Source organism: Varroa destructor, unplaced genomic scaffold, assembly GCF_002443255.2.
Source record: "Varroa destructor unplaced genomic scaffold, Vdes_3.0 BEIS01000006.1, whole genome shotgun sequence".
NCBI lineage: Eukaryota > Metazoa > Arthropoda > Arachnida > Mesostigmata > Varroidae > Varroa > Varroa destructor.
Genome location: NW_019211459.1, coordinates 25,288,834 through 25,433,012, shown reverse-complemented (window position 1 = coordinate 25,433,012; position 144,179 = coordinate 25,288,834). Strand labels below are relative to the sequence as shown.

Genomic DNA, 144,179 nt, shown 5'->3' with positions numbered 1-144,179 from the left:
AAACTGCCGCGGCGAAGATGGCCTACTCCCACGAGGCTGCTTGCTCGCCTAAGCCAACAATTTGGACGACTCTGCCTCGTGTTATTGTGCATCTGTTTTTATCCTTGAGGTGCTTTTAGAAGTGTTACTAAAGTAGATGCTTCGCTTCTTGTGGCTTGCAGGATCAAAACTGATTCTGATGAACTGTGATTAAGGTAACACTTCGTAATCAACTTTCTGATAAGACCCGAGTGCAAATATTGTGAGTCATGTGGCCCTATTTGTCATCAAGCGTTGCTCATCCGGACGTATTCCATACAGATATATATGCGTGTGTTCGTCGTATACAAACCGCAGAGCGTCTAGATAGCGTTAATTAACACTGGTCCAGTTGGTTTCCAGTTCGATTTTATTCCATTTGGTGACATTATTCTATTCTAGCAGCTTGGGTCAGAGTGTTCTTTGCCAGTAGCCTATTTAGATCAGTAGATCAGGTAGGAACTAATCACATTCACTATCCGGTTCAACGGAAACGCTGGAAAATTTAGCTGAACAAAAAAAATGTTTCTACCGTTAACATATATGCTCTAGGATTATATCGACAGCTGTGATATTTTGATAATATTATTATCCGAAAGCTTCGTAACAAATTGAATCTGTGCCTAGGTTGCCTCCACATGCGCGTGTGTAGTAGGTGCGCATTTGCGGCAGCAGAAGGCAGCGGCCTGCGGGGATGCCATTTGCACATTAATACCTTTGCCATAAAATAGGGAAATATGTATGTGGAAGAGTTTAAACATTGTAAGGAAGGGCGCAAAATATTACCATATAAATACAAGAGCGTCAACATTAAATCAAATAAGTCAACATTAATTTATTTCTACGCAAGTGTACGGATACTTGGGTCGCAGGGTACTTTTTGTCATTTATACTTACAAATTTAAAGTCATTTTTTAACCCAGCACATACTCACTTATCTTAGGCGCTAAAATGACTAAAATCGAATAGTTCGAACACGACGAACCATGCCTTTGCTATTTCTATGTTTCGAGCTTTACATCCGCTATCGTCATGAAGTATTCCGTCAGACAATATCTCGCAACACGAAACGAGGTTCGTCTATGCCCGAGTTTGAACCTAGACCACAACGTATCCCTAAGATACCTTTGCCATTTGTAAGCCACAAAGACGTACAGGGTGTAATCTAAGTTGTACGGAGCCCTTTTTGTGGCATTATTGGTGGAAATGGTTATCGACAAAGATTAGGGCCTCAGATATGATATTATATCTTCTCACTGTTGATAAGCCAGTAAGATTTGTGGACCTTTTAGATAGCAGCCGAATGGCCCTACGCTTTAGATCATGGTATGGGTAGTTCACTGCCTTTGAGCGCGTTTTCGATATGGCCGAATTGGTCGTGATAGGGTTTGAGTCAATTGAAAATGACATGTTCCGATGTGTTCAGTGCAAAGAAAGTTAAGTCAAGCCGCAACGTGTGGTTACAATAAGCCCGTGCAAGCGGAACAGCATATTGTTTTGGACAGCGAACTGGGCAATAATAACATGATAGACATGAGCCTCCTCTACAGATGCGACCCTATGGCATTAAAGAATATGGTGCTTAATAAGTAAAGTTCTTTAAACACATTACAAGGAAAAACCTATTGGCCAGCCCACCTGCTATACTACCTAGAAGAGAGCAAAGAAGCGCTAGACAGCTTGAGCTTAGTTCAGTAGAGAGGAATGCATAGCAAATGTCATATGCATCAAATCCAGTCTTACGACTCCTGTACAGACTTAGCTCTAGAGAATGTCGACATCTTTTCTGTTATTGATCTTCCTGTAACTCAGCTTTACTAAGCGTCAAACTTTCGTTCAATCGATCGACCAGTTTGCGGGTTGAGAGTCGCCTCAGGACGCCTGTAGCGGATGGCTAGCAAGTTACTTCGTCTATAAATTCCTGCGAACGTGTCAATGTCAAGAAAGCTGTGGGCGAACAGCCCAAGCCTGTCGACACCTTCTACATATCCCTGAGTAAGGTGATCCCTCTCCAGCAATGGCTGAATAGATAGGCAGAATCTTTTCTCTACTATTTGCAGGAAAATCATTGTGCGTGCTAGGACGAGAAGGACTGCGCGGCACAAAAGCGTCACGAAAGCCAGAGTCTGGCCATGTAGCACTACAAAATCAAACGTATCTTGTATCTGATATGATACACACCAGACGAAAATACAGAGCAACGCATTCGTAGTTAATGGCGGAGCGGGAATGCTCACCAAAAACCATCGGAAAAAAGCTCTATGGACGCCATATAATGGGGCGAGATGAGGTGGGTTGTTCCTTATTTTTCTTTCGATTCGACACAAGCACTGCAATTACTTCACATAGAACCTCTGTAAATCCGAATTCAAATCAAAGTTATTACGACCATTACGAATTGGTCGCTGTTGCTACGTTTGAGCTTAATGTATTTATAAGGTACTTCGAAAACACACGAAAATGGTAGGGTATGACCCGAAGAGAACTAGTTTAGCGCAGTATGCTACAGGATCTGGCTAGAACTGGGCTTGAGCCTATGGAGGTAGGAAATGTCCGAAAGTCAACCCTTTTCTAAAAAGGCAATCCCACTCTGAAATTCCTTAGTGAAGCATTTAAGCGCATCAGTAGCATTTGCTGACCCATGTATGGGGAACTATATACGAAAAATAATGTCCTTTGACGTCCTTCAACTGGTTTTGTTTAGACTCTGTAACTTGGCTTTATATCGGGGGTTATCGTACCATCAGACATCTCTAAGAGGACAAACAATATAAACTTATTGGCTTTTTCAATTGGATTAACTTGCGTGGCTACCACTTAGGTATGTGGTTTTAAAGCAGGGCCAAAGTCGAATTGAATTTGCCCATAAAGAAATTATCTATTTCTGTATGTACAATTATATATTTTTTATTTCTTACATACTGAATTGTTTGAGTATTTATTATTTAACTATATGTCGTGTGCGACATGTCTAGGCCGGGGCTCAAACCGAACATTCACAGGGTTTTTTGGCCAGAGTTTTAGCCTTTGAAAATACCATGCCAATGTCTGATTTACTATATACGAGAGCAAAAGGACCCGTTAAAATCAGTTGGACCCATACAATAACGCATCGTTTAATTATTTGGATAGGTCCAACACATGCTTACGGATCCCTTTCTTTGGACTAATACGTAAAGTAACATTCAATTAGCTCGAGTGATAACAAACGACGTAACCTTATATCAAAAAACGATAAAAACTGGCATATTTCTTTCAATGTCATCTCTCAAAATTTCTTCAACCGATTTATAAGCGTAAATATAATTAATTAACTGCGTTTGACTTCAAAGAATAACGCTCAAACCCTTCATGACTGCTTTTTTTTGACATTTTATATAACGTTTCGAAAATCTTGTAAGTACTGTCGGTAGGTATTTAAATAAATACATTGAAAAAACTAAAACACTTATCATATTTATGTCTATTGTAAATAAATTTGTACCCCGGTGTTTATTAGAAGGTTCAGAAGTCTCCGGTGACTACCGAATTTTCTCTGTTCAAAGCCGGTTCAGTTAAAACTTCCATCCGCGTCCGCTGTTTTGAGCTCTGAAGATACCTTTCGAAGAATAGTTTATACAATACGGTTTATTTTTAGAGTAACTACTCTAAAAGGGCCAACATTTCCTCCAGTGTGACTGACGTTGGAGCAGTTACATCAAAGAGCCTCATCCCAAGCCTATACATTTAGCTTCGATCTCTGCAGTGGTCATCTCGACGGATGATGTCAAGCAACTACGCAAGTATGTCCTGGTCAGTGAACCAATGCAAAAAACATTAGTAGTTCTCAATCTGCTACTATCCTGCGTGGCCCGTCGTTTCATACATTGACAGATGTCTAGTATCCACTCATATGTAGATTAAATACGTACGTGCTCAAAAAAACCAATCAAACAATACGAAAAGGTACTGAGAGGGTAAGAAGAGAGGGAGAAGAGAAAATAAGCGGTAGATTTCCGTAATGGATCTAACTTTGGTAGGGTTAGATTTTGAGAAAATCGAACTTCAAAAATACCGAAATTTAACCATATAATAGATTATACATGTACTTGTCATGCTGCTTATGTCGTTTACTCCTCAGGCGAGAAATGTTGAGTGAAAACAGGGATGCGCTGTTTTTAAGGATTCGTGTCTCTCAAAATCGAATGATCTTGGGGGTTAAACATCAACCTTAGAATAAACGAGTTCACAATTTCCTATGAATATAAGCTAACAGGGATGCATCTCTCAGGAGTATCTCCTAAGTTGTTACCTTCGTTGAGGAAAATACGAGGCTGCAGCGCCGTATACGACAAATACAAAATCCGAGACTTATTGACATTGTCCTGCGATAGGCGAAAACTGAAATTTTATTGTGGTCTAATGATCGGCGGTATTCATCTAGCGCAACCACCATTGAAAGAAACGACCTCACGTGTTCAAAGTGATGTAGAGATAAAATTGACATATTAATCTGTCGATATCCGTCATCTACATGCATCACACACTCGCTATGCACGTGCATGCCCACTGACGTACATAATAGGAAACTGATTGTGTTTCTCAGCTACATAATCTCGCGTGATCATTTCTCACACGCAGTATACCTTTCCTCATACTTAGGACCGAGTTCGAAAGGTCGAGTTCGATTTTCTCTTAACTCTAATCAAAGCAAAACTTGATTTCGAGCAAAGTTCGAATCATCGCGTGTGGCTAAATCGCCACCTGGCTAAATCGTACCCTGACAAGACAGAACTGGAAACAGCCGTCGGCGAGGACCTCTTCTTCTTTCGAAAGGGTCTCGCGCAGCTGGGTAGTTTCTCTTTTCTGTTCGGTTTGTTAATACACGGTTCGTACTCAGGCTGAGGAGGAGTGTTAAACACCAAATACATTTCTTTGCTTTTTTATGCCTTACGCCCGAGAAGAAGAAATCGCCTTCGGGTTCGACACGTTAGATGACGAAATGGAGGGCACCAAAGAGCTGGATAGAAAGGCGTGCCATCGTTGTGTACGGATGTGAGGAGACGCGTGCGGCCGCTCGCTGTGTTTCTGTATACATGTGTGCATGCATATATGTATCCGTTATGCATTGGTTGTATACGATGTCACCTAGACTCCACAAGCGCCGAGGCGGTTTCCATGTGCTTCGTTCTGTTTTGTATTTCTTTGTCTGTTGACTCAGCTAGCCATCTTTTTTCAACCCTATGATTGTTGTTGTTGCCTTTTCTTGTTTGGGAAAACAGAACGGGGACATAGAAAGGGCGAAGACCCGCTCGTTTACATGCCATACGTCCCCTTGCCCGCTTTTTCACTGCCCCGCCCTGCTACGCGACTAGCTCGAGCATATTCGGGCGTGTTCGGGCACGATTATAGCTGATTTGCATATCGTTGCATTGCGGTCTCTTGGTGTATTCCCACTTTCCATCGGCGGACACTTTTCGCATGACGGAAAATCGGAACATGGAAAGCGGAGCCCGTAGCATTAAAAGATGCCAGCGAGCGCTGTGAGGCCCGGTAGAAAAACTCGTCGCCTCGATTTTCACGGCAATCCTGTTCTCGACCAGTAAAGCGGCGCTTTCGACTCGTTTAGTTCCTTAGCAGCGAGACCAAGTTCCAAGCTGTTCTGTCATAGGACTTTATGTAAGTACCGAGAGAAGCGGACGTTCTAAGGGCATCCTAAAATTAAAAGATCAAGCTTGACCATGTTGTACTCTTCATTTCGTCATTAGTTTGGCGAATCTTTGTGTGACGCATAGGGTTTAAAAGGAACAGCGTAGAAAAGTTCGTCGCGATTGGGGGCGGCGGCCACAAGAACCCAAAGCAGTTCATCAAATCCGCTAGCTTACCACGGGTACCCACAAGCGCTACTGCTATTGCACTACGAAGATGAGAAAGCGACGCGCACAATATATGCGCAGTGCTTTCCGACGCTGACGACAAAGGTGTTTCAGTTGAGAAAGCGTCAACACTTTGCCAAGTAGATCAATTAGTAGATATGCCTCGCCCTTAGCGGGAGACCCGTTCCCTCGGAAGACGATGAAGATTATTTACAGCTGTTACAGTAATGTTGCTAAGTAAAAATGAAATTAAGAACATTAAAAACAAAAAAAAAACGCAGTTTTTACAAAAGATATTCTCATGATCGGTTAACATTTACAACTGTTGGTATTGGATATGCCACTAATATTATACATGGTGTAATAGATGAGAAATTCAGAATGAAACAGTCAGCTGTGGTAGTCTGTGGGTCGAAAAACTTTAAGTTTATTCCTGTTTAAATAAAGCACATATACATTCTTTCTGAAGAGAGCAATAACTATATGGCAACATGATTTTCACGCACCATAAACTTTCTCAGAGGAAACGTTGTATTCAGGATCACATTCAGTATAATAAACAAATTCCATCTATTATTACGATACATATATAATGTACGTGTTCACACAGAGATTTTCAACATTCTAGAGACACAACATGCGTATGGGGCGTGGCTTTTTTCTCTAAAATCTAACACTGTCACCCAACATACGGATGTATAACCGACCCGAACCATCCGGGAAGCTGTGCTTCTAGCTGCACACCTGGACCGCGACGCTATCTAGCAAGATTATGTAAGGCGTGCACAAAGCATTTGCGCCTCTAGCGATTTAATAAAAAGAAAAAGAAGATTATATGCCGCACGAATCACGCTGGCGAAAATGCAGAAGTTATAGTTGGATCTCTGTAATCCACCATACTAGCCAAACATTGCTTCCGCAGATTAATTTTCAAAATGTCGACAATTTCTTATTAAAAAATTATAGTAGAAATTGTTTTTTGAAGCTTAGACTATCGTACCTCAGACTTCTATTTAAACACAGCACTAACGTCACCATCTAAATGACAGCATATGACAAATGGTAGTAGTGCGTATTTCGACTAAAACAAAAGAGTTAGGCCTATGAGGAAAAAAAATTAGAAAAAGCAGAGTTGGAAAAACATATATATATATATATATATATATATATATATATATATATATATATATAAGAAGGAAATGAGGCTGGTATAAGGAAGGTTATTTTTCAAAGCTGCACCTCCTCGTTTTATGAATCGATCCTGCCAACGCAATATTTTTGCTTTCAAGCCTAAAACCGTTTTAAAGTTGTGTAAACAAATTCGGAAAATACATTTACTAAATCTATACACTCTAGACATAACAAGGGCTAAGCAATTCTGCACGAGAACGGCTAATGGGGTTAGGCTACAGATCGCGAGAAAAGGACAAGCAGTTTCGCACATGCTGTCTCCCAGCATGATAACCCAAGTCGAAGGGGTCAACAAGGGTGGTGAGAAGAACAATGGGGCTATGTGAAATAGCACGCATTTGAGTAAATACGGATGGATATAATGGTAATTATATGTATTTCTAGAAAAAATAAACGACAGGTTCTACAAGTGAACTACGAACTAGCTTCACAGCAAAAGTTCACAACACATAGGGGCAGGATTAAGCATAGTATATACATAGGAAGAAAAAAAATTAGCTTTTACAACGGAAGGTCTTTAATAGCATTGATATACATTTATCATAAAAATAGTGTCCCAAATATTGAAGCTCCATTAAGTTAATAACGAGCACAGATTTCTCAAACATACAAGAAATCGAAGACACGTAGCAAACGGGCTGGTAAAGATATCTGAGGATTAACTATCGTTGTTCAAATACAGGAATACGACGCATAGCTATAATAGCACCATCAAACCCACTACACTGTAGATTCATTATATTTTGAGTGCTACGTGCGATTCCTTGAATGTTTGTCGTTGTAGGTAGAGAAAGCTCCGCCCGGTTCTTAAAGGCCTTCGTCAAACCTAGATGCGAAACGAAGGCTCCAGAAAATAGCAGCCATATAAAAAAAGGACTTTGCACTGAGATGGTCTTTCATAAGAGGAAGGCCCGCTTTTGTGTATTGGCTATGAAAAACTTATAATTTCAATTGCATTGTCACATACGTAAGTTTAAATTTACGCATAAAGTGTATGGCTAATAATTGCACTTAGCCTGGTATGAAAATAAATGCATACTACCATTTATTTAATAATTTAACAAAAAAGATAATAATGTAAGTCTATTTGAAATCGCGGTAACGTATTATCTTATCCTAAATATTATTACTGTTCATCTTCAATTTTTAGAGATACAAGTTCTATCTGAGTATAGATTATACAGTTAGAGAGTAACGGCTAAGTTGCGGTATGTCATTGAGTTGTCTTAATATATTATTGAAGCTGAAGTCATTGAGCTGATTGAATAATAGTTCCTATTATAGCCGTACCTTCTAGAGTCACTTACTGATAAAGGGACGACCTATAAGCATGAGGGCGAGAAGTTTGTTAGTTTAACTTCTAAAAGCAACTCTGAACAGCGTATTCTATATAAGCGTCAATTTTAAGAGGCCAGCTTCAACAATACTTTTAAAAAGCTAACGTCCGCGCAGATGTATTTAAATGGCTGTCTATACGTTTCTCCATATTTACAGGAGCGAAAAAAAACGCTAATTACAACGAATAGTTCTCGAGATCTGCTTCGGGCAAATTTCATATTTAGTAAAATATATTAGAGAAAATTAAACTTTCGTCGGCTACAAGTTGCATTTCATTGGACTTTTTCAACAGTTTCAGTTGTGGATCAATACTTACGTGTAGGGGCATTTTAGCTGTTGTAGCTATTATATGTCTGGCGTAAATTTTTCTTTGCTGTGGAAATTAGCGGACATCACTGTACCCCATTCCTTAAGCCCATGATCACTATCAAGTTCTCGAAACTTCAACTGTGCAAGATGATAACAAACGTAAAATTCATATATAATAGCACATGGCTAGCAAGATGTACAAGCACTTAGCTACGTGATGCTGATACTAAATTTTACCTTATTGACTGGTACTAATATTACTAATACGTATAAATAGACTGCTACTGGTATGATTTAAATGAGCTGTTAAAGTAGCTAGGGAAACAGTGCGTGTTGTTTACAATTAATAGCAACATAATATGATTAAAAATGCGATAAAAGTAAAAAAGGTTTCCCTGCCTGTCAAAACAAAGGTTCTACGTTAAAGTGCCGTTTTGTTGTTTTTCGGCGACGATTTTTACTATTTCTTTTGTGATTGATCACATATGACCTTGCTTGTTTCCGGAGTTAGCCGTAGAAGGAGCAATCGTCCAGGTTATGCGTACTCATAGCGGTCCCCATGTCCAACTGAACCGCTGCGCCTGGCTCCATTCCCTCTATCCTCGATGGCAGGTGCCTTCGCCAATCGTCCGGCTATGACCACATTAAAGCGCCATTGTTTAGTCAGCTGAAAGGACGAGGGAAGCAGTGATGTCCTGCGACCCTTCGAAGTAGCGTTTTGCGCCGACACTGGCTCACATCATCACGTTTGAGGGACAGCATCTTCACAAATTTCACGCCCACCTCGCACTACGGTCAGCACTACTAATTCTCTTAGCTTTTCGGACTTTCAGTTCTCGGCCGACCCGGGGATCCAGGTTTAAGCAATTATATGCCACGAGAAACGGCTAAGGCACCGTCTCCATGCAGTCGAGGAAGCTACAGGAAATTTATAAGCCATTTCATCCCCCAGCTTAAGCTGTCTTTGAGACAGTCATTTGTTTAAAGGAAAAAAAAATGAAATCACGAGACCATGATATGAACCTCGTGGAGTGAAAGTGATTGAACACCCGGTCCGGGAGATTATGAGTCTGCTGGGGATCAATGGTTAAAACAAATAATAATAAAAATAATAGTAAGTGCTGATGGAAGCGTTATTCAAACCGTTTTATTTAGTGACTAATTTTACATGTAAAGTTTTTAGTTGAGTTAGGTATTCAGTTCAGAATAACTTTTCCATATGATCATGAGCACGGAAACTTATTTCAATTGAAAAAATTACCTTCTCGTATGCAAATTTTTTTTGCAAACCACAGCGTGCATCAGCAAAAGTACAATAAAATGGCCGGTAATAACGTTCGAAAACATACATACTTAGCCAAATAGTATTATATTTAGACCAGGCTTCGCTAAAAGTTTTACTCAAAGGTAACTTATCTGCTAAAATATATATTACGGAGCCTCGCCCTAACAGGAATCACTCCTACTTCGTCTTCAGGCCAGATGCACAATTAGCTAGATCGGATCTCTTTCTAGAGCCCGTAGTCTATATTATTCAGAAATTCTTTCAAAATGTTTCTTGGCTCTCGTTACGTCTCTCAGAACTAATGCGTACGATTCTATCGCAACAGTCCGTTACCATCAGAAGTATTGTCCAAACCAATCACGACTCATTCTACCTTGTTTGCCATCACTCATGAACAGAGATAACATACACAATATACAACATACACCCACCCTCTTTCGAGACATCACATCGAAGACGGCTTTATACTTCTTACATAGTCTTACCTTTATACGCAAATACGGTATACATGACGACGCAAAAGGGTTAAATAACAATCTACAACAATATTAAACCTTGTACTGGACTAAAGTTTACTGAACCAAACTTACCTCTAAGTTAACACGTGCAAATAATTACCCCGTAGCATCCTGTAGCTGGTAGAATTGTGCTGTTTCGTGAAAGAACCTGTAAAGACCCTCGGGGGTTCGGCCAATCAACGTTCAAGTAGTCAGTCTTTCATTTGTTTTAGCGAGTGGTAGTGCGGTCTAAGTCAGCTAAAAAATAAACCTTTTAAGAAAGAGGGTTTATGTGCTGGGCCCGTTCAAGGCGAGTCATTAAACCTAGGCTTGATATTCAATATTTCTTAAGTGTGCACAAACTTGTTATCCCTAAACATGTGTCTCTATATAAAGCGTACTGATCTACCTGTCAAAGTCAGCCCCCATTCCAAGACAGAAATTGGCGATTTCATGGACTCAATAACTAATATAAGCCACAACACATTAGACCCATTAATGCGGCGTCCAACTTACGCGTTAAGCATACAACTTACTTGTCGCATTATCTGATCTGCACCACAGCGGTTTTACTAATTTTACTTATTTACCCAGTCGAAGTTCTTACAGAAATGCATCAATAAATGCTCTAAATCTAGCGTCTGAAAGAAAAAGAAAAGCACTAATTTAAAACAGAACAACAAATAATGTCTTAAAGAAGCGATTTCCAATCGTTACAAGACGCTTAGCGGAGAAAATCGTGTAGACCACCATTCACTATTGGGTTCTAGACATTTAGATCGAGCAGTAATTGCATGATTTCCCTTTATTGTATACGGTCACCATCATCCCTTACCCAAACAACATACGCGTATCTATGCTGGAATAGATTAATCCAGCCACGCGTTTGGCCAGCCATGATTCTACTGCAGCTGATATCTTTCGTCATGCTACTAAAAAATCGTTGGTTTTTACCTTGCGCTTTTGTCATTTACGAGCTGCGTAGACATACAGACGTGCAGGCAGTTAGGCAAACAGTACAGGCTCATCTGAGCCAGGAGTACAGGACAAACGGGGCTAAGCCAAGGACGACAAACATGCACGTACCCCGTACGTTTCACCCCACTCCATCTTGACGCATTATGACGCACCGACTATAGGCTACTCTATGGCACGTACTTCTTTGCATGAACAACGATGAGCATTGGATTATGATCACTTGGAATCGTGCCGTTGCTGGCGTTACCGCTAGCGACTAGTGCCCGCTTTTCATTTAATGTCACTGCGAGCTATCGTAGTGATAGTATGAGAGAAATATTTTTTTTCCGCAGGATGAAACACGCTTATTGTTTTGTTACATTTCTCTGTTTTATATGACATATTTTAACACATTTGCACAAATAATCCAGGTCTTAAAAAACAGAAGGAAAATTGCAGTATAAAAGAACAACAGAAAGATCTTGCGGTACAATGGACAATAATGAGAAGACATCTGTAACAGTAAAGTAGCTTAGTGATGATATGTAAAGGGGTGATAGAGCTTTTCTCTTCTTCTTTGTCTTTAAATTACCGGTGTCTATGTACTGTAAATTTCTGTAAAATTAAGAGCAATAAGGACTTTTCGGTGCGGTTCTTTTCAGTGATGTATGTTTTTACCTTAGAAGACTTTTTCTATCGGGTATGATGTCGAATTTTACCAGCGTTGTACTCTATTGTATAATTAAACGATTATTATTTTATTTCTCCTCTATACTTGTGAGTGATCAATCCCTTCTATCGAACAGTCTATGATTAAGACCAGTAATACTGTTTTTTGCAGCGATGCCGTCCAGTCGTCTAGCAGTCACCGTTACTGTTTATATTATATACCTTCTTACCATAGCTGATACGCTAGTTGGAGCCCTGCGAACACAGCCACAGTTATACAGCTTTGAATAAAAGAAGACGGTTTTGTTTTGCCATTGTAATAATTAATTAATTTTTATTACTATGGTGGCGCTAGTCAGGGCTACAGTTTAAACTTCAAATGTGACTCAGAGAATTTTTCAAGTTAGTCGAGTGCACTTCACCAGCTTGTACGAACAAATATTTCCTTATAAACTTGTTATTGTACCTATACGCGTGTAAGAACAAAATTACTAAGAGGTACATGTAAAGAGATCTACCAAATATAGTTATATCCAGTTGAGATGATGTGTGGCGATTCCATACGACCAGAATAGCACTTTAGATAGATGACCTTAGCGAGAGGGGTAATTGCACCCTTCCTCCAACAGCGAAGGATGACACTTAATCAAGAGTCAATAAAATGTCGAATTCAGGGTTAGCAGCACTATATTAATCGTTAGAATTTCAATGAAGAGATTTCATAGACCGCAGTATGTTTACTGAAAAATCGTTAGGCCAGATAAGGAGCACTGCCTGTAATCACTCTCCCATAGACATTTACTCTCCACGGCTTCAACTGCTTACTCTGCCACGTCTATATCTCGCTGCCCCCCACCGTAGCTCTTCACGTCACGATCAATGCGTAAGTATGGAAAGGCGCTTACAACAACACGAGAAAATGCAACCCATCTGAATTTAATCGCGTCTATCGGCACCTGCCTTGTTATAGGTGCCCGTGTCCGTACGGTCGCATAACTGTACACCAGTAGCATTAGAGCTCACCGGAGCTCTTCACTCTCGTCATTAAAAATAGAGTTGTCTTTTTCGATCGACCTCCGATCTCTGGCTACGTTTCTTCCGTGTTTCGAGTTTTACGCCCAGTATCACCGTTAGACATTATATCAAACGGCTAGTTTGAAACGAAACGTGTATATGCCCGAGTTCGAATCTAGATCCTAGCGTGTTCCTAAGATAGCAGGCCAATAGTTGCCCACTAAGCGGTCACGGGGACTGGCCGTTTTCTTTCTCAGGAGTTTTTGACTAGGTAATTTTAGTGTCAAACGCTATCGGAGCTCCGTCCTTATCATCTCGTTGTGCCCAGTGCTCCACCGGCATTAACTGGGTGGCAGGTTCTTCATTAGCCTTTTGCGTGATTGCCCACCGAACGATGCGACATTCAACCGCCGAACAAACTACAGTCAGCAGGAGACAAGCAGCGACCAAATGTGGGCGATGTTCAACTGGCTTGCCACACATCGCTTCCGTTGTGTAGCTTCGCTTTGCTAGACTTCCAGGATAACAGCGAACGTCAATAAAGCCGATTCTGTACCTCTGATGCTGCCGTAGACCCGTGTTGGTTAGGTAGGTTAGTAAACCCGTACAGATGGTTAAGTATATAGCGGGTTAATGTACGTAAGTCTTCCAAGTCTCCTAGGCTTCTAACGAGTCTTCTTTTAACTCATAGTTTGGTCTCCTTTTAGCTAAGACTTCCCAGAACCTTTTTATCGGATCCCCGATGGCCCACCTGCTACGTCATCGAGCGTGTGGCCCGCGGCATACCTGAGGGTAGATACTGCAGACGGGTCTACTTTTCCTAGGTCAGGTTGGACGGAATCGAGATGCTCGGACAGCGTCTCAAGATACGGGAGATCCAAAAAAGCGTAAATAGGCGACCTAATATAAGGGCGCTTGCTCACTAAGGCTGAGCCTGATACGTACCCACGCTCTGTTCCGTCTGTAATCATCAATATCGGACGTTTTCTGTATCCAACCTGTTCCTATTCAAGCCCTTTCGCAAGCACGGCAACCTCAGTCTAATTTTGTTCCAATCAGTCGAGAAGTGTGGGTGCCGTCAGTTTTTTTTTTATAGGATCAAGCTAGGCATGAAAAGAAGGTTATCTCAATCCAACTCTTTCACCGCTCCAGCGTAGTAGTCTATAGTGTAGCATACAATTGCGGCTGGTACACCCCTATTGGAGATCCCGTTCTATCCTCTATCTTGTTGTTCGACAAGATGGCTGAGTTATGTATTGGCTAACCGGCTAGTTGTTGGCCACTAGGTAGCAAGCTGCTAGGTGATGGCTTCTGGCTGAAGACCATGCAAGGCGAAAACGAGCGGTGTCGAAGATTCCCCTGAGCATATGGCAGAAAGGGGGACCGAACCATAGGGCAACATAAATATGAACACTTTATTGACACGATGGAACGGTTGGCGGAGTCCACGTAAGGGGTTTAGGGCTAGTCGTAGTGGGCGACCCGAGTGCAAAGGTAGGCGTATGGGTAGGCGACTGACCAGTTTCCCAGTAAATGTACGGGTGTCTGAGATCAGCAAGACAACCTCAGTTGTGTACCCGCCTCGGTCTCTGCTACAACCCCCTAACTCTTGCATTGCCTAGGGCAACGGTGAAGCGTCAAGGGGCAAACTGGATCAGCGGAAGACCTAGGAAACGTCCCCTCGCCAAAGCGAGTAACCGATCTACAAAATGCCCCTACACATATTCCATTCATATTACCGTCCATGTTTCGAAGCTGCGCTAGATGTAACAAGCGGTCAAACCTTTACACCTCACAACCTCGCTAACGCAGTGCAGTTTTTCTGCCATTACAGAAAAGTAAACGCCCGTCTCGTTAAAATATAGAACACTGCATGGTATGATTAAAAAAAAAAATAATAATGTGCTTGTTTTTCTCGTTGTGGTTCAGGGCATATTCTGCATACAAATGCGCAAAACGTGCTTTCTCTGTCACTTACGTGCACGAAAAAATAATTAGCAAACACGCGCTATTCAATCATATATCCTGTCCGGTCCCAACAGCTGTACACTGAGAATAGATTTCTCATTTCATGCCATTTACAGTGGCTGTTGGATCTGAGGGGTGGTGAAGATCATGATTGTTTCTCTTAAATAGTGCTATTAAGATTTCATAAGTAATTACGGCAAAGCTGCAAGGCACTCGGCGGCCTTCCGCGTTCAATGAATGGCTGAGATTAACGCAATAAAAATCTTATAATATTGATCTACTGTATCTCACCTATGATCGCAGATTCCATTGAGGAACGAACACTTATACTATGAAATAGAAATAAGCTGAAATCTAAAGCTCAGCTATTTTTTTTTTGAACAATGGAGTTTTCATATTAGCTCACCTCGTAACCGCGTTTGTTTGGCCACGAGAATAGTATATTGTTTCCCCGCACCATATTAGAACCTAGACCTCGCTATGCTATAAATAATTGGTTCTGTGAGGAGCTCTGTTGCAAAGGATTTCGTGCCGCTTCCACAAAAAAGGTACGATCAGTCGGTGGATCTTTAGAAATTTCGCATCCTAGGAACCATGGACGAATGCGTTTTCGTACTATCCGGGAACCCGGAGCCGTTCCTTAAATAAGACTGAATACTAGATAAAGCAAACAAATAGGAACTGCGCGGGCTCGATTGAGTAAATGAGGGATCCGATGCTCCACTAAGCGAAGATGCAACTATAGTGTCAAAGGGGCCACGATACCAACAAGACAGAAGTTCTATATCTTATTGCGTTAACGTCTTCGTGATTAGAACTTTTGGGTGCAGCTAAACCTATTCCTAAGAACGGTGTGAGAATGCGCTGCTTTTAAATGAGAGATTTGGCTGCGCATAATAGAAGAAATCCTTCGTCGAAAAATTTGCCAAGGACTCTCGGAGTCGTTAAGGTGGGACTGAGTCCTATGAAATGCTTGGTGTAACATCGCATACAGATATCGACGCAACCCCGTACCCTGCATAGTTTGTCCACTTTATTAAACCTTTATCAGGCATAGTCAGTTTGTAAGAGTGCGTGAAGCTTAGCATCGGTACCAAAGCAACGCTATAGCTCTATCAAATGCAAATGTTTTTGCCTGTTTCAGGTTTTTCTGGTTAGTTTTCAGATTCAAACAAGGTAAAATTTGTTACTTGTGTTTCACCGATCCATTTTACAGCGTAACTTGATTGGTCTGATGAACATTTGTTGAAGTATATTAGTTAAAATTTAAATAGCAGCTAATCGAGTTTGGGCCAAGCCGTGTGCTACAAAGAAAAAGCAAGGCATCAAACGCCATAAGGATATCGGCTATGCCTACCAAAGGATAGATTTGGACGGTGACAAGCAAAAATGTGTACAGTCTACCGCGCAGGCCAGCAGCTGAAGTCCTACGCAAAACGAAATTACTGTTGCCAACGGTCGCATTCGAAAGATACATTGTTAAACCTCTATTTTCCAAACGGTTCTTTTAGAATAAGTCTGATTCCATTGAAGATTGAAAGTATATAATTGCCATGTGACGCTTAGGTGCGCTTCCTAGTGATGTTAGAAATTATCTATATACTTCATAACTGTTTGCGTCTCGATAAAGCTTATCAGTTCTATTCTAGTCTACAACATATGTATATGATATTACTTTGATAAGTACCAACTCAACTTCTACAACTTGAACTACAAGCAAATATGAACAGAGCCCAATGCGACATTTCACGTTTATACACCACGCATGGATACGCGTTAGTTTAATGAGATGGCATTTGTCCAGTAACAGGAACAGGTACACAAAATCCCATGTCACGCACTCTGTGATACGACAATCAGCGTTACTAAATTCACTAGTTTTTTTCAGCAAGCAGAGGATATGATACCTATTAAAAACATCGAAAGGCTCCTCTCTTTACTCTCTGTATACTCTGTAAGCTAGTTAGAAATGTCTGAAAATTCAGCCATCTCAGTCGGAGTCTTCGGTAATCGTATCAGTTTACGACTAGAAAACTGATCCTGACTATATCAGATCTCAGTCCACTTGATGCATCCAATCGGCATGTGAGCGTATTCAGATATTGTTGACTAGGCGAAGCCTGATTACGTTGTCTCGCATCAGCTAGCCAAGGTTCGTTGTCTGACCCCATGTTACCTAACGTCGACCTCCTCACGATGGACAGCTATTATGCGCCAGATACTGGGGTCGCTGCTAGGGACACATAAACACTTGGCCGCATAACAAAGACTTCTTCGCCTCAGGCTTGGTAGTAATACTTCAGCGAGATCGGACAGCGGTGGTGTATTAACCTCCATAAGAATCAGATTGTTACCATCAACCGAGAGGGTTCCTGATTGACCATGCCTAACGACGGTGTACACTTTTTCCTGTAACCTTTCCGATCTTGACCTGTATATATAGTATCTGCTTTTCCGAAAGTTTCCCTATTTCTTATTTCCTAAAACCTAGTGTATCTTTCTATTTATTATAATATTTATCAGTTTGGCGTTTATTGTGTAGAATAGACGTAATATACAGGGTTAGGCACAGAAGAGTCCACATGGTTGAGGATCCTGGCTTGCGATGTGGTTAGTAGTGTTAGAGGATTATTTTTCATGTCCGAAAATTACTTTGCAAACGACATCAGTTAACCCAAGAATTATCGTACAAGATATCATAAGAGCAGTGATTCTGAGAGCAACATTAACGCAATCTGAAACGTCTTCGAAATGAACCGCAAGGCCTTCCAGACATACGAAACGAAAGCTACAATATACTTCTATCTATAACAGCTCGCTCGCTTCGCAAGCTCTGAGCACAATCTCGTTTATGTATTAAAGGCTGTCCGACTTTGAACTACCCCAAGGTAAAGGACGGGATCATTAACGAACTCCTCGGGCGGCTCTTGCCTGCGAGTTTACACCTATCTACATCCAACCCAGTCTTGGTCATCGGTGGAAAACGTAAATTATCCCTATGATTTCCATCGGCGCGTCATCGCAGCGGTGGACAAAGCTAATATAGTCCACTAAAACCGCTATCATTTTTGTGCTATGAACAGATCTTGCAAACAACTCTGTACCTACCATCGTAACGCGTTTTACGTGACTGCCGTGAATGTAGGCATGTGGCCGAGATGATATCACTATAAGGATACTGTGATGGTCATTGTCTCACGTATACATCATCCAGCTCTGGCCGCCACCGATTCCTATATAGGTGTATAGTGAGTCCCTTATCTGGTGCCGATATACTCAACACGTGCCCAACACAAATAAGCTATTTAAGACTAACAAACACAAATACATTTCTTCTAGTGGCTAACTGCAACAGTTTTCATCAGTTAAGTGAAACGTTGTACGTAGACATAAATCTACACTATACATATGTACATACCATTAGACAAGATGAAGCTGACACTTGCCTCGTTCTCTACACTTTGCTGAGTTTCCTTTTGATGTTTCAAATCCGTCTCTGACATAGGAACTCGTCGATCAGATTCGTACAGTTCGGAGTCGTCGGCCGGTGTTTTTACTTCTAAAAAATTCTGTTGAGCCTTTTTCAAGCTGGTCGCTATTTCTGTTGTTCGACCCCGACCTCAATAGCCGGTTACAGGCGGATATCTAGGAACTTGCAATGTATTGCCAAATAGTCCGGGCAGAATGTGGCGTTTTTGGTATGTCTTGTTCCGTACGTCAAACCTACAGGGTGCCAGTGTGTATGGCCATAGCCAGTTCTTTTCTCCATTATTTGTTAGGGCCGCACCGTTTCACGTACTTTTAAGTTTAAGAACAAGCTTTTCTATCCCACCTTTTTCCACGCGAACCCTCTTGCTTTCTCTCTCTCTCTCTCTCTCTCTCTAGCTTTTCCCTTTTACGGGTGGGAACACCGGACCGACTGCGACCTGCGTTGGGGCATCACTTCCTACCGGTGACTTTTTCTCCCGTCCTCTTGCCACGTAGCGTTTTCTTCGGACTCGCCGAATATATTTGTTCGATGCTTGCGCGCTTTCTATCCGGCCCTTCCTCGCGTATGTTCGCTTAGTTGTCCGACAGAGTTTCGCGCTTTCAGTCAACGGACCCAGCGAGAACGAGGATAACGTGCGAGACGGAAAGGGGAAAAAAGCAAGAGCGAATGGTACAATAGTTGAGGAGCGAGCGGCTACGGGTGTTGGTGCTGGAAACACGATTCTGTTACTAAGATCCGTGGGAGCCTCCTCTCTTTAGCCCATTTCATTTCTACACTCCATTCGCATATGCCCCATGGCTCTGGTTCGCTCTAAATCTATATTTTTGCAATGGCTTTTGACGCAGCAGCGGCAGAAACGGCGGTCCAATCGCTCCAATCACTACCAAGGCCAGCATCGTTGCTCTAGACGTTTGTAGTATAATACAACAGCTGCTGTTTCTGCGTAACTCTACGCGTCGATCCACACTTAGCCAATGAAACGCAGCCCACCGAACTGGCTATCCGTATAGGCTTTTTCTTTTTCCTTCCCTAGACGTAAGCGAATGTGAACTTGCGCGATTGCCGCTGCCCTCTACCCGGACGATGCTCAACTGGTAAACGGCACATCGTCTTCCTTTAGCGCCTTCGTTGGGGCAGTCATCAATTCCAAAACCAGGACTAGGGCTTGTTGCTTTGTGCTGGCTTTGGTGTTAAGAAAGGAAAAATATATAGATGGAAGATAAGATCAAGAGACAGTAATGATAACGAGAAAGTCGCCAAATACCACTTGCTTTAGGCGTCCTTCGCCAAGTAAGTTGTGCAGTTCGGGAAATCAGCTCTGTTCAGTTTTCTTCAAATACAGGGATCATGTCATTCAGGGAACGGTGCCGGTTCAGCGCCGCGGCGCCTTGACCGGTAGCGCAAAGTGCAATCAGATATTGCCGTAATAATGAAAGTAGAGTACCACTGCTGCGGTTGCTTTCTTTCAATGTTCCGTTTTGCTAACGTACGTCTGTTTTGTTTTTCGGTTTCTTAAACAGGGATATGCGAAAGAGACGTACCAGCAAGGAATACAGAGTCGTCATCAACAATGTTACGCACCCATAATGCTGGGGTTTAGCTTTCGGTAAAAAGTTCTTACAGAGCCGACAGAACGAATTGAATAAGGGTTAGGGGGGCAAAGAAGAGGTTTTGCTTTTCCTCACCCTACTTCAAGTGCCTACATAAGAGCGGATTACAATATTTGCAATGGGGACGCGAGTCGATCATGTCTTGAAATTAAAAGGATAAGGGCGAAATGTATAAAGTGTTGCTGTCGAGTTAGGCAAGAGGGCTAACTGAATGACCCACGCGTGATTATTAGATGCGAACAGGTTAATAAATGCCCAGAAGTCGTAAAGCTCAACATAGATTCAAGACCTGATCAAGCAATCAGGACCCTATTCTTGCGTAGATTTCGAACTTTTCGAGCAGGAAACTGGCACCAATTTAGCTTCCGGCTTAACGCTGGCGCGTAACTTGACATCTTTGAGTGCTAGTACTCCTGAAGGGTCAGAGCCAAGACACGATCTACGTAATTAATATTGAACAAAATTGAAGAATAATTATAGTACACGACAATAATATTGCTTGAAACTTGGAGTACAATACCTAGATAAGAAAAAAACAGTAACACGACCTTTGTAGTACAACTTTTGCAGGTGATCAACAACGCTTGCTCCTATCGTTGTTTGCAAAATTCGTTTGTCTTGAAGAACAGAAAATACATAAAATAGCGCTCTAGAAGACACTGTGTTGAGCCCTTGAATAGATCATCGCATAGGTCGTTAAACGAAGTTTGATACCATGAAAACCTGTGAGGTCAGAAACTGTGAATAGTGAGAAAAACTTCAATTTTACAGCTGCCGGTGCAAGGCTGTATTTGAGTCTAGCTAACTTTAAGTTTCGTATTACTACTGACGTGCTTTAAATGTAGAGTAGTATATAAGAAACAAAAACGATGTTCTAAACTACATTCAGAAAGTCACGAAGCCTTGGGCGAAAATTTATTATTTTTAAAACGTTTTCCAATTCGCTTGGAAGCATGTGCTTTAAAGGACGCAATTGAAAACTTGCATACGAGGTTTGCCTTAGAGAGCATGTAAGGCCCATAGGATTTTCACTAAAGTTTGCCCTCCTTTAACTGTTTATTTGTTATTTCAAAGCATATATTACGAATTATATATGCGTATAGTTCAAATATGAGAAGTGCTAGTGCACAGGGGTTCGTTTTTAGAAACGTGCATGGTCTCTAATAAGAATATGCAGCTTTCGCTACACATTGTACATGTTATTGTATGATGAACATGATAACATAAAATTGTCGGTATTTATAACTATGTTGTAGCGATACGATGTTCACGGTACAATGTTTTTCGTATACTGTCTTCAGAGGACTCATTTAGAGCGTACGGGAGAATGACGTCGGTGTCAGAGACGCCGTCGGTGATGAGACATGCTGGCCGATGACCTTAGCACAGAGAAGGCTTTTCAACTTTTCCCGTCGATTTTCGATGATCCAGAGTTCCGGCTCGGCGGAGTTGAGTTTGCGCGAAGGGCAAGTCTTCCCTTTAAGGAAGAGCTTTCCAGCGAACTCCACTTGTTTCATCGATCAGCCAATATCCCACTGCTGGCAGCGACGTCGACGTCCAGTCTGTAAAGTCACAGTCCAATCTTCCTGAACGGCAAAATAAATGAGAATGACCTAGAAGCGGTAGCGCCTTCAATCATTGTATAGCCTTCCCTGAACATGTGCCTGTAAAGCCATACCGACCTGTGGCAAACCGGCTCAGAAAATTAGCTGAATAGAAGTGTCGAAAAAAATATAATGTGTCCGGTACCATGACATAAAGTACACAATGGCGGCTATTTTTAACGCGGGTACCTAGAAATGTATCTATTAATAGAGAGAGTTTGTCTGTTTGAAACTCGCTTTAGTAATGGTTTACTGTTATTCAATTTATGTTCCGATAAGCTGACAGGTGATTATTGTAAAAAGTTATTATAACGTTACGGATGTTGGCGAAATATCTCGCATTAAAAACACGAATCTCTATTTTTCGTTTAAACGACCTAAAAATAACGATCACACGACAACAACGCAGATCGACTCTTACCATGGATAAGACTACGGCTACAAAAAAGCTAGCGGTACCGGACAGACGCAGTCAGCCTATCCAGTACCTTAAGAACGTCCCTTGTTCAAGTCCGTGTTAATCATGTCCCTATTTACATGGAGCAACTTGTATTTATTTGTGCCTATATTATAGTAATGTAGGTTCCATTCGATAATGATGCTTAAGTTTCCTGGGTTGTTTTTATTCACGGTTTATTTGTAAGGTGTCCCATATGTCGCCAGAACTGCATATTCAAATAGAATTTCCGACCGGAACTCCACTTATCTAATATTATAATTACTACCCTAAAGTGTACCACTCTTCAGAGCTATGATCTGATATATATTCTGATAAATATATAAAAGATATGTTTTGGATTTTACAGCCCATGTCGTTCGAGACATTTTGTCTATATATCTATATCAGTATCAAATCAGAACAATGGTCTAACTTAATACTAGGATATGCAGTATATATAGTACTGCTATGGACCTAAAACCTAATATATGCTCTTGTACCGTAATACCTGAAAAGAGCCGGATCTTCTTGATATTGAAAACGTTGCGTGTCGAATCTTCGTAGCGATGTCCACTATCAATAAACGTGACCAAAAATTGGTTTTCCTCTTCAATGAGATTCCGCCCACATCTCGAAAGGTTCCCAGCCACTGACCACCCGTTTCGCTCTAACTCGTGTTCCACGTACACGCGATCAGCGACGATATCTAATGCTGGGCCCGTTTTGTGAAGATCTGGATCAAACAGATTTTTTTGGACAAGCTGATGATATTCCCTATTTTTGAGATAGCCCCTGATGCTAATGCGGTAGACTGTTTACCAAACAGATACTGACGACATATTGCTGAGATTGAAACATAGCACTAATGTACAGAATAAAGAAATCTTCGTCAGGCAGCTAGTTTCTACAAAGAATATCTATATTGCATGGTATAAGTTTTCTCTTCACCTCTGTTAACCTATTTTTTTTTTTATTAAAGTACCATTCATGGATGCGGCTTAATTTCTAAGGCCCCTTTTTGATAATGCTTGACGTTTTCTCGAAAGGCATACGCTGAACAATTTGAATAAGAAAACGGTAACAATAAAAAAAATAAAAATGACTAGGCATTAAATCGTTAACATAATGTATCAACATGTATATACATTCACTATAGAAGCTGCTTTTGCGTTATAATATTCTACAGATTTTTTGCTATTTTTAGCCTTTTTTGCTGGCCTCAAACCGCGAAAATAGACCGCAGCCAGTAGTCGGTTCTACGAAGGCCGAAAACCGAGATATCACAAAGGATTTAGACCTTCACGATCGAAACGCTGCAGATGATGTTTTTCTTCTCGATTTCCAGTATGATCTTTCACCTGTCTTGTTCATTTGTTTTCCTCAAAGCTTCACTAATTCTCGTCACTTCAGTCAATAGCAAGTATGATAGAAGCCAATTAGCTAACTATAAGTGGATTTCCCACCTAGCTCTTAATTCTGGAAATATTTCGTTGATCTGTCGACTTCCGCTAATACTGGACGTACGGCTTCGCCCTCATGCGAACTTTGCTTGTGTTTGTTATAAACATAAAATACAAAAACATTAGATATGAGATGGCCCTTGCACAGTTTCCTAGGAGAGTCATCCTTTAACAGCTACAACGGTATCTAAACGATTAGTTTCTCGGATTGATATAACACAAGTTTATATCATATAAGGATGAGGTTACAGCAAACAATCGAATTCACCTAACACTTTAAGGCTACTATTTTTTTAGCTATAAGGTATATAAGTTACCGTTTGCATCTTTGGCGCATATATTTTTCCTGGCATCAGTGTTTCGCGTAATGTTGATTACCACTTCACGAACTTATCCACCTCCTATCTCAGCTTGCATATCTTACAGCGTCAGCTTTCGTATGCAGTATTGTGACAGGAGACTGAGACTCCTGTTTCCTTGAATACCGCGACTTCGCTCACCGTCGGCTGTCAAAACATATCTATACATACACATATATATATATCCAGGATCTTGTGGTCACTTCCGTGTGCGACAAATGGCTAAATTAACCGGAAGGCTTACCAGAAAAACTTGTGATTGCAAGAGATTTTTTTCAAATAGAAAATTATTTTTGTTCGTCGAAAAAAAAACACCCTGACAACTAGTTCGGGTCGCAAAGGTGTTAAACTAACCCAGAATTCGATATCTCGCTAGTTGAATCCTAATAGAATTTGTCTGACAGCATCAATTATGCTTAAACGCAAGCTTTGCACTATTGGAGTTCTGTGTTGAGCTAAAGCATTGGGTCCTCGTTGATCCTTACCACGACGCATAATAGGCAAACAAATCGAATAAATACTTGAGAATTTTCTCCCCAAGAATTCCCTTCGACGAAAATAGTCCCCAAGCCGCGTCTGTCCACTTTCAATAGCATTAACGCCCTCAAAATATGGTCAGGTGTATATTGTTTGTGTTTTTACTATGGATCTTTCGTCTGGTCTAATATCGCTTATAGTATAGTGAACTGACAGCAGTTGGGATTGGACCTACTTAGTATGCTAAAAGGTGCAGACGCCCACTGTCAGCGACATGAAAAGTAGCGTGGTCGAAACGACTGATTCCGTTTCGGCTGGTTTCAATACGATTCTAGCTTTGTTATGTTTATAGTAAGTGCCCCCTTCGCGGTGGAAAAATATCTATTAGAACCAATTGAATTGAAATATGTACAATAGGGGATCCTCTTAAAGTGACGTGGCAATCCATACTACACGTTGAAAAGGTGCAGGTAGGGAAAAAAAGGTTAGGGAACGGTCATCGATATCTATATACGGGAAAAAGGCAAGCTCTTTTATTGATTCCGCAATTACCTATTACAAAAAAAGGCAACGCGTAGCATGTGTCAGTTACCTAAATGCACATTTTAATAATAAATATGTTTACTGATTGTCTGCGTGCGGACGTGAGTTCGGCAGGATTGCGATTACGTTGTTCCCATAAATTGGTTTCTCTCATAAAAAAAAATGTTATATAAATGAAGATGAACTGTTATACGACATTCATTTGTGGGAACTGCATGCATGACTGACCTGGACCGGGCTAATGGAGACACTTACCATCGTACTCAACCCAGGTAAATCCTTTGTCTGTTCCGAGCGCCACCTTCTGCACGTACAATGGCAAGCCGAGTTAAGACCTACACCTCGGAGCCAACTCGATTTGACAACTCAATATATTCTTAGTGACGATGAAGGTTTGGAGAGACATACCTTAAAATGGAAATCGTTAGCCGAGCACAATGAGCTTGGTGGAAGAATATGTCTTCCTCGGAGGAATAATTCGTTCTTTGGCCGAACAGGAACGCCCCTTGGAACATAATCCTAATGGGACCTTTGTCTAGGACCAACTGTCGGACAGAGGCGCTGCTAAACCAGGAAAAAGATCCCGCAAAATTGAGTGCAGAACTGTCGGGCACTTACTATCGCATTCAAGTAAGCATAATATATATATTCTAAATAATTTTGAATGAATAATAAATAAGGAAGAGAACTGCTGAAACAAGGACAGTCACAAGCATATACATGGTTTACATGTACTAAGTTTCAAAAAGATTACCTATTTTAAGGTACAAAAGTAGCTTTTTGTTTACGCACTCGGTCGATCAGTTGCATTTACGCGTCGTTATATTAAAATCTAGTTCGTCCTTAATTATAATTACTATAAGAATGTATTCGAGAATATGTTGTTTTTCCTACACAGTCGGCGCTACCTGCATTCATCCACCCTGCATTACACCCTTTATATAAAATCGTGTACTATTTAGTATAATAACACTCAAGTGTATCATCACTGTTCAGAGTATTTGTTATTTATAGATTTGACATGGGGTGTTTTTAAACGGTCGGGCTGTATGCATGGGGCCGGTTGTTCCAGCCAAGCAGATTTCGAGCAATATGGAAAGGCACGAGTGAAGACCTAGAACATGATCTTTTCGATGCTCTAGTTTTCACTTAAGCCATATTCTCTGTTCTACTGCAACGGCTTGGCCCTTTCCTCTACCGTTCTTTTCCAAAGTCATTTATACTAATGTTGTAATCGAGTTATTTTTTATAGCGCTTCTCATCACTTTTCAGTTTCACTTTTCATCAGTTTCCTGAATGCCGCTTGAGTAGTCAGCTTGGCTGATGGTGGTTAGTAGAGTATCCCACCCATCTACTCACAAGTGACGCCCATAGAGATTTTACTGTGTCATAGTAGATTGCTGTAGCTGCCCATAGCTATCTAGGTGGCCCTGACTGTCTTATGCAGCTGAAGAGTTTCGACACGATATTCGAATACGAACGTCAATGTAGTGAACATATTGGATGCCTTTCGACATAGATTTTTATAAAATAGGATAGGCTGCTAATGTTGGACGGGATCAGAGTGTAAGCTTGCTCTGAACTTCAAAAAATCCATAACTAATTTCTGCTAGTAGTAATCGCCCTATACTAATTGTTTTCGTGTTCAGTCAACGACACGAGTACCAGACGATGAAAAGTCCGACAGACTAGAATGTTTATCTATTATACACTTGATGAGTTTTGTCTCGGTGAAGTCCCTATTCGTCTACTAACGGAACGTTCTAGAGTTAGCGTAACAGCTTTCGCCCCGCTGCTGGGGCTATCGTGTTTCTTAATTTTTGCTTGTTTTCGTCTCTTGATTCTATCCTAATTATCTGATGTTTTATATTGACTGGCCGCGTCTTCTGTTGATTCTAAACGCGATCATTGGCCATTTGCGGAACAGTTGTATACTGTTTTATTTTGTACGTTTCTGCACAGTATTGGCATGTGTTAATAGGGAACTAATCGATCTAGCATAGCCCTTCCGTTTAGATAGTGGCTCAATCAATTCTGTTTGGCCTATGTTCTACCAACCTTATCTACATACACATCCACCAGAATAAATTACTACAATAGTCACTTGTAGCAGATGTTGCTGCTACTGCTAGCTTTTTCTGGCCATGGTACAATGGCACTCCTGAGCTCGCTTCGGTATCCCAACGTTTAGCGGACAACGTTCGAATAACACCCAGGACAGTGTGTGCCAAATCCTGAAAACCCTCTCGTCTTTCCTTTCTAATTCTATATTTCTTCTATGCATTGCCAGTAGAACCAATCTAATTTCCAACATCCTCAAGAGGCCAGAACAGCCGAGAGGTCCAGTGAATGGCCAGCTCGCATAGGGTGTGATCGTCGCACACACGCTACAATCCCGTCTGCTTGCCTAACTCTACAATGCTTATCCGATAAACAGAGAGCTCCTGCAAACCAAGTAATCGGTCTTTGTCAGTTAGGTTGCTACAGTCACAGGAACGCCTCCCCATAGGGCGCGCCGACCGAGGCTTGCCAAGTCTGAACGGAATGGTGGCTGCTGTACTCCATCTCAACATAGTGAAGGACTGACGCCGCCAAGGGCCTTTCTGGGACACCTGTGGTCAGCACTGAGCACCTTGTACCTCACGGGCAGCTCGAGGCCTCGGAAAAGCGTGACAGACCTGCACACCCGTTGTACGTAGTAGCCGGTGTAGCAGAGATTCAACAACCCGTTACTCTCTGACACATCAGCCAGTGCTCTATCTAGCACGTTTCTACCGGCCTTTCTATAATAGCGGCATCCAGTATAGATGCTGTGCACGAGAGCCCGCAAAACTGAAGGTCATAGCTACCGAAAGAAACTCAGGGTCCAGGTATTAGATTGCGCAAAATAAAAAACCGGCAAAGAACGCAGGAGTTGCCTGCGAACATACGGACGCACCTGCATCTGCCACGTTTAGAAGGGCAGCAGGTGGCCCAAAGGAAGAAAGTTAACCGAAACTAAGGGCGAAGCTGTCCCTCCACCACTCTCCCCGGGGCCTTTCCCGTGCTATTGACGAATCTGCATTGTCACATGTGCACAAGAGCTGTGATTCTGATGTGGCATCGTGCGTTTCTATGTTTCAAAAGGACAAGCCTTTTTCTAACCCCGAAACCTCCAGCGAAGCTAGTATCCTCGTCTGTCTACGAGCCAGGCATCTGCTGCAACGCTGTCATACCATTTTTGAACTGTAATAGAACCTGTAAAGGTGGCCGCGTTTAACCGAGCTGATGGCTGGCACCAACCGTCGCTAGAGAAAGCTGCGGTATTGAATTCCAAACTCTGCTGAATCGTGTGACCTGCCTCCTTCTTCCGGCTCTCCTATGCGAGGTATCGCTGACATCCTCTACCCGCTGCGTCGTATCGATATCTACCACTTAGAGGATGCGAGAAAGATAGCACGAGGCGATATAGGGGTTTGACGCTGCATTAAAACGGGACAGGGCGGATCCGCGGACTGAAAGATGAACGCCTCCTAACCTAACGGAGTCTCTATTATACGGTTGTTGCTAGGTGTAATTTAGTCTGCAGGGAGCACTCGGCACAGTAATAAGAGGATTTTGTCTATTGAAGGGAAAATGGACGCGCATTGAAGCCACAAAACGCAGATGAAAAAAGAACAGTTGTTTTTGTTTATCCTTGCTTAGAATGTCCCGAAGGAACAGTGGGTTAGCCTTAAGTGAGGGTTGCATATATGGATGTCATAGCACTATGCAATATGACTCTATAAATGGTAATGGTAATACTGACCTATGTTCGCACAAATAGCAGGGAAAACGCTCTTTGAACAATCTCACTGTTGGCTTTACGACATATTTGCCGCCCAATATGTTGTGAGCGACACATGAACTCTAATGTAAACTGATGTCGTAGCGTCATGATTTTGTAAGCGCCATTGCATCGGCGCTATTTTCGATAGAAAAAATTAAAGATGTGTACTTCATGTGTTATTCTATATTATCTTTTCTCACAGTGAATACAAAGGAAATTTAACCCAATGACAGTCTAGTCAACGTCGTTTTTATGTCTATATGTCTAAAATATATCCTTGCACACGTTTGAAACGTGCGATGAAAACTCGAACTTCTCCCTAACGGTGCGTTCTCCAGAATAGATTTCCTCAACTCTGCACATGATTGTTAAAATGTATTTTTATGGAATCAACAGATCATCACTGAAAAAGAATCATACGCATTACCAAATGCGTTTGTGTCTAAATGAAACGTGATGTATACGTTGAACATCGACGTTCCTACTTGATAAAGTAATCAAAGAAAAGATGTCACGTTTCCGGTGCATGCATTTTCTCTACAAACGTAATTCTCTTGCGTAGTTAAACTTAGTAACTAAGGTAGTTAGTTAAACTTACATATAGCAACGATGAAGAACCTCGTTTGTTTGTAAAGCTTTGCTGAACAGTTATTTGGGTGGTAGGTGGTGGAAACAACAATGGTCTTCCAGTGACAGCAGAAGGCGACAAGTACTGGCTTGTAAGCGTAAAAAACAAACATTCTCTGTTTGTAATGATTTCCAGATTAAATTAGTCCCTGTATTTCATACAGTATCGGGCAGGCTGTATAAATTATGTTTAAATAAAGTTTACATGAGAGACAAGTTCTTGGCCGATAGAACAGAACCGCCTGTTATTTTATAGGTAATACCACTTTAAAAGTAACCAAGTGCAGCTGCGGTTAAAAGCTGATAGGTCAGAGAAATGCTGGCCGTAGATACGTGTGATCTAAAAAAAAAAAGCCTGAATAAGAACGACTAATACCAGGGGTGAAATGTACGGTGTTTGGGCGCGCGCATCACAGATCGTCCATATTAAAAAAATAATTTCGCGAAAACCTTCCTCGGGCCGCGTGTAACGACTTCTGCAAGAAAATGTTTCAGTTGATCATTTGAAGGTGAAGTAGCAAATCGAGAAGGGTATAGCGCATCGGCCGCGCCTGGTATCAGGATTCGGATGAAGAACCTTAAATGCCGAAATTAAATATATACACTTCATTCTTTTACTACGGGTGCTGCACTATCTTTTTAAGGAAGAGAACGTTAACGTGCTCGAACAGTAGAAAAACTAGGCTTTAAGAATATGAAGCACGTACCACAGATAAGAGTAATTGACACTGGATTTCTAAAGTACGATCTACTTTTGAAAACTTAAAAAAAAATAAACAAAACAGTTTTCTGTTACCGTACTCTTCGCACCCATAACAAGCCTATATCAATCACGGCTACATTTGTCTTTGACGTTTCTCTAGATTCTAATCTGTAACGTATGTCTTCGCTGTGACATCCTCCAGTTCGAATGGCCATCTGTGGCGATCTTCGTTCGTTAGGTTTCATCCTTACTGTTGTTGCTGTTCATAATTGGAAGTGGGCCTTGCAGTCCGTCGTCCGTTTTTCACAGTTCATCCGTTTCAGCGTTAATGACCTTTCTCCGAGTAAATGAGTACTCCGGGGCAGGTCATTTCCTCGTCTCTCTTACTTTTTCATACAGGCTAGCTACGTCGACTGCAAAACCACCTCTCAAATCTGCGCAGCCCCACACCCTCTTCAAGGCCTGTATAGTTTCTCCTCGTTTCTTTGTGAATTTTTTTTTCCGCTGTCATTTGTCCCGTGTCTTTCTCGGTATACTCGACCAGTCGCCACTTTATCTTAGGACATAACCTAGATTATGTTTGGATACAGTAGATGATAGTATTTCTCATGATTTTATTTTGTTTACCACGAGACGCATTCAATTTCTGTCGATTCACGAAAGACATCATACGATCAATCAACATTATTCGAAAATCAGGAAATCAGCGTGTTAGATGTTGCTTGATACACTATACGAAATATAGTGAACCAATAGCATATTCACTATTTCACCCGAATTATAGCCTCGATATGTGCTAATTCTGTACACGCAGTTTGACACTGGCCGAAGGCTGGCACGTGCTCAGTTATAGTATTGCTGCTATTCTAACACAGCTCAGGCTAGTCAACCGAGGCAGAGTTCCGCAAACGCATGTTGGACAGCTATTGCAAATGTCCATCCACATCCGGTCCGCCCGATCAGCCAACAGGACCGCAGTTACTTGCTGCTGCAACTATAGTAGCATACTGCAGAGATGGTCAGAGAAAGCAGACGACAAAGGGACCACTGACAGACAATTATTGCATTGCCTGCAACTAAAACTAACAGTCTTCTTGCCGCTAGTTTATCATCAGACTAGAATCCAACAACAACAACAGCAGCAGCAGCAGCAGCAGCAAGCATGGTAACGTTACGTGAGACGCAGTTGGCTTCTAGATCTCGTTTATGGTCTATGTTATCCTTTCGCTGTGATACAGCAACCAGCTGATGGGAAAGGAAAAAGGGCGAAATATAAACATAATGGAGAAATAAGGGTGAGAAGAACGAAGGGGATAAACAAGCAGAGTGAGCGCGAAAATGTCGGTTTTCGAAAGATGATCATCATCCGGCACCACCATCATCGTCGTCCCACGTCCCACAGACGCTCTTCGTTTTCAGCGCGGGCCGTCCTTGCTAACACCAGCAACCTGAAAGGCTTTACTCCAATCGTCCACATTCAATAGCTGAACGGGTAAGCAGCAATAACAACGACTATAGCAGCAGCAGCAGCAGCAGCAGCAGCAGCTTCCAGTCAAACAGAGCGCTTTTTCTCCCACGCCCTACGTTCCCTCTGATAGCAGAAACGATAATAGTTACGAGCGTCTCAAACGGGGAAAGAGTGACAATTGTAGTCGATGCCGGCCGACCGTCCGAAAAAGACGGACTGACATAATTATATTACACGACGACTTCTATGAAGAGAGACGCTCTTCGAACGCGGCAGAATTAGATGAAGATCATCATGCGTGTGACTCGAAGAAGAAAGGCTGTGCGTTCGCACGATTGTCTTGGGGGGAAAACCGTAAATACGGCAATGGCGGTAGTGGCGCTTTATCGTTGTGAGCATCTTCGACGTCGTTAGGCTGGGCATGGGTCCCGTGATAGCTTGGTCGGTAACCTACTTTCCTGCTAATCTAGGTTCGAATCCGGGCGTAGACACACTTCGTTTTATGCTGGGTGCCAGCCGTCTCATGGACTGCCTAACGGCGATATTGGGCGTAAAACTCGAAATACAGAGGCCGGGCATGGCGGTGCAAATGAAGAGACCTTAGCCCGAAATAAAATCTCTGCCACTATGAACAGTCTACATTCTACTAGCAACGGAAGGTGGCGGCATCCTAGGCAATGTTTAGTCATGTATTATTATACGGCTATTGAGTGTGACGAGCGCGACGCACCGAGGGGAATTGGGAGGTAGTTGTTACCTAAGAATTTGTTGGCTGGGTTCTCGAAGGGGTGAAGGAGGTCGCCTGCACAATGCCGTTAACGTCCACCATAAAACGCTACTTAGACAGCCGGCCAGTCAGTAACCATTGGCTACGTCGGCTTAAGCCCACATTGGGTGTGGGAATCAGACCACAATATCTGCGGTAGCGACCGCGAAACCCATAGGAACGGAGAACCAGATTGCTGCTAGCGCAGGGATCTAATAGAAAATAGATGAAGCCGTGGAAGGAACAGACCCTATAGGACAACAGAGAAATACGAGGCAAAAAGACCATCTGGTCCGGATGCAATAACAATACCAGTCGTAGTAGAAGCATCCGGTGACGAACGCACCGATGCCGACACTTCGGGGAGTTTGGCGATCCCGATCCGAACCTGCTAACAGACCAGCGAACGACGAACGAAAGCGAACCATTCACTTATTGGGTACGCAACCAAGTAGACAAGTAATCAAACGCCGATGTTTTCGACGATGAGTTGCTTAGATGGTCGCTCCATTCCTCGTTCGCATATAAGCGTCGGTAATACGCGTCCTTGCTCGGGTGTACAGTCGGCTTCTCTCTCTCGTTGTCCTTGCTGACGCGTGGTGTGTTTGTTTCCCGAATGTCCATTTTCGCTAATGGCTTTTCCCATTACCGCCAGTCAGCGACGAGTCAGACAGACGTGCTTCGCACTCGGGTTCGGACGTCCGCCGACGACATAGGACGGCTGCCGCTGTGGGGATGCACGATGAGATGCGACCAGCCAGAGCGTCAACCGACCTTACTATCGACAACAACGGCAGTGGTACGTTCGTATTTTGCCTGACACGCTAACACGTCAGCGCTTCGAATGAGTATATAGGCGGTGCGGTACAGGACAGTTCTGTGTGTGAAAGGAGGCTCAGCAGCAGGATCTTCGTTATGTGATGGGTGCGTTCACATCCAGCAGGACGTTTACAATGTCGCAGTAAGGGAACGTCAACGCTGAACGTGATGGGCGCAATTCCGGTTGCGTCAGAATGTTTCTGTTTGCGTAGCTTCGTTTGGGTGAATCTGTCTATCCTATTCTTGGCTTTACTTGTATACTTGGGATGTTTATGTCGGATGGCCATAATAATAGCAATAGGTCAGTTCGTTGGTTTGTCGGACGTTAGAAAATAGGGCAGTTTTAACAGTAGGTAACGATTGTGGCGGTAGAGGCGAATGATCAGGTTGATCTATTTGCGTGGGTCGCGGTTTGTTGCGTACGCCAGTACAAGCCAGCTTCATGCGCACGGCAACACAGCTACTGTAGCATCGAAACAGGCTTAACTGACCAAACTAATTCTGCCAAAATCCGGCACTAGCTAACAACAATATAGACCCTAAACGCCGCCCACGGACCAGTCAGCCAGTTGCTGTCCGTACGCTATCGTATAAACATTCTCGTCCTGGTAACTTTGCTCTGACAGGAGGGTCGGGCCAGTATTGAGTTTCGTCGAAGCCTACCACGCTTCGAGCTGCTGAAGCTTAGATGCCGCGATGGAATCAACCAGCTATTAAAAGGCCCTAGCTAGAAGCTCTCCTGCTGCTGTTGTTATTGACTGCCTCTTAGTCGGCACCACCGATCTCCCAATTTCGTTCCTACGAACAGACGGGGAGCGTGTAACAGCGACTGATGACTGCTTATCTTCGCAATGAGCTTAAATGGGAGAACACGCGAGACAGTGTGCGTTCACACTCTTCATTAAGCTTGACGTGACCTAAATGGGTGTTCGACCCGGAAACGAGCAACGGACGTACAATAACAAGAGAACGCCAATGGGCTGACAGAAGGACAAAACGCAGGCAGCAACACCGGCCTTCATCATTGTCGTCAGCCGGCATGGGAGGTGTTAAAACAGAGGTACCAGCAACACAAGCACCAGTTGCTCGTGCAGCGGGAAGATCAAAACGAATCCCCGCGCGTTCTGGCATATAGCGCTTGGCCACGACCGTTGCAACTCTCTGGAGGACAACAGCATATAACGCAACAGTTTCCAGAGAGAGCAAGCAGGTAAAAGAACGGAAACAAGACAGAAATGCCTTAAGAGATAGAAGAACTGGAAATGGTCGGGGAGGTGCATGTGAAGACAACAGCCACGGTTGGGTTCAGAACGGAGGAAGAATGTAAAGTAAGATACCGCGTGGCGTTGTGGAGAAGTAAGCTCGAAGAGACAGCGAAGCTAAACGGATCGGAGAAGTATGTACAAACATTATTAAAAAGCAATAGAGGAGTTAGTGCAGAAATAGAAGTGGCGCCCAAAAGTTTTAGCGTAAGAAAAATGCAGACACAGCGATGGAAGACTGAATGGACTCATCATTTACTTTATGTATAAAGAAGGTGATGCATGAAGTAGAAACGGTATAATAATGATGATAACATAAGGCTCGATGAAACATCGACAAAGTCTTTTCAAAGTACGTGAGTGAAAAATAGAAATTCAAAAACAAATGGGGAGCATTTACACTCAGTTCGACCCAGAACGACATTCACATACTGCGTTTGGAATAACAGAGATTTTTTTCAACATTCAGGGTTTTTAAGCACATAACAATGATTGACTTGGCAATGTATAAGCATCCGAGTTAGACAAGAGAGCAGTATCAGATCGTGCACGTAAATTAGTATATAACCTCTTAACCTGTTGCTGACCTGTCAGAAATCAACTCAACATCGGCTCTCAATCAATTTGTACATAGATCTTGCGTACCTGGTAGCCCACGGTTTTGCTGATGATCTTGTTTCAAGATGGCAGATGATCACAGACAACAATTTACAATGTCCCACCGATACTTTACGAAGCCAAAAGTAACTAGCTTCTTGGCCACAACGTTAGACAATACCACGCCGCCCGTTGCACCCTTACGTCACATCCTTGTGACGTAGAAGCAAGTACCAGAAGGATCTGGCATCCGCCGTAATTGTTGTCGTACGATCAGCAAATTGGACATAGCGATCAGTCTCGCTATTATCAGTACTAGCCAGTTACCGGCAAGAGGTGAGCAAGCTTTTGACCGGCGATCTTCACTTGTAGGAGGTCGAGCTCGGGCGTTGTTTTTTCATTGCCTCTGAGGGTTCCGTTCAAAAAGTGCCTTGGCTAGCAACAACCTCGAGAAGCCCCGAATGTGCACGTCCCTCTCCGTTGCCCACTAAGTCTGGGCCTTGGTTCATCTCGATTTTACACACCGCTGACTTAAGTCCAATATTCGTTAGCGTTCAAGCTGATTGTCCCAGCTTGAACGCTGTAACCCAGAGACGGCCATCGTGGTGGCAGCGGTGGTAAAACAGCGGAGCCGAAGTCAACTTAACCCCCTCCACCCCCAGACTAGTCTCAATCTATATTATCACAATCAAGTGAATTCCACTATTCGACCATTGGAGAGAGGACTCCGGCAAGTCAGAGATCAAAGGAGTCAATACTGTCCTACCGCTTGTAGAACGACACGTCTAGTGAGCGAGCAGAACGCCGCCGAAAACACTTCCTGTCCTGTCTGCGATTCAAACGCTGCGTGAGATGGAAAATGGGGCTTGTACGATAGTTGTTGTGCACAGTCGTGCTGGTATCTAGTATCGAAAATTCCCCCCTGTTAGCTGGAGTTTCCATCGTTTTCTAAATTATTTGTAATCTCGTGAAGGTCAATATTAGCGACCAGTCAGATCGGTAGTTATTACTGTCAAATACATCTGCATGACCTAAGGCGGCTATACTAGCGAAATAGTATGACCTACAATCCTGTATATGCGTTCGCAGGTAGAGAATTACCCTCAACAGAACTGGTCGACGAGCACTCTAACTCTCTCCCCTAGCGAACATTTAGAAAATGTTCGCTAAGGGAGAAAACGCTCCAAAATGTACTACTATGTGCACGTCAGTGATGTCTGTATGGCGGCCGCCAGGTATATACTTGTTGTTAGTGTTTAGGTGGAGTATTTCTTTAGTGAATTCGTAGCCCAAGGTGAAACGGTATTCTTAAGAATATTGAGATCGAGTAGGTACAATTAATAAAATAATGCGTTCTGGTATATATACGTATGTTTCAGGTATTTACGCAAATTTCGTATAGGGAATGGTGATCTTAATTCAATTATAAAGCGTTGCCTGCAACCACCGACGTAACCGCTGCTCCAGCAAGTGATTGTTTTTTTATGTAAAACAAACTGTTAATCAAACTTAGATGTTATACACGGGTATGAAAAAATACGAACTCAGAGCAAACAAGCATGATGTTAATAAATAGGATTGTGGTTGAAACTGAACGCAGGCGTTCGACTATACGAGATAACAGGGAATCTGCTGGTGTGACGTGGACGGAGTGAGTCGCATGATAATCCATCTATATGCAAATGTATTGTAAAAATGTAGATTTATTTGCCCCATATAGCATCGAGCATGTAAATTTCGCAATTTACATACCACCAAATTGAGGTATTTTCCTTTAAAAGGCAGAATTAATATCATGACGCATATGGCTTGGTCCGAATGACATATGGACCCCGAGTGTAGTGCCCGACGAAAGGTCGACGAAAGATTTCGTTCCACCAAGCCTAATACCGATTAACGCTTCTCTCCGTTAAGCTTTATACTGTTTTACGAACTGGTAGGAGAAGTGGTGTGTGTCTACAGATTAATTTAGGTCGCGATTTTGCCTTTACGCAATTCCAGATTCAGCTAATATCGCCTCGGTAACCGGAACTCAGGATAAAACCAGCACGCATTTCGATTCAATACCCATAGCAATCCTCTACAGTGATAACCTTTTAGCTTTGGCTTTCATTTATTAGCCTTCCGCAATTGGCCTAGCCTCCTTTTGTCCGCGCTCACTTCGTTTAATAATAGCCGTAACTTACTATGCAACAATCCGTTCGCTTTGGATTGGAGCTCCGAAGTAATCGAGAGCTACTTCCGACAAGCCCACTTCAACTTAACAAGTAGCTAATAATCATCTCGAACCCGCGGATAACCAAAGAAGTGTAGGATCCGTCCGAATATGCCAACTTTGGCTTTCTGGCCATCCCAGACCTACGAAAAGATATTTGAAATCATGAGCAACACAGGAAGGGTATTGAACTGAATCCTTCTCCAATTGCTCATCCGCTGAATTGTGGTAGAGGAAGGAGTCACAAACTTGATATGAAAACTAAATATTCAGTAAAAAGGATTAGTTGTTGCGTATTATCTCACCAGTAGCTGATTAGGATAGCTGAAACAGTGATTCAATAGGATTCTTGACCCGTATTCGTATCAGGGAGCTTTTTATTATAGGTTTTCCATGAGAAGCATTACAAACATAGAAGCTTAGAAAGGCACCTGTATACTCTGTATGAACTAGATCGGCGCCGGATCTGTAACAACGATGAAAGTTCTGTACCCATCTTAGGGACAGAAGTTCGTCAGTACAACGCCTTTTGGAGAAAAAAGGTCCTATCCCACTGACACCGTAGATGCTCTCACCTCCAAGGCCCATTATGTTCTAGTTTTCGACATTTGCTATCTTTAATGACTAATGCCGATTGTGGTATGGCTCTAAACTATATTTTGAATATAAGCAATTGCCCTATCTCTCAAAAACATTTTGTTCTAGTATGAAAAGACGGCACTCTGAATCTCGCTAATCCGAAGTTGGTTTTAGTATTTACTTAATCAAATGTTAGTGTGACGGCAAGTTCTTACCATTTTTTTGGTAAGGTTCAAAAGTCGCTTTTGTGGGAACAACACCGAATCACTAATAGCCACTATCTAACATTCTCTGTCGTTCATGACCATTTGTTACCATTCTACCATTTGTTTGACGTCATTTGGCTAAAAAGAACCTTCAAACAATTCGCTAATTTCTTTAAAACGAAGCCCGTCTATTTTAGCGGCTTTGGTTTCGAAGAAGTTACCTAACTAGATTTCGAAATTGTTCCGCTTAGAATCGAAAAGTTCCGAGCTTATCTGGTTTGAAAAAAAGTGCGGGAAAAGTACTAATATGCATGCCAGAGGTCTGGAAAATTGAAAGGGTGCTGAAGAAGGTTCCATTAATTAGGACGTTTTTCACGACTTTTGTGCTGCGCACTCTAACATCGTCGTAAAGTAGTACGATGGCAGCTTAAGTCTCCTCTAACGAATAGTTTAGCTGCAACTTTGTTATACAAGTTTCTGATCAACAGTTCTACTTTCTTCATGCATTTTCCGACGTATCAGACCTTCATAGTTTAACTACACCCAGATCAGCGCCGTTGCATGGGTCACTACGTCTCTTTTTAGATAAAGATCTTGGTTAGGTGCAAGGTAAGGTTCTTTGCCCAGAGTCATCTATACTTTTTGACTTTCTATGTTAGCATAAAAACACTCAGCATAGACTTCTGTGATCATTCTATATAAAAATCTGTCATTGTAAGAGCGTGTTTTGCCAGATAAGCTGTTGCAAGCAACTCACATATGTCGTGGGAAGTTCCAAGCAAATTTCGAGCCAACTTATGATTTGGAAGGAAGATTTTAGTGTTTGTAATGGAAGACAAGATAATTCAGATAATTTGTAATTGTTTACTATCAATCGATTCGACATATTGCACACACTTCCATAGAAATGTAAGGTTTTTAGGTCAAGTATTTCGAAGTAACTGAGGGCATCTGAGCAGTGCTGTTTTTCAGAACTACAATTAAAAATATAAAAAATTCCAACAGCCAGTTTCGGACTGTAGAAATTCACAACTTGCTTTTGAACGGAGCTAAAAGTTTTATTTCAATAAGAAAGATAAGTACCAGCTATACATCTCTAGCAATATCTTTATAGTAATTATAAAGGTTACCATGGAAGATAAAATCTATAATGGTACTGTTAGTTTTTTGAAGTAACTAACCTACCTATTCCTGAGTAAATTCCTTGGATTTCAAGGGTCCTCCTGGCTATTTTGGTGGCATGCAACAGGCGTCAAAAGCCGCATGGAACTTCAGTATTGTCATAGTACAAAATAACTTGTTTCGGTTATTTGCCAGTCCAGAGTACATTTGTGTCTTGACCCAGCTTGACAAGTTATGTTTCCTATTAGAAGGTACCTAAAAAGGTGAATTAGGCAGCTTTTTCGATATTTATAGCTTAATTGGGAAACGTAGGCAGTCAAAACATGAAAAATGCAGTATTAAGATAACGCTCCAAATTTGTAGGGCTCTAAGTTCTAATCCAAACATATAAATAATATTTGCAGCTAGTCTAATTCGAAGGTTGCAGAAGCTATTTGTGTATATATTCCAAAACATTTTTACCCAATCAAGACTCAAGCATGTGGGCTTTCCTTTATTAGCTGACTATTCCATTAGAAACTATATACATGATGCGTAATTGTACAGTTTACTAGATTGAACTAATAGTAGCATTATTACTTGCAAAAACACAAAAGTATCGTGAACAACAAAAAGTGACGGACATGACAAAGACCGTTAGACGAGGCTTGGTCCGTTGAGCGACCGACGGGGCACGTGGATAGCGCAGGCGTTTCGTGGGATCCTTGACAGGAAACGGATCCGAGGCAGGTAATTCGTTGAAGAGGAAGGATGGTCATCTATCATCGCGTCGATCGCTAAAACAGCGGCCAATAGCTCCCAATCGATAGGAGAAGAAAAACTGGCGGAGAGACCGGACGTATCTCATAACATCCTGTGGCCAGCAGCAGCCCACTGCACGAGCCAGTTGCCCAGGGGTGGCTAACCCCAAAGCGACCGCTCCCAGAGCCTCTTAGTCCGTCGCTGCAAACCCTACACCACAAACAGAACGAACAGAGTAGAATTCTTGCAGGATGACTAGGCTTCTTGCACGATAAGCATTGAATCTATCATAGTGCACTTCCCATGTGTTTACGAGGTCCATAGGCAGACATGTTATCTGCTAACCACTGCGGAGCTTTTCTTCTCCAGTGACAACATCGGTACGAAGTTTACCACTCCACTAGTACCGATACTGTCTGGCTGTTTCTACTAAAAAAAACAGAAAATTTCATAGCAGACTGGTAACCGGTGCGACCGGATAGCCATCAACCTGAAGGTGTCGTACACAAGTACCTGCCTTGACCCACTTCCTGTTTAATTCTACCATCAAATGATTTATCATTATTATTACTAGTAATTTTGTCATAATAAATGAGCATGTCATGAAGGGTTTTCTAGTGCGCACAATTTATTCTATAACAAGGGATAGCTGCATTTGAGCTACCTTTAGTAAGACCTTTGAAAGAAGGTCGTCGTAGGAGAGTTGCCTGACCAGCATCGAATGTCATGCAGGCAGAGACGCGAATCTAATTTTTCTTCTCTTATTAAGGCCACTGCGCCAGGTTGCGCTAAGGACCCATTAACTGCGTTGGCATTGGATTCAGAGGTGATATTGGTGGAGGGCTGCTACTTTGGTACATTATCGTAAGAAAACAGAAATAAGGTCGCGAGCCAGTAACGTATCTCTCGATTAGGCAATAAAGGTTTCAAAGTTTGCAGGTTTGCGATCTTACTTGTTGTATAAGATAAATATTATGCTCTATATGAATTTTAATGGCTAGGACGTGATGAGTATTACCAAAATAATAACTTTCATGTACGTGGTGTTAGAGGTGTCTCGAATAATTCGGACGGTTCAAGGTACGGGTTAGTTTTATTCGAATGCGCTTGCCTTACTGTATTTATTTAATGCATCCGAGTGGTCCTCTTGGCCCTAGGCATAGCGTTTGAGGCGTAAGGAAATCAACGGTAGCTTTTACCAACAGTCAACAACATTTACCAACGTAATTTGCCAACAGCTAAGCTAAATTTAACTCAAACGACTAAACATATTGTCAAAAAGGAAAAACAGTCTTTGAGGATTGATCGCCTAGTGGAGTCTCCGTCCACTTTGACGCGTAAAGCTTATTTGAAACTCCTCTAATAGACGGAACTCACGAGCAGATTTTCTGCTCTAGCGAGATCTCCAACCCAGAGGCACATATATCGATTAATCAATTCATCTGACCAGATCCGCTCAGGAATCAAGAAGGGTTGTTCAAACTTATGTTTACGCATTTTACCAAAAATATCTTGGACGTTTCTATAAAAAAACAAAAAATAGCAAACCGCGGCTTTCGAGCTGTTCTATGGCGTAGATTCGGCGGCCGCCTCGGGTCATTCGGGAAGCAGTGTTATTGTATGTATTCGTGCTTTTTATATCATATTTAGTTACTGAAATACGGAAAATATTTTTAGATTTTGGGATCTTCTAGAATCATATAGAATCCGACGTTAAATAACAATAGGCATTATAAAAAAAAAGATATAACTACACTGAAAAGGAAGGCACACATATAATAAATTAGTGTCGATGCTACTGCTGCTCTTTAGTTCGTTTCGAAGTGCTTGGGTACCTGCCTAAAAGAATCCTAAGAAAAATTAGTAAAAAAAAAAATAAATATACTAGCGAGAGCAGTGTGACCACTTACGTAAAGCACAACTTACGAGCTTTTGCTGCTTATATGTGTAAAGCCATTTTACACAATTCCGCGCATATTGCGGAATCCTAATATTTATATCTGAGTGTGCCATAAACGGCAAGAAAATCGGATAGGATCGTTCCCCATAAGAGATCTCTAAAATATAGCGTATATTGTTATACGTCAAAATATTTCTCCTGTTGGATTCCGATTGGAAAAACATGGAAATGTTACGGCGGAGTACGTAGATAAAAATAATCGTGACGAAAGCTTGTTGCGTTTATACAAACCTGTGTATGCACAGGCTTGTATAAACACACATTATGGCACATTATAGCTGGCATAGAAGTACGACTCGTGAAAATGTAGCGACCATATGGCTGTTTGCTAAGTGTATGTAGCTATTGATTCTTACTGTCATTATTTGCTATTGATGTCTAATAATTTGTTTTGTTAATATATTGTTCGATGTCTAATAATGTTTTGTTGAAAAACATACAAAATAAGCCGTCCAAACATGTCTGACATCGAATTAAGACTAGCATAACGTCTCTGCTTAAGACTGTAGCAGGATGTCTATTATTTTTTAGTGGCTAAACCTCAGCCGCCTGGAGTGCCCCACAACTTCTCGATTTCGGACTTTCTTCGAAGTCGTCTGCGGAAACCTTGAGGTACGCGCGCCCTGGCTTCGTAGCTATGCACTTTTGTTCTGTTAACTTCAACTCATTTCCCCTTTAGACGCCTACGTTAATATTTCTGTAGCAGAATAATATCTAAGTGATGCGGCCAACCACTCATCGAATTTGTTTGTAGATAACAACTACGTGTTTCATCTGCTTCATAGGGAACCTGCATACGTTATCAGTTATCTCCCACAGTGGCTCAATTTTCGACGTCCGACCAGCGATGCTTCTATCGAATGAACAACCGAAAAAAAAAAACAGAGAAAATATTTCCATGCAAATTCGAAGCAAACAAATTAGCCCGTAGCATTACACATAATGGGGCTAAATGTAAAAAAATAACCGTACATTGCGTTACTGCTGACATAATGGGGTGAAGGAAAAAAGCACTTTACTCTCCCGCCTTTTCAACTCAAAGTGTCTACCCTTGCCTACTGCCTGCACCAACGAGAAAATTACAGCGTCGAAACGCTGAGAATCAGAAAACGAGTTTGAAAAATCTGGCAACGACGAAAGGTCCCGAAATAGCGCCGCTCGATCTAGCCAACCCGTCTTCGACGAGAACCGTTCGTAGCCGTTAGGAAGCGTTTTATTGGCGTCGATGCCGCTTCAAGGAGTTATGTCAGAGGGTACAGATGTGAAGTCCGTGCAGACAGGTAGCATTGATGAAGTTCCATCTTTAGATAGACCTATAGATATCTCGTTTGCTGATGAGCTACCGCAAGAACCATTGCCGAAAATTTCTGAAGCGACGTTAATATCAAGATCAAGTAAAGAGTTACCCAGAGACTTATCCTCAAGTATCATAGAGCTGCCACGAGAGAGCCCGAAATCTCGAATTTCTCGGCTAATAAGGCAAAATACTTTAAAAAAAAATCATCGTCGAAAGAATCGGTGCTACGCGAAAGCCACATCGATTGCACTGGGTGGAAACGCATCGTCAAAGAGCCTTTCTGGCAATGTTAAATTATCAAAGGATCGCCGGCGAGCTAAAAGATAATTGGAAACATGTAATATTACTCAGTAGACGTGATTGGTTGCTAAATAATGTATTATTTAGATGCAGCCTTTAGTGCAAGAGAAGCGGTACGAACAAATACAAAAGAGATGATTAAGTCCCGGCACGAATACAGCGCAAGGTATCTTCCGAAGATAAATGAAAAAAATGGTCTTTATGCAGAGCTCCATACGTATGGTAACGCTAAGTAGTCTTTGTGTGCTAATGCGTGCGGAGTGCACTTCGGGTGCCTTTGTGTCCAAGGTGTTAAACTGCAAAGATTTCAAAGGCGCATTGCACATAGCCATAATATCGGGAGGATGAGGAAAGTCAGTTACTGCCGAAAACCGGGAAATGCCAAAAGTTTAAGAAAAATCGCTGAGGATTCTTAGTCGCTCACCAATTAAGACTCAACCAAAATACATGGCTGTGTTTACAAAACACGTCACCTTCGACATTATCGTTTCTATACAAGTGTAGAGGACTAGTTCGTTCTAATGACATGGTACATAGAAAAACAAATGTAACTTAGGGATGTGAGAACAGCAAGATCTAGTTAATGTCCTTATTAGATACTAGTAACCTGGAACTAAAATAGAATTTGAATTCCTTTGTATATATATATATATATATATATATATATATAATTATGCTTTATTATTCCTCTTTATTATTCCTTTATGCTTATATATATATATATATATAAGAATTCAAATTCGTATACATATATGTATAGTACAACGGAATGTAAATTTATTACGATACAGTTCTTGTTAAATGGCGGCGTCAAAATTAGGCAGCATTAGGTTACCGTCTTGATTGCACTCACAAATTAAGAAACGTCAATAAAGCACAGCTGCTGTTACTATCTCCCTCGTAAGTGACACCGCGGCATATATTATAGATTGTTTTCCGTGACGTTGTCTTTTTCAACGCGTAACTCATTGACTGACTACCTATTTTAAGCAAACAAACGCGCAAGCGTAGGCAGAATTGGCCGGCCGCGGTATTCTCGATTACCGTTGGTACCAACTGGAGCGTACGACCGATCTAGAAAGGACGGCTTCACGGGATCCAGTGTGTACGTATGTTGCTGACAGATGTCTCCTGGCCTTCCAGGCACCTTCACATGTGTTCTGGAATGGTGATAAAACCTTACGGCAAACTGAGGCAGATCCAGCAGCAACGGTGAAAACAACTGGATTTGTCCTTCGATAACGTCATGCGATCGGCTGTACTGGTAAATATAGGTATTTGTACCTACTAATTTTTACAATATTTTGCATCTACTTCTTCCTTCTCTGTTATCTTCTCCAACGAAGCCAACTAGTCAAACTAGTTAAACACAATGGGTTGCTGATAAAAGAAGCAAAACGCCACACAGCATAATGCACTTGACGGTCGGCAACCGTCACTAATTATAAGATTGATATCCATTCTAGTTACACATTTTCCATACGTACTTTTATCACGCACTCAAGGTTGTAAGCTGGATCAAGACTGTCCCTTAATCGGCCACGCCTCTTTACACATCGATACTTTTCCGTTTGCGAATGTTTTTATGTAAGGACCGTTTGGCACGCCGTGCGTAAGTTACGTGAATACATGTCTCAATGCATGCGTCCCTTACTGCGGTGACGATGTTTGAAGGCGCTAGAGCGCCTCCAGTTATCAGGCTCCATATCTGTCCTGAGATAAACTCAACTAGCGCCGGCTGTGCTGCGTCCTTGAAACGCCCTTACTTCAACGATGTGTGGAAGAGAAGCCCTTGCGTGAACGTAAACGCAAACGCACCAACAAACAACGAGGAAATCTCATAAATAACTGTATCGTGTGAACTGGGTTGATGCGTAATTGTATAGACACAGCACAAAGTCATTGCCAGGCAGAAATACGACCTTTCTTTGGTCGCGAACAGAATGCTCGTGATCCGTGCGACCTCGGGAGCGCCAGGCGTATCGGGCCCCTGCCTTGCTACTGTTACTCTTACTGGAGTTCGGTGCGTTCGCTTCACGAGCTTAACCCGCTAGCCAAACCCTACAACTTTTCGGTTGAGTTGCCTAGAGGAGGGTCTGGCTTCTTACCCCAGTTCACTGACTCCAAGTAAATCTAACCCATGCGCGTGACTATTCCATCTGCTAACTGTGATTACATTTGCATCTATGAGAACCTATACACGGACTCTATTCTGTGTTTCGTGTCGAGTCGAGCTCGTGAGTTCGGTAGTATAGAACGCCTTTCACCTACCTAAAAAGAAGCGGACTATAAAGCATAGTCAGCCCGTTTGCAGGTATTCATCCCTACGTAGTTCCTATTACTGCTACTACTATTACTACAAGTGGTTCTCTATACGGGTACTCGACTTCCATTTAATCTTTTGGTCAGATGGATTTGAAATAAGAACAGCAGAAACAAATCCCTTTCATCGCAACCGGACCGCAGCGGGAAAGATGGCGAGACCAGGAGCGAGCAGGAGCTGAGAGGACAGAAGCTATAGAAGGTAAGTGAACCAATGGTAATGAACATGGATGCGCAAGGGTACCCAGGCAAGTCATAGTAATGTTGTCTGCCGTGTTCGTGATAACACATCGGACGTGTGCTCCTCATTCGCCTATGTCCGGTTCACGCTTCACGAGCTTATCTCCATACCGTTGGAGTCTGTCGAAAGCGTCAACTGAATGGCTGTGGACTCAACTGTGACTGCCGTTAGCATTTGAACTATTACCGAATTCTAGAGATCGTAATGCCGCTAATGGGAGAAGGACATGTTTGTGTGTTTGATTACAGTCGTCTAGAATACTACTGTTCCCGGCGGCGCCGTCGTCTGCTGGTGCTTAAACTGGACGGAGAAGCAATAAGTATTACTATCTGTTATTCAATGTCTGTTACGCCAATCCCCAGCGTATGCACGTAAAACAAAACGTAAAAAAAAAACGATTATGCCACCGTGCTGTACCCGAACTGACACAGCTTTTTTCTGTCTTTGGGATTTTTTTGAATGAAAATTAAGTAAGGTGCAGAAGGGAGTATTTCTCAGGCCCATTAATAATTCCAGTTGTAGCATTAAAGCAGTTACGCTATATATATATATATATATATATATATATATATTACCTTTGAATAAAAGCATTTTTAAAGCCAATGCTTAAACTTCGACCAGTCCTCAGGTCTGTGGTTGTCTGACCAGCTTTGGAAGTCGTTTACAAGTTATACCATTGCTAAAGCGGTTAACAGTTGTAGTATCTCACCGACAGGTGGTAACCTATATTGATGACTAGATTGAACGTTCGCAACATTAAACGAACATAAAAAAAGCTTCTGCGATTTGATAGATCGTTCGCAACAGATAGATCCTTTCGTTGAAGAAACGGCGGGTTGATCACAAGGGGAACCCGGATATTAGCAGGGGGTTCCGTACGCTTGTTTAGCGAGGGTAAATGAATCAACCGACTCAGCTCATCCTCTTGGTCCGCGGAACACATTCACATGCAGGGATCTAGTGGGAGCGAGGAGAAAGGCAGGGGGAATTGAATGAAAAAAACTGCGAGAATAATTCATTAGATTAGAGGACGACGCACCACGTCGGCGCCTTCTGAGCTTCTGGAGCCGCCGACAGCCCCTTGACCGTCTGTCCACTACGTAAAAAGCTGGTCCCATCATTTGGCAACCAAATAAGAAGAAAAGAAACCCGTAAGCTCTTTTAGCATTGAATTTTGTGGAATGTGAGGCCTTCTTCCCAGAACTTTGAGAATCCTGCCGTTCCTGTGTCTCACCGTTTAGGTTCTTTGCTCCGGAGTAAGTTGCTCGTTCTTCCTTGCCTTATCGTTGCCTCCATCGTTTTAACAGAGCAAACCAGGACAGACCAGAAGTACCAATAACGGCAACCGCTAGTGCCACGGCACGCGTCCATCGTCTGTTTCCTTTTCCTTTAAATCGGCTGTTTGGCCATGTGCTTCAGCCCCTGGCAGATGCCGGAGTCACCAAGGTCGCTTTGGCCATCCCCGCAGCAAGCAACAAGACCTCATAGTCTGGTTCGTTCATTCAATCACCAGAGCGTTGAATACCCTGCTTTATTTCGTCACCTTTGCTGCAGTTATCGCTAATTCTAACGCTAAGCACGGCAAGAAAAGCGAGCAAAAAACTTTACCATTGTTGCCGACCCTCTGCTGAAACACTTCTGGGTTCTAGCCAATTCGCTTTCTGCTCTGTACTTAGTAGCACAAGCTAATTTACATTCAATTCATTCAGCTTATTATCTTGCCTGCTTCCTAGTAGGGCTGGCGACCCAGCAGACAGATCGTCTGTTGCTCAGCTCGTGAGCCCCAGCCACCACTCGTTTAGCTGCTGTTGCTACTACAACGGTCGCTGCTGTGGGTAGCATCGTTCATCGCCTCAACACAGCGTCGTTTGCGTGTTTAGCGAAGTACCTTGCGAGCACTATATGAGCCAGCGAGAGCAGCAGCTACGGCAGCACAAGTGCACCGAGAGCAGCAGCGGACAAACTAATTTCCTTAAAACTCTAAAGCAAGAAGGACACAGAGAAAAAAACAAGTGGCCTGCGGTAGCTCGTCGTCCTGGTTAAACACTAAGACAGACTGACAGACTGTGGAGGGAGTCTCGTCAGTTCATTCCGGTCAATTCCAAACCGATGCTGAAACCAGCGGACAAAAGCAAAATAGAAAAAAAAGCAGCCGACAAAGATGGCCGGCGTTGGAAAAAGAAACGAAAACTAACTTAGAGTAGCTGTATATAGGCACATGGAGGTGTGCACGTTATGCATACTGTTCACCTTAATTGCTTATATTTGGTAGTCTAGCTGTTTGGACATGTTCGATAGGGATACGTGTATATCGAAGAAGATCCAGCATGACCTATTTTCTGTTTGCTTTCGCGTGCGAGTGTGTATGTGTGAGTGACTGCTTGTAATAAGATGTAGAATTATGTCAGGCCTCGATGCAGAATATTATATTATATAATATTTTTAATATATATAATATAATAATAATATATTTCAATCGTAAACGTTGACCCTGGTTTGCAGGATTTTTAGATAGAAATAGCTACAGCTAATAAAACAGGTAGAAATAGCTGGCGTATTTGGAGAGCTCCCCGTTAGCACTTTCTTCACCATGATCTACATGTAGTTAAAAACATTAATGACGGGCGCCTCTTATACTATGAAGGCCTCACTTGATATGGTAGCTGATATTATAAAAACTGAGAAAATAAAGCAAAAAAAAAAAGACGTCACTCGATTTAACACACAGTCTTAGCATAGGCAGCGATGACACCAAACTGCTTACGTATTTGTTTGGATTTAACTTTTACTGGTTATTTTTATTGTTGATTCGTATCATAAGAGAAAATTAGGACCAACTTATATTAACCAGACCGCTTTGCCTGAGAGAAAAATGTTGTTTTGACTTACATATGGCGATTTTACATTTGAAAACCTTCAATAAATAATAGCGTCTATTATTCGTTGGAAAACTGTGGAGCTGTGGAAGAAATTCGTAGAGAATGAACTAATACGATGCTTATTATACGATGGAACAAAACCGCTAATTGAAACCTATTAAGAGTCGGAGCGGGTATGAATACAAAAGAGCTGACACTGATGATCTGAGACTACTCTGATTAAATTGCGAATAGTGAATAAATAGCGCTTGCCATTTTTCAGGGCCTAGAAAAAGGTGCCCACTTGATAAAAAGCGTTTTTTTGGACTAGATTATATGTCCAAATACCTGTTGATTAACCCATCGTTTGTAGGGAACACATAGTGACAAGCCGGAACGACGTTAGCTCTACTCTAAACTAAAGTCCCCACCTTGTTTGACATGTATATATATATATTCTCTGGTTATACCCGCGTCCGAACTCCAGGTGGCAAAATAAAAAACGTTATAAAACGTGACAGAAGTTAACTGTTAGTTAGACAATGACAATCTTAGGCTCAGCATAATCGTGACTAAGAAAATTTCACACTCAAGCAAAATCGAAAGAAAGAATTAAATGCCGAAATAGCAAAAAAAAAAAAAAATATATATATATATATATATATATATATATATATGCGCCATTGATGGTTTTTACAAAAGTCATACGCGGCCATTGAAAAAGCATCTTTTCATTATCGTATTAGCATTTCATTGAACCGAAGAATAATCCATGATCTATCTCGATCCCCTTATAAATTTCGTAAAGGAATACGAAGGAAATTATTCTATCAGTGTGTGCTGATAAAAGTAGAGCTTGACAAACTTGACAAAGCCACACCATAACAGCGCCTGGACAAAAGTTTACAGGAAGGATTCACTTGAACAAATTTATTTCGGGCCAATGCAGTTTATTCGGATGCGCATAACAATTTACTGAACTTGAATCTCTTCTCATAAAATTATAGCATTTTAGTGTTTTCAATAAATCCTTGCTATTAGCCTTTTACCGCCTGTTTCCTAACTTCTCTTTTTGAGGAACTTCATTGCCCACATCAGCCGAGAGTTGGTTCTAGAGTAGCTTTTGGCCTGTTTTGAATGGCAAATAATTTAGGCTATATATTAATTTCAATAGCCATTCTATTAATCAAAAGTAACAAACTGCTAACCGCCAAAAAGGACCCTGGTTATGTCCGCTTTGCCCTAATTGAAAGCCCTATCGCATTGCGTTTGACACTACGTTATAACTGGTACATTATTGTTAGAATTTTGCAGACTATGGCATGGCATATGTGGGTTATGATGTTCATGATATCGTTCCCCGATCTGGGGCTAATCGATATTTGTAATTCCTTCCCTTTCTGTAAAAGCAATGAATGCTTACCCACGAAACGTATCTACGGATAAAAAAATCTCAAAATGAGAACCTTCGAGGATGTTTCCATGAACATTTAAGCCTACTTAGTAAGCATACCGATACGAAAGGCTCTGTGGTAGATGCTGCCATGCAAGATTTGCCTTGCAACTTATCACACGACTGACTCATTGAAGAATTTAGAATGACAAATTTCTGCTTTTTTTCTTAAAAGATAGCTTAAGCTGTTAGTTCGAGCTGGGTAGCCGTTGTTTTTTTCATGTCAATAAAAAGTCTTTTCACGAGCATAGTACGAAGATAATTAGTCTTATTATTGTTCTATGGGGAATTGAATCGATGGTTTCAATATGCGGCATCTCGAGAAAAAAAAGCAGCATACATAATATCTCTCCAATATCTATTATTGCATTCGAATAAATAAATAAATAAAGCAAGCTTATTAAAAGGATGCCTATCGATTTGCCACTGTGTTTATAGTAGCACATTATTATTCTCTGCGCGAAGCCGTTCTGCCAGCCACAGGACGCAGCGAATAGTGAATGGTTACGTAACGTAACCTCAATGTGTAGCGTAGCGACCTCGAACGAGACGCAGCGTTCGAAACGGCGAACCCTATTCAACTATCGTATCATTCGTTTCGTTCAAGAGTGAAGCAGGTGGACGACGCGATCGGCTGCTCGTGGCGACCTCTCTGTATCGTCTATATAACATTACGAAGAATCGATGTTACCTAACGAACGAGGAAGCTAGACAATAGATCGAACCGTAACGTCATCTACGTACATTCATTCTGCATTTAGACCAACTAGCGTAAATTCGCAAGGTTGAATATGTAACCAATACCAAGCAAAACGCCGTATGGGTCCCGAACTGGTCGTATAGGACTATTGGGCTAATATCGCATGGCTCATCTTGATTAGTGCACAGCGACTCAACCCAGGAATAAAACTTGCTGCTAGGTTACGCAGATGATGACATTTTGTGACAGGCGCTGTGTTCTTCAATAGTACTGGTTAGGCCGACTTGACACGTACGAAATTTCGCTTATGGTCTTGTGTCTATGAAATTGAACAAGGTTTAATCAAAACAAAAAAATTAGGTCGCTGTTTTAATGTACATAAATAATGAGATATCAAAATAGGCAGCAGTTTGCCAAGCTCGTCATTATTTACTTAGATTTGATATTCAGCTAAACTGTTTTTTCTAAATATAGCACATTTATCTCACGGCTATTTTTTCCAGACAAATCGATTTCAACTAGTGCCTTAGTAATTCACGTATGAACATAGTTACGCATCGACAAGTATAGGTTTATGAGCGTTTGTCCTGCATCTACGTCATGTGCGTTAAGCGTAGCACAGCCCTTTTTCTGTGCGTTGCTCTCACAGCATATCGGAACCTGTGATTAAATTAAGCTTGTAACGCGCACCGTAGCCTGCCGCCGTTTTACTAAATACAATCTAAATTGATGGGTGAAACAAAAGGTTCAGTCGAAGACCTCAAGTTGTTTCACCAATGATTTAAATTTTCGGAGACAAATTATACTTGAGGGGTTTCTTGTCGCCTCCCCTCCACACAGAGGAAAAGACGCTTCCAGCTCATCGTCTTACGCTGATATCGTAAGCTTAATTACGCCTGTATCTTTATTTTTCCTTTTCTATTTTTTACGTTATAGGCGGCGGCTGCTGCACGCGGTGGTCGACTAAAACCTTGTAATATCGTGCCCACCTGTAAACAAGCGCCCCTCCTACGTCTTTGACCCTCCGGACATGTCTTGAATTATGGTTCTGGTGGCCTAATTATCGCTTCTACTGCACCTATCGCTTAAATAATACCTTTCTTTCATTTCGGGAACAAAAAGCTCGCCGTCTGATTCCCGCCGTTTTTCACGTGTCGGTCGCCAGTTTGTCCAGGTCATTCGAGCTAGCTCGGAAGCTGAGTAAGGACGCCAGAAAGTAAGCCTAACTTAAATTTACAGCCGTTGGTTCTCAATAGTTACAGCAGACGATCGTCGACAGCAAATGTTAGCAGGCCCTGCGGATGTCGCTAGCTCGCGCAGTGAGTTCGCCTGTTCACCAGAAAATAAAATGTCTGCACGGTTAGTTTGCAATGTCCTTTACGTTGACGGCCTAAAACCGAGCCCATCCTGAGCTGCGTGCTGCTTCAATTCATAAGGGAGCTATTTTCCTTGGCGTTTTTCGTCGTTTGCGATGTCTTTTCGAGGCCAAGACTCAGAGCGAAAAAAAAAAAAGAGGAACACAGAGACGCAACGAAAGCAGATGGAAAACGAGGAGAAAACAGTGCAGATGGAATTGGCGCAGTTTGATGGTGACCGGCAGGCAGGGGCCCTGTTAACTCAGCAGACAAACCAATTGTTGACAGCCGTCTAAGGGTACCGGTTGGGGGTCGCACTTGTTGGGGGGATTACTAGAAGACAAGCGACGAGAAGAGCTTGGATCTAGCAGAACCCGAGCAATCGCGGGTTCTGCTGCACGTTTCCGCTGTCTACGCCCGGCTCATTGTTCACTACAATCCGCGCATACACTTCCTTATCTCGCTCTTCCTCGCGTTCGCTCTGTTTCTCCCTATATGACTCCTTCTCACCCCATTTTCCCTTCGGCACTATTTCATCCTCCACCTCACTGGTGGTTCCGCAGCTCGCACGGTTCTGCAGAGCGGTCAACCTGGCTAACAACGAGAAACGTCTAGTGAATTGTTAACGCCCCATTGTGGTGCCGCTGGCCGATGCGATACGCTACGCTCGGCGTACTAGCATACAATCTAAGTCGGAATGGCGAAAGGGGCCTTCAGGATCTCTACTCTCTGGCGACGGCACGGGGCTTTCCGTTGCAACTAAGCCACAATTATGGCATTACACGATGGGGTCGAATTTTACAGCAGCTGCTAAAAGTTCAAAGGAACGTATGGCGAAGTAAACGTTCTGACACAGGTGACTACGATCCTGAGCAGCTGCGGAGCAAGACAACTGGAATGATTTAAATATAGCGCAAGGACGGAAGTACCGTACGTACTACAGCTTTTCATTCAATAAAGGTGCGAGACAAAATATAAAGCTTTCCGATACAATTTGGCGAGTGTAAGCCATGTAAGCCGTTTCGGAGGGTCTTCGAAACAGAGAGGTTTAAATGGCAGTATATTAATTTGTGTCGTTTTCGTCGCGAATGACCGCGCAGGTTGCCCCCAATCGGTGGAACGCCTTACAGCTTGGCGGACGGCATATGTCCTGTGCTTTCGTTTCTGAACGTTCTGTGTACAGTGGTACACAGTGTAGGAGTGACTCTTACCTCAGTTCTACCATTAAGAAAAAGATCGTACTTATTCGACCGGTGTGGTGTTTCACAAAAATGTGCGATCTTATGATAATCCGACGGTATCTTCTGTATATACGACGGTATAATCTGCAACCTGTAAACTGAACATGTTTTTCTAGATTCCCGGAAGACATATTCACTTTCCTCTGCAACAATGCATAACGAATAGAGTTATGTTGTGCCCGTATTAAAACATCTATGAAGAGCTATCATAAAAAAGTTGGATAAATAAACGTCCAAGCGATCCTAGAGTTTGGAAAATAATATTCTGATCTATTTTTGGTGCTCATGTACCATTATCGGTAATTGATATAAGCAAACATCTATTGACGATACAACACATTTCGACCGCGTTTCCGCAAGGGAATCTGGAACTACTTTGATTCCTATCTGACGCATTTACTCGTTCCTTAATATTTATTCAGCAGTCAAGCAACTCACAGTAATTAGGCTCACGCGCAGCCTTTCAAACAAGATTACGTTGCCCTTTATTATCGATTTAGCGTTATTGATCAAGCTGGACTAATATAAAAATCAAAGCGACCAGACATTCTTAATCCAGAAGCAAACTCCATGAGCGTCGATTGGTTGATATTGCCTGTAGACGTAAGTCCACCGCTTTGTTATAGATTCAGATAGTTCCAGCGACTGTCGAAATCAGTTACTTAAGGCTGGGACGATTCTCCTTGCCTTACCGTTTCTGATCCCACGATCCACGTCTTGTCATTCTACCAAGCTCACGAATAAAGCCTAAACTCCATGGGATCACTACTACAAGCACGCCTTAGCCGTAGCTCCTGAATCTGTCGAAGTGATACGCTGATGACTCTACCTAATTCGGAGGAAGTGACAACAAAAGCAGCAGGCGTTAAACACTCAACCGGACTCGTCGACTTACGGAACCACGAATGACATCGGCGGTGGCTACGATGACAACAACTTGTCGTTCGGAGGTATACGATTGAAATGAAACGAGTCCCGGGCGATGAGAATGAACGAGAAGCTTTATCGGTGCTTGGTCCGAAACCTGTCGCTTCATTAGAAAAAGATCTTCCAGTAGCGACTCAGTGAGCGAAGCGGTGGCTAATGTAGACAACAGATAATCTATTATTGTTGATTAATTTCAGCTACAACCAAAGGGAAAGGGCAAAAGAGCCACCGAATGGTACAGAAACAAAGTAAAAAAGAAGTTGAGATAAATAGAAACTCCGACGAAATGAGAGGTCTAGCGAAAGACATGGTTGCTGGTGCCTATCGATAGATCGAAAAGCTGCAAAGCGGAGCTCTAGGGAGGCGTAGAAAAGACTATAGTTGGTTGGCCCAAACGGTGGCAAAGTTGCAAGTCGAGAGCCGGGGTGAAGGTGGTCAGCCCTTGAAGAGCATTAGTCAAACACTTGCTGGACGATCGTTGGCCGGAGGTAAAAGCGAGTATTAAGTCGGGGGTTTCTGTTCGACTTTGCCATCAACGCAGCGTGAAGGGCAAGAAGCACGAAAAAGCTCTTGTCGTACTTTGGATACCTTGTTCGGTCAGGCCAGAAGCGCCGGTGGCAGCACAGCCGAACACAGCTAGCTGGCTCGTTGGCCAGCCACCGGCAGGAACTATAATTAATATACCTTCTGTCGAGGACATCGAGACATGAGTCGTCCAACTCGCTTATCCCATACCAAGCATGGGTGGGTGGGAAGCGGGAAGGATGGATCCTCTGGTTCTTTTTTGGCTACATGCACGACGACAACTGCACGTAAACGTGAGGCAGGGTTCTATCGTTCTCTTGATATAAAACGGCAGAACAGTACGATTGGGTTGGGTGCAAACGCTATTACTTAACGTCGTTTTTCTAGGGCATACAAAAGACCGATCGGAGAGAAAAGTTGAGGCAAAGAGGGTCTGAAACGGAAGTACAGACAGTAAACAATGCGGCAGCAACAGCTGCGGAGTTGTTGGCGGTGACGACGGCAACAGCAAAGATCTTCGCGAAGCTGGCTCCGCCGGTAATTGTATTGAGTAGACTGTAACGGCACAGGCGAATAACGACAATGGCGGTGAGGTAACAACGCCAGCTACAAAACCGCTCGACACGACACGTCCTATTTTGTTCCTTGCGGTGCTCTATACGCTGCACCGCGTCCCATGGACGAGGTCACACTCACTAGCTTATCGACGGCATTAGCCAGCGGGCGAACGCTCGTCCTATTTTACGGCAAAAACCACGAAAAAAATGCAAAACGGGGGATTTTCAGGGAGACTAGATGTGACCTAAATCGAACTTCCAAACACGCAACCGCAATAACTTAAGCCGCACGGCAGATAGAATAGTAGTCCTGGTAATCTAGTGACGTCCCGCGCGAGTTCCAGGCAATAGGCGTGCCTTTACCTCGAGAGGGGTCAGTAGCGAAGATTTCTGTCCTAGCCGTTGTCACCGGCGACAGCGTTATCGGCAAACAAAAACGAGTACTGCGTCGGCATTGAAAATATCGGCATACGTGTCATTTCTCAACAGCCGTTCCGTCAGTAGCGATGCTCGGGAAGCAGTTTCGGAAGAATATGTGTCTCTACTACGGGCCATATAGCGCACGAAAGCAAGGCATTCTACAAGCCGTGCTTCCTGTCAGCCGAAGGCTAATATTGTTGCCCGACTTTTAGACCCCTAGAAACAAACGCACTATGAGAAAGATAGCGTGCTGTAGGGCCTGGGTTGGTTTAGGCAGCTTTGGCTATCGGCTGGTGTCCATTGGCGCCCAGCGCTTTAGCAGCGAAGGCTGCTGTCCAGTGTTAATCAGACCCGTCATCCGTTACCCTAAACAGACAGTGAAAGCAGCGATGCGGCACTATTCAGTAGTAGCGATGTACGATTGGTGTACTAAAAGGTCTTGTGTTGGTTACAATCTACATTAACGCCATAAACCGGTAAGGCAAGTCGTATATAGCCTAGAACGCTCGTTTCACTGTTGTCTGTTCAGGCTATGGTGCCAACGCGGTACTGAGCCATGAAGACGCCTACTCCACAAGAGGCAGGTAAGCAAGTCCGTCATCCAACGAAGCACCCTCTCTGACTTCCTCTATCGCCAAAGCCGTATGCCGTGACTCGAGCTCAAACCCGCATGGCCTGTAGCTTTGGCTGTACCGCGTATGAGCTGTGAAAATGCTTATGTAATTACGTGTGTAGAACGATGTGGGACCTGGATCCTCTTGCCAGTATTGTACTTTTGTATGTTGTACGAATTTTCTGTTCTAAGAAACACATGGTGCTACGAAATAATTACCTGCACCTGCCGACACTGCGCCAACTTTTTAAAAAAATAAAGGACACTGAGTCAATCAAGCTCGATAGATGTTGCACTAGCTTTTGTTGGCTGAGAGTGTTAAGATCTTAGAAGACCTGTAGTTTTTACGCCCATCTATTCCACAACAGTTCCAATAGTATGATCTGCGGGGTCTATGTGGGAATACATTCGAGGACCAGTGAGTCTTGATGCACCGTCCTTATGTCCCACCACTAACACGAACTGTGCGATCTTTTTGACGGCAGTATAAGCTCTCTGTTGGCATTGAATGAATAAGGCTCAGTTCATTTATGAGCATTTAGTTCTATCGGCTCTATTTCAAAACCTCTATTTATGATGTTCATCGGCCCCACACATGACAGAAAAACAATAACCATAGTCACATTTTCGTTAAACGGAAATACTGTATACTCAGTTATTCTTCTGAAATTCTGCGATATCTCAGATTTGGACCATTGTCAGAGCAGGTGACACTGAACGGCACTGAAAATCAAGTGAGCAATCTGACGCAATATGTCTTGATCCATTCGATGCATGCGGCATACTCGACGCGTGAGTATTCATCGTCATGTTGGTCGATGATAATAGAAGCCACGTAGACTGCCTGCCACTTTCGCGTTCGCGGAGTGGTCTCACGAACATCCCAATTGGAAGAGATGCTCTAATCCTTGGCGAAGAATGGAACCAACCGCAAGTTAGAGGATAATGCCTACTACGCTTGTACGAAGAACGTTGCGTCTGGGTAGAGTCTTGAAACGGCTCCGCAACAGATCTGTCCTTGCTTATGAACCGGATACCGAAGATCTTGGGTGCTTCACACGATTCGAACATCTATTAGCCCTTAGACAAACGATAATGTGCGGTACTTAACGGCAGTTCCAGGTTCAAAAAGGCCCATCCACTATTACAATGCTTGAAACGTTTGGTGAGTTGATGAATCGGAAATTAGTGAGGTGACTTGTACACATTCATCGGTGAGGATCTGTATTCGCCCTCGTGCCTGCTTACACAGCATAGACTCGACAGGAAGTCCTGGTGAAGAGTCTGAGCGAAGGTGTATTAACAGAGAATTAACTCGAACAGCCACAGGAAAATTTCAAACAGAAAGTCTTAAAAATTCGAAACGTACGGTAGGTAAACGAATTGTAACGATATTGCCCTAGAAAAGAGCTGATAGAACCTGACTGCGAACATTACCGTTGTGTACAAGGTCTTGGATGCCCGAGTAAAGACAGTTTGCCTAGTTTTTCGAATAAGTTTCTCTTTAGAAGAACGCAGCAGCTCTATCTACGGCAAAGACACGGCAGAAATTTGCCGACAGTATCCGAATTACGGGTCTTATGCTCACATACGACGAGCGTGCTTTGGTGTCATCATAATTTGTTTCTATTTTTGTAATTGGAATAATAGAGCGGAGAAATTGTATATAATGATGAAAAGCTTCGATCTGGCAAAAGAGTGTGGAGTGCGACGTAAACACGATAAACCTTCCATTTCCAAGGAAATACTTAATATATTTTTCAAAATGAATTATCAAGACATTACACTGATTAAATATTTTATTGTGCACTTTTAATCATTTTTTGTCCTGACGCAATACTGGGCCGTCCGTATTGCAATAGGGAAGTCCACTGCATATGACAAAACGTCCCAAGAGAATTTCTGAAACAATTTCTGCTGTCTCTGAACGCTGACCTAAACGCTCCGATCCCTAAGTCAAAGCGCATTAGATTCATATAGTTGCACGCAGTATTTTATCTGACATGTTACCACTACGGAATAACCTACATTGCATTTAAAAAAAAGAAAGAGGCAAGTATTTTCTAACTATTTAACCGCACTTCGGAGGGGCAAATTAGGGTGTAAGTTTAGTATAAAAAGCTTGCTTTAAATCAATTGCGAAATCATTTTGTCGTCGTTTATTAATTGGTACAAAATACTAAAATGATCCAGGTTGTTATATAATGCTCGATAAACATAAGCTGTCCTCAAACGCTGGTGGGATTAGAAAATTCCCAATGGAACTACCAGTTCTGGTTGAGAGCTTCAGCGTAGTTGTACTGACACCTCAGTGATAGCCGGCGCCTGACGATCAGCTGAATCGTACTGCCGAAGCGAGTCCACGTTGCGTGATGAAGTCGTTATGTTCTAAAACCTGAAAATATGCCTTACATTTTGAGTCGGGAGTTACCGCTAAGCACTACATTAAGCTTGTACTGGATACCTAAAAAGTGTTCTACCGCTTACCAGGTTCCGTGATAGTGCAGTATTAGGGTGTTTGTTTGTTAAACATAGTTACACGTGAAGCGTGTTAGATTCGACAGCGGACATAACCTCACTTCGCCTTAACTGATGAGCCCTATAAAGCAATACTTATCGTGAGCTTATCGTAAATCAGACGAAAACTCGAAACGTGTACTTCGTCCTACATGTTGATTCCGGTTCGTTGTCACTTAGGATTTTACCGCGACTGCTGTAGATTGCGTTTACCGCGGATGGTTCCAACGAAACTGCGATAATCGTATTACTCTTTTAATTAGATTACATAGTCTTGTTCACGCAATAGAATTCAGGTAGTAAATTTCGTCTGGCACATGCTGGACAAGATGATACATAAAGTGGCTGGAATCAGCACACTAGGTTTCACGCTCACAAAGGGCGTTTGTTCTGTCGGTATTCATCGACACCATTGTCGCACGATTAGCAATAGGTTTTGCGGACCGCTGACAACAAGTACCCGGGGAAAAAATCGATCATAGGCGAAGATTTTTTGTAAACAAAATTACCTGCTTTTACAGATTGTGACTCTAGAGAACCCACGTGTAAACTATGCCGTGAATGAAATTTGTGATTTTCTACGATATTCATTTAAGCACTACTACAGACATTCGAATATGCAATACCTAGTATGCTAAAAGTACGTGCTCATATATACGGGTATGCATGGGTCTGTAGTCGGATGTGAAGCCATAGTTATCTAAAACTACCATCAATCGCCACCTGACTCACTCAAATCTTATAATGTAATTGAACGTACAGAGTAAAGGGTTTGATCCCCCCTTGTCCAAGAGAAGAACGCATTCGTCTTCCATTAGACGACGACCGTTGAATCGGCACAGGAATCGGGATGACGGCTTGCGGCGTTGAGGATTCTTCCCTGGAAAGCTATAAAGGAGAAATAAGACGGAAAGTACCTCCTTCCGAGCTCCAATATGATCATTCTAAACCAAGAGTAAGATCTTGCTCTTTTCATTCATTCGAAGAGATCATTGAGGCACGGATGTCGATGGTCGTTCAGCTTGGCAAACGTGGCCGTAAGAATGTCTTTATGGCAATGGCTACACGGACCGAACGGGTACGGCATCGACCCAATCTTTCACCGCTAACAGCTGGCTCCGCTGTCTTTTTAACCTAGCTTGAATTATACCATAGAGAACATGACGGCCTTTGACAGCTGAGGCCAGCATGGGATCCGTCCGCCGAGCTGCGTTTTCTCAGGAGCAGCAACCAGGATGGCTCGAAAGGCACTAACCGAGGCAACCTTATATCGTCTGAGACTAGAATGAATCACATCCCAGTACCGTTTATTTTCCATATATAATAATCATAGAAAGGGAGGTAAAAGGAAACGCTGAATGAAATATTGAATACGATAGCTGATGAGCCGTCAGTCTTATGCTATTCGGATCCTTCAGAGGAAATCTAGATTAGATCTAGAAAAAAAGGGGGAAAAGGCACTGCATGACGACATATAATACATCATATGCGTACGGTTACGTGAAATTCATTCAGCGTCCGTCATAATGGGCATGGTCTCACTGCCACGGAAAACCCAACAATACAATTACAGACGGCTGAAACTGTGTGTCCCCACTAGCGGTTGCAGTGGTTGTAAAGCCTTAATGGTGATACTAAATTGGGTCGCTAGGGAAGACCAAGGAGCTGGGTATTCGAGCAACATACAAGCTAGACAACGCAACATCCGATTTGTTTGGATCTAATAATGTTGATGTCGGTCTCACTCACAAACGTGGCGGATACTTTTCTCTAAATGGCCTCCGGCCTTAATGTGTACTGCGTGATTTTTGGGCTTCATAGTTTAGACTGCCAAGTAAGCGCAGTGCCCTAAGGGAGTATTCTTCGGCGTGTGAAGTACGACACGGCTAAATGCTTTCTGAAGCTGAACTAGCGCCTTTATCGCTGGCGGGCATTTGATTTGTTATCAACGCTTAACGACACAGGGCTCCAAAAAATGACCACGTAAGCACGTTTTTGGAGGCATGAATTTATGGGGAAAAATATAGCGATGTATTAAATCGCTGAATTTGAGCCAAACTTCGACGGTAAGCCCATCAGGTAGCTAGCCGCCTAGCCGTACCCTAAGCAGTGGAATTCTTCGGTATAGAAATGCTTCAGGAAGTTTCGTCAACTTTAAACTCAGCATATTAAAGTTTTATTGCGATGAATAATCAAGTTTCGTTGGTAGCGTTCCAGCAAACGGCCATTCGAAAACCGTTACGTTGCGTTCTATGCAGAATTTATCGCTTTGCAGTGTAGTCAATTATATACGTCGCGTTCAGGCAGGCACCTATTTTAAAATTATTATTATTATTATTATGCATAATAATGGAAGATAATTTTTCTTGTTGTAAAAGAAAAGGAAAATTATATCGATTATAATATTAGTTACAATACAAATGAAGGAAAGATGCACTTTCGATCGGAAATATTAAACAGACACTGTTGCAGTATTATGATTGCTTATCTTATCGGTGATGTGTTTCTATACGTTTTTTTCAGATCTATGAGTCAAAATATACGTTTGTAGTAAATATCGACACCGATATCAGAAAGTTTACTATACATAAATTTTACTTTTTTTGAAAATTTTCTTTATTTATTATATATATATATATATATTTTAGCCATTCTTTTAACTTGGAGAGGGAATTGGTTCTGTTTAGCGTGACCGGATTGGCTGTTCCAATGGAAGACTTTACAGAAGATATCGCTTCATGGGCCGCTTTGTACGACTAATTGGCACGGAATCGATTTAAAGTAAACTGCCACCTTCGGTCTGTCTTATGTTTTCGGAAAAATCCCACAAATATCTCGATGGTGTTCTCACCGTCTTCCTGATTTCAACTATTATACTAAGAAATCATTTAAGCGATGTTCACACCAGCGGTCAGTTGAGTGATACACAAACTCTCATTAACTAATCTACACAGCTCTCGAGAAGTAAACCTAAACGTACATTATCAAAGCATAAGGAATTTTATATATATATAAGGTTTATCATACAAGCAATCCCCTTCATGCGACCATGCAATGGACAACGAGTAATCCGTTGTGAGCTAAAGCAGGCTCCTAATACTGGTTTGTTTCTTTTTTACTTATTTACAAAGAGTATATGCACATACCTATCAAGAAATACTGGTATATATCTCAACTAGCGTAGTAAAAAGTTAGTCCACCACAGATACGCGATTATACGTAGAGGTGTAAAATCAATCGGTGGTCCTTGTTTCCTTTACTATATGCTGTACCTAAGGAGGCCCTTATGACAAATAAAGACTCACTGTGCACACGCACCCGTTTTCTTCCGAACCTTTTTAGGACGCTTTAATCTTCATCTTGCAACTTTATACGCACAAAATTACAGGTTAAAGTCCGAGAAATTTCGGCAAATTCAGCAGTTTATTTATTATGCACCGTCAACAAATACTGCGAACGGCTATGTAGAATTCCGCTTAAAGCGACCCAAAAGCTTTATAACTGAAAACACTGAGTGTTTTACAGATTCCAACTATTATTAAGTGTAATATTTGAATGATAATAGTACATAGTGAATGCAAGCTGATGTTTTTTTTTACCAACTACGATACAAGAGAGAATTTAACATCTTTATTTAACGATTGTCCCTAGTTGTGTGAAATCGGTAACAAAAATACACCTATCTTGTACTTCCTTCGTAAATATGTTACCTCCACACATCTGTTTTTTACCTAGATGGGTCAAATAAGTATAGCTAATACGTACAAAAGACATCAACTTTATAGCTTTATTTCGCAAAAAAATCATTTTGACTTGTTTTGTTGCTATTCGTTTTGTTGTTAGTATTCTTGTTATTGTTCTACCGTTATCGTGTTGCTGGGTCGAATCTATTGAAACGTCTACATGTATATATATATACAAACCAGCAATATATCTTTGCATTTCGTTTCGGATACTGTCTATGTATATATTATCTTTCTCGATACCCACCATGACCCTTCCGCTATTAATCTCAATTTGAATACATCTTCCGTTTGTTTCGGGAACTGTGTTCGTCAAATTTGTCACCGTCGGTGCCGCATCTCAAATCAACGCAGCACTCTGTTCACGTAAATCAAGTCCACGTACGTGACACAGTCCTGCTCATACACAGCAGCCAGGACCTCGCTGCTTACTTTCATTTAATTCCTGCCTTCTTTAAACCCGAACTGTTAAACCAACCTAAAGGTACTCAAAAAGCTACCTTCGAACTACCTTATTTTTATAACCCCTGCACAGAATTCCCAATAGTACTTATCCTCGTACGTTGTCTAAGAACGTTTTTTTTCACAGTTTCACTTTTAGTAATACTTTACACTTTCATATTTGCCCCTGTCACCTATTCATTTGCAACTTTTTTATTAACGTGTTTTCTTCTTTCTACTTTATTTGGTATCTTTCGTCATACGCTACGTCACCTCTGCTTTCGTTCTGACCTTGACGTCTTTGTCTCTTTGGCGCCCCTTCTACACCTATTTAGTATGTACAAGACAAATCACTTCGCTATACGGAACTACGGCTGCTGGGGCCACCCTTTTACCTCTTAGCCCCCTGGTTTCCGGTAGGTTTGCCGGCCACTCTCGACGCCTATCATCGCCTGTCGTCATCTTCGTTTTTGGAACATTTCACTATGCGCGTAGTAATCTTGGATACCTGGATTACCCACCACCGATCTTGTGCTAAGCTAACGTGGGAAAACCGAAGGAGGCCTTCGCTGCTACGTCGCCCCGAAGTTCTCTATGTTCGAACGCTATGTCGCTAGCCTTTTTTTTTTCGCTGGTGGTCTCTGACCAGCTGCTGCCAGTCTACACTGTCTATCCGGAATTAACGTTTAAAGAAACGATCAGTTCCATATCTGCTTCTCTGTGCTTGGAATATAAAGTGTGTAACTATCTCGTGTGTTCACTGTGTTAGGATTCAGCCCAACTGGTAGGAGCCGAAAGCCCTGAACCCGGTGGAGCATAGTGCTATCGCGCCAAGTATGCGCGTCAAGCGTTGTCTCTGAGAGTAGCGCCCAAAACAGATAGACGGCAGAAGCAGATTTGCTAAGGCCGCTTCAAGTTACCCAGCTAGTTGGATGTCTCAATAGCCCCATCGTTCTAGAGGAACAGAAACGGCAGAACGATCTGCCCCTTTCGCCTTTTTGGTGCTAGCGAGTATAACTCACGTTTCCCCATATGTTCGTATTACACTGCTGCCTGACAACTGTGCCTCCTTCGACTAGAAAGCAGACAGAGAAGCTAAGACAACACAATGGCACAAGGCAAAGGTCTGGTCCCTCGCCTTGGCCCAAGCGGATTGCTCTTTATATCTTCTTACGAATAGCATAGCTTGCCATGAACTTGTCCCCCATTGAACAACATTGTAATTTACACTTTGAAATATATCGTTGCTCTTTCTTTAACTCCTATGTGTCCTGCCACTTGTTTCTGAGTAGTCGTCTTTTCCTCGCGTTACTCACGCATCTTGCCTTAAGGCTCCCAGTGTTCGAGCCGCTCTTGCCACCGCATAGGGTTTCAAGCTGGGTGGTTGCCTGCCGCCAGTAGCAAACGAAGCAACGCCCGCAGCAGTAGGAGCATGTAATTTTCTTGTTTCTCCTATGTATCTTGTCCGCTGTCTCTTCCTTGTGGCCCGCTGCTGTTATAGTAGGCTCCTGGTTTTGCTTCTGCTGTTCTCTGATACAGCAACGTCCCTGTATTTTGAGCTTTGCCCGAGGGTCTAGAAAAGGGAAGAATTGGTCGGCAGAAATTATCTGCTTTTTTATATCTTGCTTCTACCGCAGGGCAAAGGGATATTCCTGTTTACCCCAGTCTCTTTTTTGGCATCCGTCCTGACGAGACTCGGTCGTCCTTGCACCATCCAGCCTGTCGACGCGCAAGCGGTTGTCGAGCTCAACTGCTTGTCTGTCGCGTCGCCCGCTATTTTCTACCCGCACAGCTAGAAACCAACCGATTTCTTTGCGCGTCATAGCCCTTGACGTCTACTATTTTTTAACTTTGGGTCGCCATCCGACGAAAGAAGCAAGATTGGGCTGCTGTTTCGGGTAGTCCAAAATGTCATAAGTCGAAAGGCTGTTGGGTACAGGCTTTACTAGCTATAATTATGATTTCGTTCTGTACTTTATTCCTATTGACAGCATGGATAAAAATAGCTCAAAAAAATCACGGTTTCCTGCATACAACCGCACGCCCATTCGTTTGTCTTCATTCGTAGAGGTTACGACAACTGGATACTTGTTCCGACGTGACCTAAAGGTAGACAGAGTCTTTTGACTTGCGTTTTGTCTTTTTTTGTTTTCTCCATTTAGGAGGTCTCTTCGATCGCAAGAGGGTGGCATATTTCAACTTCCAACGCGTGCGTTAGTGAAAGGGATGTCTTGGGTCACTTGTGGCAGCAAGACTCCGCCGTTGACGGGCTATCACGCGCCTATGTATGATGGCTATGACAGATAAAGGGTCACTCAGTATTCTCTAGCAGCAGGAAATCTAGACGAGAAGAAATGCAGGAAGTACCAATCACAAGCAAGGAAATTTCGATCACTCTTCGAGAACTTTGTCAAGATCCTCACCACGAAGGGGAGGCCTGGCTTGTCGTCAGAAAACGTCCTCTTCTTTGGCTTCTGACTGACGCTCGTGTACGCACCGCCTGCAAGATCAACAGGAAAGGAAATGTTGATTAACATACTCTGTATAAAGTTTTTATGCGATATAAAGTACGGCGCAGAAATGGGCTCATTGGGGAGAAAGAGGAAAATTTAGAAATGGAAAAAAGATAGTTTCTACTATGAAAGAAAGTAGCTTCTCAGTTGATTCAAACGTTACCTCAATTAAAGCCTGTTTTTCTCACAACTGTCAGCTTAACATTATCCCAGTTGTATACTTCAGCCTGTTTTGCATTTTAAAATGACTTTTGCCCCAATCTGTATAATGCTGTACTGCTAGAATGAACATTAATTACATGCTTTTGGTTAGTCAATAACTATCTGGGTTCTTTAATTATATGGACCAGTGGTATGGTCTTTAAGGCAAAAAACTAACGATTTATTAAGTATGTAAGAACTGATTCTAGCAGTGTTCACTTGTTATATTCCTAAGTCATACCTTCTGCTAGTAGTAACTCATTAGATGTGATGCAGTCTGTTTTTAAGCCTCTCGGTATGTAAAGACAGACCAGATAGGTGTTTAGAACCCGCATGGAGTACATGTCCGTTCTATGCGAAGGAGAACAACGTATACGGAAATGGCAAACAAAAAAGTGCGACGACAATCGAGGTTTCAAGAATACCGGGATACTTCCAATGGAGCAGTTCACCATCCGAAACGGTTCGTTCCCGCCCAAACCCTTGAAGGGGCCAAGGCCACAATTTTTGATACGATACGCTGCTGTACGCTAGATGTATTATAACTTATAACAATTGAATTTCGAAACCTGATTCCGAACTCTCGAACGCGGCTAAGCCAGAGACCGAAGCGGGCGTTTGGTCACGCGGACATTCCGCACTAGTAGGACGAGATGGAAGAGCATCGAAAGCTCTTGTGTCTCCGGCAAACATAGAAGCCTCGCCCGGTTGCACACCAGTATACCAATATAAGATAAGAATGATAAAATAGCAGCTGGCCTGGTAATCATTAATTGCACAACAACACAACAAGCGTAATAGGGCAATAACGCTTTGTCCGGACTGCTGATATAACATCGTCATACGATGCCAATTGTTAGCTTGCTAGACACGACTATAGGGGTAGTCGTTGCAAAAAGGTTTCTCTACACCTTTTGGATAACAACAATAATAATGATAATAACATTCTACTTTCTAACGATGTGATAATAACTGTTTCATATACATGCCGTCTCTTCCTGGAAATTACCGTGTCAAACGTTTACTTCTACGTCGCATTCAGTAAATCGCCACTAAATGACGGCATTAAATTTAGCGATAACTAAAATGGAAGTAGATCAGCTTTGTAGCGCCAAAAGCCAATAACGAACCCCCTGCTTTCAGTTGCGGCTTAGGTATATTGTTTATCGTTATCCGTATAAAAAAAAAACATTTCAAACTAGCTGAATTCACTCAAGGATAAAACGCTCGCTAAGTTGATCGGACATAAATTAGTTTGCGTCTCATAAACACATCTTTCAGGGCATATAGTCTTGTATTGAATTTCTATGGCAGCGGATACTGACACGGAGCGCGAGCGGAAATTTATATTGGTTTCTTTTTAAACTTTGGCGCACGCATTGGAAAGATTCAAGCGATGGCAGATTCGATACCCGGCACAGCGTTGCGGTGTTCAACTGTCAAAGAACTTGACTTTTTTGTGATACATCTTGAAAATATTGGGCTCCACTCTGTAGAAACAGATCAGTGCGCTTGACAGGATCAGAAATAGATTTCTACGTAGATTCAACTGGCGTGTAGCGTTTTCAACGACTATACTGAGTCGACATACCGACTCTCTGAGGATATCAGTAACTCTGATCCCTTCAACTAGCTAAATGTGGCTAACTATGATGCCGGCCAATGGCACTTCGGCCGTAACTCTAATCGAACCGTCGTAAATGCTTTTGCAGTTATACAGATCGTTTTTATGTGGACGGTCAAGTTCATTCTATTCTATTCTATCACTATGGTACGTTATTTTAGCGTCCCCTTAATTACTGATTAAACAAAACATTTCAAGTCAAAACATACAAGTCTTGTATTTATTACACTGGCGGCGAGCTGATGAAGCAGTAGATTTTATTTATATATACACAGCCATGGTAACAATCCGGAGTAATTCTATGTAAAAAAATGTGCTATATTATAAAGTTCGATTTTCCAGTCTAGAGTCAGAACGAGACTAAATTGACAATGAAAGGATCTGGCAGTACGAAAAGGTTATGATTATAATAAGCTTGCTAGGTCTGATCTCTCGATTGTACATTTCGATAATAATTTTCGGGGAAGCTCTCCTATACCTTTCCATTACTGTCTCGGAATCTTATGATAATGATAAATTGTTCTATTTTAATTAGGAAAGAATTTTTTTGTCAACAAAAACGATTTTTTTTTCTAGTCAACAATGATTATTTATTAGAGGCTATCTAATCGTCTCGGTAGAAGTTTGCACGTCAAAGACACATAGCCCTTCTATCTAGCACTCCGGCCAAAAGATGCCTTATTTTTCGTATGCAAATATTCTATAGATACACAACAGAATACATATGTGCACGCTTCATTTGCGCCGCGCAGCTTGTTCGCCCCCTACCGTAAAATCCTATACAGGCGACCGTGTTGTACATTGTTGCCCATCGGACCTTTGCAAGGTATGAACCCCATGTGCGCATAGTTTACGGGTGTGTCATTAGCGCGTCCCCGTAATATACTTATTTAGTTGAACGACAACAACAACGAAGCAATGGGCGTACGACAGGAGGAAAGAGGGTCGAGCAAAGGGGTGTTTCCACAAGTGATCATAGCCGGCTTAAAGATTGCAACAACTTGAACATTTCCGAAGTTCTGCCAGGGCAAAAGTTGTCTGAACCTGATCGGGTATATTTAAATGTAATATATGTACTTTTATCAAAAGAAGTAAGATGTACCTCCTGAAGCGGCTTCTGACCATCGAAGCATAGGGCGTGTTCGTTAGTATTGCGTTAGACTGTGCGCTTTCACGTAGTGAAGGTATTTCTATTTGTGTTAATTCTGGCTTGATGGATGTCGCAAAAATTACGTTTAAGCACAACCGTATTAAGAAAGCTATCTTAGAGTAGCTTGAAACGAGAAGCTAGGCTGAGAATCTAGAAAAATTTAGGAAACGTTTTGACAAAACTTTCTTCTAAGTAATGAAAGGCAAAATTTCGTATGTAACTCAATTACAATAACCTAAGAGCTGTTCCTGTATTTTTGTTTGATAGGTCCCTTCGATAATCGATGGTATACTTAGCCACGATACAATTTTCGTTTACAGACGTTATAAAAGGATGCAGGAATTTCTAGACGAGTTGTGTCATGTATTTGAGCTAATACGTAAAGTATGAATTGGCCCATCAACTCAATATAAGTTCTATATATAAGAAACTTCAACACAGGATAAGCCAATAGCCAGTATCATCCCGAACCTACCAGGAATAAAATTAAGGCTCTTGTAAGGATTCAAAATAGGCTGCATACAAAGCTGATTCTTAACGGCAAAGAAAATATCAAATCAGTTGAAGCCACGAGCGACGACGAGTCTGCTAGAGGCAAATTAAACTAAGTCACAAATCGCTATACGACTGGACTAGAAAGAGAAAAAACGAGAGATACAACAAGCACTGTGTATTAGTTTTTGAACGAAGTAACTTATCGGTTACTAGAAACACGGTCCGACTAACAAACAGCACATGAGACAACAAAGAAAATGCGGTAGTGAATAGCTGATACGACTACAGACAGAAGGTAATGATGAGAAAAGGCGAGAAAGATTCGAAAAGAGAAGTGCTTGCTGTTGATGTTTGTATTAGACACATTGTGGCCTAGATTTGAATGCGGGTATAGACACACTTGGTTTTAAGCCATCCGTCTAATGGCCCAACGGTGATGCCAGACGTAGAAACCGACATATAAAGATATCTGTAAAGACACGAACAGTTAAAGACAAGGCCGTTTCTAGCAAAAAAAAATAGCTAGCGGCAGCCTAAAATAGACGATGATAGAACAATTACGAAAATCGGATCACTGCAATCGGCCGTGAAGGGCAGAGCAGAAACGGACCAATCGGAGAAAATACGTAGGCGGCCATTATGAACATGTTGATATACCTCAGTCACTACGTAACGTGCGCTGGTCTTGGTGATTGGTATCTGTGCTGTGGAGGAGGCTTAACCTAAAATTTGCCGCCGTCATGGCGTTGCGGTTTGAAGTCGTTGCTTCTCAAATAGAGAAGAATTTTCCTTTAGGTATATAACGCTAGTATTTATAGATATTAAAGGTAGCCAGAAATTCATTAGGAAAATCATCTGATGATTTCTGTTACATTTATACATGCTGTTTAGGATAGGTGTTGGTGATATAAGAACAGACCGCACTGGACGTAAATTTTTTAACGACGTCCTTGCGTCATCGGCAACGTCTTCGAAGTACATTCATGCTTAGTTTTCCAGGTACATCATACAAACATTGAGAGTTTTGTCTGCGCGTTACTCGTGGCTAAAAATTTTTGTAGGCAAATCATTTTCAACAGCTGGGATCCGCCTACGGATAGAAGTACGGCAATAAATAATAATGGGTACAATTTCGTTTGTAGCGTCTGAAGAAAAATTACCCTCTCGCGGCGACATCTCTCTATATGTTAAGGGCGCAATCCTACAACAGAACCCAGCAGTGCCTTAATGGAACACTTTGGACATGTTTACCGTTTTCAGGAGACTAAACCCCCGAGGAATGGAAAGCTTCTTGTGCATGGAACTGTGTTTCTACAGTTCTTTATAGATTGGTTCGCTTCTATGGAAAATGCACTACCATCACTTAGAAGCTTCTAGAAAGGATGCTTAAAAAAGTAGGAGTCACCGACCTCCCATCCCATATCACTTGGTGGTTAAATGGTACCCAAGCGTAAGATACATTTGAAGCGATCTTCCTATATCTACTTGATTTTTTTTTTTGCGTCTCAAGAGATTTAGGCTGTCCAACATTTCCAGTTGAAAACGCTATTAGCTTGAAAACAATAATCACAGGCCAACGCGTGCTCGCCGTTGCGATTAAGGCTGCTATTCAATTGCCAGCCTATAACGATTGGATGACCTATTTCGATTGCTGTAAATTTAGAATAGAGCTTTTGAGTAATGGACCGCTTCACTAGTGAACAGAAGTCTCATTTATCTTAAACCAATAACTGGTACCTGTTTTCGATCGCCCTCGACCGTCGCTCGTAGATTTGACGTAAACCCAAAGCCGAACGAACTTCTTTCGGCTATCACCACAGTTAGAATCTGTTCCGTGCCCGCCTCTATATTTCGAAAAAGAGCAAAGTAAACGATGGCAATGCCCTTCGAAATATAAAGCCCATGTTAACAACAGATCGAAATAGTCTATCAGGCGGAATCTGTTGCTTATATGCAAATGCCATGAGCAATTCGTAACGGCACTCGAAATGTACACCTGAACACTACCTTAAACGGCCTCTCTGCTATTACAAGTAGGGCAGTGCCCAATTGAAAACAAATCTGTAGACTTATTTGTATCCAGTCGTTCGTTATCTGACGAATTGAGTAAAAGAAACCGTAGTATGCAAATTACGATCCAACAAATGTCTCATACTTCGTTTAATCTCTATTCATAGCCCAATTCATCTCTGCTCAGACAACTAAATAGATGACACCATCGTACCTCCGCTATTGACGGCCTGCATTTCGCCATCGGCAGGCTTGGGCGACAAACGGCCAGGTCCATCAACACGTTCAATGGCCTTCCGCACGAGAAAGCAAATGGGCCATAATAACCCAAGCAAAGGGTACTGATGCATATTAAATGCTCGTTACGTCATCAGGGGCGCTCACTCTTCCACATTCATACTTAGTTAATTTGTGCGCGAGCTTCTCCATATTCTAAACGGATATAAATAGTTTCAGAAAGTGGAAAATAATGCTACCAACAGATTACAACAGGGATCCGCTTCGCGACGAGTGCCGCGATCTGCCTTGCCGTTGTTGCTATTTTCATTGTCTGAGTTACTATGTCTCGCGCCAGCGGGGCAGACGCGTCTTTATATGCGATTCATTCACATTATCATGAAAGCACGATGGACCTACCAACACTTCGTTCGCCTCCTGTGAATGACAGTTTGCCTTATGTCACGAGATGCGGCAGCAAATTGGCCGATCGATGTTAAGTAGTGCGGAGAAGCACTCGAAGTTATCACATACCGTTTGGTACAATGAAGAAATAATTAGACAGCAATCAATATGACTGTTTAACGAAGGATCCGTAGATGTTTGTATAGCGTGTACTGGCAAGGGGCATCCTTTTCAATGTCGCTAGGGGCCTGAAAGCATAGATGATTGAGAGGGCCCATCACGTATGAGTGTCCACAACATTTGCGTCGAGCCTGTGGGCGGTAGCGGGTGAGGGTCCGGTGGCACTGCCATTAAGCAGCGCAGCTGGTTCAAGTTTTGTTTTTTTTAAGAACGTTTCAAGTTAGTTACTCGTAAGGGTTTACAGAAGAGCAGAAATAAACACGTTTTGTGTCTACTGCTGCTTGGGAATTGTTCAAAGATAGCTTGTTATACGGCTATGGATCGTCCGTTCTCGTACTGGGTTCTGATACAGAGACGTTCCGATATAGCATAAGAACCTGCAAGTATAAGATGGCGTCGATTCAGATGTATTTTACACACGCGTAAACAAGTGCTCCTGAGATCAATCGTTCGATTAAATTTCTTGTAGAAAGAAGCAATTCAGTTGTGAATATTTGATCGCCTTGAGAATTGATAAACGTTGGATACTGCTTTCTTTCTGTTTCGTCGCACTCGTTTCTGCATTAAAAACGTGATGCGTTGTTGCTATGAAAAGAGTGGAAGTTTGCCTGAAAAGCAACATTTTAAACAATAAAGCAAGAAACTATTGCACATCTCTTCCAATCGCACTTCTACGGCGCTAGCCAAGAGAACCTACGTATCCGCAAACGATTTAACCTCAACATTCGCAAAAACCTAATTTGTATTATAAATATGATCAATGTTCCGCTAAGCACAAACCTTAAAACACACCCCACCCATGTGTGTGTTCGTCTTCAGAGAGAAGGATAGCAAAAGTAATTAATATGTTGTATTTCTTACTGGAGTAACTCCTTAATTCAGAAAATGCGCCTCAGCTAAAATTGCTTCTGCTGCTGTTTCTGTTGGCCAGCTTCTTGAGAAGCAGGTTATGGCAACATACGCAGAGGGAGAACAGCCAGCTTAGTACAGGTTCGCTCTGTATAAGCATAGGAAAGTGTAGAACAGGGATGTGTCCGGAGTTTGTGTTGGCTGCCGTCACTAGTGATGTGGTCTCGCGGCAACATCTGTTCACCGTCTGCAATAACACCCCCATCGCCACCGCCATAGTCGACGCCGTCCGTGTCCAATGTGGCGGTCCCTTTCAGAGCCCTCGATTGTACTCAGGGGTTAGTACGACTCGAATCGGCCTCCGTTGAGTAGCGACCATCAGCATCCACCTCTTTCCCCGCCTTGCCCTTATTTCTAACCGCTTGGCCTCGCGTCGTGCTCCGACGAAATGGGAAGTAGATTCCGGTTTTTGTGCAACTCACCCATCTGCAGCCACTCGGCTGAAAAGACGAAGCAAAGCCGGCCAATCTTCGAGGTTGTTCCGATTATAGCAGTGAGCAGACTGAGACTGCTGAACCGCTATAGCGCCACTAACGCTAGTTGTAACCGTAGCCGCTGGCCGCTGTGACAACTGGCCAAAGCGGGCGTCCCACTAGAAGTTTGTAGGCTTTACAGTTACATCTAAAGCGACGATGAAACGCTATCTCTGTACGCTCACCGATTTCTCTAGCTATTTTTCCCTTACCCACTCACTCTGATTTCTTCTTCTTGCACCCTCAGTCCGTATACTGTACCTAAGACTCACTCTCTTTTCTCCTTTCTTTCCGTTGTACCCCTTTCCATCCATGTTGCTATGATACTGCCGCTTGACTTGACACTAGTACAACTGCTACACTTGCGATCCAGCTGCGGAAAAGAGCGACAATCGTCTCGCATCGAAGAATTATGGTTTTTGGCGTCGCTTGACGATAGTAATCCAAAGAGGACAAGCGGTCCGACACGAGGAATGCCATCGGGATAGAACTACCAAGGCGGGTCTGGTTTTTGGATCTTTGGGTTTTTAGTCTTCACAGTAGTTCTGGCTAAATTTCAAGCGGCGGTTCGCTGGAAACGGGACGATGACAACGTAGCTTGACACCGTACACAACTGCCAAAATATCACCGACAACAACACTTTTATAGGGCTATTCGCCATTGTGAACGGTGGGCTTCATCTAGTAACTGGTGCTAACCGGTGGCTTAGTTCGGCCGCTGCAAAAGGCTTTCGACTTCGACTGTGTTTGGTTGGTGACGAGAACGAAGATTGAATGCAATCGGATAAAAGGTGGAAATAGGAAAAAGCCTATCGAAAAAAAATGGTAAGGTCGAAACAGAAAACAGCCACTAAATACCAGCAATCTCCCCAGAGGTAACAAAGGCTCCCATAGATGTAAAGAGCAGTGAGACGTAGCTGTAGTATACAGTCGAGTTCTGGTGCGTCAATGGTCTTTGCCAGCTTTTGCCAGCTAGGACCTTGGTTAGGTTGAGCTAACTTTCCATTCGGTAAGCGAACGTTTTGCTCCGCAGATTTCATACAGGTTTTGGCAGTATCTATGACCACTGCATGAAATCTGCGGGATTGAGACAGGGTGTAAATTAACATATAATATTCTAATATGCAATGCAAGTAAAAGTATGTAATTTTTTTTACTGAAATATCACGATTTGCTAGTTAGCGACATCTTTATGCATTACTGTAAGCCCTATAGAGACATTTTCCTAGAGAAATAGCTTTTGCTTTAACAGAACATATCTCCTTTTTTTTGGTGGTAAATTGCCCCGACTAGATGTACGAAAGCTAGTTATAAAAGACTGCTTGACAAAGCTTCGCTAATCATTAAGAGCTACTTTACCGAGAAAGATTTAGCGCACATAAGTAAGATGCGTTATGCTGCTAAGTATTGATAGCTACTCAAAAATTATTTTGTCACTCTATAGACGAATATTACCTACAAATAATTGCGGCGAGATAGGGTATTGTGTTCCGTCGTTTCAACTGATAATAAGCGTGGTTTTTTTTACCTTCTCCGAGAGAGCTTGACACCCGGAAAGCTTAGCACACTGCCTGTTACGAATTGATAAGAGCCAGCTGACCAGGTGAGATTTAAGTATTAGGTAAAGACCTGCGTTATGATGACCCCACAGGGTACCATTTTAAAGCAAACCTCTATGCTTAACTGGAACCGACTGGAAGGCGCAGGACTGTTGCTGCAGTCCTGCTGCTTCCTAGTTCATATTTAGAAATGTTCTACGTCACTTTAAAATGTATCTATGCATAGAACAAGCGGCTTATGTATGAAGAGCGACGGCACCGCTTGGCGATGATGGTATGGCGAAATTGGGTGCATTTGCTAAATCGGTAAGCACAAACGCTGCAACACTGATTGGTTAAAAGGTAGGAAAAATCTGCTTTATTTCTAAAAATTTGATTGTCTTCCATTCAACCGTACTGAAGATTCCCCCTTCCTAAATTATGCATTTCACTGAAAGGTCATAACAGAACAATATTTAGGAATCAGCCCTGCGGTCACTTATCGTTTGGTTGGTCTTTTACTTGTATCTACTATCCGCAATAAATTCAATAATAGCAAGGTAGTTACCTGATGAGCGTCATCGTGAAAGCCATTCCGACTATGATACACAATCCAATACACGATCCGATAATCCACCAGTAAACGTGCAGTTGTGCGGCCATTCCCTGGCACAAGTTGGGATCTTCATCGGCGGATGTTACACTGCTTCGGTATGCTTCTGCTGGATGAAGATTTCACCAAAAGACGGATACCCAGGCTGTCAAGGTTAGGATGGATTGGGCGTTCTATTTCGCTTATTGGACCACAATCTATGCCCGGGAACGTGTTTGCTGTTTTAATGAGTTCCACAAGGAGTTATAGAATATATCGTATAAGAAATTTAGGAACAAACGAAGGTCTTAAGCTGCGAAAGTTCTGCCCTCCCCCACTTTTATTTAGTTTTATGTAGTTGTATTTGATCAATTTACTTCCTGTAACTTAGCTAGGTAAAATGAGCTTATACCGTTGAGTAGGTCTTGTTTAAGGCGTGATGCGGCCTTATTTGTCTTGTTCTGATTTTATTTACTTATCTAAATGACAGCGAAGTGCTCTAATGACAATTTCAATAACTGCTATATTCTCAGTTTCTTCTTTGTTTTACTTTGCATTTCCTATTTCGCTAACTAACCGGGGCTGTTGCTGTCGTCGTCGTTGTTATCGTCACCACTTTTCGGATTCGTCACCTGCGACGTCCTTGGGGGACAGTTCGGCACCCCATTGCAGACCAGTTCCTTTTTCAAGCATACCATCGACTGCGTGCACAGAAACTCGCAGTCTTTGGAAAGAGATACGAGTGTATCTGGCGAAGATGGCGTCGGAAGGATTTTTACTTGTGTCCACCATAAAGAGAAATTTGCAGACGATCCGTCCTTTGAACGGAACTCAAGCGGAACCTGCACAGCGAATCGGCCATCAAACCAGCGAAACAATCGAGCAGAATCCATGTAAAAATTAAACGACTCTTCATTGCGCACTATTCACAATAACAGTGCTGAAGATTATAGTAAAAAAAAAAAAAAAAAAAAGAGACAGTATTGAAATTATATGAAGTGGAATAAGCGAGTAAGCTCATAAACTATATAAAGATATATTATATTACCATTATTAATATTACTATTATCTCGTTTTCATTTATGTCGCAGACAATTTTTATGGTGTGGCTCAAGCAACCTGCCAGCACCGTTAGCCTATTATAGGTACTTACATAGCCAGCGTGGATGTGCTCCCTGCGTAGTAAAACCGTGTGAGTGACCGGTGGATTTGGGCAAAGTGCAACATCATCAATCAGAAGATAGTTCGCCGAACAGTTACTATATTGACTCAGCGCATGGAAGAACTGCAGACGAAATGAGACGTCGTGATCTGCTAACAAAGGGGCCGTCCATCGGCAGTACAGCGGCAGACTTCTTTCGAGGCCGAGCTCGACTGGCAGGTTTGCATGCGTCGTCATTGGCTGCGCCAACGGTGGGAAATGTAGGCTGCCTTGAAGATCAAGCCCCAGCCGCTCCGGACCACATCTCGTGTCCGAGTAAAATATATAGGATACCTCCAACATTCGGTCACTTTGGGTAAGTTTTGCGACCCGGTGCCAATCTGGTGACGGCTTGAGGCGCAAGCCGAGATCAAGGACCGGCCCGATCGAGACAACCCGATGGCTTTTAGCCGTACCAACCCGACACAAACAAACGGTCTTTTCATGTTTGCTCTCGGCAAAGATTTCAATTCGACCTGGCCCGTGTGCCGGACAGTCGACGTCGCAGTTGTCCGTCTTGACTTCGAACGGTGCACTTATCGTGAGTTGGACTCTGCCATGGGGCCATTCTCGGGCATCGAAAGAATAGTTGCAACCGACGGGTCTCGAATGTTCGATGAAGTCCTTATAGCCAAGCGAAAAGCTGCCTCGAGAGTGGGCGTCACCTTCGGACACCTTGAACTTCTTATTGCAGTTCATCGGCGTCAGCTTGTTGTCATAGATATTGGCGCTGACATGTTTGACTTCAAACGAGAACGTAATCGAGCTGCCATCTAAACTTCCGACCGTGGACGAAAAATCGACCAGCATTCTATTTGAGGTAGACTCGTAAAAGGTGCGGGGTGCCTCGGACCTAGGCCGGTTCGTGTCACAATTTTTCGTGATAATAAAACGCGGGTCAAGCTCGTGTGAGTCATAGATGCGGATCGCCTCCTCGCAGAACGTTACTCGCTCGACGCGGAACTGCGTAAACTCTAGATGAATAATTTCGCCTAACGGCGCGGTGAAGCGATATTGGCACGAGGTATTGGCAGGATACCACGATCGGATCGAATTGTACGAATGAACGGTAGATGAGACGCTCCGCTCGATAATGCATGCACCATTTCGAAGCTGAATTGTTTCGCCACCGCCTTGATCGTAGACGCTATCAGCCTGCAAACGTCAGGTAGAAATGCGCGCAAACGAAAAAACTATTCAGTCACAATGAAAATAGAAAAAAATTAAAAAAAAAAAAAAAGAAGTTAAATGGACGCTCACTGATGTGGTGAGCTACGGCCGTTTATAATGGGAAACGACATGTTTCACTAAAACAAGCAAGATTATACTAATGATAATTAGTAAACAAATATAAGGAACAAAGAAACACTGGAAGCAAAAAGCCGGTACATCTCAGGCGTTTCTCTCTATCAGACTGTCGAAAAAGTATTGATCGTTGCTTTGGCTGGACGGCTTTGAAGTCACATAACTCAGACGATACGAGTCGCGTCGGGTTGGTGTTATAATTTTAAAGCCAATAGTTAATAGTAATAGATGTTCCATTCACTGGAACGCTTTTAGCTAGATACACTTCAGATAGAGCGGCTTGAATATAAATGTAACTTTGGTAAAAAAAAATCACTTTATAAGCTTACTGCGATTGAGACCTAAAGGCTGGCCAGACCCATCCATGAATCTATGCTGTTTATGATCAAGAAACGTTACCAGTCTAGGAATTGTATTGTTGGTTTCTTTCTTTTAATGTTGATATGAAGTTTGCAGCATCCCGTAGCGGCAGACAAATTAAAAAAGTTAAGTAAGTCATTACAAAATCTATCCATGATATTTCCAAGGAACTAAATACTTGTTACATAACATTCTTAAATTATTTGAAGAAAGCTGGGTACAAAAACGTTCGATGTTTGGGTGCCACACAAACAGATGCGAAAAAATTGCGTTCTCATCTGCAAAATACTACACAAACTTCACGAAATTGGGCCATTTCTAAAAACCGTTAACTAGCGGTGTTGGAAAGTAGATTACATGCGACAATAATGGGCAAGTTAGAAACAAAAAACAAAGGAGTATGTTCCACAATCTGTCGCAAAACTCAGGCTCGGGCCAAAGAGGCTGACGCTATCTTCTTGGTATGACCAACGGAGTGGTGCATTCTCGGCTCCTGCCGCCTGGAATAACAATTGATACGGACCTCTACCGGCAACTAACTAGATTACCACAAGATACCAAAAAAAAAAGACCGGAACTAGTGACTAGAGAAAGTGTCGTCTTCTAGCATGACAATGCGCCATTATGTACACGTCTACCAGAAATGAGTAAAACTTGGATTTGAAATTTTAATGCATTCAAGGTATAACCTGGGTTTTGGGCCGTCACTACCTTAACGGTGTTAATTCAATTCAAGAGACGGATTCACAGATTTTCGCCCAGCTTTTTTTTTTCGATTAGTCACTCACAGTTCTAAAATGATGGTAATATGGTGTTACAAGAAAAATGACAGAATGCTATTGATTAAAATTGGGCATATGTGGTTCTGTCGTATCACTTTAGAATGTAAAAAAATTGCCAAAAATGGTTAACATTTTTTCGACAACCCAATATGAGTACTCTGTCTGGTAGGCTGACAAATGTATCCAAAAGATTGCATTTGATTATGAAATGGCTGAATATAAAAAAATACCTACGTGAACTAAAACACTTGTAGTCACAAACGTTGCAACTAGGAGATTGCAGGCACTGTCCAATGCTAAGTGATCATAGTTTGCGATACAAACATACACATGCGCGTATTCTTATTAAATAACATTTAGTTAATATTAAATAACATAAACTCATCCCGACATTACATGAAGCTCTGTTACAGTGTCCGGTAGCCTATAACATCGCTTCACGCAGACGCTATATCACCGACAAAATGCATGGTTTCATATTGTTAAACACATGTCGTAGCAAACGCAAGACGTCCTGTCATGGTAACACACTTGTATACATCCACAAAGTTGTATGTATATAAATATAATTATAATGACTAGCTATGCACTAACATATCTAGCTGCGTTCACCATGATAGCTTCGCTCCCCCGACTTCAGCACCACATCAGATCTATACACAAAGAAAGGGCAGACGCACGTCCGTTTATCTGTGGCCCCGCCCTCGTCACATTTGACATCATAATCTCCGGAGGCGTACGGAAGCGCAGACGAGCCGTTACCAACGGCCTTGCTAGCCCAGAGGGTGACCTGGGTGAACCGACAACACTGAGGTGCATTTAGCGGCACGCCAATCTTCCCGGTTACTCTGCAGCAGGCGTCTATGGCATACTTGCCCGTTTACTGCGGCACGAACTCGCTAATGCGTGAGCCCTGGTCGAGCCCTATTACCCCCCCCCCCCTCACCCCACACTCACACACGTCGACCCAGTGACGGCTCATCGCTCTAGCAGCAGAATCTACAATACTTATTTCTTCTTCTGAGCGTCCAACCACCTCTTTATGTCTATTCTACCAGAGCAGTTTGCACTGGTTGCATGGACCCCATAAAGCATTAGGGGTAGTCGCCGTCAGACGAGGGACGGGCTCCACAAATGACTCTAAGCAGAATGAAGGAGCTCTCTGCGAGAGTGGGTACCGAGCCAGCTGAGCTGCGTTGTGATCTGCGGATATTGTCCATAAGTTTGTGTAGCTATTGCGTTCGTTTCTAGCCCAGTTCGCTAGCACTAAGACAGGGAGCGCTACGCAGAAAAGTAAGTAGGGGTTCCGAGAAAATCTAATTTGCTACACGCTACTGAATGTTCCCCTTCGAAAATTCCTGCCCTCGTAATCGGCATTTTCTTTGCTTTCGTCGCATACCGTCACCCCGTTGTTGTAATGTTCCAGCGCAGTATTCGGTGCTGTGGTCATCGTCATTGCATGAAGGACTCCCTGAAGTGTCTGTCCCTATATATATATGTCGTCCATATAAGTATGTCGACAGACAATAGAGAGGAAAAGGCCAGTGTCACGCCGTAATGGGACCGGCGAAATTTCAAGATATGTGTTGTTCTACAATTCAGATTCTGAGGGTGCGTCTCGTTCATTGTCAACTAAAACGAAGAGAGTCCGCAGAACAGAGTCGGCTGGCCGTTTTTGCCTCGTGGCTCTAACCTTTACCGCCGTACTTGGGTAAACGACGCACCGATGACTGGCGCAAGGACTCTAGCTGCGAGAAAAGATTGCGTGCCGAAGAGAAACAATAACGTGGATGGGCATAAAAAACATGCGTCAAACACGTACGGAACGAGAAGAAGGGAAAGCTTTTCAGCTGGCTAGCGGTTTATACGTGGTCAAAGCGACCTAGACAGAATTTCAGACTCAGGCAGCTATGGATAAGAGCGGCACGTTAGCAGCTTCCGTAGCAAGGGGATGGCAGGTTGCTACTCAACCAAGGAGAGAAGAACAAAAGCAAGATAACCGTCGGGTATACTGTATTGTAGAATAAAGCGTATCCGAGTAATGCAAGACGGTCAAAGCAGGCGTTGAGATGGCTTTACCTGGGCGTAGAGGCAAAGCGGAGCAGGCTTTTCACTGTTGTATTCATGTACCACCACGACAAGAGAGTATTAATATTAGCATCTTGTTTTAACACAGGTACTTACTATGCATATTACTGTCGTTAGGGCCTGTGTTATTAAGAGGGGTGTCACTATCCTAGCCGCAGATCCACGAGATCCCAATCTGATCTGGCCCGAGCCACAAGTCGAATGCGAATAGACCTGGGCAAGCAGGCGAAAGACGAGCCTTCTTTGTATTTTGAAAAAAATAATGGACTGCTGCACGTCGCAGTCGACACAGTCTGCAGGACGTTTACAGAGCATTCAGCTAACAGCCTGGTGCCTGTGGCAGACTTTACCCATTTAACACGATTTGCAGCAATTGAGGTAAAAGCGGGGGAACTTTACATGCAAGGGCGGTGGACTCCGACGATGGCGAAAACAGACCTCAGTTCTTGCATTAGAGCATCGGTAGTGAACCGTATAATTCCGGCACTTGATCATCTTCAAAACGTACTCAACGGACATTCAACTCGGAGCTGCCCCGTTGCGGCCCATTTCCCCATTCCATGAATAATCTCAAGTAGCGTGTCGATGCCTACCGTGAACTTTTTTTTTTCTCTGAAATGACCTCTTCTGTTTCAAGAATATCTTTTCCTTATATTAGCTCCTCCCATAGCTTTGCACAATGTAGCCCTCTTACATCACGTTATTTCTTCCAAATTGTCACATTCTTCACCGTACCCCGTTCCTCTCTGTTACCTTTATTTGTCCTTACGTATGCGCGTTGGCGTGCGCGACTCAGCACGCGCTTTCATGATCGCCCTTGTTTATCTCGGCTGATCTTTTTCTCAGAAGCTGGAGTCAGAAACGGGTTCGTTATGTACCGTATGTTAAGAACCGTATCAACATCACGTAAAACGTAGAGACTAACAAGACTAACCAGGCAGTTGAGGCAATGACTTAACTCCCCAAACACTTTTTGTTTCAACCGACCTTAAAATGAAAACCTGTGTTGAGCAGGGGCCCGGCAGGAGAGCTCACGAACGTAACGAGCATTTCGCTGCTTGAAGCCACAATGTTGGATTTGAGACGGCCGCGCCCGCAGAGAGTCGTGATGACGGGATGATCCTCTGTGGGTCCGTCGAAGACGCGGACATAATCGAAGGGACAATCCGCCGGGTCCCGCGAGATTGGCCTGGGAAAACACATCAGAAGGTTGTCGCACCGAAGTCCGTCCACATCGAAAAATGTCAAATCGAGGCCGACGAGGCTTTGACGCATGTTTATGCGGAACTTGCACGATAATCCTCGCGGATAGATGCCTGGATAGGCTGGACTCTGCACAAAACACCGGCCTGGCGCGCAGTCCTTGAACAACCGATGGCAATATGTGTTTTGGACGGGCTGACCTCGTCGATGAGGATAGAGATTCGAGTACTGACCATATCTGGGGGTGTAAATTAGAAACAAACGAAGAAATCAACGCGGAAAGAAACACCAATATAAAAGGTAGTGAGTAACGCTTGCTATAAAATGGCATAAAATTTTGCTTTTGATGCAGCCTGTGTCTGTCAGGCCTGAAACATTAGTTTGCAGTACACTAATTAGTGCTATTTCCTTGTATGTTATTGTTGCAACGCGGTATAAACTGCTACATAACGCACTAAGCATTACGATGCGATTGCGTTCATACGCTTATATGGAACTGTATCTACTTACCTAGAGGCGACTTCCTGTTGCTGTTTTACTGTCGCCTCGAACTGCATGTAAGTGTCAGGACCATACTCATCAGCGTGGAATACCACCTTTACGTATGGAGTCTCAGAAATGAACGTTTTCGGTGAATCGATTTCGCCGCAATAAAAGCCCGGATTTTCCCGGTTGGAGATATTTGTTTCTCGGGTATATCCATCGACGATTTGTATATAACCTATAAAGAAGTACAGAATAAAGGGGAGCTTGCTATGCTATTCGTTCTGCTGAAACGACAATAATATTTATGAGAATTATTCTGCATCACCTGGTCACGTACAGATAGCGACCTTACTACGAAGAATCTACGTAGGGCATCCGTGTACGTACCCCATAAAAAGGTCGCTGTTCAAATATCTTCGCAAAGACGTTTGTAGACATACTGCGACCAACTGATGGGCGTTTTTGAAGCCGATACTTTCTCAGTTCCATTCTTTCTACGAATCTAATTTTTTACTACAAGTTAAACTTGAAGGATGATATACCTTTCTTTCCGTACTAGTCTGTGGAGATTTTTTCAGCGATATGTGTTTATTGGAAATTCAATCTGTTAGAAGCGACCATACGATTCAGTTCTTGTCCATACCATGGAATCTGGAGTGTATTTTAACACGTGTACCTGCCTGTTGTAATCGAAAGTCTTGGCGGGGACGTGACCATAACAATGACAACACGGAAGAGTTGTACAGAACTGTGGCAGACGTGCTACGAAGCCGTGATAGCAATACGACCGTGCAATGGCGGAATCAGATTGACTAAACAACCAACGATCATGGAGCGGCTAAAATAACGCGCTCAGATTAAGCAATAAAATGCCTGATTAAAATAAGCTGATTTAGAGGGAACTGCAAAGTAATCGGGTTCGTACTGCAGAATACTAAACAATTGCAAGGGAGCCTGGTTTAGACTTTGGATTCTTGGTCAAAGCCGGTTTCAGGATAGACTGGTGAAAGTAACAGGAAGACATTGGATAGCTTCCGATATGTATGTTTACAGGCAATATTAGAAAAAGAAATAATTACGCTAATGAACTTTTATATTCACACGTAAAGGGAACGGATGTTGTGCATCCATAGTGATTTTGTAATACAGAAATCGAGTGGAGACAAACACTCGATCTGGACGCGTATTATATATATATACATGTATATATAAGCCAAATTATTATTAGTATAAATATTTAGTTTTTGATGATCTTTTCCTTTCTACGCTGCGTTGCTTTTGTGATGTTCTATTTCAACTGTCTTTAGCATCACAATCGTTGCCGATACCATCATTGGTCCATTTTCAATCATAGTTCAACAGCTACCTTGTTTGTTTATCGCTTTCACTATACCAGCAAAAAACCATATATCAAAATAGTTACCGTACCTGTTATGGGAATGTCACAGAAACATACAATCTGGCCGACCCGCTTGGGAACCTTGCCATTTGACCGTCTAGTAGCCTTTTGCTTGTATAAATCTTAATTACAGACCGATGTGCCTATTTACAGTAATACTTTCGCGTTGCGCATAAAGGACGGTTTAGACGGCGTGCAAGGAGCTGTTTCGCCAATCACACCGGGGCGTTATCGAACTTTCAAAGCCAGAAAAAATAGCGGGTAAACAACGAAGAGTAATCCGAGTTTGTGATAGCGAAGCGCTCTCAGTCGTTTGTGAGGTATAGGCACATATTAAATTGCATACAGCAACAGATGCGTCCGATAGCAGCGATATCTTTTGTCGGGCTACAAGGAGGGCAAGCGAATTTGTCTGCCGTGTGTTCGTACATCCGTGGGATTTAACCAATGGTGGGCAGTGATGGGTTTAACAAAAATACATAGTAAACGATACAACATTTTGGATAATAATTTCCTTAAATAAAAAAAAAACAGAAACTTATTTATGGTGTTCGTTAACGCACAGTCTATTATAAGAGAGACAACAGGTCTAGCTAATAGTAATAACAAATACGGGGTGCACCTATGAATACACCTCGCATCGAACGGTTTTGTATTCCTATGGCTGGGTAATTTGTTCTAGTCGTACAAAAAAATTTGAAACCGCAAAATCAACCGGTAGCATGTTTCGTCCTGAAGCCTTTTTTTGGCCGCGTCTCAGCCGCTGTCCAATGCTCGCAGCTCATGAAATATAGTCGCCTTACGGGAAGCGGGATCAGTTCCACGAATCTGCTACGGTCTCAGGTTGGCTTTGGTTGGCAAGGGGTACCTCGACCAGTTGTAGTTTGGCTTGGACGGGAACTCCCATTCTTTGCCTCTTTTTTCCTGTACGTCTCTCACTATCTCATTTTCTTCGTTTTTTTTTTTCGTGTACCTCGTTAAGCTTGTGCCAGGCGGTAGCAGTGTTACGATTACAGTGACAAGGACGCGCGTCGTTTTACAATTGCGCCCATGGTGAAGATGACGAATTTAACGATAGTTTTGCCAAGAATGTCATTGCTAGCACGATGTCGTTGTAGCTGGATTGTCGTAGACACCCCATGGATACTGCCATGATACCGTGCTGCCACTCGAGTACGCGCAGCAGGCGAGCAAGCGGCAGTCATTATGCAGACGGACAGGACGGCAGCTGGCTCTAGTCAGCAGTCCGCTGATAGCGATTTCGAAACGACGAAAAAGCATTAGATCTATTCGTTCCGTAGTGCTTTCTCTCTGCCCGGACCCGTAAGGGAGTACTGCTGCTGCCAACCCACTGACTCGTGCACCATGACCTAGCGTTTTTATGTTCTCTACGACCAGTTGTCCTTCGCCCTCAGCCACTCGAGAGTGGTACGCACGAGGGCGGCTGTATACCTTTTCGTTTATTTCGTATATTCGCCCCGTTCCTCCTGTTACATAATCATTGAGTAGTGTTCGCTTCAAACGTTCGGGAGACTGAGAAGGGTTAGTACATTTGTTGTGTAAGTGAAACGTAGGGCGTTTCGGAGAGCGATGTTGCTAGATAGGGTCGCTCAACGGGTGGACACTGCTGTCCGGCTAGACCCACAAGTCGAAACTGTGTAGATATACAAGTTACGTTTATAGTGCACGATGTAAGCGTGTGTTTGATCGTATCTCTGATATCAGCACAAGTCGAAAAGCCTTTACTCTCTAACGGCTTTACCTGCGGCTGTCAATACTTGACGTTTTGGCCTTCGGCTCACTATCAAACCACCGTAGGCATATATTACGTTTCTCCACGTGTTCAATATTTATCAGTCTTTTAGTCCTCTGTTCCAAGATCTGCGTGGACAAAAACCGTACCAGTCTTACGGCTCCATCGCTGAATCTGACAGCTTTCGCCGTATTACCGGCGAAAGCAAGCTTTTCCTACATTACACAAAGGCTTGTATGGCTCTCCAATCTCTGGTACCTCCCTCCATTGCTTCTTCCTAATTCACCTCCGACACTACCTTTGACGTCAGTCCGTAGATATGTAATGACATATCGCCGTCGCCAGTGGTCCTACAACTGGTTTTTGCCTCTCACCGCAATCTTCCCACTGGTTCTAGAATCCGGCATCTCCCCAGGGGTGACGTGGTCGTGAAGAAGATTCGTCCGTCTACGTCCACCATCCGATCGGCCGAAAATCCGCGGCCACTGCCAAAACGGCCATCAGCATCATCTAATGGCGACTCAGTGGCTGGCTAGGTGCTCAATCCGCTTATTGTGATTCCTTCCGGGATCAGTGCGATCATTGTCGTCAACGTCATAAGCAGCTGCAGCAGCAGTGGCATCAAAAGCAACATTGAGATTATTATCATTGTCCCCGTTGCCATTGCTGTGCTAGTAGGAGTCTATATAATGATAGCAACAGCCAGGAGCAGGGAAAGGCAGACAGGCAGGCAGGCAGTAAGGCGGACGTCGGGAACTTGTTAGAAGAGCAGGACAACGGAAGGAGTTCTGCGCATGTGTTTGTGTGGCAATGTCCATAGCTATGACAAGAGAATGTTGAGCAAGCGCCAGCCAGCGGACGATATGTAACAACGAGACAATGAACGGCGAAACGAATGGAGATAGAATATTTTTTCACACGAATAATACGGTATTTGTGTGTGATACATTTTACGCGAATTTTAACTATAACATTACGGCATAACTAACTGGGATACGGTATGATACAATTTCGTCGACTAGTAGAGTGGAATAAGTGTCCGCCCACTGCAGCGCACTAGAGAGAATATCGATCAGTCGCCAGTAAGTACGGCGGAAAATAGAATCTACGCAGTGTCATAACGCTAAAAGGCGTATGCGCTGGTCCATCTATAACGACAAACGAGAGTTTCACGTGTAATGAAATGATTGTATCGGCACATGGTTCCTTCGGAGTCAAACCGTACCAAGTTGGCGGCGCCACAAGTGGGAGTTGTGCGAGCGCATGTATCCAAGACTTTGGCAAAATCAACGAGGCCAATCTATAAGCAACGACGATGTTGCTTCGGAGAGCTCGTATGTACATGTGTAAAAGAATATTATACACTAGACGAATAATTATCATGACAATCAACAACGCGATTGTACAGTGAAGCAACATCCATTCAGTCAATCCATTGACAGAATCGCTGAGTGAAAATACCAGGTATCAAAATTTTTCTCGAGCCCTATCGACATTATTGCCACTTTATATAAGTAAACGTCTAGATGTCGGTAGATATTTGAATAGTAAAAAAAAAAAAAAAAAAAAAAAAAAGATAGTCCCTTCGTTGGTGGAGTGTTCGATTTTTTTAGTTAGCCTCCGATCTTTGTGGTACCTTTCGATACGTTTATGCGGCACCATCGAATTCACTTATATTACAGTATCAGTCTCCACTGCGTTCGTAGCTGTATAATGTTATAATGTATTATTTCATGGACGTGACGCTTCGGTAGACAAACAGACGTAATCACCAATCTATCGAAAGATGGCCAATATACCGTAACTAGTATTGGTCTTTACAAATCGAGTTGAAAGCATCAGCTCGACATTGGCACCGCTTCCATCATGACGCAAATACAAGATGGCCAATAAGGTTTTCATCTTTGACATGCTTTAGCTACTTGATCGGGTCCAATCAACGCTTTCAGTTTTACGTGGCCTACTAGTTCGTAAGGCCGGCACACCTAAATACATTTCGTCAAAAAGCTTTCCTATCTAGAAGCTGTGTAACGTCCACTGAATGACTGTGGTGAGGCTCCATATTAATTGCGTGAATATGTATTCAATCCAACGTTAGCGAACGATATGCTGTCAAAGCGTTTAATATAACCTTTCTTTATCAAGCCCATTGTCCCCTTAACGCCCCGCCATATTTGTTTGGTTTCGTATCCCCCTTCCGTTTTGTTGCTCGATTGAGTGATATTTGAATATCGCTAGGACAACATTGATAACAGTCTCTTCTATTTGTGCGTGATATGTTCGCTTGAATAACAGCAAATCAATACGCGTTTATCCTCCTGAGGGATTTGTATGTAGCGGGCCGTTTGTTTTTTCTGCAGAATTTATAACCGACTACAGTTGATGCCTGTTGATTGACCGAACGTCTGCATCGTACATCAACAACTCGATAATTATTTAAATGCATAGTTTGATTATATACGAGGTCAGACACAGCAGGCGTCACTTGAAGGACACCATTTGCGCAGGTGCCGAGGATCCGATGTTAGCTATAGGCATTTCATATACGCATGATCCCTTTTCATATTCAGTGAATGCCTTCACTTATGCGATAATAAAAAAGATTCGTAGAAAGAACGAGCTGTTGAGTACAATCGGATTTCCTTTCTACCAAATTATTATATTCAGCTATGTAGCTAATTGTCTTTTTTTGAATATTTTTTTTAACAAGAAACAACATTACGCCGCTACCAGTGCTATATTCAACATGTTAAAGGGGTTTTTAAATTGTCATGGTCCAAGAACAACTTCCACCGTGGTTTACAGGCTTTTTACCTCCATCACAGGCCTGCCGATCTTCCTGAGGTACTCCCGCCCTCATGCGTGTGAAACGAACAAATACTACCCAGTCTTCACGAGCCGGTCGAACTCGAATCCGGTAGACGCAATGCAACGGCTTGCCAAAATTGCGGTCGGTCACAGGTGGCAGCTCGACGCTTTGGTAAATATCCACCGTCCTGGAGCACTTTTCCGATGAAACGTCGTCATCTAATCATAAGATACAGCGGAACGAAAAAACGACATGATGGTAAGTGTCTTGTCCCAGAAAATGAAATAATAGCTTCTTATCTATAGATAAACGGTATGCATTGCGTGTTTGCATTTTTCAAATTACCCGCCCAAATGTAGAATACGTGGAGGAAAACACTATCCGAATTTTATGTTGTACGCTGGTTTGAGCAGTCTCTGCCTGAGCTGATGTTAGTGTCTGTGTGTGTAGGTCGGACCAGCCATGCTCGTTCTTCTCAAGAATCATTCCCTTGCAATCCTTTACCGATTAGTCTCAAATAGATAATATATAATTGACCTGCGCATCTTTTTTTGTCCTGGTCATGTCTAGCGTCATGTCACAAGTCGATAGGCGTATATGAATATCGTTAGTTATACTCGAATAATAACACCGCACCAAGTGGATTTTTTGTTTCTATTCAAAACCTTCTTGGTCCACTCATTTAGCGAATACACTCGCTCGGCTTTAGTCCTTTAGCCGATGATGTTTAAATTCATCATAGTAACAATATCTAGTAATAATAACAGCAGCAGTAGTAAAGCAGGTCGTTAGGACGCGATCATCCGATCGTACAAGCAAGCTCTCAAAAACGCATAGGGTTCTTTATTTTGTTTCTCAAGGGACAAATTCGACAACGCAACACTACTTCAATTGTATCTAAAGTAAATAACATTGTTGTAAACTTTTTACATTAAAAGAGTATATTAAATCGCAATAATTCGACAGTAAGAAACTTCCTGAAGCATTTGCACACTGAAGCATCACAGACAGAGACGTATTTCCGAAGCTAGAGCGAGACACTGTCTCTTTTTATTATTGCTGAGGTACGATAAACGTGAACATTTTCTGCTATAAGCCATCCTTATTATATATTGTACAATAATCGTTTTTCTCCAAATAACCATCTCTAAGTCACGCTCTAAATCATTTTTTCGGTTGCCATCACTGTCGCACAGGGGCGTCTGCCGACCGCATTTGATAAATATTAATGGCGCATCGCACATAAACTGGATCACGATGCTGAAGCCCTCTTGCATGATCAGCACTTCTACAGCCCTAAATTTTTGTTCAAGAATTGCGTCCATACCTCTGAATGGGCGTTACCCCCATAACCTTGCTGTACGCGTTTGAACACAGATCAAATCATCGCCACCTACAATACATCAGACATAGTCTCTCAGGGTGGAGCGCCTCCTCTATACTTCACTAATTAAATCAGAAGGAATTGCACGTAAGTTCATATCTGGTGGTACGCTGTCTGAACATTTATATGGATACTTTGTGAAACCTTTATGCATATGAGCTTTATATATCTATTCTAGCATAATGAACTCACGCAAAAGTACATGAGATAGCAGGAAATGCAAATACTCTACAGATACCTACTTAATGGAGTCACCTGTGGAGCTATACAGGCAGTACAGAACTACACTTTACCTAACACAATGAGTAGTTAGGATTAATCAAATCGGCGTACATCGGTAAGGGCATAAAGGAGAAATCCTAATAGAAAGGGGATATATATTTGGAAATATGCCTTTGTCTTTTTAGGGTTCTTGTGCGATGCTTCTAATACTTGGCCGTTAGCAATATACAATCTTCATCTCTCACCTGCATTACCAATAACCGTCCAAACAATAAATCAACCAATAGTCCAAATAGTACTACCAGAATACATCATTGGATCGTACTTAAACATTGCCCCCTTACGTTCACAACAAGAATTGCTACCACTTCTAAATACCTTTAGCATCCCTTTCAGTCTATAGTAAAATGTTCATTACTCTATGAGTGGTACCTGTCCGTGTTCGCTCGATGTCTTTAAGACGTTTGCTCGCTTTGTTCATCCTCTTCATTTATTATCTGCCAATTTTCGCACTGTTCTTGTCTGACATTAATGCTAAGGTCGAAATGGTCAATGGCCGATCAGACCCGAGATCGCGCCTACCTGCACGAATCGAGCGGGTCAAAAAGTAACCAAACTCTAATTTAACCCCTTTTACTTCTCAGCTAAAGACAGAGGTTTGCAGAAGAATTAGTACATACTGTAAGTACAGTGTCCTTACTGCTATCAACACTGCTATCGGCTGTGTGGGCCTTGCAAGAGGGAGATACTGCTGGGAGCCAGCGGCCTCGCTACGTTGGTCATTTTCAGTACCGCTTTAGGCGCGGAAGCATAGACAGAAAGAGGGAAAAGAAAATTGGAACGAAGCGCTGTAATCACCATTGTTTAGTCTACTTCCAGTTGGACGTTGCGATCACCGTTCCCAGAGTGGTGCGGTGAACGAAAGAAACGCACTGGTCACGAAACGGTATAGTTCCATCAGATTTTACGTACGCGCTGTTTGTCCAAGTAGGCAGGCGAGCAGGCCAGACCACTCTGTTGTCGAGCCTGGTCCGGTCTATTCTTTGTACGGCTTCCCTTTATCTAGAATCAAAGATACGAAAAGCCAACACTAAGTAGTTCGACAAGATGGCTTCAATTTAGCGTCCATTATAAACTCGACTCAAGGTCCGAATCCACTGGAAAACAACCAAGCACACATTGACTTGCTAACAAATAGGCGACAAATAGAAGTGCGACACCCCGATCAACACGGCGTGTTTTAGAGAAACGAACGGCACGGTGCAAAATCGACTATTAAATTGTATATGATAAAAATTTTTGTCACATTGGAGCTGCAGTTCGACAGGTGGAAAGAGGGGACTCGGACAGAACCTTAAAGGGTTTTGTTTGCGTGCACACATATAAACGCTGATCGATGCTGTTATACATTTTATAGAGAATTTTATGTTTATTACATTTCAATAAACATTACTTTGTTTTGTCTAGTCCATTGTCTGTGGCTCAATCTATGCTTAGGTCAAAATCGATGAAATAGAATGTGAACTGCATGAATGCCGTCAGGTGCGACAGGCGCAATGAAGATTTACAAGATATTACATTAAGATGAATACTGCAAAGAGACAAAAACATCCATGAGCAGCAGAACTGTGTTGAACAACTAACTTCATTATATAATTATGACTTGTTATTAACAAAACGCGATAACCAGAAACGTGTTTGCAACGAGTTGTACTCTCGATATCTTTTTTATCCCCAAAAAGAACGAGAGTGCAAAAAATTGGCTTGTATGTGGGTTAGCAATCAGTAGGCCTCGTATGACTTGGCCTGGCTCTGCGTATCCTCGCGCCAATCAATACCTGTCCTTCAGCTCGAATGCGCATTTACTCAAGAGCCTTAAACGTTACCGCCGCAGATAGCATCAAAAGTCGATAACTTCTCGTGATAGTCACGCCTTACTCAATAAATTCGAGACTATAGGTGTCTTGCCATCTATATGATTGTTACCTACTGTATGGGTCTGCCAACCTGTAGCAATGGTCGAGAATTTCTGGGTAGAACTTGTGGGTTGTAACAGTGCATCAGGTTATTAAGGATCGAAAAGTCTGCTCCCACGCAAACACTTCTCACGATCCTTCACTGTGTTAAAGTAATTCTGTAATAGGGAATCTTGGCTAAACGTAAACGTTTCATACAATACATTTTATACACGAGTCAGCCGAATCTGGGTATCTGCTTAAACACCTTGGTGGAAACTTCTCTTAGAAGAAAAATAACTTTGCGGTGAGGAGCAACATTTGATGGACGAGGATACAAGGTCAAAAACTAGAAGAAGAAGGGGAAAAGCAGAACTTTCTTAGAGTCATTTGCTTAGTCCCCAATTGGCCTGTTCAGAGCACGCTGGTTATGCTACCCTTAATTGTGTAGGTCATTAGACATTATACGTCTAACAGCTCTAAAATATAAATAGTACATTAAATTGAATTGGCAGAACATATTATGCCGTCTAACTAGCGCGACTACCTTATGATTTCCATGAATAGGGTTTACACCGTTTAATGGACGTACTTAAAAACAGGTCGTATGTGGTTAGAATATACGTCACGGTTCTCTACTGAAGCATTCTCGGAACAAAAATCATTATCCCAAGTATCATGCTTTACCTGTTAGTAGATTACTACGATCCTAACAGGATTTTGAATGAGACCATTTTTTTTTTACAAATCGTGCAAATTTTATCTTTTTTTCAGTGCAATATTAGATATTATAACAGAAATAACACTAAGCGAACTTGAACTTGCTTGCAAATGAGCCTTGTTTACTTATAAGTATGAGGTCGCAGTTTGTAAAGCGTAGGTAGGCTCGAATAGGCCTGTTACCGAAGCATGTACCAGGTCGACGTGAATTTTGCCAAAAAAATTATGCTGTGCCTTTGTTGCGTGCCAGTCCCGAGTAACTGGTCGGGAAGAATAACATGTCACTTTTCGGGCGGTGATTACTTTGTCATAATCTTAATAGAATTTTATCGGTAAATCGGATTATACCCTGATATAGTTGTTGAGCTTCACACGACTTCTATTTGAGGCATAAGTCATCCTGGTTTTCCCAACTTGGCTTTGTCAATAGTAAAGCACCAAGAAACCGTGTCTTCCGACGGATCCTTGCGGCAAAATGTTTAACTACGATGCTTAGATGCATATCTTTAACAACATATCGAGAGAAGCCGAAGCTCGTCTTATGACGTGCTTCAACTTCTGTCGGTCAAAGCATTTGTAGCCTATTTCGCACGGAGAATTTGTGCTCTTCTCTGGAGCCTGGTTCTAGGAAAGGCCTGCTGGATTCGCAGCTTAGCCTCAAACTCTCAATGATCTACGCAGCTCAGCATTTGCCCTAAGGCTATTGTTAGTCGGATCGCATATTCTACTTTCATGACATTTTTTCCATACAAGTTTCTAGTAAGTAACTCGTTTTTGACGAAGCACGAAATAAGGACGAAACAAATTAGATGAACTACAACGGCCTAAACATTTTACCACGCATAACTTACCACTGCAAGCCCAATCAGTAGCAATGTACATATTTGTCTTACAAATATTTGTAATATATCTACAGGATACATACTTAAATGGAAGACCCACTTTAATAAATTGGGGTCGCTGGCGGAATAGGACGCAAGGCCCACATATCTACAGTCAGCATTAGTCCAATGGGAGCCATTGATACAATCGTAATCGACTTGACTGCGACTGGAATGAATTACATCGTTCATCGTAAGTTTATGTTTCGGTGTATGTTTAGAGAGGATTTGCTTGTTTCAATAGATGCAACTATCAAACGAATTGAGATCGTTGTTTGTAATTAAGCCACAGTAAGCCTTCACAGCGTGAAGCCTTCTTTTTTAGACCGATAACAAGCTTTTACAGTAGCAACGAAGCAGCGCAAGCATTTCTGTGTATCATTTTTTGAAAATAAGCCCTTTTGTTGCTTTTTCCGCTTGCAGGTGTACTGCTGACTCGAGTTCGCCCCAGCGCTCATCATGGTCGTGCCTAAATCTCGTAAATCAGGACGCGTCCATGTATATACATATCTACGAGACGGGCGCGTTGCTTGAAATATCAAACCGATCACTGTCGACGCATAGTCTGCACTGCAGGCCTTTATTTATGAGTAGCGTTTTTCGTTGTTACGAGCAAACAGTGCCCAGTAATGCGGTACGGCTTAAGCCAACATCCAAGCAGATCTGTAGCCTGCTCATCGAAGGTCATCAATTCAGTCTCGCATCGATGACCTTTGCGGTATATTTGGCTTTTCGCGTGTTAAATTGGGCTGTTTGATATGGCCGAGGCGTTTATCGTTGTCCTGACAGTGAATGTTTAAGCTCTTGAGGTTTTCGACAAATGACTTGCCCCATTCGAACAAAATCAAATCTTGTAAATTAAATAGAGGGATCCCGTCGAAGGTAGCTATACACATGCTAATCAATATGTAGAAAATGTAAATAAGGATGAACAATGGATGTGTATTGCGAAATGTATCGTACAATAAATGTCTCGGCTTATCAATAGAGTAAAAATTACCTCGCACCGGACGAGCCTTTGCGATTTTATGCACAATTCTAAAGTCCGAGTGAGCTTGGACACGCATACACACATAATCACAAAATCTGTGAATGTATTTTTTTTTATTGTAGTTAGTTCAGCGGTCTTGTCCAACCGGTGCAAGTTGTATGAACTAATCACTGCCTATAGATTTATTCGTTCCCATAACTACTATATATATATATATAGTAGTAAAGTATATATATATACTTTACTACTATATATATATATAGTGACCCGCAACCAGCGAAGATTCTAATCGCAAGTATCTTTTCCCATTTCAAGTACAAGATTCACTTGCGGTTTTGATTTTAGTCAAATAAACATAACCGTCACCGCGGAAGCAGAGATGAAAATTATAAAATAACTGTTTTATTCGCTACATCTTATGCAATGCACGGGGTGCCCTAACGAAAAAAAAAGTAACAAGGCTACATCCTTTGGCCTTCCATAATGCGCGCCTTACGGTATGTCCGGGCATAGGCCTACGGTCAACGGCGTATAGAAGAAATACTAACGTCATGCCCCTCTCAGGCGAAGCAAGCAGATCGTTCTCCGTGTGTGCAAACGGGAATTGATCCGTACGGCGTAAGGTTAAAGTTTGGCGCCAGCTTGTCGTGCCCCATGCGTGCCTAAGAGTGGCAATTGCAACTAGCTAAAACACGTAAGGAAGTCGGCACTGTTGTGTTGCTAGCTGACAAGAGCCCGCCACTCTTTCGCTTTCATTTATCTAGTAGAAGTGAAGCCGGTCAGAGCGTTGCTCCGCTAGTCTCATTTTCTATATTAGTGACGTATCCCTATAGATAACCCACCTACACTCTTTGCACTGGCGATTACACACAGCATGCGAGATAGCACTAGCAGACGACCCCCTGTCGATCGAAGTTCTTGTACGAAGAACGTAAGATGATAAACCGTTGCAAAAGCTTCGTCTTGAGCACGCTTCCGGCATGGGATCAGAAAAAGGAGCAAATACCTAATAAAAGGGCTTGACAAGAGCGACGATAGCACTCAACTGCCCAACAAAAGCTTTCGGGTGCGTCTTCCGTTTCGCTGTGCAACACAGCCCCGGCTTTGGCAAAACGAAGCATCTCGAAGCGATTCTTAATCCGAGCGCCAAAAGCTTTGTCGTTGCGTGTTGAAATGAAGGGGAAAAGTTGCCGATTTGAAGCGGGTGGCAATTTTTTACTCTAATCTTGCCGCTATGCGCTATGTCGTTACCCGCTTCATCGGATCCGTTGGTCAACTTAAACGGGGCTTTTTGGGACCCAAAGGTGCTGGTCAGCCGGCAAAGTCGAGCTAAAAACGAAACGGGTTAACGGTTAGTTTGGCGCTAGTTTGGGGAGTTTAATATCAATGAATGTATTATCGTTATTGTGCGAGTCCGAAAAAATTCGGTCGTCTCCTTCTTGGGAAATTCGATTAGTTCAATATTACAAACGGTGGCGAGAAGATTGCTCTAGGATGGTGCCTGTTTCAGCGCAGCTACTCGGCGTGCAGAAGACTGCTATGCAAAAATGAACGTAATGTTTGAACGGGAAAAAATGTACTTTTATTTCGGCCGACAACTACACATACGCTTCTACGTATCGTTTACTCATCTGGTCGGTGCAACTAAAATATCATCATCTATATATACCAGTGTCACAATATTATAACTACTTTATATACGTGCACAAAAACGAAAAAAAGGGGTGGGGTGGGGGTCATTCGTGATTTAGCCATTGCATGATGCTACTTCTGACTATTAAGATTTCAACATTTTTTTTATCTATTTAAATGAACAGCTAGCAGTTAACAAAGTGAACAATGCGACTTATGTGTGCAATACGAAAATATATAGAGCCAATGAGCTAACGGAGCGTTCCTGTGCTGTAATATGCAGTGGTTTACTTTAGGAGGTAGTCAGCTAATTATAATAAGTAACAAACTCGTAAATGTACGAATCATTCAGCAACAATATTTGTTGTCGTATTCTGAGTAGTGGCTACACATTCAGTTGCCAAGATTGATCTGGTCTAAGTATCTGTCTGTTATAGCAGACGACGTAGTTTGCTGAAGGCACCCACGCCTTTGAATCTACTCGGGAATTGGTAGTAAGTCGACATCTGTATTCGAAAACTGCAACAATGATATAAACGATTGAGAAGCTAAAAAGATATTTACCGTTGAAAAAAGAGCATGACAAGAGTAACGTGAAAGACGGTCTGCCCTACAAACCGCCAACCGTAAGATGGTAGCATTCGCAGGGATATTTAATTTGCGCATTCATAGCTCGGCAGTCGGGATGTGATGGTCATAGCTTCTATGGGAGTGATTTTGACCGTCAAGGATAGGCGTAGTGTAGGCCGATTTTATGCTACAGAGTTTAGTCGGGTTTGCGGAAAGCTCGTTCACCGCCGAGCGTCTTCACGGTTTCCGAGGCACCTCAGCATAAACTCGTTGCCTCTCACTGCCACTACCCTAAAATCGTCGACCGATCCTTTTTGCGCCGTTCAACCCTGCCTTCGGAATCCAAAGCCCCAACTGTCGAGATTCTTTTTTGCTCACTGGTTTGCTGCAACGACTTCGGTTCCGTATTCTACCGTTTCTTCGTCTCAACGTATGGTACTTCAATTTTGCAAGTCTCATTCTAGTCCCGGCGGTCCTTAATACTCGTGGACTCACGCTACCTTATCGTTATTCGGCGGAGTAACGATGGGGTAGGTTGGCACGGATCGCCGCAGATTGATTTGTCCTGTCAGTAGGGAAATTTGACGCCGCCACAGAAAATTGCGTCCACGCTCGCTTCTGCCGTGCCTGCTACTGCCATTTGTATCGGTAGAGAGAACAAGCTTGCCGGCCGCCCGCTCGTTCGGTGCATTAAGAGAGAGTGATGGATACATGTGATCGTCGAGGTAATGACGAAAACGGTCAGTGAATGAGAACATAGGCTCCCACAAAGCAGCTGTTCAATTGTCACTTTGTTGACAGACAACCATAGGCCAATGAAAAGATCGGTGCCATTATCGGTGGCTGTTTGTTGGCGTCGGTGTAAAGTGATAGCGAGTTCCGGCGACTCGTCACAATGAACTCCTAGGTAAAAATCGTAGGAGACAGAAAAAAGAATAATGTAAGAGGAAAGAAACGGTAGAAGAGAAGAAGGCAAGGCATGGAACAGTTAGATACAACAAAGCCAGGTCGATAGTCGCAATCAGACCTGTTCATCTCCGTACGTCAGTCTGCGTTGCCACCGACGTCGCCTCCACTGACTGCACCTTTGCACTACTACAGTTGATGCTAGATTCTGACAGATGCCCTAGCAATACGCCTGATCTACGGGACAAGCAGAATAGAAGTGCATGGCATGGACGTAATGTGCCGTACATTTTCCCCTCACCTGTCTCTATTTATTTCTTACGCCTCTACTGCCTTTTGTATAATATCTAGTACTCTGTCAGAAGCTGTATACAAAGCAATAGACATTGACACACTTCTCCAAAACCAGGCTACGGTTTACAAGTCAGCGCCACGAATACGCCTCAAACCTCAAAGCTCGTTCTAAAAGGCAAATGCAGCGACTTGCATCGTAGAAAGTAAAAATGGCTTGCGACTTCTATACGAAGAAGCATCAACAGGCTTACTTCGGCAAGACTGAAGGCGACCAAGCCTCATTTCTATGTCAATGGCAATTGGATGCCGGCGGCATCTTTTTCTTTTGCTTGTCATTCTTTCGTCTCTGCGTACTTCTGCTATTTTTCACTTGCTACACAGCCCTACAGGGTACTGCTGTTCTTGGATTTAAATTTGTATCGGTGATAAAGGCGGCCAGGTAATGTGCAGACAGCCTGCAAAGGTAGCGCCTTTAAAGATTGTCGCCAGGTTTGTCTTCCACATCTTTTGGTCGCCGGATATTTCAACACTCCTTTACCGCCATTTCTTTTCACGGAAGACGATTCTGCTTTGTTCACTTCCGTCGTCATCTCATGACGTTGGTGCTACGCTGGGCCTTCGCGCGTTCGACGCTCGACTTTCACCTCGACCAATACTTTACCCATAGCAAATTGCGGCTTCTGTGTCTCCCTTCTTTACCACCTCATCCTCCTCCCACGCTCTTGAGCCTTGTTCTTCGTCCTTTTTTTACGTTACTTCGCCAGCAATCCTGCTTTTCTTATCTCTCCCGTGCTTTCTCCAAAGAACTAGCCTTTCTCGATCCCTTTCCATCGGACACATTTCAGACATCCTTCTCTGCATTCCCTTCGCCCAATCTATCTTTGCGAGTTCCGACTGGCCCTGCACGTGGTCTCTTGCTATGTCGGCTACCTCATAGGCATCCTGCGTATAAGGTCTGTGTGCGACTAGGCCGCTCTGTTCTAAAGTAATATCAGGTTTTTTCACACTTTTCGGCACCAGGAGCGGCGGCAGCGCGCAGAAGTTGAAGAAGCCGTTCATCGTAATCGGCGCAGTTCAGTACAGTTTAGGTTGGTTCGCCGGAATAATACCACTCTTTTTGCAGCGCTTACAGTGGTTCGGCAGAATAAGCTAGGAAAGTAAGTTCTACAAAATGAAAAAAATTCTATGCAAGAGACAAAGACGATTCAGGGGAACGAATTAGGGAGTGAAATATCTCCTGAGTTGAACGGCCTGTAATGTCTCTCTCTGGAAACACATAGTGGTCAACGTCTAAGTCTGTGGTCTGTCTGCGGTTTTATCTAATGCTCTCCTTTGCTTTGTTCCAAGTACTTATTTTTCTTACGTCCCAGCGATGCCGACTGTACCACCAAGTCAGTTGTGCTCAATCTTTTTTTTCCAAGAGATAGTTCTATTACAAGTTTTCAGGAACGTGCAATATTTTGGCCAAGGGCCTTAGCTCTTCTCTGCAGATTGTAGAACTTGCTTTGTTCGCTTACCTTATGCGATAGAATTGATATCCCTCTAGTCGACTTAAGGATCGACTTCCGCTGGATAGAAAGCGTATATGAAGCAGGGAAATAAACAAGCCTTAACACAAAAGGAGGCTCAGCAACGACTAAGATCGCACAAACCAGCTTTTTTTTCCAGTACCAACCGAAAACACCCCGAGAACAAGTCTCATAGATTATTCCAAGCTGTGTTATCAATATGACTTGTTTATTTTGCTTATCACTTCTAGTTAATAATACAGAAACATACGACGAAATATGTAGACAAGCACCACTTGTACAGCATAGTATAGCCGACCCCACTTTTATAAACGTCACCGCTATAGCTGGCATTGACCTGACTGTGCATACGTCGCTATCAGCTTCCTTGGACCCGTTGTGTTATATGAATATTGCCTATAAACGTTTAATATCATCACTATTGGCTACGGTAGTCAGCCGATTAGCTGGTTGGCCTGGGAAACACCGGCCAATTGAAAGGCTCCAGTAGAAGTATTCGAGTGCAGCACGAGCATCCGGCTGCAGTAGGAGTGGTCTGTGTGCATCGGGGCGTGGTAGAAGGTCACACAGCAGAGCAAGTCAGACTCACAGGAGCGTCGATGCAGTAGAATGCGACGCAGAGAATCCTCCAGCGCTATCCGATGTTTGTTGTGTGTAATGCTACCGTCGTGGCTTGCTGGGCTAAAGTAACCAGTTCCCTGCTAGATGGCGGATGGTGGCGGTCCCAGTGTTTGTACCCACAGGAGACATCAAGACATGACCGAGTTCGACCAATAGAAAGAAGAGTGCCGGATATATGAGTGGAGTAGGACAGCAGAAGAAAACAGAAAGAAAGCGATACTCATTGGGAACTTGTCGTTTCCATGAGACCTTACAGATGCGAGACTCTTTTGCGGATCTCTCCTGTAGACGGGTAAAGCGTACAGCTAGTGTAACAATGAAGCGAATTTCGATGGCAATGGCTAACTGCTTCTATAGAAGACACAACGAGTTTGATAGTCGCGCCACCATATGCCATGATGGAAACATCCAAATCAGCAGCCATTCAAACTCGGTGAATGCGCCTCCATCTCTATCCACATCAGCACCTTTTGAGTGTCGCTGCAGTTGTAGCATCGGCCATGTTTGTCTTTTATCATTAACTAACAAGCCTATTCCGCAATGCTGCGTATATGAGCCATTTGCGAGTATGTGTAAACAAATCTACATTTGTGTGTTTGTGTTAAGGTGAAATACTTCGCACAGCCAGCTGTTTGCCAACTTTTGTGCGAAGAGAACCAGGATAGCCCGCATGTTAATCACTGATTGCACTAGTGTGGCTGTCATGTTGTTGTAGATGACTTGTCTAGGATATAGAACCTATTTGAATAGCCTGATTATTTGACGCAGGCTAATGCCAAATATTGGACAAAGCTCTATCTATTTCCCCAGCTCTAGGTGACACTCAGCGGTAACCCGGTGGGAGAACGAACTAGTGAGACTTCGATGGACTTCGATGCCAGTACAGAACAGTATCAAAGAAATACTTCCCCCTTCTGACCCAAGCTACTGACTAGCCCCAGTCATCATCGGTTAAACGAAGAGGTGACCGGATTTCGAGGGATGAAAGAAGAATCACAGAAAAGTTAGACGCAGCATTGTCTCTCTTGGCGCAACACATATACTCAACCCCTTTAGCTTCCGTGGTTTACCCCTGTCTTCTATTTCAGCATCCTCTGGGAAACGCTGTCAGCCAGCTCTCTGTACCCTATAGGGTGACGACTGTAACGCCGTTGTCGTCTCGGTGCCCGCCATCGCTCGAAATTTCACGCGTTTGAAAAAGAAAAGGGTAAAAAAGAAAAACTGAGACAAAAACAGCGGAGCAGATATATAATCGTAGGCCGGGATCGGGAATAGAACACACGCGATTTGTGTAGGTAGAAGCAAACGTCGGCACGACCGTTTCGTAGTTCTCAATAGAAAAATGAAGGCGGCACGGACACCGGCGCACGTTCGGGATCAGGCAGCTTCTTCGGTGCTTAATAGGCATCGACAAAAAAATCACCGTACAGTCGAGAACAAGTAACAAAAGCAGAAGCCTGTGTGTAGCCTTTGCATTGTAATGTTGTGATCAATAAGGACGAATGCGTCGATAAAAGGACTTTTCGTTTCGACTATGAAGCGCTCGGTCGGGATCTTCTGATATTGTTGGTGCTCGTCTCTCAACCGTTAGGGCCAATAGTGTGTATGACGATGCGCGGTATTAAAGGACAAATTATATTATAGGACACTTCGATTGTTTCACACCTTATTGATTATCAAATCCCTTGCATGAAACACGCAAGTACAAAATGACGAGCACATTTAACGCAAAAGATCAACACGATTCAAAGGTTTGATCTAAAAAAAACTCGTTTGTATGATACAATGAAGTAACAATAACGGGCCAAAGTGATATGATAGGGCCTTTTCAATACAGTTTGCTTAAAACCGCGCTGACCTCTAGCTAAGCCATGTATCTATTAGAAGGCACACCAGTGAACCTTCTTTCTTGTTTCAATTTCACCTGTCTTTAACTTAACGAACCTATACTGTTAATGAACGTTCAATATAAGGCTCTGAGAAGCGTGTTGACAAGTCGATATTTGTTAGTGCAAACCGTAAAGGCTTAAATACTTTTGACAGGTTGTTGACGTATTATCTGTGTACAGTTGTTGGCGTATTAGCTTCACAGCATCTGGTGGTTTCCACGCCAGGCGAAACTATGTCAGCTGCTATCCGAAGAGCACCTGCTTGCCCTACTACCTTCAAATCCACATACGTAAAAACACACACATATATATATATATCACGTACTCGTGTCATCCTGGGGCACAAAACTCCACGAGGGGTAAACCCCACAGGCGGTGGCGTGTCGTTTCACCAAAGCAACGTTTGATAGAGACAGCTTGGTCAACAGCTGAGATTCAAGCAATCTCACCGCCACGCAATACCAAAACCCTTGCCAAGTTCAGTTAGCTCAGCTGAAGAAAAGAAGGGTCAAATGTGGGTGAACATAGAAATAGTTTCATGCACGAGTCAACATAGCGATCTGCGACCAAACTCAGTCTAAACATTCGGCTGATCGGCACTTGGCGTTGTTGATCATCGTTTCACGAACGGCCGCTGCGCTCTACTGCCTCTTCCAGAGCAACGGTTCGGAGCACTGGTTTGTGGTAGTTCTACTCCGTAGGTTCTATCAACGTTGTCAGCTTCCGAAAAATTCCGAAGGAACACGCAGTGTTTCATTCTGGTAAATAACGCTGGTAACGGTGAGATTTTTGATTTTTGCAGTAACTTTTAGCTTTAGATAGCCACGTACATCTCTAAGCCGCTAGAGGCACTGCGGCTGGTAACACTGTGGTTGTTATTGTCATTTTTTGTACAACTACTGGAAACCTCGTCATCGTTGTTTCTGCTGCAGTCTTCTAGCCACTCGTTGTCGCATCGACAGATCGCATCGCAGCAAAAGTCGTTCGTTGCGGTCAGTATCTTATGGCTTTCCACGCGCACCGGTAAGCAATTTTATCCTGTTTAGGCGCTACTTATGTATCATTCACTTCTATTCCAAACAACCCCTTTCGTACCTCGAAAATCCTTCCTGCTATACCAAGTCTCTCCCGTGCCTTTCCACAAAACTTTATATAAAATAGTCATATAGAATACTCTGAAATCTTTTCCTTCGAAACACCTCCTGGTATCCATCTTCTTGAAGGGTTCTGCCTTTACGATCCATCGGGTCCAATCTTCCGTGCCTAGTTTTCTTCACTCCATGATCGTCCTCCTCTTAATGCTGTTCGTACGTCCTTTCAGGAGATGAAAACGTTACGCAGGGACAACACAGCAATCCGCCCCGCAGTACAAGACAGCATTGCTTGACGTGTTCTTACAAAGCAGACGGCACCCCGAAAAGTTTACTTGTGCCTGTGCACCGTTTTTTTTGCCTGAGCCGAGCTTCCAAGCTGCCGCCGTCGCTGCACTCCATTCGACAGGAAATGGGACCGTTCACATAAGCAATCCAAAAAGAGCGGCAAAGGCTCCGTGCCTATAAGGGTACGGTACAGTGACAGGTGCTGCGCACGCCAGTTTTTCAAACCGGTTACGCCTGTCTGTGCCGGCTGACCAAACAGTTCATCAATCAATGAGTATCGGATACTTGTAAAGGGCAACTAGGATGGAAACGGGAACTGCAGAGGTAAATAGTGAAAACGACAGAATCGTGCACTATACAGATAATGTCCGACTGGACCGGGCTGCGCCGTCTCAGCAACTAGCAACTCTGAGTCTAACCCAAACTAAGCCTGGTTGTCTTGCCTGTGATTCTGGAAACAAGCCACCCCTCCTTGCTAGCCTTCCCAAGCCCCTTTTCAGACCACAGACTTTTTAGACCCACCTCAGCTCGGGAACTACAGGCATAATTTAACGTGACACGACCGCTTATGTTACCTGTTAGTAGCATAGCTAGTGCTAACGGCAGTGCACTTTCTAGTGCAACTCAACCAGCTTTTGTCTTGAAGGGTGTCACCGTGGTGGAAGAAAATCACTCATTACTTGTGCGTGCACAAAGCTCCTGCGCTGCGTATATGAGTTTGTGTACGCGTGAAGCATCAAAGTTTATTCCTGTAAACGCCAGATGACGTTGGTAGAAGCCTAATATTGAGTCAGCCTTTGAACAATACTTTACAAACATAGTTAAGTCTTATGCGAGTTGATGGAAAGAGTCAAATAGTTACTTGCTTAATATGATCGGAAACAAAGGGAGGTAAATATTCAATAGGTACTCTAATTAGGAAGTGACAACAGAAGTTGTTCACTACGGTGGCAAACGCCTAGATATTTGCCATGATGCTTCTGAATTAGCTTCACAGATCAATCTATTGAAAAAAAATCCAAGCCTGATAAAAAAAAAAACGTGGGGAAATTATACGGACACTCATTTGACTACCATTGGCTTTTGTTCTATTTTGCCACAAAATACGCGCGTGACTACACAGTAGCCATATCGAGCACAATGCATCGTGCCAAATGCATACGAAGCAAGACTATGATGGGTGAATTAGCGCAAACATATTTCCAGTGTGTTTTGTTCGACCGCCATCGTTTGTGTGCCCAAGTAGCGAACGCACAACGACCAAATTGCGAGTGCCTGTTAGTAAAGTGGGCACACAGCATTTGCAACTGTGACGCCTTCAAGCTCCACCGAGGTAAGTGCATTCATTGTTGGCTGTCTGCCATCCACCGATCACAATAGCTATGGTATGACTTAAGACCGACACCCACAATCAATGTTATTTGGCGGCCACTACGACATTCGGCGGCATCCGTTTAGCGCTCCGGCATTCGACGACGTCCGCCACGCTGGCGGAAGACGATAAACGTTTAAAGGCCAATAGAAATCATAGAAAAGACACGGGAGGTTCGTACTGTCACTAGATGCTTCTCTAACAGTCTCTTTTTTCTTCACCATCAACTGCCACTTTTTCCATCGCTTTTCGTCCGCATCGCGCTACGAACAGTAGCAAGATCATCATTACAATCTTCATCATCATCATCATCATCATCGTCATCGTCATCGTCGTCGGTTCTGTTGGTAGCCAGACCCTTGCAGCCAGAGCAATAGAAAACGTTGTCACCGCTAGCAAGCGGCTGCGTCAATTGATTATTGGCTTATTATCACTTTGATTTGCTGCACCAGCTCCACGCTACCGGCAGTAGTGCAGTCACAGACGGCCGAAGCATTCCCACGAACGTCAGCGACCCTTGCATTCGTACCCCCTCCCTTCTCCTCTTCCACTAGACACTGCCTGTCTGGCACAGACTTATTTTCAGTCAGCTGCCATTCCCGCCTGGTGACTCCTGCTAGTTCCCGCTATCTCTTCCCGCACTCAGCTAGCCCGTTTCTATCTCTCTTCGGATATTCGTTAGTTCTGTGACGCCTCCATCTCGCCCAAGCAAGCGACCCATAGACGGAGATGCGGATTGGGTTGGCAGCTGTAGCGACAACGGCCAGGGTTACCCAGTTTGCGCAAGAGCAGTGCCAATTGAAGATCCCGACACTTTGATGCAATTTTTCCGTTCTCGCTTTGTGCTTTCCCAGCGCTTAAGTCATATTCTTCCGAGCAGCTTCAGTGGGTGTCTATCTTCTGCGAAGAAGTCGAGGGGAATTCTGTTCTGTTGGGCGGCCTACCGCTGCTGGATGGCCAGAGACGACAAGCATGGGGTCTGCACGTTTCGTTGAAAACGTCGTTGAGAGAAACTTGAAGCCTCGGAGTACGAGAAGAGAGCCGCTTCACGCCTGCTCGATTCGCCGTTGCCTCGGTTGAAACCGAGGAAGACGTAAGACTCTATGCCTGCCTCCTCGGCTGCGGTTACTCTCCGAACAGAAAATGATTTTTAAGTTCCCAATTGTCTCCTTTTTCCGCTCTTTTATTCGCTCGACCCTTAACGTACCATCGCTGCCGTACTTTTCAATCACTGCAAAGTAGTTTCTGCTAGCCAGAGACCACCTCGCCGTTGGTCTTTCCGTCTATCATCTCTCGATTTCCCGCATTCTTTTGGGATTAGGGGGCGTCTCCCTCCAGCAGATCCTCCTGAGGCCTATTATGAATCCATCAACATGCAATAACCCCACTACTTTTCGCACGCGCAGTCCCTCACTCTACCCTTGGACTTCTTCGGCCTGTGCGATCTCTGTGTTTTTTTTTACTCCTAGTGAATTCTTGCCGTGCACGCCCTCGTTTGCTCCTTCTAAATCTCTGCCGCCAGCTTCGAGCCAGTCTCAATGGCCAGGTTGTTTCTGCAGTTGTTCTGCCTCTGTATACGCACACCGCTGTAGCTGCTGATGCTGCCGCTTTTGGTTTTCTATTCCTTTAGTTCCAGTCTGGGAACCTGGCTACTTGTTGTTATTTTTCCTCGCCTTTTTAGTTTCGAAAGACGCCGTCACCGCTGCTGCCGGTTCTTCGCCATTCCTCGTTTTCTCGTCCTCGCTTTTACTAGAACAGCAGCGGTAGTTACCGCTCGAAGTCCTTAGCTAGGCTCCGGCATGAATTCATTTATGGAAACCAAGGCTAGGCCGGACGAGCAAACATACTGATACACTCGCTAAAAATATTTTCGTCCATTCGTCAAGGTGTTCGCTTTTCTGTCTCTGCTATGTTTCTCCTGTAATCGAGCGACTAGAGTGCTAAAAGTAGCGGCAGTTTGGTGGCTGAGAAGGGGGCGACAAAGTAGCCGATTCTTACCGCCAACAACCCCAGCGAAAACATAGCCCATTGGAACACGAAGATACGTATGGCACAGGAAAAAATATCGACAGCAAGTTCAAGCAAAGACGCGACCATGAAGAGACGTGTCCTGCGCCAGCCCTTCATTGGTGATACGATGCGTACCTTAAGCTACGGCTGCCGAGGTGCCAGACGACCGAAGGAGCTGTTTAGCCAACAAAAGGAAATCCAGTCCTGTATAATTGTGCGTCGGGTATTTCAGTGGCTTTGTAAAAGCTGGACAACAAAGAAGATGCTGGCGACTGCAGGAACGATCATTCAGGCATGAGAATTCTCTCTGGAGTCCTTGTGACTTTTTCGAACTTGCTGCAACTTACGCTGCTGCCAATACGTTTCGGATTGTAGCTCATGACATCGCTTCACGATCATCACCGATTCCAAGGAATGAAAACGTGAAAGGTTCCTGAAGGCATGAAAAGGAAGAATCGGGTCATTCTATCACGCACTTATAATATTAGCAGTGTTAGACTAATCTCGTTCAAATACTGCGCTGGCGGAAAAGGTGGCGCAGCTGCCCTAAAACACAAAACACTACCACGGTAGAATCTAATCCTGCTAAGCGAAAACGAGGACCGTTCACCTTCATATATACGTTGCACCACTTCATATGGCGATTGTCTGTAGAAGGATCTGCTTCCAACTCGACGAGGAAAAAGGTTCAAGACAACGAAAATTAGGAACTCTACCGCAATGCTGTGAAGGATAGAGGATATGATGATTCACATTAGTATGCTTTACCTGTCCAACGTACCTCGGAGCCATACGTAAGGTTAATAATCAAGTAATCAATGTACTGTCATAAAACTCAATGTATTTACCAGTACCGCTCAGAGCTACAGCAAATTCTTAAATCTGTAAACTTGTTGATGTCGGGCGCTGCCTAATTTAGCTAGTATAACAACAGCGCCTTTTTCTAAAACAAAAACTTTTGAGTTCTTCTGGTGCGTTTCCTCGTTCCCCTAGTAGCTCTGTTCAGAGAACGACTCTCATTTCTTCAAAATTTCCGTCGCCAATCAGGGCTCACTTTTTGCGTAGAGGCGATTTCCAGACGGCCCTGTAATAACCGAACGGCAAGGACCAGGATCTGGTACTGGGTGCAATGATAGGGCTTCATTACTTGGCAGCAGTGCACTGACACCAAAGGCTGTCCTAGAAGACACAGCCACTTCATGCTCCAACGCTTCAATGGATGTCGTTCCCTTGACGACCCTCACGGCTTCACATCTTCTATGCCCCAACCCGACCTAGCTGACAGCTGCCCATCTCCCAAATTCTATCATAGTGAGCGAGCAGCAGCAACATTCTTTTTTCTCGCAGCCACGAGAATTGGTAGTACGACACATGAGATTCATAGTACGCCTGTGTAAGCTACTACGCGCTCCACTTTGCTCGCCAGAAACGTTTTCCGAGACAGCTCCTCCTAATTTTATTGGCTTTCCTGCTGTTCGCCTAACCCCCTTGATCCCTTTAATGAAACAGTAGGAAGCTTTCTGAAACGCATCAGCCTTAAAAGCCTGCTAGAGCCAAGACCACCAGAAGCAAGCTGTAAGACTATGAGACGGGGGCTGCGACCCCCCCCCCCCTTTCGTCTCGCGCAGTGCTCGAACCAACGAGCATATCTGACACATTTCGATTCAGTCAGTCATACAGGCCAAACCCGCCATTTCGGTCCCAGTTCCGCCTTGGCGCGCCACCAGTTTGTTTCGATGAGAACACCGATAATGAAATGAAGTTCTGTCAAGATCCGCCCACACTTGATGAACAACGCTAGGCCATAGCAAAAACGGACATACCGAACTCAGATAGAAGGCGCAGCGCAGAAGTACATACAACACCCAGATATAGGAGAAGTTCATTTGTTGTCATTCGATTTATGTTTATATGTCAAACTCTCCTGGCTGGCAGATAGGTGAGACCGTCACACGGGGATCATGCGGATAACGCCGACGTCAAATGAAAAAGGCAGAAAAAGTTATCGTGTTTATCGGCTCAGCTGATGGCATTGTTATCATCATTGTAGTCGTTGAGCGCAAAGAACAACAAGACCAAATAACTAGTTCTCGACGTAACAGTAGAATTAAATTCTCTGAACGTTAGCCATTGTTGCGCGTGTTGAACATAAAGATAATTCATTTATTTCTGTCTGACGAATGAACGATTCAACAGTTGCGCTTGACGGTAAAAACCATAAGTTTGATGTGAAAATGGCTACGATATATCTAGAAGGGAATGACGTAGCGGTTGCCGTATACCCTTGTTTTTTTCCCATAATAATGATAGTAATATAAATTATTACATCTAACGATGATAACAATGGCTGATGACAAATTTAAAAATACATAACTAGGTGGTAATAACAATTGTAAAAGTAGAGGTCGTAGTAGTGAAAGGACGTAAGTAGTAAAGGAATAACCAGGCAATACGCATCCTATGACAGTCAAATCAACGTAGACCTCCCAGCTTGCCAGGTGCTCACAATCGTTTCTTGAGATAACCAGTTGTCTATGTTACGGCAAGACAACTTCGTTCTTCTTACTCCACTCGTTTTGTCGTCTCAGTGATGTCTCGATCTATTTGCCTGGGGCTGTGTATTCAACAGCGTATATGCTTGCCTAGGTCGATCACATACGCGTCGGGAAGTCACTGACTCCAACCATTAGCCTGTTCCGTCCTAGACGTCATGCTATCCGTATGCACTTCTGCTGTTGTCGTTCGTCTTTAACAGCTGGAACTCTTTTTTTCTTGTTTCTGCAGGGCAGCCACACAACTCTATTCAGCCGCCAGCGGCCAGCTAACGGTGGGAAGTACAATTAATTTTTATACACTCTTAGGCAGTTCACAGTGCTTATAGTTTATGGCCACACCATGCAAACTACACTGGAAAGGACGCTACGTTTTCATGTTCCTGAATAATCGCCTAATGATCAAATGCTCTAACTGCGGTTCGAAAAGGTCACGGAAACCCGTCATTCACCAACGGACAATGTTTTCTTGCTGGTTTTTTCTGCGTTTGATAATTTTTCTACGCTGAATTTAGCTGTACAAGTACTTCATGGCAAGGCGAACTTTTTGAATTCCTTTCTATTTTTGTGGGTTGTCTCACCTAATGGTTCACGGTCCTTAGATAGGGATGACTGTTAAACTGCGAAAAGGCCCACGGAAGAGCCTGTTTCTCCACTATCACGCCATACCTCTATCATTTACTTGTCACCTGAGTCTGGCCAAGGATGCCTACTATATAGTATCTGGTCGTCATGGCAGTCGCAGTGCACTGCGCATGAACTATACGCCTACTAAAGCTAACCTCCCACAGTCTCGCTTTGCCCCTTGCTGCCGCCAGCCTGGAACTTACAGCGTTTAGACCTCTTCACTTTCGTCTTCGCACTTCTACTCCCTCATGAAGTTTACGTCGTAGCCTTCCGCAGTCAACGGCCTGGTCGACGCTCGACTCTCATTTCACCAGCGTCTCCTCTCAAGCCGTTTCCATCCTAGCGGCAGCTGCTCTGCTCCTTATCCACTCAGCTTTTGACTGCTGGCTCGACCCTATGCACGACGCTATATAAATGTTGCCTTGCCAGCAAAATACACCAGGCTTATTTAGCAACATGCAAAGGGGCGTCCGTTGGAAATCTTCGTGGCTTTTCTCCTCCCGCTCTCTATTTTTCCCTGTCTGCCTAACGTGCCTGAGGGACTTTTATGAACTCCGCGGCGGCGACGACAACGAACGTTGCCGTGCTAAATTAGGGGAGTGCCTGTATTCACAGTAGCAAAAGACTTCTACCGCTTGGATGTTTACGAAGGGTGTTGACGTTCGTTGCCTTCAAATACAGATTTGCGAAACATCGAAACATCATTGCATGTAGATATACATGCAACTGAACCATGCAGCCAAACCCTGTACGTAACGTATAGCTGGCGAACAGGTCGAATTCAGTCATTATGCAGTCGGCAGCGCGGAGCCCTTTCGCTGACAGTCATGTTGCTATTATTGTACGTAACTCATAAAACAATAGGCATCAAACACGTTGCGTTGTTCTTCGGCAAGGTTAAGGGCCTGGAGTTCGTAGAGTGTTGTCGGTCGTAATGGCAGAAGTAGCAGTGTTATTTCGGAGCGCGACTCCGTATCCAGCGACGTCGTCAACAGCAGCAGCGCCAACGATAAACAATCATAATAATTAAGCGTTAACCGTTAACGCGTCATGAACCGCCCTTTTCCCTACTTGACTGCCCACACCCTGACGCATCGTCTGCTCAACTCTACTCTTCTGCAGTTGTGAATGGCATCGGCATGACAACAGCAACAACGACAGCAGCTCTAAAAAAAGCAACAAGAGCTGTACAAAACAACAATAACGGCCATCCCAGGTTAACAAAATAATCAGGCATAGCTACTTGATGACGGAAACGAGAAAATAGCACCGATTTTTCAGAACAACCTTGTAGCTTTTCTTAGATGTGGTGATGTCTCTTTCTTCGAATGACTCCGACTGCTAACCTACATGACGTGCAAGATGCGCCTGTAGCCTATGGATTATAGGACCCCCCCACTTCTACCTACACGGGCTATGTTACGTTGCAATGGTGTTACCGAGAGCGCGACGTTAGCTGCGTTGTTTGGGGGTGTGACCGTAGGGGAATAAGTAATATATATTACAGCAGCGAGTCATTATCGAACGGTACTGTAGTCGTACCACGATGTAGAACAATAGAAAGTGTGCTATTTCCAGTGCAAAGTAACTACACTACGGTTAACAGTTGGGCGTCGTAGAAGCCAATGGTATATGGAAGCACTGCTTGTACTGTAAGCGGAGGTTCCATTAGGAAATACACAATGAGTGGACCTAGCCGGACATAAGGAGAATGCTACCGCCTGCGAGAGCTGGAGCCTTTGCCATATCGTAAATATCGGAATAGACAGCAACAATTCCAAGAGAAGAAAGTTAGGGATTTTCGAAAGTCCACAAAAAAAGGCCAACATTCATGAGTGGAAATGGATAGGTCCAGCTTTAATGGTTTTATTTGCACGTGGGGTAACTAGAGTAGCTGGTTTCTGTTGCTAGCAATGGGAGATGGAAAGAAACCTTATATGTGACTGGATATTATCGTGGACTGACTGACAAACCCCCGACCCAAACCTGGAGTAAAATGTCTAAGTAAAATTTATTATCACAACTGAGAATTTAGAATATACATAAATTAACACATTTATCTATAAAAAGATGTAATTCAATTTACTTGTAATATTATCCTACTGACCAACAAGGACACATAGTTATCAAATGTGTATGTTTGTTTATAATACATAAAGAGATAATATGATTAATGATTCCCGTACAAAGCTCTACGAGAGACCTGCACTATTTCTGCGGATGCTTTGATTAATAGATGAAGCAAAAAAAAAACACAAAATACAGGGGCAAAACGCCGCCGGTTTGCTTGGCCTGCAGATTTTTAGTATTACTGATAGCCGCTAGCGACGACATAAGCGTACGTAGGTAGATGATTGATACAGATACAGACCTATAGAGTACCTAGCTTAAGCTACAATGGATTTTAACAAAGTATGACGAATAAAAAAACTGTTTTGAACCGTCCATACACACTTTTCCTCTCGGAAACGGTTGGTTCTGCCATAAACGACAAAATGTTGTGTGTACGCCCGCTTTCGAGCCCAAATCTTGTTTTGAAATTTCCCATGTAAACACGTTACCATTAACTATAATTAAAGCGATACACGCAATCATCTCAAAAGTATGCTTTTGTACAAGATATGATTGTGTTTATATCGGCCTCGTACCTATTGTAGTTAAGCCATTTTTCTTAAAAGCAGTAATAGGCTTTTTGTTTAATTTTCTAAATATGTATAGTGTCGTTTTACAGAAAATGTGTCTGCCTAATATATAATAATATATTGTCCCTTAGGACAGATAGACAGTAATTTAAAACATATAAAGGATCCTACTATTTGTCGGGAACTTCACCATGTGGCAGTGAATCTTCAGGAATGGGGTCGGGGGTTTCGACTGCCTCGTCATTTGTGAACGTGACCATTAACTCGGAGCAGTGGCTCGAAGTACGCGTTTGAAAATTGACGAAATTAACGCAGCTACGTTCGACAGCTAATGATTGGTAAAATACCATTTTGAAACTCGAACGCCACATACAAGCGATGGAAGATAAATGTGCTAAAAAACCTAAGAAAGGATTGTTAAAAAAAACGGACAGATCATCTTACTTCGAAAAACGAAAATTAATTTATTGCTTAATTCTACTTCATCTTTGTTCCGGATAGGGAACTGGGTCCAGTAACCAGGAAAGTAATATTAATAATTTCAATAGATCCCAATTCTTCCAGCTTACAAACTGTTGTTCTAAAGCAGATCGGAAAAAGTGTAACGTCCATATAACATAATGATATATTACTCTATAGTAACATATGTACTACATAATATATATATATTATCGCTTTATCTAATAACTTGTTTCGAACTGTTTTATGTAATAAGACTATGGCCGTTCCGGATAGTGCAGAATGATCTGGGCTGACATTGAAACACTCTATAAAAAAGAAGAACTAATGTTGTCTATAGTGTACAGTAAATTATCGATGAATTTGACTGATCTTCAGTAATTATTTACGTCGTCTGAGTTAGGGTAGCAACTTTTGCTACTATGGCTCCAAAGGTCCTACAACGAATCTATGTTATGATACGGGTATTGTCTGACCATGTTGTCATTAGAAACTCTACCGGACGTCAGACCTCTCCTATAAAAGGTTACATTCAGTGTTCGCTTAATATCGAAGACCCTTTCGTTTGGAGTTCGGGGCTATTATCTTTCACTAGTTAGATCATCGACTGGTCGTTCTAGTGGTAGGATCCGCTTGACATACTTGTTGCCCATCGCCTGCGATGATCTCGGCTTCGGTACGAACAGAGCAACAAGTTGGCAAAGCCCTTAAAGCTTTCTAACGGCGAACGTTTTAAAATACCGACTAAAATATCGATGGAAGATTCTGCTCAATTGTAGGCCCAGTAGGCAAGCCACGGCCTATGTAGAACGGCTATAATGAGACTGAAGGAGACGATCGATGTACGACAACAGAAATACCTAATTTCCTATATTATCATTTTTTGGACATAAATAAATATAAATAGCGTTAAGCTAAACCTGGTGGTTATTCATGCCCCGACATTATGGAACTCTGTTCCGTGCAATAAGTTCAAGCACTTCATAGTAAATTCTAGCTTGTGGCTTTCTCCCACATGATGTTGTTATGTGTCCAATTCAATTTTTACTTTTTTTCGATTTATTTTCAGCGCGAATTCAAATACACAATGTTTCCTTTTTAATTTCCAGCTTATTTTTAGAATTGTCTGACTGAACTCAATCGATTGTCACTTTGATCAGCGTTGAGGTAGCTGTTTTCGATCTCGTCCGTTCGAACATGGCCAACTGTATTCGATCGGCCATCGTCTTGTACCATAAAGCACATCCTCTAGCTTCTTGTTTACTTCCATGCATTTCGCACCTAATCGGTGTATCTAGCCCATCGATTGCTGCCTTATTCTAAATGATGAAAGGGTGACGGTTCCCTTCCGAAGACCGCTTGCTTGATATAAAATCTATTTCTTCAATCAAATTTTACTCATCAAAAATAGAGAAAATCTAATTTTATGTAGTAAATTATGTATGCAGCACATAGTACCCATCAGAGAAAGTATACGAGTGAATATTATTTCGCCACGCAGCAACTTCTCCATAGTGTGTGTGCGCCAAATTTCATAACTGTTTAAAATCGTTACCCATGGGCATTTTTTATTAATTTAATTACAAATGGGTAGAAAATATGAACTGTACTTTGCGACCTAATATATATAGAAAACAATCAAATCGTCCCGTCGTTTAATCTCGACTACACAACGAGCGAAAGTAACAATGGCAAAAAAAAAAAAGCAAAAAAAAGAACAAGTCAAACTCATTACACCCACGTATTTCACGCAACATGCAGCGCTGTACGATGGGTGTCAAGAGTGGTCGTCGTAGCGCTGCTGTCGAGTGCACCAACGCGTGCACCATGTTTTACAATGTCGCGACGGTGCAGCATCGCCAATAGTGGAACTTCTCGTCGAAAAAATCAAGCGGTACGGAACGAAACATGGAATGCGAAAGTATTCTTACGCATCTACGCTACTTGATTGAGGGTTACGCCGTGACTCTTATGGCTGCTGCTGTTATTGCTATTGCCGCTAGAGCCCACAGCAAGTGAAGCTGTAGGTGGCCTTAAAAAAGAAATCTTCCATCTTAACGAGCAACGAAAGCTCGCCCACGCAGAAGGCTATCCGCGTCAAGCCGTCTCCCGCACGAGCTCGCGGAGACAGGGCAAGTGGAAAGCGAGTTTGGCTTAGCGAGTAATCAGCGACGGTAGAGCGACGAAGTGAATGTTTTTCATTCTTCAACGCAAACAAGGCCTTTCGGCTCAGCCTACACCCCTGCTCCAATAGTCTAGTCTGCTGTAGAACTGGCAGAACTTTATAACCCGAAGGCACACGCGAATGGGCAAACGCCGCGCCGATGAAAGGCCCCAGAAGCGGGCCCTTCAACACTCGTAGGTTTCGTTATTTTCGAGTACTTTCTTTTTCCCGGTATACGACTAGGTAGAATAAGATATATAGGCTTAGCCGACAAGCTGAGGCAACCATGTTGAACTCTCCTAAATACTTCCTGAAGGCTGTTCGCGATACAGACTCGGTTATTGAGGGCAAAAACGACCCGAATTAAAAACGGTTATTTAGCTGCTTGTACAACCTTTCTTCTGAAATCATGTTAGGCTGCGTTCAGCAGAGTGGTTCGGTTGGACCAGGGCGTTTGGGGCTATACCCCTTCTTCGTACTGTGGATCGAACAAATATACCGATATGTTGTACCTTTAGATGATAGACTGCAAACATTGCATTAATGTTGGCGTTAGCAAATGGTCTTTTTGTGCAGAACCAGTAGACCAGTGCGATAGGACTTCAATCGCTGTAGCGAAGCCACGAGATGATAGACGTTTTGAAAACTATATCGCCTAGGATTATCTGTCTAACCGGCCAGTTAGAAGTGTTGACACGTAATGTCTGCCGAGGTCATTGGAGTCAGTTGTGTTTCCGCCGTTAGTCAGTGCCTATGGATAAGACGTAGTATTGAACACTTCACTGCTACGGTAAAGAGCTGTTTTGACTTGACCGTTTAATACGGAATATAATATACATATATATAGAAAATGAACAGTTCCTTGTACCCGACGGGATTGAACACTGGCGTATTATTTGACAAATGTAAGTTACGGACCATGTTCTTACAACTACCGCAGGAAGTCTTCCACAACTTTTCGACGTCACGGTTATAGGCTAACAAATTTTTACATTACAGGTATATGTATTTATGGGCAGCTAAACGACAAACGAATATATAATGCCCAAAAGAAACTGTCAATGTGGATTAGTTGTTACTTGGTTGTAAAGGCTTTTGCAAACGATACAATAATATGTGCAATGGCAGCAAGGTTTCTGTCCTGCAACTGAAAAAAGCTTTGCTACTCCTAGGTTAATCCTAGCTACTCTAGCCTATACATGTAAAACATTACTTTGAGTGATGATAACTGGTATCGAGTTCGTACAGCTGCGCCTGCGCCATAAGCCGTCAACGCCAAGGGCACTTACACTATTTACCAAAGGCCAGTCCGCACATCCTATCTATAGATCCGTTCCTGCTGGTTGGCTTCGTTTCGAATCACTCGCCCTCGACGACGACAACATCAACAACAACAACAACAACAACAATAGCAAGTATGCGACGACGAGTAGATCGAGTGCGGGAATCTGCGTCCGTACGTGGATCTGGACCCAAGCGCCAGCTTGTTCTGGCCTGGCCCACAGACTCGATACCGCTCCGCTTGACCGAAACAAAGCATAGTGCCAATCACAAGAACACATAAGGCCAATTCATAATTCATTAGCGGAGATTCCGTTTCATCGCATTTCGCTTAGAATAATTTTGACATTCCGACAACTCCCCCGTCGTGCACGCTCGGCATTTTGTCAAGACAACGGTTGGCTGGGCAGCAATTGCACGACCTAGTAACGTTTCAGCCCGCCACGATTGCTAACTCTATTCAAGCGAGCAAATGCGCAGATTTGCATATCAATGTATAAAGTATATATTTTGTCACAAAACAAACCCTTGAGATCGCCGAGTAAAGCTATTGATGCATGCTCGATGAGCTACATGGAGATGAACGCCACCCTTTGGTACTTTTAGTGTCATAGCAAAGTAAATTAACCCTTGCATTGGTAGTCAGAGCGTTAAGACTGTGTTGTCATCAGTCTCGTTTGTTGTCTGATACATAGACTAAGAATTTCGAAATATAGTATAGGGACCAAGCTCGTTCAGCTGTTCAACAGGAATACCCGTTGTTACACTGACTCTTACCATTTCCATAGCTGTTTGCTAACATCTAAGTCATACAGACTTTTCATCACATCAAGGCCTTTGCAATGTATTTAATGTAATTAATTCGCGCACGTAGCGCACTATCTTAATTTATAGTAAGTAGCTAGACATATCGACACTTTGCCTTTGGGTTAAATCCTCCGCAACATCGATCAACACATGGATCACATGTGGCTCACGTTGCTGAAAACGAAAGAGATACAATTGAGGCGTTTATTACCCTTTCTCCTACCGTCCTGATGCGTGACAAATGCAAATGTTCAGTTCCTGCTTTGCCTGCCACCTCTACGTAATGGAAGGATCGTACGCTGGTTTTCCAGTTATCTAGAAATAAGCACCGGAGCAGTTGAGAGAGCGCTGTCTCGGTTCGTGAAGTCCAATTTTTTTAGCTCTGTGCAACTTGCTGCCGAACTCGCCTTCGTATTCGGACGTATTTTACCTTCCAGCAAAGCCGTTCACGCCATCCCCTCCAGCTGTCAGGCTCGATTAGCCTGTCACACGGCCTGTGGTGGTATTCCCGTCATCCTCTCATTGTGCAGTTTTTTGCCTGCGAAGCTCCGACTGGTTCCGCTGCTCGACATAAACGACCGACGTTAGTTAGCCGCTACATACTCGACTCAACTGAAAGGTCTGCCACCAATGTACCGTTTGCAGTGGTAGAAGCTAACAGGAAAGTAAACAAGGGCTCCCAATCGGTTTGTCAATGCAGGTAGGTCCAAACCGATTTGCGTCGCCACCTTATACCAAGGGACCTTTTACAAGGCATTGGTCGATAGGTAGAGCCCTCTGCCCGTCAAACAGCAATGGCATTGAACGAACCGCAGAAGCACAGGGAGCGCGCAAGGATCCGCCAGTTTCCAGAACGAGTATGGGGTCCTAGTAGGATGGAACAGAAACGACCGAACACGAAAGAGAGACAGGTAAGCTTGGTGCACAGACAGACGCAGGCAATTAGCAACTGTTGATTGTTAGCAGCAGCCCTTTCAGAAAAAAAAATGTGCACCATAGTTTTAGCTAGGTAGTAAATAAACCAGCTGGTATTATCTACTGTTTTGCACGCGTCAGACATAAAAAATGATTTCCACGTTATAGATGACGTATGAAAGCATGCGCCCATCCGAACGTCACTGACATTTTTCCTTCTGAATTTTTTCCTCGACTAGTACGTTGCTGTGCGACTATCGTTGTAGGATTATTCATCTAAAGCTCTAGTAGGAATTCTACCGGTATTACGCATTCGTGAAGACAGCAGATGACACCGTGGGTAGCTAGCGTTCTCGAAGCCCGTTGATTAACGTTCGACGTTTGTCACGATTTGACGACAAGACAGCGGGTAAAATTCAAAATCACGCGAAAATATGCCACTATCCACCTGTCGTAGAATTGCAGGGGGGCAACTGCCTGCAAAATTACCATTTTCAATTATTTAGATATATACGTGTATAGGTGCTAGATGTTTTTACAGTAAACATATTATATTCAGAGAGAAAAAGCAATTTGACGCTTGACAGCATATTCAAAGATGACCCGTTTTTGAATTGGGTATCGTGTGATTCTCTGAAAATATTTAATTTATAGAAAACGTAATGTTGAGTATCACCGTCGTAGCCTTATTCGTTGAGTATAGTTTGTTTATCGTTTTGTATCGGTTTGTCAGTGAAACACTATCCGCTAGCGAGCCAGATCGCTGAATCAGCTTCGAGTAATATATTGACTTCAGCTACGCTAAGGAAGGTGTATCGGTTTAAATTTGCTATCGGATCGTGAATCTGGGAAGACCGAGTATACGCGTTCGTCTTCCAGTGAGATGACACTTACCGAGCATAAAAAAAATGTTTATAAAATTGTCTTATTTTGCCAGAAACAAACAACACTGTTTCGTTTGTTTTCAAAGCTGCAGTAGTGGCGCACTTGAGATTTGGCCAACGACGACACCTTGGAACGATCCGCCATGCCCGCTGTGCCACTGCTGTTATCTTCCAACATTGAAACAGTTGGTGTACGTATATAATTTTGCTTTCTTTATTGATACATGTTGTGTAGCATTCACGTGTCACTAATGAAATTAAGCACTGAACTCTTTTCACCATTTCCTATATACGTATATCAATGGTCAAAACCTGGTTGTATTTATAACACGGTAGCGGGATGGTATGGTTTCGAGCGTACGATTCGTGCATGCGCACGACATCTAAGGCTATTGAATTTGTTGATAGTTCTATAGTATGCAGGGCATGATAGTCAATGTATTGTGTGGCAGTCGTCAACATCAAAGCTCCACTATCCACTAACAATAAAATCCACGCCTTGTTTATTTAACGGAATCGGCCTGTATGTATGTACGGCAGCAACATGGAAGATCAACCAAAATTATTTTCAAGTATTACATCGATTGTCAAAGCTCAAAACGCAAACCTGACGGCCCACCAGTCTATTTCATACCTCTTACTTTGCTAGATACGCGTCAAAATCGCTTTATTAAATTGCTATTCAGTGTATTTATTAAAAATTATATGTATCGTTTTTTTGGTACCTTACACATAATTATGGCGGATTCGATGTTATTCATCAGCGTATTCCATATCTGCAGACATGTATTGGTCCAGCCTATAACTTTCCAAAAAGGTTTGCTCCGTTACAGCAAGGAAGAAAAATGACGAGAAGGACTAGTAACCGCGAATATATCAATATCCCATAAATATAGGGCAAAATATCCCAGTTATAGAGCGTATACGAGGCGGTTGACACGTGTCTCACTATAGGTGAATGTCATTACAAAAAATTGAGGTTAATTCCACACCAGACGATAGTAATACGGTCTACAGATCTCTTTTTTTTTTTTTTTTTTTTCTGCAAAAAAGTCTATTTGATTAGCACAAAAGAGATGTACTTTTACGGTACATCCCTTCTCTACTATGGCAGAGAGTGGTACATTGTCAATCGCCAGGAGCTAAAAATGGCCAGTGCCAACAAGAAACACACGTTTCAATTATGAGAACTTGTCAAGGCAAACCAATTTAACACCATGGAGATGGCTCATGTTGTGTTTTCTCCTAAGCGATCATTTAAAATAGGAAAAATACCACAAGCGTATATATATATATGTATACATGACTAGTAAAATGAACCTAATTGACATATTTATGCCTTCACATTTCTTACACTTGGAAGCAGATGCTTTCTTAAAGCCCGTGTACAAGTACGCTGCCTCTTGAAATGTTAGTAATCGCCTATAAACAACAGAATTGCCTAATTGCCTAGGCATAAATGACTAGCAGTTTCACATTGTTGGGTTGTTCATTGCTTTTAACATTGACACAGCTAAAAAATATGCTCTACGTGATTACTTGTGCATTTATTACTACTCAATGGTATGTGTATATATATATATATATATATATACTGTTGCCCGCTTCGTCCCTCCTGACCTCCCACCGATGTAGTACATCGTCAAACGATTGTATCTGCTGTAGTGTCGAGTGTAGCCGTGAAAAATGTCGACCTTCTGGGCCAATTCCGGCCAGGAGTAAGGCCAAAACCAGCGCAAGTGGCACAGGCACAGCCAGATCTACCCACAAACAAGTGACAACCGGTTGAGTCAGCAGGGGGTTCTCTTCTCCTCCAACGACATACTACATCGTCTCTTCCCTCCCCCCCAGAGCAACAGGGAGGGAAAACAAACTGTTGGAGAAAGGCTACCGCAGCGCCTAGTACTACGTTCCAAAGCTAACGTAGGATCTCGAAATAAGATTGATGACGAAAAACTTTTTCAGCCCGTCGTAGCGCAAAGGCCAGCCGCCCGGCCCTAAGTAACAGGGTTTAGGTCGAATCGCTCTGTAAGCGCTATTCGTTGTGGGGTTGGAAAGGACGAAGCCCGAAAGAAAGTCTGGGGGGTTGAATGGAGCCTACGAGAGATTAGCCGTCATCTTAAAGCGTATACAACTACTACCACGACTACCAAGTAAGCCGACAAGGCAATAGAGGAACAGTAACGAAGGCTGGCAGAATCAAACATATTAGGGCGGAGAAAGGGAAAAATCGACGGCATTACTGTTCATGACGGCTACGGTATTGGGCGGGGTAAAATAAATGATTTGATCGCACGGACGATGGCGACTTGTACAAGTTCCCCAATTAAATACGACAGCAACTATGAAAAACGAGAGAATCGATTCGTGAAATGATCGTTGAAATCAGTGTCCCTCATACAGTCACGCGGATAGGACGGGCAAGCTCTATGATATAGGTGCTGCAACGGTCACCAAAACCCGACAGGTAGCGAAAGCGTAGAGTTGTTTCTTTAATCGGCACTCAACTAGTAACTATCTCTCTACGTGTAATATATTTATGTTTCATTTACAACTATTATGGAATACCCTGAACATTGGTGCAATTGTCTAATAGGATGCTGAACAGCTATCAGGAGTTTCTGATTAGCTGAAGAAGTAACATGTCTGGCCAGAGAAGCGAGCGCTTCGTTTGCCTAGTCAATTCATCATGACGTTACATAGCAACGCTTCGTATAAATCAGGTGAGACATTATTCCGGGCGACTTATTGGTTCAGCGGCTACCCCGCTGTTCGATGTAATAACATAATAAGTATCTCGTTGATGAAGGGGAACCATGACAACGAATGTAGTATTTAATAAAACGAACGCCTCGCGGTTCCTTTACCCTGCATGCTGATTGCTCTCCCTACAGTTGCTGCTGCTCCCCGAACCGTGGAGTAGAAACTGAAAAAGATACTTAATAACGCTCGTTATGCGATATGCTGATTACGGTACTGATGCTGGGAGCTGAATTAAGAGCTTCGTTTAATGAATCTATTGAATGATCAACGTAACTGTAGTTACAGGCTGTGACATGGTATGTCATGCTACAGAAATCTGAAGTAACTAATTTTAATTTGAACAAATTTCGCAATAAAAAAGATAAAGATCACCTGAGCACATTTTCGCACTGGACTATCAGAACGGTGCGAGAGAAGATGTAGCCGAATGGGTAGGTATATGCTATCTGGTGTCAACATATATACACGTAAAAATAACAAACGGTCTTCGCTCCGAATGCGCCTTAATTGAATGCCGTTTAAAATAAGCCTCATTCTATCATCAGCTTCGAAACGGTGTAATGCAGGTGGATAGCAATGGGATTGTTTACCAATGGGTACTACGCAAGGAACGTAATTACGTATTTAATAAGGGCGTGAATTAATAATACTGAGATATAAAAACATACATAGAATCTGTTGGAGGTCGCCATGGAAAGCTTCGAAGTCCAAACGCTACTTTCACGCGAGGATAGAGGTATTAAGTGACCTAGTAATACAGAACATTGTTCGGAGCTCGTTCTTCGTAGCTCCTTACGCACCTACCTAGTGCACAGACAAGTTCCACGTATGATTATTTCATTCGCTGCTATTAAACTACGAATATTTCATGTTCATCCATTGCACTTGTACTGGTAACGACAATATCATGCGCGGTACCCTGTTGTTGCTGTCCTGCATTCGAGATGCAAACGGGAGCGCAATATGGTGCAAACGTCAAACGAGATAATGGTTCGCATCTTGCCCTTGACGACACGCCGTCCGTACATTTCCCACTTGTTGGTTGTACACTCACCATCGCCGACAATTCGTCCGAACAAGGCGTAAACGTTTGTTAGTCAAACAGCATATCACTAACGCGCCAGCGTAGCACCGTCAGCAGGCGCTGGCTTTATAGGCCGTTTCCTGACTCGCCTGACTCTGCCAACACTAGGAACGAATGCCGTTTGGAATTCCTACAGGAATGACAAGAAGGGGAGGCAACAGGGGCTCAAGGAGCGGTGGCTAGCCTCCAGATGGACTCTCAACACAACAGCTGTATAGGAGGGACATACAGGGCTACCGCATGCTCATACTTTAGTTCTTTTCCTGAACAGGCGGTACCGTCCCAAATGTCGCAGGCAGTGCGGTGGACGGGGGAGTATTGCTTTGCTGGAAATGGTCAAGGCAGCAGGCTCTATTTAGCTGGCGCCAGCTTAGCGTTGGGAGAAAAAGGAAGCGAATATGAAAATGTATGGGAGCAGCTATTGTCTTCGTTGTATCCGTATCAACCTGGTTTCTTTATTTTTATTCCCTAAAAATTTTCAGGGCGTTTTGGCCCTAGGCCCGCATAAGTCTCTGTGGCCAGAAAACGCTTAGATGTGGCTTTTCAGGCCGTATTCCATCAGATAGGGCCCGTGTGTGGACCCTTCTTCCCTATTCAGAAAAGCCAACCGAACGCATGTACCAACTTTAGCCGTACATAATTGTAAAGCTAGCGCCTTACACAGACAAAATTCCAATTGATTTTCGCATCTAGGAACCACTCAGAAAGCTGAGGACGTTAGATATCGCCGTTGGAACCTTTTCAGAATTGCAAGGCTAAAGCTCTCAATGAGAAAGGAAAACGAAACGCTTTGAGCCCAGCAAAGGCCCTCCAGCTAATATCCGCCCACCTGCACTTAATCTTGCTAAAGAAACAATCTTACAGTACGCATCGGGTGCGGATAATCTGCTGATCGCACGCACGACGTATCCCTGCAAAAAATGCTATCATCATACAACCCACCTTTCGAGAGGGTTTATTAGACAGACCGTAGACATAGCACCAGCATCAACAAAACCACCCGACTAGTTGTAATATCTGGCAAAGACCACCCAAGAGACAATGTTTTCCACCCATTCCGGCAGCGTATTTCGGAAGCCTCCGATGATTCATGAAGATACGATAACCGAAAAGTTTTAAGCATAGTGACTGTAAGAGGGAAAGTCCTGACAAAATACTCAAGAGTCTCTTTGGCCAATTCATCTGGCATCTCATTTGAAATGATCGCTGCATGGTTAGGAATCCAAATCAAGGATACGCGTTTTCCAGTGAGCGCCCACACCGAGTTAAACATTAAGAGGAGGAGGAAGAGGAATCATATTCTGATCGCTAGTTCGTTATCTTCTGTCTGTAGTATAAATGCAACGCGTGAATCAAAAAAGATTACAAGTCCGAGATGGGCAATGTCGCAAACGCATATTCTAGCAAACATCGAGCTCACCTAATTCGATCCCCAGCAAGGACAAATTGTGGGGGAGATGGTCCGCAAATAGTCATCTACCAGCGGCGCCTTAGGAACTAGCGCTTAAGGAACTATCAATTAGTTACCGTTAAGATTTGGTCAATCCGCGGTTTCTCTACCAAACCATTCTAAAATCGGGCAGACAGCGATCAATTTGTTTCCTGAGGTCTTGTTTGGCCGGACAGAGTCTCCCGATACATTAGCGCAAGTATGTTCGAGAGAATCAAGTCTCTTGAGTGAGAATCCTCGGAGAATTTAGCGATAACGTGCTTTGATGCAATCAAAATTGAGTGCCGTGGAAAACGGTTCCTCTATCACTTCCGGTATGTCCTGCATCTCGGATTAGTCAATACTTTACACAAAAAACGGTCAGCCAGCAATATTTGTTTCTCGCGGATCGGAGTAATCTTGTGAGCCTGCACAGGCTCCTATTGTGAACGTGAGATCCTACTATAAACGTGAGAAATACTGTCCTATTGGTTGCGAGCAGATCCGCATTGAATTGAAAAGTCGCAAAGTTAACAACCAGTTATGATAAACAAACACGAATCCTAAGAAATAATATGATGAAACCGACCAAAAGAGCTTTCAGTTCTTGTTCCCATGTAAACATCAGGTACCTTTTCCCTGTCCCTCTTAATGATAAAGAATAGACAGTGATAGAGTACTGGCGAGGGGATGACTGAAACGTTCCACACAAAAAGAGACCGTCGGGTTGACGTCTTTTCGAGATGATTAATTACTTCAAACGACATGTCTTTTTGCTGCTGCTGTTGAAAAAGTCAAGTAAAGAAGGAACTGCTGTGGCCAACCGTAACCATGAACAACGCCATCAAAGGGGTTATCTCGAGCACCTGGAACTGTAGAGAACATAAGAGTATTCAGTGTCTCGCTCCCGGGGTCCTCTCTTCTTCTGTTACTTCTAGGTTTTTATCCTGCTTTTGTTAGACACCCACACAGAGACACGCACGAAGCTTGTCACCTTCACCCACGGCCATTTCTTTGCATCTTATGTATCCTGAGCAACTTGTGGTGTCTGCAGTGTATCATAACAGCAGTGTTATGTGCTACGCTATTACTGTGCGAAAGACACGCTTTATTGGCTAGTTACTGAATACTGTTATACTATGGATTTATTGAGAGCGGTGGACGGGTGGTAAGGTACCTTATCAAAACTAAATATATTGGTTTTGGGAAACAAGTGCGTTATGTATGTAATCTAGATAAAGTTTCGTTAAGAACGAACAGATTTTCGAATGGTGGGTAACACAGGTCAGGGAATTACATAATGCATTACCTTGGGTAGTATACCCCTAAAGCACTCGAATCGTACCGAGTAATAGGGTAATCACGGTAGGAGACACATGTCAATTTTAATGGAAGCATGAACTACCTACTTGCGGGGTTACCCCAGTGTGACTGGTTCATACCAGGCAAATACTTCACTTGTGCAACTTCTGGAAATCCGATGAGGCCTTACATCACTTCGGATACACAACGGATATACAGATTCATAGACAACTAAACGAGCGCATGTTCATTTAATATATGAGGCTAGTTACTTGAGTATTATATAAATATGTGTTTCTCACATCGCACCTCAGGACACACATAGACGCTACACATTGTGTTTCGATTTTTAGAGTGCCACATGCACGAATGAATGCACGCGTATTTAAAAGGTAGAAGAAAAACAAGATGTATGATGCAACAGAAAGCAAAAAATAGACAGAAGTAATTAAATGTTATAAAACATTTACTTACCAATGACGTTATCATCATAGCTTTCTGCTAAGGACTCGCTATTTCGAATACTTGCTTCACCGCCTCTACCTTTCCTGAATAGACTCTCTTAGCCACTACAACGGCGGCTGTAACTGCTTGTTTTGTTATTATACTACTATAACATTGCCTTAAACTTTCGCTAGGCCTTGCGCGGCTTCGATGCAGCCAGCATCTTCACTTGCTGGTTTGCATTGCAGTGTCTTTCGACCCAAAATTTTCCGTTTACTTGGCCGAACTCTCTGTTTTCACCGCTAACCGTACCCTTAAGTTTGCGTCAACAGTCGCTGGCGTACGCGAAAAGCGAACGTCAATTCCGGCACAAGCATAAACCTTCGCTTCCCCGGGGCAACCGTAGGTCGTCTAAAAATCACCAGCACTCCAGAACTCGTCAAGCTCCGACCATCAGAGTCTGCTTCCAACACCGCCATCATCCAGGTCCTTTTTCCACGTTCCTGTCCCGACGATCGAGGCCTCCTCACGTCGATTGAGTCCGATAGTCAGTCAGCACAAGTCTGCCCTGGTTCCGCCTTCACAGTTCCATAGCCGAGCAAACACAAGTTCCGAGGCTATGATGGTATTAGACGCGTAGAGGCTGCTGTCCTGCTGTTGGGGGTTCTGTGCTGGTCATCCAGTCGAAGGCGGATTGTTTCGTTGGCCCGCAAAGGTTAACCTAATACAAGAACTGACCAGCATGCGTCTTACGAAGCGGACAGAAGTAAACCCAGACAGCTGCAAGTCACAGTAAGAGTCCGAGATAAGCGGGAGGGAGGCGGGGGTATTCTAGGGGCAACCTATAGGTTGCAACTGCCGAATCAACTGCCGCCATCTTCGTTGTCAACGCTGGCAGCGGCAGAATGGAATTTTCCCCATCTGCTCTGTTCTTAGGCGGCAAGTTACAGCAGCAATGGAGCAGTAGTGCAGACTGGCGGACGCGGAGTGCCGGCTGCTGTACGGCGTCTTTTGATAGTGATGACAAAGCGCTTGGAGAACAGGAGACGTGAGCCAGCACCGCGTCATGGACTTCGGCCACCACTGTCTCTAGCCAATACAAATTGCTGTATGGCTACGTATTGGGACGGAGGCCGTGAACTCGAAGGGCGGCCGTCGACGACAGCAGAATTCTAAGGATGACACACACAAAGCGTTAAAGGATGGGAGCCTGGGCAAGGGGTTTGTAGAGCAGCCAAAAGCGCTGCTGTTGCGCCGACACTGATGCTGTTGTTGAATGTCGTCATCATCTTCTGAGACTTAATCTTATGTTTCATTGACGATTCTCTATTTGGGCTCATTCGCCGTTTATCGCTTTTTCTATCGGCGCATTCTGTTCTCGATCTGATCTCACTCAACCTATTATGCTTCGTCGGTGTCGCACGAGAACGACAACAACCTAATTAGACGGACCTAACTAAACGGAAGGTTTTTTTAATCACTCTGAAGAAAGCGACGAGCCTTTGCCCTTATGTGCTGAAGTTATCGCTAACTTTGCCTCAGTAATCGAGGCTGTGAAATATGGTGGAAGACATAGAACATACAAAGGTGCTTGCTATCTGTTGCCAATGCTGTTCGCCTTCTCGTGGCATACGCGAAATTCGTTTTGTCTACGTCCGGCTATCGGTGCCGCTGTACCTATGATTTGATGCTGGGCGCAATGTATAGCTATTACTTGTACAGCGTATATATACCGCAGTGTTCGAAAAGAGTTGCGCCGCTGTCACATGCACCGTCAGTACAAGCAACAGATTTTTTGTCTATCAAACAAGCTATCAGAATTTTTGTAAAAGGGGGTCTTTTGCGGAAATACCTGAACCTCCTTCATGCAGTCAGTTCCTTTGATGACCAATGAAATCTTACGTCGGTTTATGTCATCAGTTTACGATGTCTGAAATAACAAGATTAATAATGTCGGTTGGCTACTGTGTTAGCATTCCTTGCCGCGAAACAGCTTCGGTGAAAATGTTTGCTTAACTGATCGATTGGTGACATCGTTAATGCTCGCCGACCGGACAAAATCTAGTGGTATTCGTTGTCTGCTACTACGAACTTTTAGGTATACTTCAGGGTATACAGAATTCGAAACTTTTATTTTGGATTTTTCGAAACGGATTTGGTATTGATCGTGTACTTGCGACTGAGATCGTGATCGCGATTGTAGGCGACCAACTTTATTATACCTTCCCTAGGTTGTCAATGTTTTGCCCAGGTAATTTTGGTGACCCGCTTTTGTTGTACATAACTGGATACCATTACATTTTAACAATCCTTACATTTACTTAACTCGACTTAATGCGCGCTATAAAGTGCCGACTCTTCAGTCTTCTATTCACGGCTGTTTTAAATAATAAAAAAAAAAACTTCCAATGATATCAAACATGTATATGCTTAAAACAACCGCAGCTTCTCTTAACCTTTCGGCCTGAATAGGCCCTCGTACGTTCTAGACGGTGGCGGAAGACGCTTGATTACACAAATCACACAGCCCTAGTGATTTTCGACAATGTTTCATTCATGCAATAACAGAAGACAATCCGTTAATAGGCCTCCGTAAGTACATGGTATAGCAACCAATTAGTGTATCACTAAAGATATAGACAACTCAAAATTCAGACTGCGTCACCAACGATTACATAGGGTTAGTGTGCACGCTATTACTTTTGCTGGCGGCTCGACGAACCGGCACGAAGGGCCAGGTATCGCGCCCAGGGAAATGCCGGCTCTGTCCTTTGAATATCCGACAACATGAAAACAATTTGTCGCTAAAATAGCTACTATGAATAGCCGTAGGTGGCGTTGTAGTGAGCGACTAGGCCTTTCATATTTATTGTGTCACTTAGCGACTGCTATAGTTATTGGGAAGTGGACTTTATTTTTAGGTGTTCCACTCGCTGGGCCGCGTTGAGTTAGGCCCACGACGTTGAAATACGTAGCTTGCTCCTTAGGTCGGGCTGGTTCCAGCAGCGCAGTTGAGTGAACGCGGAAGCAAACAGATAGCCAAGTAGACACAACTTGTCAACGCGCATAGTCCAACGGCGTAGCCACTTAGTCAGCAATCACAGCGATACTCAGACACAGAGACACGGTCAGACGGACCAAAAAAACGATCAGACTGAAACCGGTTTAAAGCTGGTTAGCCGGTTTGCGAGCAATTTCTACATGACTATCGCAGAGACCGGCTCGAACGGATCCAGGTCTACTACCCAGTTCGGCCGCCCGTCGCTTTTCTTCTTTCCACTTATGTATACGCCACAATCGTCTACTACAAGCTTGCAGCCTATGATGATCTTACAAAAAAATGTAACTACTGCCTGCATCAAACTCAAAAAAATGAAAGAACACCATTACTGTTCAATACCGCCGATACAAATGGCGGTCGAGAAACGTCGACACGATAATCATTGCACCTTACAAAAATAATATACTGGCGCCAAAAGAAATTAGTTCTGCCTTTGAAAAATCTTTGCCGGCCCAATAAGCAATTTCTGACGTCGATGGGACAGACATCGCCTTTCTGTCTTCGTGGCTGCTGGCTAGAAACTGCAAAAAACAGGAAATAGAATGTTACCACTTTGAGCTCAACACCTCATTTCCTATTACCTATAATACTATAGATGTCGGTCATTGCGAGTGTAGCTCAGTTGTGTCGCTGATGGTGTATGCGATGCATGGTAACGTGGCCTTTGGTGGGGCAACGGTGTTCCGCTGTCGTCATATCCACATTGTAACAGTTTTCGTCGTTATCGCTAGTAGTGCTATATAGCTGTGCAAGTAACGGCAGTACTTCTTGCTATCAACTTTCGATGAAGAGGCATCATATTGGCCCCAGCGAAGCTTGCTTCAGAGAGCCAAGCAAGATAATAACGATATAGGGAGAAAAAGAATGAGAAGCCCTTTGAAGGTTTGGACCACGGAGCCGCCGTCCTAAAAGCAACGATAGGAAGCGACGCGAGTAGAAGGTGGTGATGGTAGCAAAGGACGTACGAAATCATTCGCTTGGTCGTTCGATTTCCAAAGCACATTGCCAGCCCGTAGAACACTGTGATAGATGCCACGGGTACGCTATCAAGCTTCGACAACGAACGACCAAATCGATCTTAAATATCTATGGCAGGAGGCAATTCTTATTTGTGACTGTAGATTCAGGCTACAATGACCGCCAATAGCTATGCGTAAGCATTATGTATGTTTTCTTCAGACTGATTGTCTATTATCCTCGTGTAATATCATTCGTCCTGCGCCCCCTTCGTATCCGTTCGTCCGACAAAGGCTTACGAACGTTCATGTGCTTTGTTTATGCTAAAGATCCTTTAATATGAGACCAACATTTTTCAGAGTCTGACATACATTCTAGCATTTAAGACTTTAACTAAAAGTAAAGCCCGGTTAGGAAAAGCACAGCAAAGTAGTCGGGCGTACTTTGGTGAGGTCTTCGGCGAGAGTTCTATGCACAAGCTTCTTGCCAAAAGACAGACAAGCACTGAAGGCGTTTCCATAGGCAAAATCTCTGTGACCTCCCTTCTCGGCACCCGCACTCGTTTCTCCGGTATTGCGTTCATTTCATTACACGATGCTGACACATGTCACACCGTTGCGGATCGGTTACTCGTTAAAGAGTTAGATAACCGGCGCAGCCATGTATCCTCACGACCTTCGTGATATCTAGAGCTCTAGATACTGTGTATTTAAAAAAAACCTCCAGTATTGCACAGACAGCGGCTAAGACCGACACAATATATTTTGCTGAATCACACAAAAAGATCGATCCATCTCTTGACCACTTCACAAGTTTTTTCGCCATTTGTCCTTTACAAACCAGAGCAATTCAGCTAGATCTTGCTACAGCCAACCAATATTCGTTCTTATCCGCTTCTGTGATTTAGAAACACGACATACTATATTCTCGAATCGGCTTCGCTATACCGGACCAAATGGGTTTTGCTCACAAATGCCCTGTCTCGCATTGAGGCTATTCAGCTGGCCAGACTATGCTACAGTGTGCCGTGCAACATGCTACACACTCCGTATAGACACACTCATACACAGCGTGGCTCCGGAAAGATCCTTCAAGACATATTGGAGGATTTGCCGCTTGAAGTAACGTCAGACAGTCGAGCGAGAAGTCAACCAGGGAGCAAGCGAACGAGCGAGCGCTTGTAGGAGACACTTTAGAACTTTGGTCTTCGGACGTTAGGCTACCATCTGCCAGCTGTCAGCCACCGTCGTTCGCCGCAGCCAATCAAGACAATGCTATCCTATCCCGTAAGTTTGTTTCGGCTTAAACGCTTCAAGGTCTACTACCGCACAAGACGAAAGGAACAAAGCAACGGGAAAGAGAAACAAAAAGCACACTTCAGAGGTTCGTTCTTTTTGTTTTGCGGATTTGCTTTCGCTGCTGTTCCCGCTCAATCGGATCGGACGTAACGACAGTACTACCACCGTACTTTACCCAGGTTTCACCTAGGTTACATAATATGAACTCTACTGACCATGCAGAGCTGATCAAAACCGGGTGAATGGGCAGATCTAGTGAATGTATACTTAATTATTATATGAGTATGTATATACTGAGGTAGGCTATGAAAAATGTAAACCTGTTTTTGTCATAGTGGTATAAGTTACCAGGGCTTTTTCTAATGGTTTGACAGTCGATTTCGTCAAGGGAGGTTTTTTAACCTTCACTGTTTTACCGCAAAAAGCGTACTAGACCTAGAGACTTCGTATCATATACTAAATTTCTACAGGGATCAGCGGAAATGACTGGTTTACTGGTTCATTATATTCGTTGCATGAGAAAAATAGGATGTGTAAACGTTTACCGGCGCGATAGAAAGGATTTTATAGGCGAAATAAGGAGGTTCGCGCAGTGTCAGCCTTTGAGCAAAGGACTTTTTGGGGTCATTCAGCTAAACAAACACTTCTTAGACTTCGCTCATTATCTTAGCGGCGTCAATAGTACTTTTAAGAGAAGTATCTCTGGTATGACACCAATCACTATCGCACAGATGGAACGCCGGCACGATTGGTAAGACGTGCAAAAAAAAACCGATCACTATGCGCCTTCTAACGACTACGACTACCATTTTTACGATTCATGAGTGAAGGTTTATACCTATTGAAAAATACGCACACATACAATACTCTGCTGTACGTAGGGCTATCGAAGTGCCGCTGGTGGCTGATAGAATAGATTCACTTATCAATAACAAGCTCAGTCTCAAGAGGCACCCCGTGCCCCTTGCGCCCCTGTGAAGCTCGCTCCCTCACAGCCTCTATAGAGACGAAGCTAAGGGTTAGATAGATTTCTAAGTGGCCTTTACTGATCTTTAGCAACACAGAGCTGATGCATCCGTGCCTGAATACACTTCCCCTAAACAACGCTCCGCTTATTCAATTTTTCAACTATTCGTATATGTGAGGCTAGGTGAATGTATTGTTCCGATCGGATGGACGAAACAATCCGGACCGATCTGGGGCTGATACCCTGGCTTCATTGACGCCACCTTTCGCTGTCTCCTTCTCCTAGCATACAGATAGATAGAATTCGTTAATAGATAGAAACCGGCCAACTGGTCCGAGATCGCTTCTAAACATGTACTAACGGTTCTGCCGTAATAGATCGACGCTGATCTTGGTAGCGGTGTAGGGCTCGCATAAAGCGGCCAATAATGCCGATGATGTCTGTATAAACAAGGAGCACAATTTTTTTTTTGTTCAGAATCCAGGACGTATGAACCTTAGTTAAAACTAGAGGGTTCAAAATACTGTAATCGTTGAAATTAAATAGGAAATATTGCATATATAAATACAAACGACATTAACTAGCATGCGTTATCGTAGTGAGACTCGACATTATAACATTGACTTCACATGAAATAAACACTGTTATAACAATAGCATTTGGTTATTTACTTAATAAATTGAAGAATACACGGAATATAATTTTAGCCACGTTTTAAGAAAACATAGATTGAACTTCGGACGGATACTTACCAGATCGGATGATTGTAACCAATACGAATTGATGCCGAATAAATTAGGTAGCCCCGGGGTATATCCACGTATAATAATGAGCGTTGAAATATTAAACACCTTGCCAACTTATTCGGAATTATGCTCGGACAATCCGTCATTCGAAGTTATCTTAACGTTTTAGCATGATCCTATGATGGTATATATATATTATGTTGCGAAACTTGGCAGAGCCTATAAAACATAATAAACATCCACTGATTGTGGTACAGTGAGACCTTTACCTTAAACTTAAGAGCTTTATTAGTATGGTTTCCTTGCTAAATAGCTTGGTGTCTTGCTATTGATCACCGTTTTTTTTATTTTTGAAATTTTTTGAAATTAATTGAATGCCAGGGTACGAGAAAGCAGTTTTCCATGTCACCAACTTTTCCGTTCGTTAAGTTAAGCACATTTTGTATCTTAACAAGTAGACAGCGGGCAAATTTACCATCTTCATGGGTTTTCCCGGTGCACAAGATTTTTTTCGTGAGCAGAGTTGCCCCATGCCGTTTCATAATATTCAAGAACAAAGAATTAATTGCAATTATAAACAAATTAATTAAAACGTGTTTGAGTTATAAATATGTCGCCGAGGACAAGCAAACCCGATCGTGTCTACGGCACGGGGCAGTGGTCAACAACCCTCGCATCCAGCTGTTACTGAAATGCTGTGTTTGTTGTAACCAGTCAGCGAGCGTTCCCTAGACGCCCCAAGGACGCCAACAGGCTCATGCTATAAACAGACAGAGAAAGTCTCGGGTCTGTTGGTGCTGCTGCCATCATATTAACGATGACGAAAGACGAAATGAAATGCTTCTTCAGTCCCTACAGTGAGCGAGAGCCTTTTCGTGTGTTTCGCCGCAGTGTCGCCAACGGCCGATGTCGTAAGGCCCCAGATGCCCACAAATAGAATGCCACCATGACTGTATCGCCGAGAGATATAAGATCACGCAGACCCATAAACAAGCAGTGCGGCTTACATGACCACGTTCGTTAGTCAATTCCAAAAATAATGAATATTAATTGTCGATGAGGAATCCGCGGTGTATTAGCGTTGCTGAGCTCTCGTTTGGCCTATCCGCTACGGGTGCGATCGTAACTGCTGTCGTTCGAGTCATCGATCTAGCCACGTCGCGACGAGGCCTCCGAGCATTAGCAGTCACCGTTTACCAATGAAGAACGATTACCTAAATTATTCCATTGGCTATAATAAGCGGACTGCTTCGTAGGACCTTTATTGCCACAGTCGCGTATTGTCAACAGCAAACGATTAGATAAAACTATCCTTGACTAAGTAGTCCGTATGCCGAAGTAGAAACGGTGCCGTTTGTTGAAAAAATAATAACTAAGTTCTAGCAAATTGGGTCTATTTGAAAGTTCAGCAGAAATGCTTGCATATTACAAACGTAAAGATTGCTTTAAGTATATATACATAATACTAATAGGACGAGTCATAACCGGATGAATGCCAGGACCGTGCAGATGACGGGCTCACCCTGAATAGTGGCCTGCGCGCCACTACACTCATTGCTTTCACCACTAATATTATGTTTCATAGAAACGTACCGCGCTTTGTTATTGATAGAGTGCCAAGAGCGGACAAACCCTACAATTATACCATCGCACCTTACGACGTCTATAGCACCCAACTACCCCCATCGCCACGGTTGTTGCAGACAACCTGCCACTTCTGCTTGAGTCACCTGTCCACGCAACATGTGTACCAGTATAAATATAATATATATGCGTGCTTACATACATAAGACATTAAAATTTCTATTGAAAAGTGGACAAATTGAAAATTTAAAATCAAGTTTAGACTCGATAGCGGAGATTCATAAAGTTGGGTCTCAGAATTTCAGTTCTTCAGAATTTCAGTTTTTCAGACTTCGCCAGGCATCTACTAGGATCGAGTGTGGCATTTTTATCGAATGATATATTCAAAAATGTGTTTTATGTCAGGAATGCCTCTGAGCGAATTGACGATGGGTAACAAGAGCTGATACTGTGTGAGTGCTACTGTTGCAGCGTATTGAACCCCGTCGGCAACCTGGTGCGTGATAGCGTTCCTGGCGAGAGTCTCAAACGTTATGAAGAGTGAGACTACGAGAAAGGTAAAGCACTGGTTTTGAGCTGATCTAATTAATTTTGTAACAAATAGAGCTATTCAAGAGAGAAACATGGATGATATGTTCTTTTATCTGCATTATTTTCACAGGCACAATACTACCATGCTATTTGTGTAGTTGTGTTTTCTTCAATCGATTTTTAGATTTCCCTATTATTTCTATTCATAAGTAGTTAGTTATATTTTGAGCGAGTGTTTTTTTTTTTGTTATTGTGATTCGCACCTGCGACGACTTGCAGTCATCCGTCAATTGGTCCTACTGCTCCTACCGTTCACAACGTCATCAGCCGACCCCTTTTTATGTGTGAAACTATACTTTTATTCGATCTGTGTTCGGTACACCTATTCATTGGAATAAATTGGCAATCACTTACCGTTCCGTGTGTCGATATCCTGCGCCCAGTCGGGTTCACGACAGTGAACTACCTGCCCAGTCCAGGGCACTACCGCTAGTCCGACAACCAGCAGTATCAACAACAACTCCACTTGCAGTGGGTTCATAGCGTCGGCATTCAGTAGGGTATCCCTTTGAAGTTATCGGGTTGGCCAGACGGAAACCTGCTACGGCACTTCCTCTTCGGTATTTTCACGCGGCTTTTTCGCTTGGGACACTTGAACTTGCTCGGAGCAATAAACTACCTAGGTAAGCCAGTAGGCAAATAACCAACGAAGTTATACAGCTATTCCCACGTTGTTTTTGATTGCTCGCACCGGACTGAAAAAAGCACAACACGCAGTCGTCGTTACTTGTCCACTTTCGTATCACGCCGTTATCACTTGTTTCCGTTTTCTCGACTATCACGCACAGTTCTACGAGGGTCACTGTTCATTTTATTTAATACACAGTTGATTGATGCGACCGGAAGTCGGCTCGGAAAAGGAGACGAACGTGGTACGGAAGAACTCATAATGCCAGACCATTACCTTACTACACTACCTATAGGTGCGGAGGGATCTACAGCAAACGAAATATACAAACTGATTCACAACAAACACTCATTCAGAGGCTGGGTCACAGTCTGTCTGGATACTACCATGCACCGAATACCGACCGACCGACCGACCTTCGAGCGAACAACCTGTTATGGCCGCTATGGCAAGCACTTCGCTTTAGAATCACTTGTGGAATCAATGAACGTGTAATACTATAGGTTGGTATTCTTGGTGGCAAAAACTTAGACCTTCTTTGTCGCACATGATGCTGATATCATTGCAAAGAGACTCTTGTTTTAACTGCAGAGTACTCAAGAGACGTAGTCGCGTTACGCCCCAGTTGCAAAATCCAGTTAGAGCCCAGCTGCTGCTGGTGCTGCTGCTGCTGCTGTTGCTGCCGCTTCTTCTTCTTCTTCTTCTTCTTCTTCTTCTGCTGCTGCTGCTATTGTGGAATGATTCCATGCGCGGCTCAAATCAGCAAATCGCGTTGAACTTTGTCCTTCGTGTGCATCATCGCACAATTCTTCCTCTGGCGGGAAAAACTGCGCCCATGCTTACGAGTGTATTTTCGACGCTTTTGCCGCTTATGTCACATACAGTAACACGCGCCACGAACGTTCCGTTGACGTCGTCGACGACAATCCGACCTGGTCATCCAGATGACTCTAAAATGAACGAAGAAGGATCGAAGAATATAGGTACAACTATGTACAGGCGTACCTTTAAATGTTTAGTTGTTATACGACAGGTGCACACTCGGCCTCGCTCTAAGCACTTTTCTGTCCTTGTACTGCAGAGTTTATATTATTAGGACCCAATGAAAACATACTTCAGTACGCTTTTAATGCCACCGTCTCAATCCCATAGACGCATCGGTGACACTTTGTTTTTGTTGTTATTTCGTATATGTCATCATATGTTGCCACACGTTATTTCGTTAGCCAGACAGTATCGCTCATTAGCTGTTTCGTCCACTCAAGTAACGAACTCATCGGCACAATCTGCGTTAACGCTTCAACAGACTACCCTGCCTAAACGTCTACGCTTGTATTCTAGCGGGCGTCTTAGCTGCGCAAGTGCTGTCAGCTTGTGCTCGACCGTCCACTTGCGAGATGTTCCCCAGAGTCGGTGTTCCTAACTCTCTTCACTTCGTGGAGAGGGCCGCATGGCTGTAAAATAACGAGTGAGGGCACGGAGGAAGGTAATGCCGAAGGAAGTGACAGGCGGCAAGTAACGGCACGATGACCAGCTAACCAAGGGTAAGCCAGACAGGAAGTGGGGGACCAAGCAGCTAGGATGCGACTAGCATGGTCCTGCTGTGTTCGTCGTGGGGAGAATCTGGCTAGACTGTAGGGAAAAACACTAAAAAAAGGGACTTACCACTAGACGTTTGCTCTGCTTGGCTTACGACAACCGAACAAGCAAAGAGCCGATAGTGGCCTATGGATATGTTGACATTCGGACATGCTACCACGGTAGAGTGCGGCCAAGAGAAAAGATGGTTGAAGCGGCATGAGGTGGTATTGTCTTGGTATATACATGCGAATATGGTAGAGTTTGTCTGGTGGAGACGATGATGGGGCACGTGGTGTTCTATAGAGTAATAATATTGAAAGAGACATTGGGAGAAGAAATGCGAAGTGACTTCGTGTTGATAGAAAATTGAGGAAGAATCAAGTTTCAACAACTACAAGTTACGGGTGTAATTGTTGCAAGGCTCCGTTAAGGGTTGCCCATAGGAAAGCTCGTGCGGAGTGGCAAAGCAGAAATTTCACCGTTAGGAAAATGAACCATACGTTTGCATATGACGAATGTATAAACGAGTACTACGGAAACGTTTTGTAGGGCGCTTACTTTTCAATCCGAGTAAAGGCAGGCACATTTCGAGCCTCGAGCAAAAACCACTCGGTTTACATAGATTGCTTATATTGAGGGCTCTACGCTGACACATTCTTGAAACAATGCTACACAAGTTGAGGCAACTCAGGTATCGTACAAGGCTTTTGAAACGGTGTTTTTCGCTCCGTAAACCTTCGTAAACGAACGGCTTCGACTTTTCAATTATTTTATGTGTTCGGCCATTGCTACACACAGTTTCGTTCAATTGCTTACGTTGTTCCGAAGACACATAAATCGTCTTGCTGGTCTGAAGTATTAGCCAGGAAAGCCAGATCTTCTTTTGCCAAAAATAATGGATCTCTTTCAAACTGGCGATTTGCATTACGTATTCTATACATTTTTATAACAGATTACTTGATAAGCATGCCCAATGCTTCCTTCTTCTATATTTCGTGATCGTTTGCTTCATCAGCTGTGTCGATTACGTATGCGCAAGCAAATAGGATCTTCGTTACCTTCACGTGGCTTCGACAGTTCCCCTTCATTCTTGAAATCGTTGATAAGTAGCTCAACTGTGGCCAGCCTGACTCCTATCGCGTTTTGTTTAGCTGCGCATAGTTCTTTCTCTTAATAAGAAGCGTATCGGCCGTAGGTGCAGCCGTATTTTTACGAATATTACAACTACGATAATAAATTCTAACTAACATAATAGGTTCAAGAAGAATGCGGCGACTGAGACAGAAAAGGAAGAAAATGTGGACTTCAGAGATTAGCGTGTTAAACGTATCACGTCTGGAAGCTCGGTTAGACCGTGTCTCCTCATTTTTAAGATCATGTGACCCATCCCGATGTCAGGATGAAGCTACCACCGTGGCGTCCACTGATCCAACAACTGTTGATGCCAGTATTGAAGCCGTCAGTTAGTTGACTCGTAGGGCCAGTAGCGTCCTTGTTTTTCGTACTATGTGCCACTGCTGGTGTTATTAGCGTCAAAAGAGGTAATAATGACGATAGTGAGGGCCGGAAATTTCCGACGATACTTCCTCAACATTTCTGTCCTTTCTTCTTTTCTATTCAATCTTCAGATGACCGCCCTCTGTTTACTAGCCCAAGTTTCAATTGAGTTAAGTGAACTAACGTAGTCTTCAAACTAGCCACGCCCACGAGGGCAAGTGGTTTTGCGGCGGCTGGCTCTATTTATCAAGTCAACTGGTTTCAAATGCTTGTCGAATTGGGCATCCCTGCGACGCGTACTCCGCCACGGTCAGTCAACCGTTTCGAGTTAGAGAACGTCAGGCAGAGATTTTCTGCCCCCTACTTGGGAAGTTTTGAGAGTATAAAGATGTAGATACGATTGGCGGCAGGCCATGCAAGTTGAGTAACTTGGCGACTACTTAGAAGGTTAACTTTTGTAGCCGCTGCAAACCTAGCAGATATTGCATGTATGGTTCGGCGCTCGACACCTACTGGGCAAAACCGCACTGTCGTGGAAACGGCCCCTGTAAATTGTGCCCTTTGCTGTTGATCGTAGTGAGCCTTGCTCATTATTGATACTCACACAAACGGATATCCTCCTGACGATAGGTGCGAATACAAGTCGCTTGCCAGGTAAACCAGTTATATAAGAAATCGGCCGTGAAAATTCTAGTATACTTAATCAAGCAACTATATTATAAAAATACAACACCGATAACATATATTAAGATACTATACTAAGAATATATATCAATAGATATACGAATGGATGGGTAGTAAGCAAACAATCGAAAATATTATATAGTGGGCACTCCTATTGATTTAAATATAAGAAAGGGTCCAAAGTAAATAATCCTCATCAAAGCAATCGATTCGGTGGCCGATTTCATCTCTCTGGTATTATGGCATATGATAATCGAACTTAGGTTTTCCTCATTTTTTTGTAAAATAATTCCCTATGATTTCCATGGTCTCTATCGCTTTCGCTATTTGCGCCTATAATTTGTGTGTCCCCTGGTCTCGACCGAAGTGATCCTAATTCAATTGGTTCAATCCTAATGACAGTTGAACAGAATAACGCTCCGAGATTAAGCTTAATATATAGAACAAATGAGCTTGATAAGTTCCAATTCTCTGATATTTCCGAGCAAAAAAACTTGAAACCCGCACTCAAATATTTTCCACAGATATAATAAGAAAAGCGAATAATTTCATACTTCGGTGCAATTAATTTTACGCCCTCTGCTATGGAAAGATGATTAAAAGCTACATACATTTTTTCTATATATGTATATATATTTACTGTACGATATAATTCTGGTCTTTATTTATATTCTATAATATCAGAAATTGATAGTCTTGAAATGATAACTAATAATCCTACATCAGAAATAATTTTCAAGTTACCACGAATGAAAAATAGATTGAATAAATCAGAAATCTTGTGTTCAGCACATCTGATCACGAATAATTGGTTATTCCTCGATCCCTAGCCTTAGCGACCTTTGAATGAACTAAGGCTTCTAAATGAGTCCTGCTCGCTGAGGCAACCAAATCGGCATATTTTCACAGTGAAAATCTATCAGAAACTTCTTAAAGCGCTCGGTGGCACCATATCATTCGAGGCATTTCTGATTAACCGATTACCAGCCCGTACCTCAAAAGTAGTCACTACCGAGCGGAGGAGGCGGCGCGTAACTCTGTTCTGCCATTATCGTGAACTATGCGTCCTCGCTCAAAGACCACCACGACAACAACAACAGAGCACAATAACAGCAGCGTAAATAACGACAACGGCGCCAACAAATGTCTAATAGAAGCCTATGCAGAGGACATCCAAGGCACAGCTGCCAAATGGGTCGTGTTTGAGATAACATTCTAATGTGACCGAAACCGCTAGCCGCAGGAGTCGGCCCTCTGGTGCCCTGAAGTCTTTAAGCACAATACGCAAAGTTTTGAGAAGGATCGGCTGCGATTTGGAGGCATCTTGGGACAGCGGTGGAAGCAAAGGTTTCTACTAATACCCGCTATGCAATCAAGACTGCGAGATTTAGCCATTTTCCATTTCTCGTGCTTATCCCGCGCTTTGGAAGCAGGTCTTGGACCGGCTGTATTATGGACTATAACGCTCCAGCAGTCGAAGTGATACTTACGCCTAACCATCGGTCAGGACAAACTCTGGCCGGCTAGTAAATTCGCATGTCTATATGGCGTCCTTGTTATCACCTATCGCACCCTTACTAGTGTCCCACATAGAGGCAATAGCGTCTGTGACTTGGGGAAGAGGCAGTCAGTCAGTCAAGCAAACGCACCCGGACAATGTCAGCGGACCTCCTGTTTCGCTTTGAGACCGGCATCGTCCGACTCATATGGCCGTCGACCGAACTAAGTAGAATTTTCCAACATAATACAGCTGCTGCTGCTGCTTGCGCCTGCAAACCAGTCGAGCTATCGGAACACAGTCTTCGGCAGCGGGTTCACGCTTGATTTGCCCAATTCTCCCGCCATCCCAGCAAGTCGCAGGAGCGACGGACACAGTAGCCAGGCGGTTTCCATCGTCGTAAACGCTGTCATCGTGAAAACGTGTCTTATCACTGCCCGCTACGGCATTTAAAAGGGTAGAAGCAGAGACGGCGGCCCTTCCTGTCGCTGGACGCCTGCAGCAAAGACGACTACGGACTCAGCTACTGCATTCGACGATAAAGGCTCGCCTGCCGGAAAGTCCGCGTAGGTTATGGACAATCTAGCCAGCGGTTTTGCAGTGCCATGGAGAACGCTGCCAAACTGCCTCCTTTGAATCGGCGCCGATGCCTGCTGGCAGTGGCGATCGCCGATGAACAGGATCGCCATTGCCGGTGCAAAACGGAGAGCAACCGCGCACAATCCACCGCGGACCCTCTGTCCCCTCTCTTCGCTCTCGGCTTTTCAACCCCCGACAACTCTCGGAGACTAGAAGAGTATGGTGTGAGAAAGAAAGTTGATTTTGACGCTGTGGTAAGCAGCGGACCAGTACTATATAGCTCGGAGCTAGTAGGAGGCTTTGTTACTCCCCCTCGTTCGCTGATGGTGATGGAGTTATTGTCGTCTTTGCGTTCGTCAAAACTCGTCAGATTTAGATTGAGCCATAGAAGCTACTGAAGGGGCGAACTAAGCCATGCAAGCACCGCCCCCGTGCGGTAAGGGTTAGCAAAAAATGCTAGTGAACTTCGAAGCGTCCATGTGTCAGTAGGCTTGCTCCGGCGGCTAACATAAGCTATTCGAGCGAGCCAGTCGAAAAATGACGATGAATACGTGCAGGAAGGTGACGGACACATTTGAAGTGGTGAATTATTCTTAAGGAAGGGGAAAGAAATAAGCAGATACTTATTTTAAATACGGCCGATTTTGCGGGATGCGGGCGGTTTCGGGCTATGTCGAGGGAACGATACTTCAACTTCAGTTTACTCGAAGCCGTGCTGCTGGAAACAGTACCAACAATAAGGGGCTTCGTTTGCCAAGAAACAATAAATAAAAGAAACATTGAATGATGTGGTTAGATAGGTCCGTAAGCCTGCGCATAATGTAACCAACGGTCAATATGACATGCTGTCGTACTGTCAAATGATAAAATATTTCACGGTTCCGGTGTTTCTTGTAGGGTCACCTTAAACTTCATATAGTGTAGACGACAAAGGTATATTTGCAGTGAAAAGAAATACTTATCGTGCGTATTCAAAGAAGAAGAATCGCATAGATCGAATGCACGATTGAAAATAGCGTAAAAAGTCATCGGGGATTGTTATCGCAAAAGTACTAGGACTCCAATGGAAATTACGAGCAGATAATGACGACAGAAAATCATGTTCGCTGATCGGCACCGGCAAAGAAATTTGAGTTGCGCTCTTAGAGGCAATACAACTTAACGATGCTCGTGCTGGGAATTATAGCTAGCATTAGTTGTGGGCACTCCGCTACACTGTATCTATACAAATATCCATGGAAATACAATCTTATGCCAGTTCCTAGGCAAATGTCTGATATATGTTGGAACAGTAAGCTCATATCATGGCTCAAAATATCGAACATTTGACGGCAGATGACAATTTAAGCAGACAGATAGATTCCTAGATTGAGCCGCAGCTAACCGCTACAGATTCAAGATGAGCGTAAAATATGTCTGGTTCCGGTTAACCGTATGCATATAGTAAGAAGACTAGAATGAGAAGAAACTATTACTTGAGGGCAAAATCGTCATATTTTTGCATCTCAGCTCTTGGTCTATTAGAACTGCACACAGACGTAATTTAGTTAACAATCAATCATTCCGACATCTTTAGATAACTACGACGAAGGCAGAGCAATCCGGAATGACCTTCTCTCGATTATCATATTAATCCCGTAGG

At 43.2% G+C, this 144,179-nt stretch overlaps 1 protein-coding gene and 5 long non-coding RNA genes across 15 annotated transcripts; 2 read left to right on the top strand and 4 right to left on the bottom strand.

Moving 5' to 3' along the window:
• Window positions 1-9,236: 9,236 nt before the first annotated feature.
• LOC111253139 (uncharacterized) lies at window positions 9,237-19,161 on the bottom strand. Its single transcript, XR_002674498.2, has 3 exons — window positions 18,520-19,161; window positions 10,587-10,662; window positions 9,237-9,344 (listed from the first exon to the last, which is right to left on the bottom strand). It is a non-coding gene; the product is annotated as an uncharacterized LOC111253139 (long non-coding RNA).
• A 2,045-nt stretch (window positions 19,162-21,206) lies between these two features.
• LOC111253021 (uncharacterized) lies at window positions 21,207-24,552 on the bottom strand. Its single transcript, XR_002674453.2, has 3 exons — window positions 24,022-24,552; window positions 22,753-22,977; window positions 21,207-21,763 (listed from the first exon to the last, which is right to left on the bottom strand). It is a non-coding gene; the product is annotated as an uncharacterized LOC111253021 (long non-coding RNA).
• A 131-nt stretch (window positions 24,553-24,683) lies between these two features.
• Window positions 24,684-28,956, top strand: LOC147755023 (uncharacterized). Of its 5 annotated transcripts, XR_015330010.1 has the most exons (4): window positions 24,684-24,891; window positions 25,190-25,355; window positions 25,581-25,713; window positions 27,374-28,956. It is a non-coding gene; the product is annotated as an uncharacterized LOC147755023 (long non-coding RNA). The 5 variants fall into 5 exon arrangements; XR_015330011.1 differs by lacking the exons at window positions 25,190-25,355; window positions 27,374-28,956 and having other exon boundaries at window positions 25,356-25,786; XR_015330012.1 differs by lacking the exon at window positions 27,374-28,956 and having other exon boundaries at window positions 25,198-25,786.
• A 16,742-nt stretch (window positions 28,957-45,698) lies between these two features.
• On the top strand, window positions 45,699-95,319 carry LOC147755021 (uncharacterized). The gene is made up of 5 exons (XR_015329913.1): window positions 45,699-46,077; window positions 89,175-89,416; window positions 90,355-90,629; window positions 94,356-94,513; window positions 94,744-95,319. It is a non-coding gene; the product is annotated as an uncharacterized LOC147755021 (long non-coding RNA).
• Window positions 58,892-60,762, bottom strand: LOC147755022 (uncharacterized). The gene is made up of 2 exons (XR_015329914.1): window positions 60,043-60,762; window positions 58,892-59,160 (listed from the first exon to the last, which is right to left on the bottom strand). It is a non-coding gene; the product is annotated as an uncharacterized LOC147755022 (long non-coding RNA).
• Window positions 63,045-138,082, bottom strand: LOC111252970 (uncharacterized). Of its 6 annotated transcripts, XM_086992449.1 has the most exons (9): window positions 137,704-138,082; window positions 136,425-136,765; window positions 89,164-89,376; window positions 83,222-83,432; window positions 82,496-82,949; window positions 76,926-78,128; window positions 76,350-76,614; window positions 75,749-75,902; window positions 63,045-65,966 (listed from the first exon to the last, which is right to left on the bottom strand). In XM_086992449.1, the coding sequence occupies exons 2-9, from the start codon at window positions 136,549-136,551 to the stop codon at window positions 65,915-65,917; spliced, it is 2,679 nt and encodes an 892-aa protein (XP_086848575.1). In that variant the 5' UTR covers window positions 136,552-136,765; window positions 137,704-138,082; the 3' UTR covers window positions 63,045-65,914. The 6 variants fall into 6 exon arrangements, 5 of the variants coding, with proteins under 5 accessions (XP_086848575.1, XP_022667418.1, XP_022667420.1 ...); XR_015329912.1 differs by having other exon boundaries at window positions 75,749-76,011; window positions 136,425-138,082; XM_022811683.2 differs by having other exon boundaries at window positions 136,425-138,082.
• Window positions 138,083-144,179: the final 6,097 nt, after the last annotated feature.

Coding starts and splice junctions, on each gene's coding strand:
- LOC111252970 (XM_022811683.2), bottom strand. CDS start 136,551: ATGAACCCACTGCAAGTGGAGTTGTTGTTGATACTGCTGGTTGTCGGA. Junction 89,377..136,424: donor GGATATCGACACACGGAACG/GTAAGTGATTGC, acceptor TCTTATGATTAG/ATGACGACGTTTCATCGGAA. Junction 76,615..76,925: donor AGCACATCCACGCTGGCTAT/GTAAGTACCTAT, acceptor TTCGCTGTGCAG/GTTCCGCTTGAGTTCCGTTC.